The sequence below is a fragment of the Leptidea sinapis genome, chromosome 17 (assembly GCF_905404315.1).
Source record: "Leptidea sinapis chromosome 17, ilLepSina1.1, whole genome shotgun sequence".
In the NCBI taxonomy this organism is placed as follows: domain Eukaryota; kingdom Metazoa; phylum Arthropoda; class Insecta; order Lepidoptera; family Pieridae; genus Leptidea; species Leptidea sinapis.
Genome location: NC_066281.1, coordinates 6,236,313 through 6,351,878, shown reverse-complemented (window position 1 = coordinate 6,351,878; position 115,566 = coordinate 6,236,313). Strand labels below are relative to the sequence as shown.

Genomic DNA, 115,566 nt, shown 5'->3' with positions numbered 1-115,566 from the left:
ATCTAGCAAGGTAGGCGCTGTGGATCTAACTAGTCGTACTTAAGTTTTGGAATATGCAGGTTGCTTACTGTAGGTATCTAGTATCTAGCGTGAAGAAAAAATCTATGAGTGTGTGTTTAATGGAAGTTTGGTTTTAAAGAATATGAGCTTCCTTGTGCGGTGTTTCCGGTACGATAGGACATGGGTACCTTCAAAAAAAGCTCGTACACCTTCCTTAAGGGCCGGCAACGCTCTTGTGATTCCTCTGGTGTTGCAAGATAATGTGGGCGGCGGTGATCACTTAACACCAGGTGACCTGTACGCTCGTTTGTCCTCCTATTCCATAAATAAAAACGGAACTAAATTAAACTAAACAAACTTTAACATCAGTGCTATATTTATGTCGGTTTATAACGAGGTAGGCACTGCCTTATTGCCAATATAATATGCACGCCCCTGCATAGGCTTACCTATCTCGTTACTTATAACGAGATTTTCGGCTCAAACCAAAATAAATACAGAGTAATCATTTTAATCGATTTTTAATATAGCTACTCAATGACAAGAAAAGCGCCCGTTAAATTTTATTTGGCTCCATATTATCCATAGGATTATTTCTCAATATTTAATATCTTATGTATTTATTATATGGCTGTGTAATAAATAGTGTAGTAACTTGGCTTAATCTTAAATGAACTCGTATCCAAATCCGTTAATAAATTGTACAAAAAGGTTTAGGATCTTGTAAACAGTTTATTTCTTAAGACATTAACTGTGAGAAGTGATAAAATCTAACTAAAATTACTTACTTCCAAAGCCGTTAATAAATTCAAATGGATACAGTGACCTACAATTTATTTAGATCCAATGGATTAGATACCCAAAGAGGATGTATTTTTTTTATATTAACTGGCTCCGTCGACTGAATATCGACGATTCGGCCAACGTCAAGGTGGAGAGATTTTTCATTTTAAGTTAGCTGATTGAAGTATATAAAGAGCTGATTTAAAAGGAAAATGATCGTTTGAAATATATGTGTTTTTTTTTGTGAACTGAAGAATTGGCAACAAGAGTTAGTACGGTTAGTAATAAACACCCATAATAGCATGTTAGTATCTAATCTAAGTTTAAGGGAGAAATGTGTGAATGTAAGTGGGAATATGTGTCTAATAGAAGCGTAGAAAGTATGGAGGATAGAAATTACAATTTAATATTATTGCGGGAAATAAATTTGTAAAGAATCTTTATGAAAGGGGAATGGCATAAAGTAAGAAGAAAAGGGATGTTGATGGGGCGAGGGATATCCTTCGGTAGAAGGTCATATAAAGGAATTGACAATTTAGGGCAACAGAAAAAAATATGTTCAAGAGTACCTTCCTCAAGGCCACATTCACATATAGAATGGTCCCTTACCGGGATTTTGGTCAAAAATACTGGTGAACAGACAAATCCCAAGCGAAGTCATATGATGGCAGAAGTGAAAAGTTTATTTTGTTTTTTTTTTGAGGAAAGAACCAGGGCTTAGAGGGGATAAAGGGTTGGATAGAACCATAGAATTTACCTTTAGTTTGTTTTGTGGTTTACCATAAAGCATTCCATGAATCAACCAGAAAGGGTTTAGACATAGCGCGTAGATCTCTTATCATATCACGTGTGCATACGAACATGTCTTGCATAAAGTGTAAGGAATTAGTAACGGATTTTGTAGAATGCGGACTCTGCAAGGGCCATCTGCATTTTGGGTGCGCTGGAATTATGGAGACCAGCTATAGAAAAATGGGTGCCGATAAGAAGGCCGCTTGGCGCTGCCCCTTGTGTCGTGTCTGTGTAAATCTCACCGTGTTATTGTGTCATGCGTCGTCAAAATATGGCTTCTTTATTTATTATATTTTATTCTATAATCCATTGTTCCCCCATAATTATAACACATTCTCGTACAGGTCTGTTTGGAATCTAGTATACATTGTGCAGTTACGGATGACTTTATGTAGTATAATTTATAAAAATGAATAGTAAGCTATTGAACGGATATTATCAAAATGTGCGAGGTCTCCGCACAAAATCTCACGATTTTCTTTCTCAGGTGCTGATGTACAACTACGATTTTATCTGTATAACGGAAACTTGGTTAACATCAGATTTTAATGACCGTGAGTATATTGACAATAGATACATAGTTTTCCGTGGCGACCGGTCGCAGAACGCTCGAGGTGCGCGGCGCGGCGGCGGTGTATTGGTGGGCGTCCGCGAGCGCTGGCGACCGTTTCGTCGCGACTGGCCCTCGCCGCCGCCCGACGCCGCAGACTGCGTGTGGGTCTCCATTCCGTTAGGTAAATCATTTCACTTAAACATTGCCTGTGTTTATATTCCACACGGAGCCAACCACAGAAATGGATTACAGTCTATTTTTGAAATATCAAGTCAACTAATAATAGACAGACCTAATGATATATTTTTGATAACTGGCGATTTCAACATCTCAGATGCTGAGTGGACAATAGGCTTGACAATTTCTGATCTGATTTTATCGCCCAGTTCTAATTACTGTGTTAGACTTTTGATTGAATTCTTGAATTTCTGTAATTTTAAACAGTACAATGGTAATTTCAATGATAATCATAGAATTCTAGATCTAATTATGTCAAATACTCTCTGTCTCATCTCTCACTGTAACCATCCTCTCACACCCGAGGACAGTCACCACAGATGTTTGTGTAAAGATTTAAGTTTAATAGCTTCATCTTCACTTAGGGCGGCTCCACAACTCAGATACAATTTCCACACTGCAGATTATACAGGAATGAATAATGAACTGTCAGTTATAGACTGGAATTTATTTTTTGGTGACTTATCTCTAGATGAATGTTTGCTTAAATTTTACGACTTATTCCATAACTTATTTAACAAGTATGTTCCCCGTCGGTCCATCAAATCTTCCAATTCTATACCAATCTGGTATACTAAACCGCTGAGGAAATTACTTAATGAGAAAAATAAGTATCATAAGCGTTGGAAAATATATAATAATCCACTAGACGAACAAACATTCAAATTATTAAGAAAGAGAGCACATACCATGGAACGTCAATGCTATTTTTACTATATAAATTACACTCAAGACAAAATCAAATCAAATCCTAAATATTTCTGGACTTTTGTTAAGTCAATATCATCTTATAGTGGACTGCCACAAACAATGTCTTACAAAGGGTCTCTTGTAACAGATGGAGAACATATTTGTAATTTATTCAATGAACATTTTCAATCTGTATTTGAACCATTGAGCTCAGATCCTATTGACATTGACCAACTGGAGCCCTGTCATGATGCTGTTATTAATTTGAACTCTACTGAAATTAGTGTTGATAAAGTACTGAAATATTTAAAATCTGTTGATATTAACAAAGGTGCTGGTCCAGATGGAATTCACCCCATTGTAATAAAAAGCTGTTCAACTTCATTAGCTATCCCAATCACATTCCTCTATAAAAAATCTATTACAAACGGATATTATCCGCAGCTATGGAAACAGGCACTTATTAGTCCGATTCCAAAGGGGTCTATAACGCAAGATATCGAAAAATATCGCCCGATTTCCAAACTAAATATTTTTGGAAAAATCCTAGAAAAAATTGTTACCGAACAAATGTACTCGGCTCTTAAGTCTATTATAACTCCATGTCAACACGGTTTTGTTAGAGGACGATGTGTAGATAGCAATTTGCTTGTGTTTACCGAATATATTCTCAATGCCATGGATGACAAGTGTCAAGTTGATGTTATTTATACAGATTTCGCCAAGTGTTTTGACAAAATTTCTCATAACACATTATTACAGAAGCTGTGGCAACTAGGAATACATGGCGACCTTTTCCGGTGGTTGAAATCATATATTAGTAACCGATGCCAAGCAGTTGCTCTAAGGGGATATACTTCTCAATACTGTAATATAAGTTCTGGGGTCCCACAAGGTTCTCATTTAGGTCCATTACTTTTTATATTGTACATTAATAACATAACCAATATAGCCACTAATTCGAATATTTTACTTTACGCGGACGATACAAAGATTTTTAGGATTATCAAGGATACTAGTGATTGCGAACTTCTTCAAGCTGATCTATCGAATTTTGAGCAATTCTGCAATACTAATAATCTTTTCTTAAATACAAATAAATGTTATATCTTGAGTTATACACGAAGAAATGATATGATAAAATTCAATTATAAATTATATGACCAAATATTAGAAAGAGTTGATCAAATTAGAGATCTAGGGGTTATTATGGATACTAAGTTAAATTTTGTCCCTCACATCGATCAAATGTTAAATAAAGCCTTCAAACAGTTAGGTTTTATATTACGTTTAAGTAAACCTTTCAAGGATATCTTCACTTATAAGTTGCTTTATCATAGCTACGTACGTAGCAATTTAGAATTTGCTTGTACTGTTTGGCATCCATTCTATAAAGTTCATATCGATAGAATAGAGAGACTACAAAAGATATTTGTCAAATCACTTGAATACCGTACTGGACATATTTACAACGATTACTTAGAATCCTCTGAACGCAACAATATAATGCTTTTAAGACATCGTAGGGATATTTTTGACATAACATATCTTTATAAACTCCTTAATAATAAAGTGGACGTTCCTCAATTACTACATAAGATTAATTTTAGAGTTCCTTGCAGACCTGAAAGACACACTCTTCAAAAAGATGTGTTTACCATCAAAAGAGCACATACATGTCACACTAGCAATAGTTATACCAGACGAGCTTGTAAACTTTTTAATGAAAAATTTGGAAAATTAGATATTTTTCACTTGCCGTTTGCTAAATTCAAAATTATGATTAAAGAAGCCATGTCTAAACATAAGTAGCATAAGTAAATTTTTCTGTTTTGTTTTCATATCGTAATATATTAAGTTTTGTATTTTATAGGTTTTCTATTTTATCACTTTATTTGCAATTAAATTTAGTATTATTTTATTTATAACAAAGCACTCACATTGTAAGTATTAAGTAGTTTTAAAATTATTTTATGGAACTATAGGTCTTCATTAAATAAAATAGTGTAAAATTTTTGAATTGTGACCGTTTGTTTCCTGAATAAATGAAATAATAATAATAATCTCGAGGTAAACAGTAATTAAATTTTAATGTTCCAGACTGAATCGCGTCTTTAGCGCACGAGTCTGCAATTTCATTGCCAGTTATCCCTAGATGGCTAGGTATCCAAGCTAATGCAACTTCTATTCCCATTATGTGACATCTGTACAGGGATGCCTTTGTTCTTAAATTAATTGTGAAGTTGTTTGAAGATTTGAAAGGATTTTTTGTTAGGGCCAACAAGCAGCTTAATGAGTCAGACAGGATTAAAGCCTTGTTGATCTTATGTGATTCAAAATATGACACCGCCTCTGACAGGGCATTTGATTCGCCAGTAAAGATGGAATTCTGTGGGGGACTTTTGTAATTTAAAATTATATGGAACTTAGGGATCCAAACTGCAAACCCGACCCAGCTATTGTTGGATAATTTGGATGCGTCCGTGTACAACGTCACTCAATAAGACCAATCAGAAGATATAATGGAATTAAATTTTCTATTGGCTTCAGGGCAGTGTTTAGTAATTCCAAAGTCAAAGAAAATTTTAGGTTGGAAAATGAGAGACTGATATTCTACTTCAAAGACTGATAAGGCTGATTGGAAAATGAGAACTGGAATGGCTTTAAATTTAGTATCAGAATTAATTAACGGAGGCGGATCTTTATGAGACTATAAAGAAGTTTGAATAGTTAGAGACATAGATTGCGGAATATCAAGAAGGGGGTGTGCGCTAAATTGGTTTACGTTAGTTAGGAATCTATCGGCTAGGTACTGACGGCGAAGGTGAAGAGGTGGGTCTACACACTCCACTTGGAGAGTGTTGACGGGAGAACATTTCATAGCACCAGTTATGAAAAATATTTATAATATTTTTAAAAATAAACAGAAAATGCACCAGCTGAGTATTCCTGTTAGGTTGATCAATATATTTTGTAATAATGGGTCGTTCTATTTCCGTCCGCCATCACGGAAATATTATAAAAATGAGAGACTGATATTCTATATTTATCATATAAATCTCACCAGTTATTCGTAAGCATTTGGACTGGATTTTCTCTAATTTGGACAGGGCTATTTTGCTACACGGCTCAAGTAGAAAACTACCGTAATCAAAATGACTACGAACGATAGCATTGTATAAAAGTTTTTGACAAAATGGGTGGGTACCCCAGCGTACCCCCGAAAGGGCCCGTTGACACCCCTCTCACATTTCTTAACAATGTACTTCAAGTGGTGAATACCGGAGAGCTTAGAGTCAAGAAAAAGACCTAGGAATTTAAAATTATCCTTAAACGGGACTGATTCATCACCTACTGAGAGATTAATGACCGGTATAGTGCGTTTTCGAGTAAAAATAACCGCAGTACATTTGGGAACAGAAAGAGAGAGGTTGTGGTCTAAGAGCCATTGATCCAGATAATATAAAGCAGAATTTAAGCAAGATAAAGAATAGTTGAAAGAAGATGAGATGGAGTATAGAGCTATATCATCAGCATATTGAAGAATTTTGCAGAATGGGCTAACAGTAAGGCCTAGGTCAGAAGTATATAAATTAGGATAGGACTTAACACCGAACCCTGTGGGAGGCCCTTCCAGACAGTTCGAGGTGGGAGGAGGGTTCCTTGATGGCGGACGGAAATAGAACGACCCATTATTACAAAATATATTGATCAACCTAACAGGAATACTCAGCTGGTGCATTTTCTGCCTGAGTAGAGGAAAGTGAACATTGTCATATGCCGCTGAGACATCTAGGAAGACCCCAACAACATGCTCGCTTCTAGAAAATGCTAAACGAAATTCAGAAGTAAGGATGCCTAGGCTGTCCAGCGTAACCTTACCTTTCCTAAAGCCATATTGGCTATTGGAAAGGAGATTTTTATTTTCTATTATCCATTCCAATCTATTTTTTACCAAATTTTCCATAATTTTAAGCAATACGACGATAGGAGGAAGCAACCAATGGGTCCTTGCCAGGTTTAAGGATGGGTATAATAATTTGTGTTCTCCAAGAATTCGGGATTACACAGGAGGAGTAGAACGAATTGTGAATATTAAGAAGGACTTTTTTGCTAGTGGTAGAGGATTTACAAATGAAGGAATAAGGTATACCATCCGCGTCAGGAGAGGAATCCCGAAGGTGATCAAGAACAGATGTTAGTTCGGAGAAGGAAAAAGGATCGTTCATTTTGTCTGAGTCGGAAATGGTAGAAATCGGATCGGGGGTAAAAAGGCAATCAGATTCAGGGACGTAGGGAGCATCTAGGCAAAAGAAGTAATTAATAAAAGAGTTTGGGTCATTGTTTGAAATGTCCGGCATGTCAAAACCTCTACGATACGTTTTTATATTTTTCCAAACGAGGGAAAGGGGGAACGAGGAGATAAGGATTCACAGAATTGACGCCATCCAAGGGATTTCTTTTTGGAAAGAAGTCTTGATGTGCGAGCAGAAATCTGTTTAAAGGAAATAAAATCTACCATGCTACAAGATGTGGAGAATATTTTCTCAGCTTCTTTTCGCGAGCGGACCATGGCGGAGCATTCAGCATCCCACCAAGGAGGGGAAGAAGTTAATTTTCGGTCAGGATTTTTTATGGGAATTGAAGCATTAGCAGCTTGTAAAATTGACGAAATGAACTACTCATATATCTGGAGACAATTAGATGTTGTTATCTCTGTAAAAGAGTCACTTTCTGAGTCCGTAAGCAATGAAAATTGATGCCAATTGGCATTGGCGACTCGGTATTCGAGGAGAGGTTGGGAGGGAGAAAAGGGGGGAGATGGATGGAATAAGAAATAATAATGGGAAAATGGGCACTACCCAATGAACTTGGCAGCACTAGCGAAGATAAGAGGGAGACTAGAGAAGGAGATGCAAGAGAAAGGTCTGGCACACTGATATTTTGTGCTGGTGAAACTCTACGAGTGGCAGATCCATCATTGAGGATACATAAATTTATGTCATCAAGAAGATCTAAAAGGAACGAGGAAGAGGGTCAATACAATGAGAACCCCAGATGGTGTGTCGGCAATTAAAATCACCTAATACCACCATGGGGCTAGGTATTGAGGAGAGGATAGTATTTAGTTCGAGAATGATGTTAGAATTGGGGTGAGGAATATAAACAGAAACAAAATATATGAGCAGCTCTAGCAGCTACTACAAGTAAACCTGGATTATGTATAGGCACAACAATTTGGGAGAATGTCATACATATATTAATCAGTTGTGTACAACCTGCCCAACCATCATCCCTGTCATCCCGGAGGCAAGAAAAGCCTGAAACCTAAAATGGGACCCAGGCATGAGCCACGTCTCCGAAATGGCAAGGATTGACAATTTGTGTCGATTAATCAAATATGACAAATCATGTTTATGACGGCGAATGCTTCTACAATTCTATTGGACAATTTGGAGACCTAGAGGAGCCATTATTGCGGGAAAGGACTTCAAGTAACTGTTCAACCAGGGCAGAGACATTGTTAGGTAAGGCGTCCGAGAATTTGGACAGCATATTAATAAGAGAGCAAAGAAGTAGTTCAGCAAGATTATCATTTGGAGTGGGGAGAGGGGTTGATTCTATGGATGGCAATAGCTGTAAGGCACAGCCGTACAGCTGGGAAGAGGAGGGAGAGGAGATAATATTTTGGTGAGCCTGACGGTCATAGGATTTCCCTAAAACTGGTTAAGGTTTAGCTGGGAGTAAGAATGTCTTCTTGTAAGATGTTGAAGAAGTTCGGGGAGTGGAGGTCGCTGGTTCGAATTCAGAAGTTTGAGGAGTAACAGGGGGGGGGGATGGGGTCTGGAGACCTCAGAATAAAGTCGTCTTGGTTTATTAAACCTGGTTGAGGCTTCCGAATAACTTATATTTTCCTGTGACATAACAAGTTTAATGGATTTTTGGCGAGCATGTTCGGGGCATTTACTATCGATGGCCATATGACTTCCACCACAACAAAGTTGTGCAAGAGTCTCCGGAATGAGGTTGAGCGCATTTATAACATCGTGGCTGAGATCTGCATTGTTTGGCTATATCCCCAAATCTGCAGCAGTTACGGCATTGAATCGTGGGAAGCTGGTAAAGGGAAACTGGGAGAGAAGCATGGTAGCAATATACTTTATCGGGTAGGAATTGGCCCAAAAAAGTTAGTACCGCTGAGTTGGAGGGTACCCATGTGGTGATGCCATTATTCCTAACCTTAACATTTAGCCTTCTCGATCGAATTACCTCTCCACAATTTACACAGGTAACACTATGCCTTGAATAAGTTCTTCGAGAGACCAATCTGTAGCTATATCGCGGATCACCCCCATACGAAATATTTGAAATTTCGGAATATACGCAGAATATTTGTTACTTTCTAGAATATCTAAGTCTAGGAATTTGTTAGCTTTTTCAGCTGAAATAAAATCAACTGAGTTCTTATTGCGGCCAAGTTTCTTAATACCTCCCTCTTTAATACCGGTTATATTATTTTTGTGGAGGAATTGTGCAAATTTAAGGATTTTCAATGCGTATCCCGACGCGGGGTCTGGTTCAATTTTAGAGACATAGACAGAGAATGGGCCTTTGTCTTCATCAGAGTATTTAAGGTTACAATCAGAGTCAAAACCAGGTTTCGAATAAATTGATTGGTTCGATTCTTCCGGTGTCCTAATCTTCTTGCCATCGGGTTTAGTTATGTCCATCTCTGTCGTTCTTTTCAAAGTTCTTGATTTGTCTGGGGGTATCCGCCCCCCTATCATCAGTCGGCTCCTCCATACTCACTTCCAGTATACCTACCATCATATTTATACCTACCACCACCAAAACAACACTAACAATAAAATTTAGATGCACAAACACCACGATCAGCGTTAACAAAAAATAACCTAAATTCATCAACCCCCAACATCTCTCAACCACGCGTTGCCACTAAAGTTTAAATTTTAAAAGTTGGAAACCCACAAGTCACAACAGTTGGATATTAGAACTCGAGGATGTATAAAGCACGTGAAACTACTGACAGTGACAGTGTAAGGTGCTAACTTCATATCATGATTTCCAAAAAAAATAGTCGTACTCGTAGTCATAGTCACCTAAGAGAATTTAAGCACTACGCACCACAGAACACTTTTACTCTAATAAGCTACGCACAATACCAACACAATACGCAGTACGCAGACTACGCACTGTGACTATTCGTGTGTAGTGTGTACAAAAATTATTTGAAGAGTTGTAACTTGTAAACAATAAATTTCGTGTTGTACAAAATATATTTCAGCGTGGTGGTTTGCCATATACAGCCTATATTGTTTAGTCAATATTTGTTGTATCCAGGAATATTTATACAAAATAGTCCGATTGTATAAATTGTAACCGAGGTAACGAATCTTGTTAAGTTTGTACAGTATTCAGTTAGTGATCAAGTTGCGGTTAAATTGAAGTGACACTATTAATTATTAATTAATTGTTTTTGCAGAAATAATGGCAGATCCTAAAGCTGAACAGCCCACATCAGATGTCGAAAGTAATTATTCTCAATCTAATGATCCTAAAAATATGCAAGAAGTAACACAATATGTAAGTAGGCACTCCAAATCTTACCCTTTAGTAAAGATAACCCATGCCTCTCGGCATGATTGGAACTTCAGATCCCGTTCAATAAACATATTTGTTAATATCAAAACTATATCATACCTCAAAATTATATTAGTCTTTCGTTGATTGTTAGTATGCTTGGGGTATTTTATTAACCAGTTTAACACATTTTTTCAAATGCTGACAGTGCCTCAGTGCCCCATATGCTTAAATTTTAACAAATACTTCTCAGGTACATTATGTGTTAAAGATATGTTATTATTATAAAATACAATTATAGTTTTTTTTTGCTTTTTAGGTTCAGTCATTATTACAAAACATGCAGGATAAGTTTCAGAGCATGTCAGATCAAATAATTAATAGAATAGATGAAATGGGTTCCCGTGTTGATGAATTAGAGAAGAATATAACTGACCTTATGACACAAGCAGGTGTTGAGAATGACAAGTAGATTTAAGCATTCAGAATTAGATTATTCAAGTAAAACAGGCTTAGGTCCATTTTATTCACAGTTTTAGATCACACTTTAATACATGATTGTAAACCATTTTATATACAAATAAAACTACATAACATTTCTCTTAAGCAATATTATGAGATCAAGAATGATTTAATTTATAAAATAAATTGTGAATAATGTAAGTAAATAAACATAAGAAATAAATACCAGACATGCCTTATGATGTGAAGTTTGTCATTTGGAAATCCAGTGTAAATAAAAAATAATTTATGTAAAAATCTTTAATTTATTGGTCCACTCTCATTTAAAGACTTTAATTTAAATTAAGGTAAAGCTGCAATAATTTTTATAAATTTTACTGCACCAACAAAGGTATGTTGAAACTGTTTAGTACTTTTAATGCTATGTAGTGTCAATATAGTTGTTATTTATGTAGCTTAATCAAATTTCATTTGGCTGAGCACAGCATATTTAACTTGCATGTTAAAACACTTTTCCCCTTATTCATAATGGTCCGCTAACTTTAAACAGCTGCTAAGTAGTGTTTTTTCTCATTCTGACTTAGTTCAATAGAAGAAGGCAGAGTGAGAATTTGCAATGGTTTAAGTTAGCAGACTATTATGAATAAGGGGGTTTATTTAATAATTTATCAGTGTATTGTGATAATTTAAAACTGCAATAATTACATTTGTTTTGCATCATCAATGTGATCAAGAGCTTATTCTCCATTTTATGTTAATTTCTTACTCCATTTGTTTCATACAAAAGCCCATCCTTACAAAGAGTTCAAGCAATGTTAAAATCAGTCTGATTACCTATTGAAATAAAATGTTTAGGATTCGTGTATATCAAATTGTTTTAGGTTCCTTTATGTAAATTGTAATCTACTTTTTAGTATCTATATATTGGTATGTGGCAGCACTGCATCAATTAAGTTCTACAAATAATATATAATAATAATCTTTATTTGAAAATGGTCAGTTTTACGATTTTAAGTAAAAGTTTTTCTCATCTCACCTAATGTTCTCCTTGTTCCTAAGTTACTGAACATGACTTAATTCACCTTATGAACCAAGTGTATCTCTATATATTATGTCGTAGGTATATTGTTAAAGCCATGATATTACAATTTCACTAGTGATTTTACAATAAACCGGTAGATTTTTACCGTTACCGTTTTTTTTACGAAATTATAATATCATGGCTTTGACAATATACCTGCAATATATGTACTTATATAAACCCATATGGATTTTTCTCGAATGTTCACAATGTAGGTAATATTAAGAAAGAATTGTATTTTAAACAAATTGTTTACTGAATTCTACCTACCGTAAAAAGTTCGATGTGAAATCCCTAACAATATTTCGCCAATAGTGCGTCAGAACATAGATACTAATATTGTGTATACTATTGTGATACTGGCTTGTCAAAAAATTATCTGTAATTACTGATTATTATATAATAAGATTAAGTATTTCATTATTCACGGCTTATGTAAATGTTATTATGCATTACACATAAGGTTTAGTATATTATGTGCCTAGTTGAATTCATGCAACATGTTTTGTAATTTCACAAAAATAAATGATAATAACAATGGTTGTTTTTTAACATTTCAAGTTTTAGCCCTAGATAGGTCTAATATAGCTGCGGTGCTAATCATTCTGGGAGCATCTAGACACTGGGGTGTTTAGTAATTTAAAAAAAAAAAATATTACAAGACAAGCAAGATGTTCAGTTGATCGTTAGTGATACGCCCTGTCCATTACAATGCAGTGCCATTTAGGATTTGTGATTAAACCCAATATTTCATGTAGCTCAAGGAAATGAAACTCGTGAACATCAGCAGTTTTCTTTTACATTTACCTACACCCACTTCATTAACGGATGAGCTTTTATGAGAAGAAATAACAAGAAACTCTTTCGATCCTAAATCAACATTTACAACAGCTTCATCATTTTAAAAATCATTTCAATTATAATATATGTAAAGTGATGCAACAAAAATACTCAAAAGTCAAATACTCAATGCCTTGGTATGGTATGGTATGGTATAGGGGCTCTTGTTTCCGCAATTAAACCACTAGCATGGGTCCATTTTGCGTGCAGTAATGGCCGGTTACTCCAACCAGCCCAGCTCCTTCCAGAAGTTCAGAACATTCCTGGGGTGTTCACAGACTTCTTGGAGCGACCTCGTATTGGTTAAGGTTTTTCCCCGTTGGTTGGCCACCCCCGCACATTCCAGGATTACGTGAGCGACCGTTTCGTCTTCGGTCAGACAACCTCTGCACTTAGGACTGTCCGTTACGCCGATTGTGAAAAGGTGTTTGTTTAGTGATGTGTGACCCGTTAGGGTGCCCACCATTATACATGATAGATGTCATGTCTGTACTCAATGCCTTACACGAGTTAGTAAAAAAGAAGTATTAATAAAATAACAAATATAAATTAATAAATAAAAACAAGAGTTATTGCGTACAGTAAGAAGCATCAATCCACACACACTTTATATAAATAAAAGATCCAAATTCCAGAAACCACAAGTAGCCCCGTCACGATTATGACGCATACACCAGCCATCGCATCCTTCGACCATATTTTAGGAAAAGGAACGACCAGCCCATAATGCCGCCACAAGCAGTAGGGTAAGGTGAGCCTGACGAAGGCAGGCACGAGAACTCAATCAAATACCAAAAACGAATGTTCATCTACATATTATGCAATATACTCATTGTGAGCGAATGACTAAAACTTCCACAAATTCTTTATAAATATACCGTGTTCACGTCATTGACAAAGGCGCGATGTTCAAGTACCTGAACACTCACAATTTGACCATATTATTAAAAAAAGCTCAAAAATTTTAAGGCAATCTAAACCCTAGCTCTCATATAATTTAAATATTCCTTTATAAGTCTCATTAGTAGCATTAGCTCTGCAGGACGGCAGAAAAATATAGCCGTTAACTTATGAAATGAACCTTCGCGCTGCACTGTATAACAGCGGTGGATTTACACTAGGGGCAGTTGGGGCAAGTGCTTAGGGCGGCAAAATTTTGAAAGTAAAATAATTGTTTTTAGTCTTCTCAATGTTGCTGAATATAATTAATTAATTCTGTTAATTAATAATTTTTGGTTTTATTGATAGTTCAAGAAATTCAATTTATCCATTATTTGTAAATTATAATTTTGGCACGTTTAGTAAAAATTAAAAATAAAAACGATTTAATCAATTTATTCCCTTGGAGAATTAAAATAATAATCGATTTTTTTATTTTCTGGAATTACAAAAAAATTAATTAGTAGTTATTTGTTTTCATAAAGTTTCTGCAATAAATTTAGTTTTGAAAAATAAAATATATAAACTATAAGTTTAAGTAAAATTATTGGGGCGGATTTTTTTCCGGTGCCCAAGGGCGGCATTAAGTTCAAATCCGGCCCTGCTGTATATTGTATATTTAGTTACTTTCAAAGTCAAATTAACTTTATTGTATTAGGTGCTTATTTAAACTAAGCGCTTTTGAATCATCACTTTAAATATTACTTTTAAATTTCTGAATCCATAATATGTTCGGAAAAAGTAGAGCTGATGAGAAGAACATACGAGAAACTATATTAAAGCTAAATGTGTATGTGCATTTAAATATCTAGTGCTAACAAAGACAAGAATATCAAAGTTTGCTTAACTTAGAAAAAATCACGACCAAGGTAGATATAATAGTTTGTATTAGATTGTTAATCTATATATATAAAAATGAATTGCTGTTCGTTAGTGTCGCTAAAACTCCAGAACGGCTGGACCGATTTGGCTAATTTTGGTCTTGAATTATTTGTGGAAGTCCAGAGAAGGTTTAAAAGGTGAAATATGAAAATTTTACGGAATTAATTAAAAATAACAATTTTGTTTTTCCTTTCATGTGTCCCCCGTAGTTCAGAAACCAAATTGAAAGAATAGTTTAAAATGAATAACTAATTAGAATCTTTGTATCTTTCTATCTTTCTCAGGAGGTAAAAAACAAACTAAATATTAGCTACCTATCCTTCTTGGTACTACAGTTGTTAACTATGATGGCAATACAACGTTTGCTGGGTCAGCTAGTCACTTATAAATTCTTACTTTTATTTTTGTAATTTCACTTATTGTTTCTAGAATTAAAGATTAAAGTTACTTAATATTTTTCTTATTTAAAATGTCGAATGTACCAAATTAGAATAACCAACCTAGAATTAGTATATAATTGCAAATCAATTGTTAATGTTGAGTTATTGTTGGTACATCTAAAAAAAATAAATAAATAAATAAGTCTTCTCGGTCTATACGCTACTTGGCAGTGCGGTCGTGATTGTCAAGAATTATCAATAGGGGCAGATGTACCTATAAATTGCGCCTCACAATTTCTCGCCATCTCTCTCTGTCAGAGGTCATTCGAGTAGACTCATACACGGGGCCGCCCACAGCAGTTTTATTCTGATCTGTGACCTTCCACTTTACCCTAGACGATTAGTCGTTCTATGGACTGGCTCAAACCGTGTCCTAAGAAGATGAGTATGCGGAGCTGCACCATAGTAATGGTAGATAACCGCTGTTTGACTTTTAGTTCCTGGAGTATTGAAAGTTTCGTACGACATTCGGTCCACACTCCACAGTAGGTACACGAAGCATCCGTCTTCAGCACCACATTTCAAGAGCGTCTATATTCTTCTTTACAACCTCTCGCAATGTGGACATTGGACGTGGACGTTTCGGCGCTATACAAAAATATGGGTAAGATTGGCTTTCGCAGTAGCCTGGTCTTTGTGGCTTTTGTTATGTTTCTGTTTCTCCATATTTTGTCGCCGGCAGTCCTTGTATTATGGCTATGTGTCTCTTTAATTCGTCAATATCACCATTGTTCGAAAATATGTTCCATGATAAACGTACCATTGAACTAGGTACTTTGCTTTTTTACTTCGTCTACTACAACCTACTACTACTTGTGACTGAATAACATTGCTGTTATTTTTGTCACCTACATATATGGGGGGCTTATTTTTTGATCTGTAACGCCATTGCCCAGTAATAGACCATAAGTTCAAATAACTTGGAATTCAATACAATGATTTTCAATTTTGACTAACTTTCTAATTCATACTGACGAGTCTGACAGTGTATGTATGTACGTTAAGGCATGGTATCTGTAGTTACCATGCCGACAGGAGCTAGGTATTTCCAGGTCTTGTCTAGTTGTTCTTTATTACTTACCAAGTGAGCCCGGTGGAAATTGATCACCGTATTTTTATCACTCGAAATATTCGTGAATAATAACACCGACTCAGAAGTGGGATCGACTCGAACTCTTTGAAGGCTCGTTAAAACTAGTTATATATACCATGTTATTTATTGTGTATAAAAATTAGATGTTGTCTAACTGTAGGTTCCTGGCAATATTGCTGCGAGTAAAAATAAAGAAATATTAATTCATTTAAAAAATATATATATTTTGATTCAGCACATGTTTTTTATAATAATACCTTACACCTTCTGTAATATAGTTAGTGACCCTGCCTATTGAGCTAGAGGTCCCGGGTTCGAATCCCGGTAAGTGCAAACATTTATATGATGAATATGGATGTTTGTTTCCGAGCCATGGATGTTTATATGTATTTATGTATGTTTAAGTAAGTATATTGTATTAAATATATCGTTGTCTTGTACCCATAGTACAGGCTTTATCTAGTTTGGGGCAAGATAATTTGTGTAAAAGTGTGCAGAATTATATTATTATCTATTACTAGCTGACCCGACAGACGTTGTTCTGTATATAATAAATTAAAAAAAAAATATATGAATTTGTCAATAATATATCATAACATCAAAAATTACTTCGTAAAATATGCACCCTGCTGTCGTAATGAAATTGCTTCACAGCAGATCTGTCAAACCGTGCGTCAATAGATTCTCTCATAGAAATTATGTATGGACACAACAAAGGAAAAACAAATTTGTTGTTTTTATTTAATTTAGCATCATTTTCCTATTTATTCACTTTTTAAACCTTCTCTGGACTTCCACAAATAATTCAAGACCAAAATTAGCCAAATCAGTCCAGCCGTTCTCGAGTTTTAGCGAGACATTTCAAGCAATTCATTTTTATATATATAGATATCAATCTGGTATTTTTTTGTTAGTGATTAATTGACGTCATGTATCAACTATATACCAGTATATGACATTGTAGTACTTATTGTTGCGTGGCACGATATTGGGGTGCATACTGATTATTTATCGTACCTTGTACGTTTTGGTACCAAAAGCTGATCTGTAGATATAATATACTGTATACAAATCAATAGAATGTCGCTATTATTTATCACGAACAGGGATATTTACCTCACACTTACATGTTATATTATACTTACCTAAGAGCTTATAATATGTAGGTACTTATGTTAGCTGTCAAAGCTATAGCGAGGTATGGCCGTATTCAAATATTTTAAATACTTACTGTGTTATTACAAATTAAAGTTGAACACGTCTAGAACACTTGTTCTAAAAAAATCTATAACAATTCTGTGTCTTTCGGTTGTTTAGCGTTCAAAAATCATTAGATATTGCTTAGGTATATTTAAACAAGAATCGAAGCTTGTCTAAGGCGTGTCTTAAATATCTAAATAACTACTTAAATATCGTAATATATCCGTATTAGGATATTTAAGTATAAAATTGCCGATTTTTAAATTTAACATAAGTATTTATTGAATCAAAATATTTACCATTATTATCTGTACATTGCTGTCATCTAATAGGTAGGGAAGAGGCGTACAAAATGACATACTAGTTATAAAATCAGTCATAAAACATTTATTTATTTATAATATTCAACACTTTAAGTAATTATGTATTCTTTGGTTCATTACCTACTTATAATTATGGAGATCAATCATCTGAGTACAAAAACAATATAATTAAAAAATATTTTTAAAAACTTAGAAAAAATCCGTTTAGTCCGCCCTCGGCGGGCAAATTGACACACGTGCTGTGGACAAAATGACATACTAAATTAGGAACAAAAATCAGTCGATTACATGCAGAGTTCACACGTCTTCACGCTTTTTCTTTTTCGGAACATCTGCACAAGAAGCATGAGCCCATCTTTTACAGCTCAAGCACCGGAGCCAGACCTCTTTTGGCTTGGATCTTGAGAAGAGGTCATTACAATAAATACACGGACAATCTTCGTCATCGTCCTTGGTTACTGTGTAAGAAGCATTTAAAGAAGAAAAATCATTTTCGCTATCAGAACTAAAGCGTAAAACTTTTGTAACCTTTCTTGTCTTTTTCTTTGGAGGAGGTAGAGGAGCGGATTTTGCTTTTGTTTCTTCTATATTTGGCGTTGAAGTTAGAACCAATACTGATGGTTTCTTGCGTGGTTTTCTTTTGCCTTGTCCAGTCACATATATTCCTTTAGGTACTGGAGATAGCACGCTAACAGGAACATTGATATTCATGTCTTGGAGTATCCTAGATGACGTAGGTCTCATAGATCCTAGGTCATTTAAGCCTTTGCGATAGAACTGTGGTGATCTAGATTCGAGAAACAACTGATGGTAATTGATACAACATGCCCATTACAAAAACGCAAATATTACTGAAAAGTTTTAGTTTAAATATTGTATGAATTTTAGCTAAAGTTCGGGACCACATATTATTGTCTCGCCAGATGCTGGCATAATATTATGTTTATACAACACACAAATTTAAATAAAACTTGAACACAGTAGATATTTAATCATAGTTTATCGTATGCGTGTTCGGTAAAATAAAAGGCGTGTTGATATTATAGGTATATATAATATACACGTACTCTAACGTATCATAGTGTTGGAAGTGGGGTTAGGTAGGTACCTATTCTCATCTTAATTTTAAATATTTTCTGTAGGTCTTCTTTTTGTTATGTATCTAGTATGTTTTGAATAACTACTTACCTATGTGCCTACTGAGTACTTAATGTTGGTTGTAAGTAAATCAGGAAAATAAATAGGAAAATTTAAAAAATAAATAAAATAAAATCACATTTATTGTTTTCAAAGAAAAAAATACAGAATAACATTCATGCTACAGATTACAAATTATAATGAAAACAAAAGGTAGCGGCTCAGCTTCTGCTGTTCGGCGTACATTAATCCAAGCAGCGCTGGTTTTCAGCCGCCCCCCTCCCTGAGGTGTTATTAGGGAACTATTAGAGTCCACGTGCACCAGATATAAATCACCAAAAAAAATTTAAAATAAACTTTCAAATGTTGTAATTATACATAACTACTCGTATACTTAGTTTCATATGATTGTTGTTAAATGTTTTAAAATCTATCATACTATTTATTCTTACTATATCTAACATATTTATCTATTACATATTCAGAATATATCACACTATAGTTATAAGTATCTATCCCTACTCTGCTCTCCGTGCTCGTACACCACCTTATTTGTTCCAAAAATTGGAGTTCTCACGACGCCAGGTGCGTATGGCTACCCGTTTGATTTGCCCAAAACACCGTACAACTGCATTTCGTGGCAGCTTTCGGTATGCTTACACGAAGTGTTGGAATAATATTCCGCCTCCCATACGGGACTGCGTTAGTTTAGGGCTATTTAAATTAAAATACAAGGAATATCTTATTAATGTCCAAAAATCAATTTAAAATATTTAAAAATCATTCCATATACTTGCTGATAGAAATCTAAAACAACCTCTAAAGTGTGAAGTTCTGTGTCTAGGTACTTTAAGTAAATATTTTGTAGAACTGCGAGTATCTTTCATCCAATTCAGTTTTCGAACAGATATTCTGGCTTTTTACTATATTTTTTTTTTAATTGAGCTTTCATATTAAGTATATTTTTCTTATTTAAATAAGGGGTTATAAATTCACGCCTGGGAATATTATAACAAAAACGTATTCAAGCATTTTGCACCCGTTGTATAGCTGATTCCATATTTTGGTTTAGTCTTGGACCATAAGAACTGCTGCAGTAATTAAAGTGGGATAATACGATAGCTTCAGTTAACCGATGACGAAGTTCCTCATTGATATAATGCCTTATTTTGTATAAAGTTTTTAACTTAAAGAAAGCTGTCTTTATTTCATTATTTATATGTTGCACATACTTTTGCTCACCGTCTAAGATAAGTCCAAGATTGCGCATTTTCGACGATTGCTATATCAGTGTTGTTTATTTTAATTTTGCTCTGACAGTTCAGCACACTTTATTTTTTATGTTTATTTCCGATGATGATCATTTGTGTTTTAGAGGGATTTATCTTTAGACAGTTGTTGTCTGACCAGGTGTAAATGTTATTGAGATCACTATTCATTTTAATAATTGCTTCGTTTACGTCCTTAGCAAGGAATGAGTAGTATAATTGTGTATCATCTGCATAGAGATGGTGTTTGCAGTGATGAATCTGAAGGTAAGTCAGAGGTAAATATAGAGAATAGGGTTGGGCTCAATAAGGAGCCTTGGGGAACACCTCTCTGTACTGGCATAGCAGTCGAGTACCTCTTCTGTCCGTCCATTCCCTCAGTAACTACCCTTTGCTCTCTATTCAATAGAAAGGATCGAAACCATTGACAGGTGTTAAAAGAGAAGCCATTGTGTTCAAGTTTTTTCAAAAGTAGTTCCGGGAGTACGCAATAAAATGCTTTGGAGTAATCTAGCAGTATCATTATACTAGTATATCTCATGTCTGTGGCCTCAGTTAGGTCATCGGTTATGTTATGTTATGTTATGTAACCAAGCCGACTCAGTGCCATGACCTTTACGAAACCCAGATTGATATTTTGGAATTAAATTATGGCTTTCTAAATATACTGTTATTTGGTTAAGAACCACTTTCTCTAAAACTTTTGAAAGTACTGGTAGAATAGAAATTGGTCTCAAATCGTTTAAATCTGTAACAGTAGTTTTTTTGGGTATAGGCGTTATAAGTGACTTTTCCAAGTAGTAGAGAAGGTATGGGTGGATAAAGATTTGTTGACTATTTGGGTTATTGTGGCGAGTGTTGCATCTAAGGTTAGGATAATCATATCAATGTTCAGTGCATCAATTCCCATGGCGTTCGTTTTAATATTATTAATAATTGTACGTACCTCTTCTTCTGATGCTAATTTTAGTTCAAATTGCTGGCAATGATCTATGCTAGTATTGGATTGTATGTCTCTAATAATATCATGACTTTCGTTTGGGGGCAAACCAAGAAAGTGTGCATTGATTTTATCAGGGTCGTTTAGGTAATCTGGTATACTAATCTCGAGATTACTATTAATGAGTGTAGTGTTTTTCAGGTTTCTCCAAAGTAGGTCTTGGTTGTTTATGTTTTTATTGATGGAATGGTTAAAGAATGCTTTTTTTTCTCTATGTCTAGTTTTTTTAAGGTACGGTAGTAATTTTTTGCTGAATCTGTCTTAGATGCACGTGCTTTTTATAAAAGCTTCCTCTCTAATTTTCATCATGAATTTGATTGTATCCGTAATCCACGGCCGGGGTAAGTCCTTATACATTGTTTTTTTTTGAGGTGCGTGCAAGTCAAACAGAGTGATAATATTTATATTAAAAGTTTTGATCAATTGATCAACACTGTCTAAATTATGAATTGTGTGCCATGGGATTGAGTGTAAGTCGCGTAGGAATGATTCAACATCAATATCACGCAGGAATCTTCTATATTTAGATTTTTTTAATTTGGGTTTCTTGATGTTGAACTCTGCTAAAACCATGATCACTCAGATCAGCGTTGTGAATTACCTCAATTCCCTGGCATGTGGATGACGTGTCAGTTAAAATAATATCAATTAGTGTTTCTGTAACATCTGTAGTTCTAGTCGGTCTTTGAACTAGTTGAAGCAGATTATGCTGGTAGCAGAAGGATATTAGGTCTTTTGGTATGTGGTAGTGCAGTGTTTAAAAAATTGATATTCAAGTCACCAACCAAACAGGTGTAAGTGCAATATCCCATTAGATTGACAGCTTCACTGAGTGCATTTAGCGCGGAATTAACACTTACACTTTCCCGCCTGTACGCAGTACCGAGGGCCATCGTAGCGCCTGGTAACTGAACTTACAGCCATAATTGTTCTAGTAGAGAATGTGGCAGTCGCTTAACGCGGGCAGTGATATAATATAAAAACCCACACCCCCGGCCCTCCTGCCACCGGAGTGGGCCTTATGTACGAACCTGTAGTTGGGCACAGAGGGGGCAATTGTTGCTTCATCTTGCTTAAGCCAAGTTTCGTTTATAGCGAGAATGTCAGGTTGATAGTTTGAGAAGCTTATAAACAATTCATCCGAACCGGTATTTAGGGATCTAGCATTCAATAGTCCTATCTTCAAACATTTTTTAGGTGTGTTAGCCATAGGTAATTTGATAATTAATTATATTAATAGTTTGTGACTTATGTAAAGTTTTCTTGTATTGTTTTATAGCTGCTCGGCTATGTGTATCGATAACCAGAGCGGGACGTGTATGTTGAGCGCGTGTTTTACAGATATACGGTGCGGTGGTGACTGGTTGCATTGTTTGGATGTATGGCAGTATGTATGTGAGTGTGGGTGAAGTGTGATAGAACAATGTCAGTGCAATGCATGCGTACAACGTTTTATTTGTTTTACTTTGATGTTCACAACAAAAATTAATGTAGTTTAGACATAATAATTGTAACATTAACGTGTGAACGAGTAAAGTCAGTGCAATGTAAAGTAGTTAAGTAATTGCGACATGAAAGTAAGTGTTGCAAATATCGGCTTTAGTTTGAGAAACTTCTTGAGAAAGGAATCGAAGTTAAAATAAAAAGTTACCGGCACCGATAATTAATGTAATGGTAGGTATAATGCCTAACATTACCTAAGCAAAGAGCACAATTTTTTGCCTCATGCCGGGGTATGTGTGTACGTTAGGGAGGATATCTGCTGTCGCCGTCCCGGCAATTTTGAGGGTAGGGACCTGTCCACTCTCTGGCTCCGCGTAGATTTAGAGGACCGCGTCCGCATCTACGCGTGTGTCTACAGGTCCCATAGTGGTAACGCAGAAACCGATCATCTCATGGGCTTCGTTCAAGCGGCAATTGACGACGTACTTGCACAGATCCCCTCCGCTGAAATCATAGTCTTGGGTGATTTCAACGGGCACAATGCCGAATGGCTTGGATCACGTACCACAGACTACGCAGGGCGATTTGTGCATAATTTTGCATTGGCGTATGGTCTGTCCCAATTGGTTGAGTCGCCAACGCGGCTCCCGGATGTGGATAGCCACATGCCGTCCTTATTGGATCTTCTGCTGACTACACGTCCCGATGGTTACCAGGTCTTTGTCGACGCCCCTCTCGGAACGTCCGACCATTGCCTGGTCAGGAGTGTAGTGCCTATCCGACGCCAACGTCGCAGACCACCAGCGACCCGCCGCGTTTGGCACTACAAGTCAGCAGATTGGGATAGGATGCGTTCCTTTTCTGCATCCTACCCTTGGGGCAGGGTTTGTTTCCCTTCGGATGATCCCAGTGCCTGCGCCGCTGCAGTAGCCGATGTGATACTACAGGGTATGGATATTTTTATACCAAACTCTGTAGTACCCATCGGTGGCAGATCACAGCCCTGGTTCGTCAGTGCGTCAGTTAAAGCAGCATCTGACTGCAATAAACAGGCGTATCGAGCTTGGGTTGCGGCGCTGGGCACAAAGGATCCGAACTGCATAGTTCTTAAGAGGAAATACAACCGTGCCTCCAGATTTTTTAAGCGGCAAATCGCCCGTGCAAAATCAAAACACGTCGTCAAAATCGGCGAGCAGCTTTACAGTTACCCGACCGGAACACGCAAGTTCTGGTCGTTGACGAAAGCTGCTCTTGGTAACTTCTGCCAGCCGTCCATGCAGCCGTTGCACATGAGGAATGACACCCTGGCCCATACGGCAAAAGAGAAAGCCGATCTCTTGTGCACTCTTTTCGCCTCCAACTCGACTCTTGACGACAACGGAAAAACACCGCCGACCATCCCACGGTGTCAGAGCTCTATGCCTGAAGCACAGTTAAGACAGAAAACTGTTAGGCGAGCTCTGTTTTCGTTGGACGTCAGGAAGTCGAGCGGGCCGGATGGCATTTCTCCAATCGTGCTTAGAAAGTGTGCCCCTGAGTTGACGCCGGTGCTAACGCGTTTATTCCGGCACTCTTATTCTAAAGGCGTAGTCCCTGACTCATGGAAGTCTGCCCTTGTCCATCCGATCCAAAAAAAAGGAGACAGTTCGGATCCGGCAAACAACAGGCCTATTGCTATTACCTCCCTGCTCTCCAAAATCATGGAGAGCATAATTAGCCGTCAGCTCTTGGTATACCTAGAGGGTCACCAGTTGATCAACGACCGACAATACGGGTTTCGCCATGGTCGGTCGGCAGGTGATCTTCTGGTATACCTGACACATAGATGGGCTGCGGCTATTGAAAGCAAGGGGGAAGGCCTGGCAGTTAGCCTGGATATAGCGAAGGCCTTTGATCGTGTATGGCACAAGGCGCTCCTCTCCAAACTTCCATCAATTGGGCTTCCCGAGAGCTTGTGCAAGTGGACCTCCAGCTTCCTCACTGGGCGTAGCATACAGGTCGTTGTCGACGGATATTGCTCGAACCCGAAGCCCGTGAATGCTGGAGTGCCCCAAGGCTGTGTGCTGTCTCCCACGCTGTTTCTTCTGCATATCAATGATATGTTGGACACCTCCTAGGCAGACGACAGCACTGGTGATGCCATATACACGGACCATGCAGGTCTCTCTCGGGAAATCGTCGACCAGTGCCGGGAGAAACTTGTGTATTCTATCGAATCCTCTCTCGAGAAGGTCGCGGAATGCGGTAAATTGAACCTTGTCCAATTTAACCCCCAGAAGACTCAAGTTTGCGCGTTTACCACTAAAAAAACCCCATTTGTCGTATCACCGCTCTTCGACAACACTTCCCTCAAAGCCTCGCCTAGTATCGGAATACTGGGTCTCGAAATCTCGAGCGATTGCCAATTTCGTGGTCATCTGGAAGGCAAAGCCAAATTGGCTTCAAAGAAACTGGGCGTCATTAATAGAGCACGGCAATACTTCAAGCCGGCCCACATACTAGCGCTCTACAAAGCGCAGGTCCGGCCACACATGGAGTATTGCTGTCATCTCTGGTCTGGCGCACCCCAGTATCAGCTCGATCCATTTGACCGCGTGCAACGCAGAGCAGCTCGAATTGTCGGGGACCCAGTGCTTTGTGAACGGCTGGATCACTTGGCGTTGCGTAGAGACGTCGCTTCATTGTGTGTCTTTTACCGCATTTATCACGGGGAGTGTTCCGAAGAGCTGTTTAACCTGATTCCTGCCGCCGAATTCCACCTTCGCACGAAACGCCACAAGTTAGGATATCATCCTCACCATCTGGATGTGTGGCGGTCCTCCACAGTGCGGTTTTCAAGGAGCTTTCTTCCACGTACTACAAAGCTGTGGAATGAGCTTCCTTGTGCGGTGTTTCCGGGACGATACGACATGGGTACCTTCAAAAAAAGCGCATACACCTTCCTTAAAGGCCGGCAACGCTCCTGTAATTCCTCTGGTGTTGCAAGAGATTGTGGGCGGCGGTGATCACTTAACAAGAGTTGACCCGTACGCTCGTTTATCCTCCTATTCCATAAAAAAAAAAGTGAATTCCATGTAAATGTAATAATAATAATAATACTTTATTTCATTTTCTTTTACACTCACTGCAAATAACTTAAATTACTAAATGTACAATATTTATTACATAATACTAATTATTTACATCTTTTTATCACTAATTGTAATATTACATTGAACATTGAAAAACGGTTTGCAGTGATATTAAAAGAGGTTGACCTCTGACCCCGAAACTAGTTAAAAATGTATCTTCGGGGTCAGTGATTCCTCGACAAATGACAATGACAAACGAAACAAAATTAACAACAGACTTAACATAATAGTTACGTGGGCTCCACCCCAAACAGGGATACAATAGGTCAAAAGTGATTGGCATAAGGCAAGGTTTACAGTTTTCAGCGTGTTGGGATTAGTCAAGTGTGGTAACGTCTTAAATATGTATATTAATTTCCACAGCCTCACTTTTAACGCTTCTATTTGTGTATGCCATTTTAGGTTAGAGTCTATGTGGATTCCGAGGTACTTTACGCTGGAGAAAATATTGAGAGAGGGGCAGTTACAGGTGGGTGTTATTGAATGACAAGTATGTATAATGATATTCGAGTTTTCAGGTGGAACCGAGGAAGCAGATGTTAAGGAAAAAGGAAGAATCTGTGTTTTCCGGATATTTAGAGTGAGTAAATAAGTTGAAAGCCAATCGGCCACGATGCTAATCGCTTCTTGGGCGTGCTGTTTGGCACTACTCTAGTCATTACCATGTACAAAGAGTGCGATGTCATATGCTGCAGTATGGTATGTTTAGTTTGCACAGATCGTTGACATACAGCTGATATAGATAATATAGGAAGAGTGCAGGTCCCAAGATACTACCCTGTGGGACACCGTTGGCAATTAACTCCGTGTCACTGATATGCTTGTCTTTTTTCACACTCTGTTGCCGATTCAAAAGATAACTCCGGAAAATTCCCAAAGCTTGACCTCGAATTCCATAACGCGCTTACTTAGTGATTAAGGTCGGAATTGATATCGTGTCAAAGGCTTTGGAGAGATCTAGGAAGATTGCAAAACATTTTATCTTATTATCAAGTTTACTCACTACATTACTATTAAGATTTGTGGTTGCAACCTATAAATATATACCCGTTTTGAACCCGAATTGATTTTTAGTTTATTATGTCATATTTATTGAGAAATTTAACAAGTTGGTTGTTAAGTATTCTTTCCAGGACCGGTAGGACAGGACTGGTAGAACCGAAATCGGCCTATAATTAGATACGTCCCCTTTATCCCCTTGTTTATAAATGGGACTGAATAAGGCTCTTTTCATTACCTCGGGAAACACACCCAGAGAGAGAGTAGAGATGGAAATGTTGCAAATATGTTCATTGTGCAAATGTGATTGGAGGTATCAGGACTTTTTTGGACGCTTTGATTACCAAGGGTGTGATTCGGTCTCAACACGGAGCAGAGTCGTCTCGTAGTCCACAGATTATGCGTTCAACTTCATCAGTACCAATCTCAAGGAAAACAAGAGCGTTGGATTGTGTGGAGGTTGTCAGTGACTCCATTCTAGTGTTATTGCGAACAATCTGCTTGCTGCTTGATTTTTAGCTAAACTCACAAAGTGCTTATTAACTGCATTAACTGCAATATGAGGATCACCGTGTAAGATAAGGAGAGCCTATGAGGACTCTGGTTTCCGAGTTGAATTTGGAGCAGTTTTATCCACCTTCCACATGGCTTTTGGATTTTTATGTGCTTTCAAGAACTTATTTTTTTGAAATTCACGTTTCAGTTTATGCAGAAGGTTACTCAGAAAATTACGGTATCTTTTATATGTTGTATCAAGAATGTGATTAGTAGGGTTTTGACGTAATTTTTAACCGACTTCAAAAAAGGCGGAGGTTCTCAATTCGTCGGTATTTTATTTTTATTTGTGTTTGTTACCTCAAAACTTTCGACTGTGTGAACCGATTTTGTTAATTATTTTTTTATTTGAAAGCTGGTGCTTCCAGAATTGTCCCATTGTCCCATAATTTGGTCCAGATCTGACAGTGGAATCCATGAGAAAACCATAAAAGTCTTAAATTTTGCTATACATACGTATAGCAAAGTGGATAATAAATTTACGTATAACTCAATATCACGCCAACCGATTTCGATGATTCTTTTTTTATTAGAAAGCATATACTTCAAAGATATGAGAGTTTGGTTAGGTTTTGATAACGGAATCCATGACAATGTAACGGAACACTGTCTGTAATCAAATTGCAAAGTACTACCGTTCATTGCTGCATTGAAAAATTTAGTGTAAATACACATATTTAGACAAATTGTTAGTTATTGTAATTCAAATTCACTAAAAATCACAAAATAAAAAAAATGGAGTCAGTGTCATCCAAGAAAGGTTTGTTACTACATACGTAGTTATAGGTGAGATGTGCTTGAGTCGTGAGGAGGCGAGAGACGAGAGCGGGTTGCGGCTGAAGGGCACCGATAACAAAAATAACAATAATCGTAACTCGAATAAAATGAATAATTTAGATTGTATAAAATACGCAATTATTTTTATACTTTTTAGTGCACATTATATCTATTGTTTTGGAATAATGTTTTTGAAGGCGGTTGTTTTTTTGTAAAATTTTTTTTTTGTAATTTGTCTCTCTTACACATACATCGAAGTAGACCTGGAGTCAATTTCTATTGAGCAGTACTAATTTACTACTACTATGTCCTAATTTAAGCAAAGATTTGGAATATTTTCCAAAACATTAAACAATAAGACAATAGGGGACTCCTCTAGCAGTGTAAAAACACAATGTAATATAACAAGTACCAGAATAAGTAATAATTGTAAAATTGCAAACCTGATGCACCAAAACATGCAACGATTATTAGGTAAAGAACTTGAACTGGAGTTTTTTTTTATTCCATATTCTCTTGCAACACCAGAGGAATCACAAGAGCGTTGCCGGCCTTTAAGGAAGGTGTACGCGCTTTTTTTGAAGGTACCCATGTCGTATCGTCCCGGAAACACCGCACAAGGAAGCTCATTCCACAGCTTTGTAGTACGAGGGAGAAAGCTTCTTGAAAACCGCACTGTGGAGGACCGCCACACATCCAGATGGTGGGGATGATATCCTAACTTGTGGCGTGTCGTGCGATGGTGAAATTCGGCGGCAGGAATCAGGTTAAACAGCTCTTCGGAACACTCCCCGTGATAAATGCGGTAGAAGACACACAATGAAGCGACGTCTCTACGCAACGCCAAGTGATCCAGCCGTTCACAGAGCACTGAGTCCCAGACAATTCGAGCTGCTCTACGTTGCACGCGGTCAAATGGATTGAGCAGATACTGGGGTGCACCAGACCAAAGATGACAGCAATACTCCATGTGTGGCCGGACCTGCGCTTTGTAGAGCGCTAGAATGTGGGCCGGCTTGAAGTATTGCCGTGCTCTATTGATGACGCCCAGCTTCTTCGAAGCCAATTTGGCTTTGCCCTCCAGATGGCCACGGAATTGGCAATCGCTCGAGATTTCGAGACCCAGTATTCCGATACTAGGCGCGGCTTTAAGAGAAGTGTTCTCGAAGAGCGGTGATACGACAAATGGGGTTTTTTTAGTGGTAAACGCGCAAACTTGAGTCTTCTGGGGGTTAAATTGGACAAGGTTCAATTTACCGCATTCCGCGACCTTCTCGAGAGAGGATTCGATAGAAGACACAAGTTTCTCCCGGCACTGGTCGAAGACTTCCCGAGAGAGACCTGCATGGCCCGTGTATACGGCATCACCAGTGACCTGTCATCTGCATAGCAATGCATGTTGGAGGTGTCCAACATATCATTGATATGCAGAAGAAACAGCGTAGGAGATAGCACACAGCCTTGGGGCACTCCAGCATTCACGGGCTTCGGGTTCGAGCAATATCCGTCGACAACGACCTGTATGCTACGTCCAGTGAGGAAGCTGGAGGTCCACTTGCACAAGCTCTCGGGAAGCCCAAATGATGGAAGTTTTGAGAGGAGCGCCTTGTGCCATACACGATCAAAGGCCTTCGCTATATATCCAGGCTAACTGCCAGGCCTTCCCCCTTGCTTTCAATAGCCGCCGCCCATCTATGTGTTAGGTATACCAGAAGATCACCTGCCGACCGTCCATGGCGAAAGCCGTACTGTCGGTCGTTGATCAACTGGTGACCCTCTAGGTATACTAAAAGCTGGTGGCTAATTATGCTCTCCATGATTTTGGAGAGCACGGAGGTGATAGCAATAGGCCTGTAGTTCGCCGGATCCGAACTGTCTCCTTTTTTTTTGGATCGGATGGACAAGGGCTGACTTCCATGAGTCAGGGACTACGCCTTTGGAATAAGAGTGCCGGAATGAACGCGTTAGCACCGGCGTCAACTCAGGGGCACACGTTCTAAGCACGATTGGAGAAATGCCATCCGGCCCGCTCGACTTCCTGACGTCCAACGAAAACAGAGCTCGCCTAACAGTTTTCTGTCTGAACTGTACTTCAGGCATAGAGCTCCGACACCGCGGGATTGTCGGCGGTGTTTTTCCGTTGTCGTCAAGAGTCGAGTTGGAGCTCGGCTTTCTCTTTTGCCGTATGAGCCAGGGTGTCATTCCTCATGTGCAACGGCGGCATGGACGGCTGGTTGAAGTTACCAAGAGCAGCTTTCGACAACGACCAGAACTTGCGTGTTCCGGTCGGGTAACTGGAAAGCTGCTCGCCGATTTTGACGACGTGCTTAGACTTCGCACGGGCGATTTGCCGCTTAAAAAATCTGGAGGCACGGTTATATTTCCTCTTAAGAACTTTGCAGTTCGGATCCTTTGTGCCCAGCGCCGCAACCCAAGTTCGATACGCCTGTTTTTTGCAGTCAGATGCTGCTTTAACTGACGCATCGAACCAGGGGTGTGATCTGCCACCGATCGGTACTACAGAGCTTGGTATAAAAATATCCATGCCCTGCAGTATCACATCGCCTACTGCAATGGCGCAGGCACTAGGATCATCCGAAGGGAAACAAACCTTGCCCCAAGGGTAGGATGCAAAAAAGGAACGCATCCTATCCCAATCTGCTGACTTGTAGTGCCAAACGCGGCGGGTCGCTGGTGGTCTGCGACGTTGGCGTCGGATAGGCACTACACTCCTGACCAGGCAATGGTCGGACGTTCCGAGAGGGGCGTCGACAAAGACCTGGTAACCATCGGGACGTGTAGTCAGCAGAAGATCCAATAAGGACGGCATGTGGCTATCCACATCCGGGAGCCGCGTTGGCGACTCAACCAATTGGGACAGACCATACGCCAATGCAAAATTATGCACAGATCGCCCTGCGTAGTCTGTGGTACGTGATCCAAGCCATTCGGCATTGTGCCCGTTGAAATCACCCAAGACCACGATTTCAGCGGAGGGGATCTGTGCAAGCACGACGTCAATTGCCGCTTGAACGCAGCCCATGAGATGATCGGTTTCTGCGTTACCACTATGGGACCTGTAGACACACGCATAGATACGGACGCGGTCGTCTAAATCTACGCGGAGCCAGAGAGTAGACAGGTCCCTACCCTCAAAATTGCCGAGACGGCGACAGCAGATATCCTTCCTAACGTACACACATACCCCGGCGTGAGGCAAAAAGTTGTGCTCAATTTTGTACCCGGGGTACGTTAAATATGACGTATCGCTAGGTCGAGATATCTGCGTCTCCGTAAGGAAACACAAGGCCGGCTGCGCCGTCTCAAGGTGGTGGTGGACGGCGATTAAATTGGAGTGAATTCCCCTGATATTGCAAAAGTCCACGTTGAGCGTGGAGCGGGGTGCCGTGGTGTTACTGCCTCGTTTGTCCTCGGTCATGCGCGGTTCTGTGCCCACCCCAGAATACGAAGGGCGGCCCAAGCGAGAGTGCTCGGGGAGGGATTCTCCGGCTCTGGTAGAGCCGGTACCCTCCTGGGGTAATATCTTTTTTTACGGACCGCTCTCATAATTTGTGGGGGGGGGGGGGGGGGAAGGGATCGCCTCCGGTCCTCGACACTAACCTATGCGAAACATAGCGGCACAAGGCCGCTACTTCACGCCGGTATTCTGTGCGAGTGTGGTAATTAACCCGGACGAGTCTGGCCCGATTGTGCTGACGTCATAAGACGGCAGCGTGACTCTCCCACTTCTAAAAAGCCCTTAGTCGCCTCTTACGACACCCATGGGCCTGGGACTCCCCTATTCTTTTTCCCCGAAAGTACAGGGAGAGTGTAGCTATTTATGAATCATAAAAATATACATATTTTATGTTTAACAGAGCACTGGCTCAGAAAACATGAGCTCATCTTTAACTTCAGTGGTCATCAGGTGGCAAGTGCGTTTAGCAGAGAAAAAGCTACACGTGGCGGCTCTCTTATTCTTGTGAGTAAATTATTTAAATTCAAAGAACGAGAAGATATTGTGGGCCTCTCTGTTGAACATATAATTGAAATAAGGCTATTTCAATTATATGTTCACAGGCGTGCAGAGCTCGAGCGCACCATTGTTGTTAGTATATACAGACCCCCAGATGCAGTATATATATTATTTGAAAGTGTATTGGAGGAGATTTTATTAAAATTATCTGAATCTAAGAAGTATATCATGATATGTGGTGATTTTAATATTAATTTATTAGAAAAATCCACGACCAGTATTAGATTAAGATCTTTATTCAAATTATATGATTTAACAAATACTTTCTTAGAGCCTACTAGAGGAACTGGCACCTCCAAAAGCTTTATTGATAACATATTTACCAATTATAAACCCATTTCTCAGGCAATAAGTAACAAACTGAGTTCAGACCACTTTGGTCAGTTAGCCTCTTTTACTATTGAGGTCAATAAATGTACTTAAATTAAAAAGTTTACGTTTGTTCCTGTGAATAATAGGCGAATGGAGAAATATAGAGGCAATGTGTTAGTTAAAGTCTCAAATTTGAATTTATTCAAATATAATATTAATCCCAATGAAATGTATGATATGTTATTTAAAAAAACGGAGTTTGCTTCTATATTTACTTGTAAGACAATCAAATCAGATGGTCTCCTGTCATTTAAAGATTGGGCAACAGCTGACATTCATAGGAGCAGACAAAGGCTATATGAATTATGCAGTGAGAGATCATTATATAATCATGATGCATCTATTTTCGAGTATGTTAACAAATGTTCTAAATTATTTAAAAGTGTTTCTTCTATTGCAAAGTCTATACATATCAGACAAATAATTCAAAATGGACCAAATAAAATAAAGATGTCTTGGAATGTTATTAACTGGGAATCTGGAAGATTGAAAGAACGCAACATTGAATACAATCTATCAATAAACAATACAATAATTCAATCTCAGCAGGAAGTTGCTACTGCTTTTGAGAATTTTTTTCTGAGATTCCAGTTTCTATCACAAACACTCTTGTGTGTTGCTGAGTCACTTCTTCTGGAAAATTTTATAGAATGTCAACAAAGTTTCAATTTTAGTTTTGTTAGCCCTGGAGAAATAATTAAAACTTTTAAATATCTAGACATGAAAAAAACTGCTGATATATGGGGCATTTCTGTTAAAATAATAAGTTCAATAATTGATGTCATAGCACTATATCTTGCAATAGTCTTTAATTATTGTATTATATATATCATGTAGTGTATCCTGACCTTCTGAAACAAAGTAAAATTACACCAATATTTAAGTCAGGATGCTCTTCTGACCCGAATAACTATCATCCTGTGTCGGTTTTGCCGACCCTTAGTAAAATTTTTGAAAAAATAATTTTAAGCTAAATGCTTACTTACTTTAACTCTCATAAGTTACTTCATTTGAAACAATTTGGACGTTTAACAACGGATGCAGGTGTTGAGCTTATCAAGAATATTTTTGATGCCTGGGATAAATCGCAGAATGCACTTGGCATCTTCTGTGATTTATCTATTTCTATGTTATTATCTATGTGGCTTTTGATTGTGTTCAAAATTCAACGCTGGTCAGGAAACTATGTCACTATGGCATAAAGGGAACTGTGCTCGATCTTCTGATTTCGTATCTAAACAATAGAATTCAGAAGGTCGACGTGAATGGCAGAAGATCTCCTGGGACTCCTCTCAGTATGGGGGTACCACAAGAGTCTATTCTCGGACCGTTCCTCTTCCTTATCTATATAAATGATCTTCCTAATCTTTCAAACAATTAACTGACATAGATACGGTGCGACTTGTATACTTTAGTTACTTCCATAGTATTATGTCCTATGGTATATTGCTGTGGGGCGGCACTGCCGATATTAATACAATATTTGTGCTGCAGAATAGGTCTATTCGCGCTATTTATAACCTAGGCCCTAAGGAATCATTGAGAGCAAAATTCAAAGAAATTAACATCTTGACTGTTGTCGGAATCGAAGACTATAGCAGAGAGGTTTGAGGCATAGAAGTGAGGTTTGTTTTTAAGAATATATGATCAAAGCAATTGTGTATTCTAGTAGGGAATGTGTGGGCCGGTAATAAACCTAGAGCAGCCGTAGATGTTAGGTAATAATCCGAACATCTGTTGGTACTATTGGACTTATTGTCTATATTTATATCCCCCAATATGGCAATATTTTGAAACGTATCTAAGCTAGAGACTACAGTTGTAAGACAATTTATGAAGTTGTCTATGTTGGAATATGATGGGGAGCGATTGATACCGATAGACGCAAAATCTTTTCCAATAGTACATATTATGCAATTTCCATCCTCAAATGTAGGTTCCCAGACTATAACGTCCAAATATTGTTTAACGTACATCACTACGCCATCGTTCTGCAGTTTGTTATTGTAGGTACAATATGAAGCATAGCCATCTAGTGGCGGTAATTGATGGGTATTTTTAAGCCATCACTCACCTAGAACAAGAATATCAACGTCAGAGTCCAACCTGCTACGAAAAACTGTCAGCTGATCAAAGTTTTTATTTATACTCCTGATATTTATTTTAATTTTCCATTTGTAATTTTAATTTATACTTTTTAATTCTAATTTATATAAATTTTCTTTTTACTAATTAATGTTATCTAATTAAGTAATGTTGTATACCTTTTTTAATGCAAAATTGGCTATGGATGATATAATCTGTCCGAAATATATATTTTTTTTTATTTATATGAAGGCTTTTAATACATCTAGCGGGGTTACCTATTACTTGTAAGAATTGATCGTGTGAGCACTGAAAAGAGTTTGCGACACTAAACGCATCTATTTCGTTTGTGATTAGATCAAGCATTGCAAAGATTTATTAACAAAATGTAGCACACAGAAGGACGGCTACTGTAAAGTGTATTTTTAAATATATCAATTTTCAAATAAATAGGTATAGTTTATCAATTATCTTAAATAAGAGATCATCTCAATTCATGAATAAGTTATTAATGCTAAAATATATAGATATCATAAAGTAGGTAAATTGAATTTGTGTATGTTATGATTCTGTTTTTAGAAACGTGATAAGTGTGTGTTACAATTGTTAAAAAAATAGTGTTATAAAGAGATATTTGTGTGAGTTTATAATGTTCGTGTAAGAAGTGTGTTTTACATGGTTTGGTAGTAATAAAATGATAGATTTTTCTTAACATACCTGATAACAGCACTATAAATATAATATAAAACAATACTTACTAATAATATAGCGACATTTTTTTATTAAAGATCAAATTCATAATACAGTCAATTAAATCTTATAATAAATTCTCCGTGTATTCACATTCTACCTCGATTCCGTTTCCTCTGATGAACTCTGAGTTTCTTCAGTATCTTCCGTTTCCTGTGAAGAAAAATAATTATTTATAATTGCATCTCTTCGGTTACTAAACAATATATTCTTCGTTCGGGAAGGTAATAATACTTTTGAGGAAGTACTTTGACTCGATTCAACAGGAAGATTTCTGTATTTTATAAAATACTTGACACAGAGTATGTAATAACATACCCCGGGTATACCGAGGGTATGTGTTTCGTTAGAGAGGATTAACTTCTGTCATAGTCCCGGCAATTTTGAGAGTAGACACCTGTCTACTATCTGGCTCAGGATAGATTTTGAGTACCGCGTCCACATGAACATGTCCCCATAGTGGTAACGCAGAATCGGATCGTCTCATGGGCTGTTTTCATTGGTAATTAACGATTTACTTGCATAAAATATGCCCTCCGCTGAAATCGTATTCTTAATCGACTTAAACGGGTATAATGCTGAATCGCTCGGGTCGGAACACCACGCAGGTACTACGCAAAGCGATCTCTGCATTATTTTTCATTAGTAGTGGTGTATGATCTGTCCCAATTGGGTAAGTTGTCTACGCGGCTCCTCGGATATTAATACCAAGCCCTGTTGTACAGATCGGTGGCAGATCACAGCAATGGATGCGTCTGCTGCCTTTGCAGTGTTTCTAGAACGATAAAAGGCCGGCAACTCTCTTGTGATTCTTCTTTTGGTAGTTGCAAGAGAATGTGGGCGGCGTTGGTTACTCTTCTTTCATAATAAAAAATGAAAAATTTAGGAGGCAAAAAAATTATATATCTGACTATATTGTATTATATTACCGAAGTATCCCCATCTTTGGAGTAAGAAGGGGAGTGATTCATCATAGCTGCAATGGAACTGGATCTACTTTTGCCAGTTATTGACTTCTCTGGAGACCGCATTCTGTTAAGACTCTGAAAATAATTAAAAGATACTTTGAGCCTAGAGTGAACTGGAATCGGCCAGCGCGGGTTTCATAAGCATTTATTGCCTGTGTTTGACTTTCAGGTAGTACTACTACTAATTAGTTAGGCCGAGATCGAAAGAGAAGGATGATTTAATAACAGGAAGAAACTGGAGGCGGACCAACAAAGTGGTTGCAGAAGATTGATATTAAATTTAACATAATGATAAAAAAAATATGTTTATAAGTAGTGTGTAAGTTAAAATGTAGTACGGTAGTCGCTGTTTTAATTATTCACAAAACGATAGTAAGTAAGAGTAGGGAGACATAGAGTTTTCTTAGACGTAATAAATTAAAATGTAAATAGGAAAATAATTTGAAATCTATATAATACCGTGGCATCTTCGTCGTCCTTCACCGGCGACTGTTGCGGGTGCAACAGAGAGGCTAGAGAGTAAGACCTTGCTGAAATCCCGGCATTAACCGGCTTCTCCGGTGATAATAGTTTACGTTTGAAGTTCTGAAAACAAGTCAAGTTGCAATCGCCAATACAGATAATCCCAGCTGTTTGGACAGTCACGTAATTCCAAGGATGTCGTTAAGCGCAATAGCAAAGTATTACTTCGCAAATAAGTATGTATACTTATTAAAATGAAAACTTCAAAACAGTAGGTATCATTTCACTTTTTACCGTATGTGTGGGTTAGTATAACGCTCAGAGCATACGAGAGAATATAATATTAAGTCTAATGTGAACAAGTGAACAAGCGTTGGACACAGTCAGCGATGAAGCTTATCATATCTATCCTATGCATAATTATACCTATAATTAGGAGTAAAAGATAATAGTAAATGTGTCTTTTATTATGGACACACTACAAAAGGAAATATAATGCGAAAGGTTAAACCCGTTATCGTTATAATATGCAGATAATGTCAAACCTCCAAACCCGTATAGTCCTAAAGCTGCCACAGGGACAAAGGTAGTTTTTTTATAATTTCACACAAATAATAATGAAATTGTCACTGTGCCTTCCGTAAATGCGACAGAATTAACTCCATTGATGGCTAGAAGTATATACTTCACATGTAATAAGTCTAGGAGCCTAGGTAAACGTTGGTAGTCCTAGTCAAAGGATTAGTAAGAACACAATAACAGTCATAAACGATCATTAATTGTTTGTCACCGATCTTGGACCTATTCTTTTGTTCCACGAGTTAACACCCTTATTCCTTAAAGACTGGCCACTCTCCGGTGTTTAGTCTGGTGTCACAAGAGAGTGTGTGCGGTAGCCTGCGGTGTCATCAGGTCAGGTTGAATAAACCCAATAGAAGTTCATCCGCAAGAGATCTTGGGTGGCGGTCAAATGCGCATGAAATGCAGAGAGCCCTCTAGGAAAGCACGTCGCAGTCCCAACGCTGGATTTTTTACTTAAGTGACGATGAGCGCTGACGTCGGTAGAGCGTAGCGCGTACCCGTACGAGCTGACCATGGTGTGTTTAGTGCTCAGCTACTTGATTTGGAAAAAATAAATCCATTTGTAACGATTACGGAGTTAAAAACGGAGAAAATATCATGTTCATCCAATTATAATAGAGCACTTAATTGAAGAAGACTTTTGTACAATATTTTCGAAATTGCGAGAACATGAATTATTGTTTATGATGTTACGCAAGCCGCGTACGGTCGATTGCTCGGTCAACGTAGCAATGAACACTCCTATTTATCGCCATAGCACATCAGTGGACGAACGACGATTCTTAGCTGTAGCTGTACGCGCGTAGCAATTCATCAGCGCTGGACTATACGCGTTAATATTATGTTTTTATTGTTATAGCTACACTTGACCGATGCAAGTCAGCGCTCACCGTCGGTTGAGCACTAAATCCAGCCTAAGCATCTGTCTCTGGTGGTCAATGGTGGTCAATCACCACCAATATGCTATGACGTTCTATACATATGGACATATCATTCGTAGTCTGATAACGGAACGGCAAAAGTGTGCTTAAAGACAATGTAAGCACACTTTTCACCTTAGTCGTGTGTCATTGTCAAACAAGCCTAAGTGTGCTATAAAAAGTGCTTAAATAATACATTAACGACTCAAAAACAAGATGGTGTGAATTATTATCGGTAAGGTTATTTAATTTATATAAGTAATTTAATAAAAACGAATATTTGTTCATCAAGTATGATACAATAATTATTGACAAGTCCCCAGTCAAGACCCGCTTGCAGAATAAGACGGATGCACGGACACAGTCAGAAATGAAATCAATAGAGTCGCTCCTTTTAACCGACTTCAAAAAAGGAGGAGGTACTCATTTCGTCGGTATATTTTTTTATGTTGGTTACCTCAGAACTTTCGACTGGGTGAACCGATTTTTATAATTATTTTTTTATTTGAAAGTTGGCTTCCCTTGTGGTCCCACTGCAGTTTGGTCCAGATGACAATGGCAGCCATGAGAAAACCATAAAAGTCTTAAATTCTCTTAAAACTCAATATCGCGCCAACCGATTTCAATAATTCTTTTTTATTGGAAAGGATATACTTTGAAGATAGTTTGGTCATAGTTTGATTAGGTTCTGCTTATGGCATCCATGAAAAAGTAACGGAACTCTTCAATTCTTAGGAGCAAATTAACAATATCAGGCCGATTTTTTTTTTATGCTATCCGGCTATTTGCGTTACCTACCGTAACGTCGTTATGGTCCAGTAATTGTTGTAGTCGAATATGATGATCAATGGGACTCCTTAACGATTTATAGTAAGTAAGAGCGATCTGTGGCAGAATTTCTAACTGTCTGTAATCACATTGCAAACACATATTTAGACAAATTGTTAGTTACTGTACTTCAAATTCACTAAAAATAATAAAAAAAATATAAAAAAATTAACAAAAAACGACAGACTTCAAAAACACTATTTCCAGACAATAGATATAATATGCACTAAAAAGTATAAAAATAATTACGTATTCTTATACAATCTAACTAATAAATCTAATTCTAGTAAGGATTATTGTTATTTTAGGAGTCGGATGTTTTTCTGTTAATTGTTAAAGGCCTAGTGAATAATGATTAGCTATATTGTATTTTGTGTAATGTGAATGGCTTACAATAAGTAAACTGTTACATATTAGTGCTATTTACACGTTATCACGGAAGTTACCTAGTGATAATTGATACTTATTTACATCGCAAATATTTTTCAGCTTTCCCGTGCACGAGATAATGAAAGAGAATTGGCGCCAGTTGGTAGTAAGAGAGAGATGTGAACAAATTTAAAAACCAAATAAGAATATTTATATTTCACCGCTAAAGTATTTAAGTTTTTTGGATTTACCTAACCATATTTAAAATTTGACAAAACCTTTCATACAATTATATGTTGATGTCCGGTTACACTACATATACCAAAAAGATACCCTGGAAAAGATATCTAAGCCTAAAAGACAAATTTTATTTAAGGCACCTTACATTTAAATAACCAGTTTAACTAATTATTTTATGTGACTAATATATTTGAATATTAGTAGGTCTCATTCATTTTAACTTAATTTTAATAAAAGGATACCTTAACTTATTAAATCCAAATCCCTTTAGAACGTAAAGAAGTAACAAATATAAACACAAGAGGATTTCCTGGACTTATACTTAAATGTTGCGGGAGCTCAACGTTCGCGTGCGGTTACTTGACGGAATGTGTGTTACGCTATACGACCATAGATGGCGCGGCTCGCGGTTTATTCTTAATTTGTACCGGCTAAGTTGCTAGGATAAAGGTGTAAGGGGTTAAGGAAAAGGTTGTGTGTTATTTGGACAACTGGCGTTACCACCAATAAATAAACACACACACTTTACCCTTTATAATAGGAAAGTGATTTTTTATAATAATATATATAAATATAAACGTAAAAAACCTCCGACTGAACAGATCTTGATCGGAAAATAGGGACAGACTGACGAACGTAAAACTTATAGCAACCCTCTTTTTCGTCTGAGTTTAAAAAAAAACACCTGATTGCTACTTCACTGATGTTACTGTCCGAATCGGGTTCTAAATTCAAAATACGCAGCTGAAACTGAAATAGTCTTTACATTGCTGCCTATTGACCAATAATATTTAAAAAAAACTGGAGTAAACGCAGAAATGTATAGACATAGCAGTCGAAGGTTATTATGGTGTCATTTGAGGCATGTGCCATATTTCGGCTTTCATTTTGTATGAAGTGCATTGTCTATATGTATAGAACGTCATTGCCAACATGTATTGTTCTGCCTAAAACTTACTCTAAGATATACTTGTGAGCTTACAGTAATTTTGTGCAAATTTAATACATAAAAAATGTAATCTAGAATTTACCGTTTGGTCATCATCATCTGAAAGACCTATATTTAAAAGCTAGAGAAAAATTATGGAATATTAATAATAACAATTAACAACAATTCTGATTAAGGTGTTTTATAATATGAAATGTAATAAGTAGGTACATCAAAAGAAAAATAATCCACCAACACCGACGAAAGTTTAACGCCTCCCGTACGTCAACAATAACTTCAATCTTTTTATGCGCGAATGTATTTTTAAAGCTGTGAAAACGTTTCAAGCTAGCGTGGTGCCATACTTGCGACACAGTGTAAGAAAAATTATTAATAAACAGTAGAACCTCTATAAGTGGATCATTAAGGAGACGCAAAAAAAAATCGAGTTATAATGTTTTCGACTTATAGAGAATTTCGACTTTGAATTTGGATTTGTGTAGTTTTACTCGACATAAAGAGGTTGAGATTCATTCTTATAAATTTTTATATATTATAAACAAGAAAGTTCAATGAAATCTTTCTATTCTCGAGATGTTATGAAAATGTCAATCCAAACAAAATGTATGACAAAATTAATATTGTTTATAATAATATTTTTTCATGATTTTTTCGATATTTTAATACTCATTATCCTATTCCGGACTAAGAGAAATCCAAAATATTAAACATCATGAAAATTGGTCCAGCCGACCTTGAGTTATAAATGGTGTAACTAACACGACTTTGTTTTATATTTAAAGATAAACATTATTTCAAATTCTTTATTGGTTTAGATAATTCGGTTGTTAGAAAATTCTTGTTCTTCAGAGTTGCTGGTTTGCTATAAAAATCCGTAAAGTATTCAATGCCGTTCTCGCCTCTTTGATGGAAACCAATGGATTTAATGGAATATCATAGCAAAGAAACAATGGTATAATTTCACTGTCCGTGAATTTATAAAGTCGGTAACTTATTTTTCTTCAAACTATAGAGGTAATAGAAGACTATAGAGGCAAAACAGCACAGCGAAACATGAAACGAATAGTTTTAAACATAAGGTTAATGCACACATCAAAAAAGTCTAAGCAACATGTACTAATTTAAATTTTAGGAAGGTTTTTCAAATTATAACTTATATTGTATTTTTAAAATAATATTTTTAGGGTCCTATGATGTAAAAATAACAGCTGTTGTCATTATTAGTTCTTTTAATAACATAAATTAACAATATTAGAATATACTGCAGAAACTAAGGTACATAAGCAACTAAACATTTTTTTAACAAAATGAATTTTCTAAAGAAAATGAATTTATTGTGAAAGAATAGGATAATTTAATACAAAGTATGGCCTCCTCTGCTATTCAGAACTTGTTGGCAACGATTATTCATTGAATTAATGAGACTGCTTATGTCATCTTGCGGTATTCGCTCCCAATGGAGTTGTGGCAAATCCTTCAGCTGTTGGGTTGTTGTCACTCCGTACAAGTCCTTCAAAAAACGTCTTTGGAGCATGTCCCATGCGTGCTCGATGGGGTTGAGGTTTGGCGATTGTGCAGGCCAGGGCAATACCCGGACGTTCTCCGTTGCCAAGTATTGACTGGTTCGCCGAGCTGTATGTGAACGCAAATTGTCATGCACTAACGTAAAATCGGAGCCAATGGTTTGTGGAAATGGATGGACATAAGGTCTCAGAATATCCTCAACGTAATTTTCAGCGTTCATGTTTCCATTTACAAAAACGAGCTCAGTTCACCTGTTCTTCATAATACCCGCCCATACCATAACTGTTGAGTCGCTGTATGGATGAACTTCCTGAATGCACCTGGGCCTTTCAGTATTTCCGGGCCGACGGCACCCTTCTTGTATCAGGCCTAAACCCGAATCGCGACTTATCGGAAAACATAATTTTATCCCATTGTTCCTGGGTCCATGTTCTGCTTCCTCTACACACTACATACATTTAGACGAGCGCGATTCCCGTGACGTATCAGTGGGCACCTAATTGGGCGTCGAGCTCGTAGGCCGTACTCATGCAGTCGATTTCGCACAGTTTGGGGTTATTAAATCAACACCACTTCAATTTTGTTGCCTCAAACTTATCTCTCGAGCGGTTAACATCGGCTGGCGTCTTGCAGTCAGTTGTATGTACCGGTCTTGCCGAGTGGTTGTACTCCTTTTACGGCCTGTATGCTGTTCAGCGGGTTCCCTTGTATAATTGTAGCGCTGCCAAAGACGACAAATAACACTTCTATGAATGCCAAAATGCCGAGATACCTGAGATTGATTACTTCCCGCTTGCAACATCCCTACAGCTCTTTCATTTTCAGCATTTCATTTGCCGTCAAATGACGTCGCTCCATGACGTAAAGAATATCTAACAATTGAATTTTGTCGCTAATTTTATTAAATGGTTAGTAAAATTATAAAATCAAGACTAAACGTAACAATAAAAACGCACTGAAATCCAAACAAATTCCCTTCCATTTAATTTTATGAAAAATTAATAGAAATGGTAAATTTGTAATATCATGCATGTTGCTTAGACTTTTTTGATGTGTGTAGATAAGACACCAAATAAAAATATAAGACAAAAAAGTAAATTACAAGATGTAGCAATAATAACGAAAAGAATGAAGACCAGGTGGATCGACGAATTAATTGCATTTGAAGGAGTACTCTAGAACCGATTAACAGCCGACAAAATGTTGTGGAAAAAAAGGGGGAGGGATGAAGGGGAAACAGCAGTGGGATGAAATATAAACTAGAATTTAAATTAGACTAACAGTTTTGTATAATTAAATGTAAAGTAAATAAATAGAGGTAAAAGTCTCAAATAATCGAGTTGTAAAGGTTTTAAAATAAAACATTGCTATGTTCGAGATACAGATACGATATGAAGGAGATCGGCGCCCCCCTGCCATCCGATACGTCCGCGGTCCTACAGATTCGCTGAATTGCGTCTCGATGTTGTGTAGCCAAAGTGTGCTCGATTTCACGGTCGTGCACCTGGGTCAGGGGAGTCAGGTCACGGGTGTTAAAATGGAATACGCGCGTTTGGTTACGACCGCCTGCCACGCGGTCGAGATGAAGCTCTCTCCACATACTATTAGTGTGGAGAGCATCGGAAATTCAGAACTACATCGCACTTCCATCGCCTTGCAGTCGGCCCTCATCAATAGAAGAGCACACCAGTATGCGGCCGAGCACATCTCAGTTACCGCCGCAGACTGCATCCCCGACTGCGAGCTTCGCCGCAGTTGTATCGTCTCCCGACGGCGAACGAAACAAGATGAAACAAACGAACCTCCCCTGGTTCAATTACTTGTTGCCGGCAGATCGCAAACTTAAGTTTACGATTCGGGTCCTGCCTGTCGATACTGATTCAGCAGAGATCGAAGAATCTTTGCGCTCACGGAGGTACATTCCCGAGTACTGCCGACGAGTGCGAGCAAGAAGAGGCCGGCCAGGATGCATATATTTTATAATCCTGAAGAGATCTCCCTGATCACCCCCGCCATATATGAGATAATGAATTACTCAACATGGCGGGCGTCAAGATCGAACCTCGCTCTAAGAAAGGGCCAGCACAGTGCCACCACTGCCAGGGCTTCCGACACTTGTCGCACGTCTGCCACCGGCAGTTGGCTTGCGTACGATGTGGCGGACCGCACCCAGCAATAGACTGCAGACGTCCGATGACGGAACCCAACACCTGCGTGAATTGCGGTGAACCCCACCCGGCAAGCAACACAGGCTGCCGGGTCTAAAAAAAGATGCTCGCAGCAGACGGGCAAGCAGGGTAACGCGCACCGACTTTAAGAAGCCTGTTGCTACCCCACGCATCCCCCACAACAACATGTGGAGCATGAAGATGAAGCAGAAGCCACGTACAACAACCAAGAGCCGTTGTACACAGAGAGCATCCATCGGAAGATATATGACGCCGCTCCCACGAGGCCTTTCCTACATCAAGATGTAGGAGGGGCGGTGTAGGTAGTCAAAAAAAATAAACCTAACCCACAGTGGGCTATTTTTATTATATGTATATATTGAAGATACTAGCAATAATTCCGAAGAATTGTTGCGCCCAGAAAACAGCGATCTAAAGCCACCCCACGACCAGGAGACGTGTTGGTAGATGACGACACTACACCTATGTCTTCGGTAAATCAAGCCCTGCCTCGAGAGGCCTTAGGCAAGAAGAAGTCCAAGAAGCACCCGCATTACAGAGGAACAAGAAGTCAAAGAAGATTAAAAAGAAATGGAGGGAGAAACGTCATGGGGGATGTAAGAACCCCACCCCGAAGACCTGGACTTATTATTGTCCAGCGATTGAAACCTGATGCCTTCCATAATCATCCCCCACGCGTCACTCAGGCGATGGCCAGCGGCCCGCAACCTAGGTACACCACACATTCTCTTGATACCGGACGAGACGTCAGTCCTCGTCCTGTAATCGTTGCACTCCACTCACAGTCACACACGAACTGACTGACGGACTGACATACACCACTTACACAATCACAAACACACTCCACAAACCGACATGAACATACATGCACACAAACATTTATACTACTTACATACATACAAACATACATACATTCATAAACACATACATACTTACATACATTACACATCAATCACCACACTCGCCGGCGAGTGTGTTCTTCTCATTTTCTCATCTTTCATCATCATCTCATCTTCATTTTCATTCGCACACAGTTTACGTTAAGTTCAAACTAATTTTAAGTGTTTTCTAACTACGTAAATAGGTAAATGTATTTTCTCCTCTCGAAAAAAAAATGTCAGTAGGTAAATTTTTACCTCATCATAGTCAGGTAGGCTGTCATAAAATAAGTCAAGGAATATTGAGAAGATAAATTATAAATATTTTAATGCTAATATATCCTAGATACTTTAGCACATCACATACAAATGGCTCTATGCAATGTTATGAATTGTAACAATGTCTCGATCTCTGTTTTGTCATTTTCATGCTACGGAATAGGTTGTGTTCATATAAAGTACCTCTAAATCAGCATTATCATTAATGTCTCCGATTTGCTGATAAGCCACTGTGAGCAGTTCCACCGCCTTTGCGTGGAAGGTCATCTCGATCATAACGAAATTCGCAAGAAGCCCCTTCAATTGCTGCAGTTTACGACGCTCGAAGAACTCGGTTTGTTCACTGAGACCTTTTGCAGTCCGGGACATTTCAGCTGTTGCTTTCAGTAGTTCTGACTCCGCATAGGTCTGTAAACAACATCATTTTATCAACATAATATATATCTACCAACCCCACAACTAGCATACGGTGAGCGCTGACGTCAGTCAAACGTACCTATAACAATGGAAACATATGAGTGTTTTCAGTCCAGCGCTGATCTATTGCTACGCGCGTACACCATCGCGCGACGCGAGAACCGTCGATCCAGTGTACGTCGGTCCACTGACACGCTTCACTCTATGGCGATAATATATTATGCCCAATCAAGTTTACTGTCAGCTGACCACTAATGTGAGTAATCACTAAACGCAACATTATTATCATGGTCAGCGCATACCTTTTTTTTTATGGAATAGGAGGACAAACGAGCGTACGGGTCACCTGGTGTTAAGTGATCACAGCCGCCCACATTCTCTTGCAACACCAGAGGAATCACAAGAGTGTTGCCGGCCGGGAGTCGTATGAAATTGCACTTTGCTACTTTACTATTCGGTATAATAAAGAACGAAACACCTATTTGTCTATTTAAAAAGTTAAAAAGGAGAAGTGATGGTAACATTCCACATAAGACTCGCGCTTCGCACGACTCCTTAAATATACCCATCTTCCACACATCCGCATTTCGTGGTAGCTTTCGCTACGCAGCCACTAAGTGTTGGAATAACCTGCCACCACCTCTTCGAAATTTGCACTCAAAGGAATCTTTTAAGAATAACTACAAAAAGCTATTATTGCAAGAGCAAAAACAAAATTAAATACATCGATTGTAGTGAGGATGGGTATCATAATGGATATATTTTATCTATATAATATTATATTACTCATGCATTTTTATATATATATTTTTATTATATACTTGTGTAGCTAGTGCGGATGTACGTTAAAGCGTATCCGCATCACTACGTGATATATATTTTCTTTTCAGATTTATATATTTATTAATTCTGAGCTTTGTTGGATATAGGATACGAAATATTAAATATTATAAAATATTAAATATTATAATTATTTTTTCACACATTACTGCCAAAATAGCTTGCACGGAAAAAAAAATATAGGAAGTTCATAATATCAGTGTTAGGAAAATACGTCCTAACGTTTGCTGAGAACTTTCGTTTTTGCGACTCGCGCTGCTGCCTCCTTTGTTATCATTCTAGTTATTAAATAATCCTTCCATGTCCCACGTCGCCGCCACACCCGACATTTAAGCGAGCATGATGAAAACTGTCACAAGAACTCCACCAAATAACAAAAAACAATAATGTTCATCTACAATATATTCAACAACACTCACTTAACACCTCTACTTACAATTTAACCGTTTTGCTTATATTATAATTACAAATACTTTTATATTTAATTAAGGGTAATTAAAGCCTAAATCTTTTAGAGCAATTCATACCCATGCTTTCTTATCATCTAAATAATCCTTTAAACTGTAATACGATTTTTCCATAAGTTTATGTTTAATATAGGCTTTGAACTTGTTGAGGGACATTTCCATTATGTTCTCAGGAAGCTTATTATAAAATCTAACGCAATTGCCGACAAATGACTTGTCGAGTTTACTAAGCCTAGAAGTGGGCATTGACAGTTTATTCTTGTTTCTAGTATTAATATTGTTTTTCATATACCTTTTGAAATTTATTGCCATTTTTATGAACATATACTAAATTTTCATATTTGGTTAGAAACACTCATAATTTTAAAATCTTTAAATTTAGATCTAAGCGTCACTCTTGGTCCCATACCATAAACTGCCCGAACAGCTCTTTTCTGCAGCACAAAAATAGAATCAATATCAGCAACATTACCCCATAATAATATACCATATGACATAATACTGTGAAAGTAACTAAAATAAACCAATCTTGCAGTTTCAATTTCTGTTAAGGAACGAATCTTTTTTACTGTGTATGCAGCAGCACTTAGTCTACTCGATAAGTTTTCTATATGAGGGCCCCATTGGAGTTTGGCATCTAGCGTTATTCCAAGAAAAACAGCGGTATCAACTATATCTAATTTCTCGTTTTTAAGCTGTATATCGATTGACACTTGCTTAACATTAGGTAAAGTAAATTTAATGCACTTCGTTTTATTACCATTAAGTAACAAGTTATTAGCTTCAAACCAATGTACAAGTTTAGTTAAAGCATTGTTAACAACATCAAAATTTGATAAGCAACGGTGTATTTTAAACATGAGTGATGTAACATCAATAAACAATACAATTTGATAATTCTCCTTTGCAATATAAGGGAGATTATTTATATAAATAAGGAATAGAAATGTCCTAAAATCGAACCATGTGGAACCCCCATTTTAAGTATTGATCCAGAGGACCGCTTTACATTGACATCCACCTTTTGTAGCCTACAATTTAAATAGGATGTCATTGAGTCCAATGCTTTATTTTTAATACGGTAATGGTGAAGTTTTCGGACTATTGTTTCGTGGTCAACACAATCGAACGCCTTGGATAAGTCACAAAAGACGCCAAGCGCATCACGAGACTCTTCCCAGACTTCAAATATATTATGTATCAAATCAACACCAATACCGGTAGTTGAACGACCCTGGGTGAAACCAAACTGTTTGGAGTGCAATATATGGAAAACATGACGAAGCAATTGATTTAAAATTAACTTTCCAAAAAAAAAAGTAGGGTCACTGGCACAACCTGATTTAAACAGTGGAACTACTTCACAAAGTTTCATTAGGTCAGGAAATTCACCATATTCTACACAATTGTTAAATATTATAGCTAAATCTGGCGCAATAATGATCAATGAAAGACTTGACAAGTTTAACTGATATGCCCCAAAGATCATTTGTCACCTTATTTTTTTATAGATTTATCTTTCAATAGTGAAAGAGCGGAGTCTGGTATACAACATACAACACGCGCATACAACATGCGTACCTATTTATGTTAGCAGTAACATTAATATGGTAAAAATTAAACAACAGCTCAGTTTGATCACTAAATCCTAACTTCAGCCGCCTTAAAACGATTTTTATCAGCTGCCGCCGATATAAAAGGAATCGATGCGTAATAACGGTCACCTCAGTATTGGCTACCTACAATAAACAGGGAGGTGGTAAATAATAAACAACTCTCTAGGTATTTAAATTGTTCTCAACAAGTAGGTATGCCAAAATCATGCAGGCCCAATCAAAACTCGCAAGGATCAACAAAAATAAAAACGTTTGCAATACGACCGTAGTAGAATAACAGATGCAGTAAATGCCGTCACAAATCAAAGTATGAGCATCAGAGAAGCATCTCAACATTATGACATCCCGAGGAGTACTTTACAAGATAGACTTCGTGGAAGAAGAGACACAGACTGCACAGTTTGTAGAAATACCGTGTTACACCAAAATGAAGAAGAAGAAGGAAAAGTTAATACGGATGGCTATCTGCGGTTTTCCCAGAACACGAAGTAACGTGATAATTACAGGTTAAAATACTATCAAGGAAAATAGCAGACCCAATCCGTTGGGTCTGCTATTTTCCTGGGATGGAAAACAAGGCAATAAGTGGAATTCCAAAAAAGTTTTTAAATAGACACCCAATTCCTAATGAAAGGGCTCCAGAAGATATTACACAGGCCCGCGCTATAGTTGCGGAAGAATATATCAGAATGTGGTTTAATAACCTACAAGAACATTTAAAATGAATCGGACATGAAGACGTATTACAAGATCCACGTAGAATATATAACGGTGATGAGACTTAGTATTTTCGGGAAGAAAGACGATGCAAATAACTCATATTAAAAATTGTCTAAAGTAACTTTCAGCCCCTTGCTGAAAAAAAACCTAAAAAAAATTACGGCAGACACAAAATGTGGTATATACTATTGGACAACAGTCAAGATAAAATTGAGGACATGGAATCGACAATAAAAAAGGCTATGACGACAAAAATCACAACGCAGGAAAAGAAAGAGATTAAGTTACCTTAATAAAAACGACAGTTTGCAAAATACGTGTGAAGGCGTGTACTATATCGTATCGAATGATCAAGGCTTACTAGAATATACTGATTCCTGCACGTCACCTGTTAGAACACGCCATTTAAAATTTCAAACGACAGCCAGGCTTCAATTTGAAATTAAGAAAACACAGAAGTGAAAATATTATCGAATGAAGACCAAAGTGTGATCGTAATACCTCTGAATGATGACATTCCGTTTGATATGGAAACAAACCAAAACGATGAAAGGTCATTAATTCCGGATCTCTAGATCACTATTGCTACTGAAATACATGGTAAGAATTAATGATATTATAGTTAGTATTTATCTACACCCATGCTTTAAATCCTCTAATAAAGATTCTGAAACAGTTAGGTTATTGCCAACATTAAAACACCCAATGTTCTAATAACCATTACATCACCCAAAAGAGTGTTGTAATTGTGTACTGAATTTCATAACAACACTCCTATGTTTTTTTTATCCCTTGCGCACAGAGTTTTAACATACAGCCACATTCCTATTGCTCGATGCGTGGTATCTGTATGAATTTCAAAAAAAGAACATTTTCGTTTACGCGCGCTCCACACTCCCAGACCGTCACGCGCCGTAAAAAAAAGTAGGTTATTCGAATCCCCGCCATTTTTCGATATTTTTATTGTTTTGTTTACAAAAAATGAGCGATTCATTTTAAACGCTGCAAAAGAACATTATATTCGAGTGAATTTTAATTATTGCGTTATACAAAATGTAAATTAATACTAAAATAACTAATTGTTTCATTAATACTTAGTTTATTTGTATATAATCAGTAATGAATGATATTAGGTTACTACTAGGACTGGTGTTTTAATGTTAGCAGTAAGCTAACTGTTTCAGAATCTTTTAGAGGATTCATATTCTGGGTGTAGATAAAGTCTTGTATGCAACTGTTGATAATTAGGTATTAAAACACTCATGTGATAAAGTAGTAAGAGTAGGCTAAAGAAGAAAAAATGCCTAATAAAAAAATATCATAAGCATGTTGAATCATTGTCATCTTTAGTTTATAATAACAGTAATTATTTTAATTATTAAGACTGAGATGTAAAGAAAAGACTAATAAATGATAGATATGAGTTTAAAAAAAATTAATTTGTACCTGAGTTGAAATATAAAACGTTATAATTTTTTACTTTAGTAGTTATATTGACCTAGCTTTGCCTTACAAAAGGTATGCCGATACAGGCAGCGTATATTATCGTGTTAGAGGCCGACATTAAGAGATATCGACATAGCCGGAAAAAACATATATATTAAAAAGATTCTTAAAAAGTCTTGTCACAAGGTCGTGTCAAACTTGTTTAGTCGTTGAGAAAATGGAATTGACTCGAGAAAATTCTAGAGCGATGATTCATTATGACTTTCGAAGTGGTTTAACACAAAACCAGTGTGTTGACCGGATGATTTCTGCACTTGGTGATGAAGCCCCATCCAAAACCACAATTTATCGCTGGTTTGCTGAATTTCAACGTGGACGTGTCAAGCTCAGTGATGATCCCCGTCAAGGTCGTCCAAAAACTGCAGTCACCAAAGAAAACGTTGATGCTGTGCGTAAGCTGATTGAGGAAGATCGATATGTGACATACCGCGAAATTCAGGCAATTTTAGACAGTGGCAGGAGTCAAATACAAAAAATCTTGCATGAACAATTATTCCCGAAATTTTCAGTGCCGCCCTCGTAATGGAGTTTCAGTATCGCTCTACCCAAACAAGGCATTGTTAGAAAGCAAAACGTAAAAATTACAAGCAAAGTTCAAAAAAATGTTGACACGGCCGATAATTGATGCCACCACACTCGGAGTAGGGTGCGTTTATTCAAAAGATTGGTAGAACGACGTGGTAGAACGTTCTTTGAAAACCGCACCGTCGAGGAACACCCCACATCAATATGTTGAGGATGATAATTGAATAGTTGGAAGTGTGGTTGGACAGTGGAATAGGGCGTCAGGAATCAGGTCAAACGGTTATTTGAGACACTCCCCGTAATAATTATATATACGTATGTGTAATTATGTATTATAATATATAATGTGTATAATTTATATAGACACACAACGAAGCGTCACCTCTACGTAACACTAAGTGCCATCTACTTCTCCCATAATATATATTAATTATACCAGGTACTTCCCCAAATTTGTTTATTGCAATAGAAAACTATAGTTTATATTACAATGGGTAAAAATACTCAACCACTTGTTGCCGATTAAACGGTTGCCTCTCCCTTGCTTTGTCTAGAACTTTCTTTCTTGCCATTTCCTTCTCTCTTACGTTCATAGTGTGCTTTAGTTCTTCCCTTGCATGTTTACAAATATTCTCATACTGGCAAAGTTCTCCAATCACCTTGCAAAAAATAATGTGTTATGTTTATTCAATCAAATTTATGTAGGTTACTAGCTCGTGTGAGTCTACTGATTTGGAAAGTAGATATTATCAACGCCCGATTAGAACATTTCTTGCCTTTAGGAAGAAGGTCAGGGTAAAATATACCTTGGCTTCTAATCGTTGGACTGCACAATTTCTATACTCTTCTATTGCCGTAAGCGTCATAGATAAATTGTCCAGGCCTGCGCTGAGAGATTTGTTAACGAGTTCATTATTTGCGTATTCCTTCAATATTTTCGATAATTCGTCCCCCATATCACGAAGTCTGAAAAATATAAATGATAAATAGAATTTGAGGTAGGTAATTGGAACAAAGATACTTCAGAAGGGAGCACCCACTCCCCATCCTGAGGTAATTCCACCATCGGACATTATGTGCAAAGTACCATCCGCATCACGTAGACGTCTGGCATGCCACAACCGCGCGTTTTCTTCGAAATTTCTTGCCTCGCACAGCCACTTTGTGGAATCAACTACCGGCAGCGGTCTTTCCGAACAGATACGACTTAGGGACCTTCAAGAAAAAGCATACTCCCACCTTAAAGGCCGGCAACGCATTTCTTGACACACCTGTTGTTGCGGATGTCCATGGGCGGTAGCCTCACCTCTCCCCATCCCGTGAGCCTCTTGCCCGTTTGCCCCCTCTCATATAAAAAAAAAATGCAATCCTGCGCTTGAGAATAACGTTCGCATCATTATTAAAGCCCGGCCACGACCTTCCGCTGTTGGCGGCAGTTAAGCGCGGGGCGAGCGGTAAGAACAATTATTAATGAAGTAAAATGTTTAATGACGCCACGAGGCGCCTCTACTGTCGGCAACGGGAACGGTTTTTGCCGAGCGAATGTTTACAGCGGCGAGCAGTTCGGACCGCGAAGGGAACAAATGTATGAGCGACTTTACTGAGACATGACATGACTGATGACACAGAGCGGTGCGGACAGCGGTAGCGCACTGATCAACTGAGCGGCGACTAGCGAAACAAAATATTTATCAAAAATTAACATAGAAGTTTATCACTAAAAGTTAAAAATTGAAAATAAATATACTTAATTGTAACTAAGTTTGATCAATTACTTTTACGTATAATCGATTACGAAGGCTGATTATTTAATAATAAATATTTTTTAGATTATATTATACCTAATAGGTCAGTAATTTTTACCTTGAGAAACTAAGGTTCTGAAGGTTTATTGATCCTAATAGATAAATTCTTAGTAAAACACTAACTGTGATGATTATTTTAATTAATTTCATTTTTTTCAACTCGAATTCAAAATATATTGCTTAAAATTTGAACTGCTTTCGGACAAAACAGAGCCGAGCCACTTTGAATAACGCCATTCTGAATACGTCCCTCTCGGTCCTTCTCCTTCTTCTACAAGGCCATAAGTAGGAACCAGTCAATCTCAATAATTAATTTACACACCTAAGTAAGAACCTCAACAGTTATTGTAAGCCAGACCAAAATTCGATTGGGTTTATTTAGCAAACCGTTCAGGTATGATGGACATCGAAAACAGTGCAATTCTCGCGTACATACCTATCGAAGAAAAAATTCTTCTCTTCGAAACTGGAACGACAAGAATGGAGGCTTTAGATAAATAATAATTTAAGGTTTATTAATGAATAATAAAGGGCAGTGTGATTAATCCGAAATACAACTATTTGTTAGTTTGTTTGGTTAGGTTGATTTATAAACATGACTTTTGTAGAAACGGCAGATCTACGTACATGTTGATGAGAGGGTTACCGATGCTCGGACACCACGGACAGATAGACGGACGAATAACTAATTGATGCTTAAAGGTTTACATTTTTATGCTTTGTTTAGGATATTACAAATAAATGGAAATAATCTAATATTAATTAAATTTGATTTCAATTGTTCTGCGATAAGTAAGTATACCTAGCTGTTTTTCTGGTGTAATCACCGAAGCCCACACATAAATCACCAAAATGTTTCTCAACATTTGTTATTCGGTCTTGTATGAATTTTGCTTGTTGCTCATAACTTAAAGAATGAGAATTATCTCCTCTAAACATTTTTTTTTCAACCACTACACTTTATATCAACTTTCTAAATGTTAAAACACTTAAATGGTTATATTGTTTGTATTAATAAACGGTTTCCATGGCAACCACCAAGAAACACTTACATCACAGAACATAATACTCCGTACCACACTATTGACGCATCTAACAAAGAACAACAAATGTAATGCCTCCCTCACACACAAGCTATACTAAAAACAAACATCCAATGATTTAACGGTTCTAAAAACTGAATTAAAAACGCGGTGTTTTATGCGTTGATATGTGAGTAAGCATTCGAGTTGACATTTGTATGATTTCAACGCTTTTATTACGAACGATGATTAAAATCTCAGATGTTTGATGATAGTAATTAATTTTGGTGATTCTTCGGCTACATACTTGGACACTTAGCTTGGACATATTTACAGTTTTACATGTTATAATCATTTAATTTGTCTGATTCCAGTAACACCAAATTGATAACAATGACAAACTTACAGTTACATAGTCGCTATTCTAAACAGTTGGAAGGTCCCTCCCATCAATGTGAATGGGAAGCATTTCAAAATATTCGAATATAATACGCGATACTTAAATTATAATTATAGACCAAGAGTAGGTATACTTGGATATTGTCAAATAAAGCGTGCGAGAGGAAAGATCATCTCTGTGAAGATTGAGCAGGATTGAAAAGGTAAGCGATTATTTTATTGCTGTACCCGATTTGGATTCACAACCAGCCAGGCTTTGCATTAGCTACATAGCATTTTGATAATATTTAAGCTAGAGATGAAACGGATATCCGGTAACTATCCGGTATCCTGCTTATCCGACCTTGTTTGCACTGTTACACTATACTAATCCGGCCGGATTCAATTTAAATTCAAAATATATTTATTTTCTCTCACAATAAAAAAATACAATACACAGTCTATTAAAATCTATATTGAAACATTGTTATAATTGTGAGAGACCGGCGCTTGAAATAGGTAACGAATACCTGTGCTACAAGTCACCGGGCCCCCAAAGCACATGGTTAAAATGATGGAGAGAATATACAAAAAATTAATGTATTATAATGAAACTTAATTAAAACTTATTACTATTACTACCTCCGGCCAGATTACGGATAGTAAAATTCAAACAATACTCATTATTAAGTTATGGACATTGTTGATTTTTATAATTGCACGTCAAATATGTTTCTTTTATTATTTAGTTTAGTACTCAAAATTAACAACAGTCAGCCCGGAAATACTGAAAGGCTCAAGTGCATTCAGGAAGTTCATCCATACAGCGGCTCAACAGTTATGGTATGGGCGGGTATTATTAAGAACAGGCGAACTGAGTTCGTTTTTGTAAATGGAAACATGAACGCTGAAAATTACGTTGAGGATATTCTGAGACCTTATGCCCATTTCCACAAACCTTTGGCTCCGATTTTACGTTAATGCATGACAATGCGCGTTCACATACAGCTCGGCGAAGCAGTCAATACTTGGCAAAGGACATCGCCCGGATATTACCCTGGCCTGCACAATCGCCAGACCTCAACCCCATCGAGCACGCATGGGACATGCTCCAGAGACGTGTTTTGACCAGGACTTGGATGTAGTAACAACAAGCCAACAGCTGAAGTATTTGCTACAATTCCATTGGGAGCGAATACCGCAAGATGACATAAACAGTCTCATTAATTCAATGAATAATCGTTGCTGACAAGTTCTGAATAGCAGAGGAGGCCATACTTTGTATTAAATTATCCTATTCTTTCACAATTAATTCATTTTCTTTAGAAATTTCATTTTATTAAAAAATGTTTAGTTGCTTATGCGTACCTTACTTTCCGCATTATATTCTAATATTGTTAATTTCTGTTAGTATAAGAACATAAAAAGACAACAGCTGTTATTTTTACATCATAGGACCCTAAAAAAATTATTTTAAAAATAAAATACAACGTTATAATGTGAAAAACCATCCTAAAATTTTAAAATTAGTACCTGTTGCTTAGACTTTTTGATGTGTGTATATTGCAAGACTATGGTTATAATAATATGGGTAACTACTACTTATCTGTAAAACAGCATGTACTCCGGAGTCTGAATTCATATAAACCTTTCCGGATCGGCGCGCTCCGCCGCTCGATGTACACCTTAGATCGGCAAGCGTTCGGCGCTTGCGCAGCGTTTTCCCCGTGCGTATTATTTTACGTGTAGTTATAAAATGCTTATAACTAGGGTGATTTGAATGACTGTCACTGAAAGCTATTGAAACAAGCTATAAGACCATGTATAAATTATTCATATTGTCTTTCTTTTTTATTTCACACAGACTTTTCATTCGACAATAAGTGTAAAAATAGGTATATTTTAAAATAAATATTGATTTTCAATGTTAATAACTTGTTTTATTTATTTCCTTTTATGTTTTTGTAATGAACATTATATGTTCATTATAAAATAAAGCCAAAATCTCCACAAAGAACAATCTTCGTGAAAAGTCTTGATAACGACCGCTCGCTGCGCCGCAAGTGAACACAAAAGTGCTTTGTCCGTAAAGCTATGACATCGAATATTGGTGGCCTTGAATCGTAACGGATCGATATGTGATCGGACTTCACTCGTTCATAACTGCCTAGGCAAATAAACCATCTTGTACACCTAACAAGGGTGAAAACTGGGTGAGGTAAAAGAGTGCCTTGGGGCACAGCCACTCTCATTGTTTTTTGAATTACCAGTGCCCGCGGGCACGTCCGATGCGGAAAGGTAAAGAGAGGGATTGAAAATAGCGACCGTCATATTTCGGCTCAATACACAATTGAATATCTATTTTAAATATTTAAATAAAGCAGTAGATCTCATTTTTCTTAAGCCTGAAAGGCTCGTTGGTACTCAAATTCGATGACTTTACTAATGTTGAATTGGTATACATTTAGTCTAGTCCTGCAAGTCCCCCTACAAAGTTATTTATTCAACTCATAGAGAACTTAAACTTTAGAAAATAATTAAGTTATTAAAATCCAGTGATAATCAGGAAGAATAATTGTGAAAAATAATAATTTTGATTCCGATGTTGAGTGCAACCATTTACTTCCTCCCTTCAAATGACTAGGCCCAGAGTTCTAATTTCAATAGTGTATAGCTTCAAGCTTGTGACTTTATTAAATTACTTACCTACTCAATGTTTTGTAATTATAGCAACAATCCGTTTGTCATTTTCATATATAATTTTTCTGTCATGTGTCATAAACAGCTGGCTGGTTTCGTTTACAAACCATCATTTTATTATTTATTATTTTTGTGAAAATGAATGAAGAAATTGATGAATATGATATTTACCACCAAGATTTTACTACAGCATCTGAATGGGAAGTATTTATTGCGCGCTTAGAAGAAATAATGACAGATTGGCAATTATCTAAATCTAAAATTCCTATGCATAATTCCAAATACACAAAGAAATGGCTCACCAAAACAGAGGTTCTATGTTTGCATGGACTTGAGTTCAAGCTGACGTATCATCATTTAGAACCAGAACGGTTTACTAAAAGCTCGGAATCTAAATCTGATGATCACTTTATATTAAAAGAAATTCAAAATGGAATTTGGGAATCAACTAAGAACTTCATGGATGATGTTGATGGCAGTCCATTTCCGGTGTCAAATTGGTTTTGCTTAAAACGGTATCTAATGCTTTGTCCTCGATTGCCTCTGGTGGATGGTAATATCATCAAGTCAGTAATGAGTTCTGTAAATATCTCAATAGCCAATGTCGACTGTGGGGTACCATTTTTTGTCAAACTCAGAGAACATTGGCAACCTGTGTACCTGGGCTTGTATGAAGATAGTGATTATAAAATAAGTTTTGATACTGTCCATTTAAAGCTTATTTCTAGTCAGTGTTCACATCTTACTGGTCTAGTTGGTATATTTAAATCCAAAATATCCTCCCCAGTTCCTTTAGACGCTGTGGTCATCTCTGTGAAATTCTCGTACGAGCTTAAAGATTCTGATGCTTTTGTTTGGAAAGAGAAGCTGCATTCCAATGAGTTTTTATCAATTGAAGGCTTTGATGTAAAAAAGCTGACAGAGCTACCTTTTGGGTCTGAGAACAATCCAGTTCAAAGTGCATTATTAAATGCCATTTGGCCACAGTTTAGGGAGAGTGCAATTGTTGATTCGTCAACATTTTCAGATATCGATCCGATAATGGCACCAACATGGATGATAACAATTAAAATGAGGAGTGACTTAAAGTGTCAACTTTCAGATATAATTGAAAAAGTAATGAGTTTGTTAGATAATAATCACCTACTAATGGACACGCTAGGATTGAGTAAGAGTCTAGGTTTAATAAATCCATTGAATAAAATAACGGAAGCACCAATCACTATATCAAAATTTGTGAAGGCCGCAATGAGACAGACAACGAATGTATCAGAATTCAAGGGGCCCATAGCAGATGATTTGTTGATGCCATTGTTGTACTATGTATTTCCTGATGCCGTTGAGGATAGCGTATATCCATTCCCAAAACAATTGGAATTAGAAAACAAACCAGTAAGTATGTTAATGTTTATTAATATCTTTCATTCATTTATTAATTCTTTATGTGTTCATTTTAAAGTTACAACTAAGTAAGTACATCATTCTGACCACTAAAGCCCCTGCTCATCTCCTTGTTTTGATAGTAGGGATGCATTCGCAGAGTGTGTGACACTGGTCGCTCAGGATTCTTCATTGAACTCAAAATTGTAAATGGTATCGACAAATATTTTCAACTAAAAACTTGACTATATACTATATAATACTGCTAATAATCTTTTGTTAAATTGATATTATTGTTACTAATGATTTAGAAATGTATTTTATAAAATTTGCACGTCATAAATGTGGCAAACATGTACTTTATAATATTTATATAAGATCAATGTAACATGTTTATGCAAATAAAAACTTTGACTTTGACGACGCTGCCTATTCCGATTCAGACAGTCATGACTAGATAGATGTTTTGTTATAATTGTCGTTTCTAGTATATTTGTCAATCAATATGTTTTGTAGAAAATTCATAGTGATTCAATTTGCCATACTTACTGCATACAGTTTTACTTCTCTTACTCGCAGACTACTAACCAAATTCTTAAAGTTTACCGTTGTCTTTAAATGTTTCTAAAGTTTTTTGGAACGGTCTCCGTACTCGAAGTTCTCTGTAATATGTAAAGCCAAATAGTTCATTTTTTTAATTATTTATTATAATTTATATTTTTACTGCAATGAATATTATTGATAATCAATTGATTCTATTGACATGTACCTCTACAAGAGACCTAATGATATTTTGTACTTACTAGTTGACCCAACAGATGTTGTTCTGTTTATAATAAAAAACTCTTGCTGTTGAAATTTCGTAAAATCCATTCTTAGGTGACGAAGAATATTCCTACCAAATTTCAAGTCTCTATGCTTAGATTAAGGATAATTGTCGCCACTGTGCTCCAAGTAGATACCGCAGGCGTAGTCGTTAAGTGCGGCATCAATACTACGCCGTGGGCGTACTCGAGCCAGTCTCGAACAATGTGTGACGTTGACGTGCCACATGTTCTGCAACACTTTGCTAATAATTGATACTTAAGTGCCGGGTTCAGTAGTAAAACTTTGTCAAAATAATACTACAAGAAATAAGAAAGACACTGGGATCACATATCATAAGTAAGTATGTATGTTACAAAATTTGAAAGATGCTATTGAATGTCAAGATGCCACGCACACAAGCATCTAATAGTAGCCATAATAAAAAAGCTATTGTTCTTAGGTTGTGCGGTATCTAGTTGGAGCGCACCGGAGAGTAATCCTTAATCAACGTCTCTATGCCTTATAGTTCCAGACATATCGTTATGATCAATATATAGGTGGAAATCTATAATTAATAGGTTCTTCATAATATAATAATTAATATATTGTCTGTCTCTATAGTCTGGTCTTAAATACTGTCACAATTAAATATAAACAAACATTACATTTGAATTTAGAATCTATAATAAATATTTATGGACAGTACAGACTAAGTATAATATATAGATGATGACATCATGACCAAACTAAATATTGTATCTACAATACATGTCAGCCATTACCAATGGGAGGCTCCTTTGCACAGGATGCCGGCTAGATTATGGGTACCACAACGGCGCCTATTTCTACCGTGAGGCAGTAATATTTAATTACTGTGTTTCGGTCTGAAGGGCGCCGTAGCTAGTGAAATTACTGGGCAAATGAGACTTAACATCTGCTCCGCTCAGAATTTTTGGTGTTTTTCAACAATCCTGAGTGGCACTGCATTGTAATGGGCAGGGCGTATCAATTACCATCAGCTGGACGTCCTGCTCGTCTAGTCCTTTATTTTCATAAAAAAAAAATGTCATAATTATTAAATAACTTCAGGAAACTGGTGAAGCTAAGCTGTGTCACTATGTAAAGGCAAGTCCATATGATGGTCTAGTTTGGAGATTGTCAGTGACATCGGCAAGACTGATTGACGCTGGAGGTCTTCCATATCTTGCCCATTTCTGGTATGAATTCTCTCAAGAGTTGCAGTATAGATGGGAGCACAGAATACTTGTTCCAGGGTATGTTTGTTAGTTTTTAAATAAAACACATGTAATATTAAATAGATATAAGATCAACACAGTTGAGACAACAGACGATATAACTATTCATATTATTAAATAAATATCTATAATTTAATTAACATCAAATAAAATAAATATCTATATTTACAATTAGCAACCATTCTCCATTATAGCACCATTTGGATCGGCTTCTTTTATTATATTATATTTACAATTATTTTATTATATTAATAATTATCATAAAAATCATTGTTTTAAGTCTACTATTTACTTCATAGAGAAGACATTTACAAATTCTATATTTAATATAATAATTATTTGTCAGAATTACATTTCCTATTTATCTATGCATTTTTACATAGATGTCTAATGCTAAGATCTCTCTAGCGTGCTTACACCTTGCTCAGACATTACTAACGTAAAACTTAGCTGAGTATGACAAAACGCGAACTTTTTTTGCATTAAGGCGACACTAAATGCCGGCGACCTTGAGCGATATGAGTTCACGGCTCCTATGTAACAAAGCCAATATTTTCAAAGTTCTTGCGTCGAAAATTTAACATTTTAACAGGCGCAAACAGTTTAATTGCTTACAATCCTCATTATTAATTACTAATCTTAATAAATGTACCAACACAAAAAAGTAAAAGCTATAAGAACAACTTTTATGAGAGCAGTGTACTAAAAAAATGCATCATGTCGAGAAAAAACTTGTTTAACTGCAAACATAACTGGTAGTTCATAATAGCTCTGGAGTGTTAAGTTTAACTAACAGCAAGCATTAGCAACCTACAAATAAGACTTAAGGCTATGTGTAATATGATAAAGTAATGTTCATAGCTCCAAATGCTATATTTTATTAGCATACGTAATCAAATATTTCGCTAAGGTTGAACTCAGCTAAGTTTTACGTCAGTAAAGTCTGAGCTAAGTGTAAGTACGCTTTATAGATCTCTGTCATAAAATCACTCATCACAGAACCACTCTTAAATATTATCATTATAGTTTAACAATAACATTTGGAGATGCCAACATTGTGTCAAGTTATTTATTAATAATTTAAAATAAAATTGTCAATTATAGTCTGTTTAAGTCTGCTTTGGTCATTAGGTATCTCTAGTAATTTTCCCTATGAACACAGCATATGTTCATTATATTAATCATAAATAAACTACAAATTTAATTTGTATTGTAATTTACGGTCGATGCGTCACTCGGACGGTTGGCTCACTTGATAAGAGGCAGTTGAGAGTACGGCATCGTCTATAAATGTTGGTACAAATTAAATTTGTATATAAGAAGTGAGGGATATCACTTAACCCCTCCACGCTATAAAGGTACAAGTCCACCGCGCGTTGTCGGATTCCGCGCCATGTAAATATCCATGTCGTGATCGGTCCAGTTGTCAGATGTGTCGCAGTAGGCGAGTCCAAGAGACCCCACACTATATCGGCTGGCCGGTCGTGATCGCGACCTCGGTCTTCTTCTAGAGCCAGACGTACCACTCGTGGCACCGCCGGCAGCTCCACTTAGAGACAAACGTGATGCTCGTTCTGAGGCTGCACCCAGCGATTGACGTGATTGTCGGAGATCTACAACAAAATAGTTCAAAAGAGTTCTTCCAAAATAGTCAATGTCTTTGTACCTACGTTAAGTTGATATACCATCAGATTACGCAAAAATACTTGATGATTACTATTTGTTTAACATATTTTGTCCTATATGTTGAATTGTTGTTGGCAATAAAGCTGTTGTACATAATTATTTTTACGCGAAAAGTCGCTTTCATGACGACAATGTAATATTAGGTACATAATATGTTAATTGTCAAACTCTAGACTGGGAAAACGTGACAGTGACAACTGCCATACACGTTAACGCCATGTTTAAATCACACCAAATGTCGCCTTGACTTGATTTTAGTGGAATTTCGCGTCACTTATATTCAATTCTAAGCTGAATTTTCTATTGCCCGCTATTGCCCGGCACACAAGGCCGAGGTTTAGGGCTGTTTAGTAGCATTCTGAAACAACTCGTTTGCGAGGATTAAAATTTTAAAACATCACTCATATACAGGACAGAGAAAAAGAAAAAGCGTAGAAACTGAAAAACCATCTCACCAGCTCTAGATCCTAACAGGCTGCTCGGATATCCATGTGGACCGAAGCGGCCCGATTGAGAATAACTATGCTGTGATTGGCCGTCCGCCAAAGAACGAGCTCGTCCGGGTCGGCCTTGTAAAGGATCAGGGACAGACGGTTCAGTGAAGGAACGTGCACGCGGGATAGATCGTGCACTGTAAGCCGATACTTGGTCCCACTCACGCTGCTTTCCGAATGCGCCGATCGTAGTGATAGAAGACAGTGGCCCGTTGGGACTTGGGGTTCCTGTTAGTCCTCCACAGCATGGATTTGCCATTTTTTCAGATTGCGGATGAAGTCGATGAACTGTTCTAGATCGCCTCCGTGATGCTGCAGCGAAGATGAGGACTGCTACTACAATGGTGCCACAGATCGCGGCACTGGCTGCTATTGTTATTTTGTCCATATTTGTCGCGGCCGCAGAAACTGTTCTGATTTCTTTACATTGCGAATATGGTACCGTCTCGGGACTGACGTGTACTTCCTCCAAGGAAATCACGCAAACGACGATACATTCCTAAAAATATTACATATGTATTATTTATATAATTTAGCTTCCTGTGTTCGATGTTAGTAGGGCTTTGAGTGTGTAAATGTCACGCTTTAAGATATGTACTTTAATAGTGGATGTACTATATTGGTGTTAATTTCGAGTATTCAGTAATCAATAACAATAAGGATAATGTACTTATCTATGTATAAATACAAAAATATTAGCAGGGTGAGTATTACATTTTGTGAATTGGTTAACGCCATTGAACATAACTATAGCATAGTATTTTAAGTTAAATCACCTGTGATGGAACATTCTTGATTTTGAATTCCCTTTCACTTGCTTCCAGAGGTGGCCCTTGTTTGAAACTTTTATCTCCGAAAAGTCTGTAGACAACCCGGAAACCTAGAATGTTAGCTACGTCCGAATCCCATTGGATGATTACGGAGTTCTCTTGTCTGTAAGCATTTTTCACGATGACTTCATTTGAATCATCAACTTTTGGTTTTTGTTGAGGAAAGTTCATAACAACTGGGGCGCGTTGGTTTGCTGCGTGTCTCCAGGAAGGCGCAGCCGGTCGTACGGCAGGGATTCGAGTTGTGGGTTTTGTACTGGATGTCATTGTTGTCGTTATTGTTGTTTTTGTTGTTGTAGATGGAGGAAGTGTTGTGGAAGCTGGACTACTTAGTTCTTTAGGACTGTATGCAACTGTTGAAGTTGTCGACGAAGTGGTAGGCTCACTGCTAGTCGTACTTGGTCTTAAGGTTGTGGTACTGGACGTGTAATTAACTTTCCATTCATCTGTCTCTTTAATATCAGTTGGGTATTCTGGAGTTACAGGAATTTCATGCTCACAAACAAGCTCATTGGGTTCAAAACTGTAAAATCCGCGTTCGCGGAAATGTTGAGGACTTCCGCAAAATTGTGGGTTTCTTTCTCGAGATGTAACTTGCAGTTCACCATTACGTATCCATTCAATTATCCATCGTAAACGACAGTCACAAACCAGAAACCTTCCTCCTAAGCTGAGTCCTCTTAATGTTTGGTTAAGATGTGCTAATGCTTTTTCGGGCACTGTGGGGAGAGGATTTCCATCCAGAGCTAATAATGTTATTGAAGGATTCTTGAGAAATGCATCAGTAGGTAGATTATTCAGTAAATTGAAACCTATATCAAGAACTCTTAAGTCTGTTAAACTTCCAATTGCTTCTGTAGGAAACTCAGGCAATAAGTTATTGAGGAGGCTTAGAGAGCTTAAGGTATTTTTAACACCTTCAAACGCGTTCTTTCTTATGTTGACAAGTAAATTTCGTTCCAGGTTCAATGCTGTCAATGAATCTAACCCTTCAAAAGATCGTGACCCAGATGGTCCTGGTAACTCTCTTAAGCTGTTCTGTGAAAGATCCAGAAAGGCTAGATTTCGGAGTCCTCGTATACACTCCGGTACAATTTTTTGTCGAGTACCTTTGAGGTTTAGATTCTTCAAAGAGTTCTCCAAGCCTGCTAATGCTCGCGGCGCAAGTGTGACGTTATTATCAGAAATTTTTAATGTTGTCAAATCTTGAAGCGAAGCAAAAGCATTGTTCTCAATATAAGTGATCCGATTCTTCGACAAATCCAAAAGGGAAAGGTTCTTTAGAAATTTGAAGGCTTTCGATGGCACTTGAGTGAGCTCATTGTCCTGTAAATTTAGGTTTTTGAGGAACGGTCCCTGTCCTCTAAATGTCTCATCTTGTATTCTCGTTATTTTACAACTAGATATTTGTAAATTGTGAATGGCAAGATCGATAAATAAATCGTCTGTTAGCTCCGTTATTGTTGAGTTATTTATATATAGTAAATCCATTGGTATTTTTCGGGCATTGGAGTTTAAAGCATACATAAGTGCGGGGAAATCAACCTGAAAACAATCAACTATGTAAATCAAAATGATAAAATATAATGAAAATCTTCTTCTAATATATAAAATTCTCGTGTCACGGTGTGCGGGACCGAACTCCTCCGAAACGGCTCGACCGATTCTCATGAAATTTTGAGTGCATATTGGGTAGGTCTGAGAATCGGACAACATCTATTTTTCATCCCCCTAAATGTTAAGGGTGGTCCACACGATTTTTTTATTATTTTTTTTAAATTTGTTTGATTATGAGTCAGCGTTAAAAAATACATACAACTTCAAATTTTCACCCATCTACGACCAATAGTTACTTTTGTATCGCGATTTTAATATCGGCAATACAACGTTAGCTGGATCATCTTCTTTAGTTATAAAGTAACATATTATATTATATTTTATTATAACAACAGTAAAGTTGCCACTTGTAGTTAATATTTTAGGCTCTTTATATTGAAGTGAAACTTCTTTGTTGACTTATGAGAGACATTTTATTGTAAATCGTCACGATCTTTGGTTGCGCGCCATCTTGTTTTTGTTTTAAGTGCCACAGTACTGCTTAAAGTTTGTTAAATACATTGTGTGTTCTAATTATAGATAGTTTACCTGATCGCACTGAACGGATAATTGTCTTGCTAAGTTGTATGCGCATACGCATGATTCTTGTAAGGCCAGGGAGTCTTGCCACGGACATTGTGCCTGGCCGTGTTCAAACATTGTTACTAACAGTACCGTCGCTAGCCACCACCGGAGATGTAATCTTGTGTGTTTATCCTGAAATAACAAAAACAAACCGTTAATACTAGATACAAGTTTGAACAGGAATTAGAGACAGCTAATATTATAAATATATACAAATTTAATTTGTACCAAAAGTCATGGACTCGTTATACCAGAATTTGCAATCACTCGGACGGTTGGGTCAGTTGGTAAGAGCGCTCGGACGGAACCCGAGAGGCCCGCGTAGGACGTAAATAATGGTTCAAATTAAAATAAAATTAATATTATAAATGCCTAGTCATGTAGATTCGAAGGGCAATAGTCATTCCTTGCAAGATCTGGAAAACCCTTAAATGATAGTTGATTGATCCTTCATCATAACTCACATGCGCTGTCGCATTCGTATATATCTTGAAAATAATTATTTTAAGCATTTGGCTGCTGGTTCGGATTTTGAGCTAATGTCACACATTGTACAGTAATAAGACTGATGAGAATGACAAAATTACGGCCTGTGAAGAGTCGATCGTCAGGCCTTACAAATTAAAATTGGTATAAAGTTATTACTAAGATTATGCAAAATCTTGACTATATCACTGACAACACTGTCAATACAATACAATGATAATTCTGAAGTTTTCCGAATGTCAAGCAGCCTTGCAAATAAATAAATAAATATTGAAACACTTGCACAAATTATCTTGCCCCAAACTAGGCATAGCCTGTACTATGGGTACAAGACAACGATATATTTAATACAATATACTTACTTAAACATACATAAATACTTATAAACATCCATTACTCGGAAACAAACATTCATATTCATCATATAAATGTTAGCACCTACCGGGATTCGAGCCCGGGAGCTCAATAGGCAGGTTCACTAACCACTGGGCTATAGGGGTCGTCAATATAAACGCGGGAAACGTTATACGTCCGAATAAACCAATCGTAAGTAAATTATCTATTTGTAAACATTTTTCATTACACATTTACAGATATAACTTTATACCAAGTTTATCTGTAAGGCCGCTAGAATTCAACGATATCACTCTATTTCACAATTTTCCGTTGAAAAACTAATGTGATTCGTGAATTGAAAATGGCGTCAAATGAATGTTAACATAATATAAGAAGTAGGCCGATGAAGGTGATAGAAATATGTGAATCTGTGAATGTTGCGCATAATGATCGGTAATCAAGTAGTGCATGGACCGTTATAGAGAAGTGTATCGGCGAGCGAGCAGCCCGGAAAACGTTAGCTTTCCCTGCGCGTGCGACGCTAAGTACGTGTCTCATGTTCAACGAACCATACAACCAACTTATTTGGTCAAACGGCCTGCAATTACGATTTTATACCATTCGAGACTCCATCCGCACGAATTCAAATCAAAATTAATTTCCTTTTATTAAAAATAGGATTGAAAATCGCTTATTGAACGTCAAAAAGACATTGGAAAAAATATGCCTCAGACCTGAGAATAAGATGCGCGAGAAACTCAGCGAGCTTCCTTTTTTCATGAAAATATAGTTACAATGTAATATCGTACAATAAACGTTATTAATTAAAAGCCTGTTAGTTGATTGAAAAAACGTAAGGATAAGCTTTATTGTATGCGCATAAAAATCTATAATCACATCCCAAAAATAATAAGAGAGGTATCGTCAAATAGGAATTTCTCATTTAAATTGAAAATATACCTTAGTAAAAACTGCTTATATTCATTAGACGAATATTTTCAACTAAAAACTTGAATATATACTATATAATACTACTATTAATCTTTTGTTAATTTGATATTATTGGAACTAATGATTTAGAAATGTGTTTTGTAAAATTTGCCCACGTCATAAATGTGGCAAACATGTAGTTTAAAATATTTATGTAACATCAATCTAACATGTTTATGCAAATAAAAACTTTGACTTTAGCATACCTCGATTTGTGACAATAAATCACCATTCTAGAAGCATAATGCAGGGAGAGAAAACGTCCCCGTCTTGCCGAGATTTACCTCCGACATGTATGACTCGCTTAGACTTTACGTATGTAAAACTTAGCTGAGTGTGAGCTTAGCATAATCTGATTTCGTTTTTATATATATTGACAGCTGATACTTAGCTTAAGATAAGACAGTCCAATACAAAAGTCAAGTTTGAGTTTTATCACACTCAGCCAAGCTCCACGTAAGTAAAGTCTGAGAAATGTCTTAAGTACAATTAACAAGGAGTTCTTATCCGCATATAAATACTCATTGTTATATAATTGGGCGTCAAGTTAAAGAATTAGACTATATTTTAAATTTAAATATTGACGTGAGAAAATAATCGAACAGAGACAGAATAGAGAATGAAGTAAATGAAGAACGGTCGGCCTTCAGCCTAATATTTTGTATATAAATTAATGAAATATATTGAAAGATAACAGAAGAATATACTTACGTATTAAAATTAGAAGAATCTTTTATTCTATAACGATCCCACGTGTGAGAGAGGACTCACTCGCTTCAGTACGCTGTATAGATCTCGGCCTTGTATATATTGTATAGCTTTATGTAATAAATCTTATTACTTACAACAATTTTGGCTGCTGTAATGAAATTGAGATTGTTTTTATACCCCAATATAAAAGTGCCTTTAATAGTTTTATACTGAATTTAGTAAACTGCTATGTGTTTGACAGTGTTCAGTGTGGCTTTTGTTTGAAATTGATAAGAATAACTTAAACAATGTTTGAGTTATTTAATTTTTTATACATGCTATGATTAGTGACACGTTCCTGGTGTGTCTTCTGCCCGTGTATGCATGCCTGTTTAAGCATATGCAATGGTAGATAAAACCTTAGATCATTTATACGTCTAGATAGACTGTGACAGTTGTGGAAACGTCGAATAATTGAGGTTGACAGTTAACCTCTATTTTGAGCAATGCACGCACCCTAACACATGGTGACATACAAATCGCGAGTGTTAGACGTATCTTGTCATGCACACTAAAGTAATAAACCGGGCCTGTTTTTGTCGGTTGTCAAATAGCAAGAGGCCTTATCTAGACGTATAATGTATCTTAATATATATAAATCTCGTGTCACAATGTTTGTCCTCAATGGACTCCTAAACTAATGAACGGATTTTAATGGTGATTAACTTCATGGAGTGCAGTTTGGTCCAACTTGAGAGATAGGGTAGTTTTTATTTCGATTTGGGACCCATAAATATTTTTATTTTCAATATTTGTTTTGTATGGACATATTTTCTATGAGAGAATTTAGTGAAGCACGGTTTGACAGTTCGGCTGTGAAATAATTTCATTCTAACAACAGGGAGCATATTTACGAAATAATTTTTGATGTTTTGAAATATAAAACAGTTGTTTTTTTACTATCTACAGAACAACGTCTGTCGGGTCAGCTAGTATATTATATAAAAATGAATTGCTGTTCGTTAGTCTCGCTAAAACTCGAGAACGGCTGGACCAATTTGGCTAATTTTGGTCTTGAATTATTTGTGGAAGTCCAGGGAAGGTTTAAAAGGAGAATAAATATGAAAGTGTTTGGAATTAAATAAAAACAACAATTTTGTTTTTCCTTTGATGTGTCCCCCGTCGTCCGATATTTGTTTTGTATGGACATATTTTCTATGAGAGAATTTATTGACGCACGGTTTGACAGTTCTGCTGTGAAACAATTTCATTACAACAACAGGGAGCATATTTTACGAAATAATTCTTGATGTTATGAAATATTATTGACAAATTCATACAAATCATTATTTTATTCATAACTAGCTGATACCCCGCGACGTCGTTCGCGTACGTATTTTTACACCTTGGGTTACATTACTGGACTTTTAGTAGAGATCGCAATTTTTTTTAAAAATGTTATATAGCTTATAACACTCGGGGATAATGTAGCTTCCCAACAGTGAAGAATTATTCAAATCGGTTCAGTAGTTGCGGAGCATATTCAATGCAAACAAACAAACAATCAAATCTTTCCTCTTTATAATATTAGTATACATATACAGAACAACGTCTGTCGGGTCAACTAGTAATTTATATAATTCTAATTAATCTTAGATATTTTTTTTTCTATTATCGTGCGTAAGTTCGATTTTGCGCATGCATTTGCGTTCGCAAAGTACCACTTTCCCACACGTTGACAAGAGCGTGCGGGAATGCTGCTGAGCGCACGCTCAGCAGAATGTGGTGAGTGTGCGGGAAGGTTTGAAAATAATTATAGTGGTCGAACTTTGCACAACTTAATAGGAAAAATAGTATACGATACTCGTGCGCACGTAGGTCATCCTGCACTTGCTTCGCTCGTGCGGGAACAGCCTACTTTGCGCACTTGTATCGTAATGTACTATTCCCTGTCCCTAATTTTTTCTTAGTTGAATAAATTGCCATTGTTGGCACGTTCTAGTGCACAAACCTAATTTTCAATGTATTGTATGGGCAATGTTTGAACCTGAACAGCTTTTCATCTGGACCACCTAGAAACCCAAACTACGATTTTAGTTTTTCCATGAAGACCTTTCCAATGACATATAATGGGGTCTGTATGCATTGTGGTTGATGAAGAATAAAATTTCCAACATTTATACAGAGTGGCGATATAATGGCGACATTAAATGAACACACATCTTACCTTAATCTTATATATAAAAATGAATTGCTGTTCGTTAGTCTCGCTAAAACTCGAGAACGGCTGGACCGATTTGGCTACTTTTGGTCTTGAATTAATTGTGGAAGGCCAGGGAAGGTTTAAAAGGTTTGAATAAACATGAAAATGCTCGGAATTAAATAAAAACAACAAATTTGTTTTTCCTTTGATGTGTCCATACATAATTTCTATGAGAGAATTTATTGACGCACAGTTTGACAGTTCTGCTGTGAAACAATTTCAGTACGACAGCAGGGTGCATGTTTTACGAAGTAATTCTTGATGTTATGATATATTATTGACAAACTCATAAAAAAACATTATTTTATTTATTATATGCAGAACAACGTCTGTCGGGTCAACTAGTCGTAAATAAATAATTCTTAGATCTAGAGTAAACAATTGAAATTTTCAAACAAACAAATTATATATTTAGGAAACTATTTTTTAAAAACTTTTGTAGCCTAAGATCCCTGCTCAATTCTGCAGGTGCTTGTTTTTTTAATTAAACTAATTTTAAATGAACGTTTACGAAGTATGCAGTGTATTAGCGATAGGTTGCCTATGAAAAATTGGCTGCAAGAACCTGTAATTTATCTACGTATAATAATTAGTTTTCTGATGTGCATTGCACCTGTATGTTTTTTAATAAATATATATAAAAATGAATTGCTGTTCGTTAGTCTCGCTAAAACTCGAGAACGGCTGGACAAATTTGGCTAATTTTGGTCTTGAATTATTTGTGGAAGTCCAGGGAAGGTTTAAAAGGTGAATAAATATGAAAGTGTTTGGAATTAAATAAAAACAATAATTTTGTTTTTCCTTTGATGTGTCCCCCGTCGTCCGATATTTGTTTTGTATGGACATATTTTCTATGAGATAATTTATTGACGCACGGTTTGACAGTTCTGCTGTAAAACAATTTCATTACAACAACAGGTAATTAGTTTTCTGATGAACATTGCACCTGTATGTTTTTTAATAAATTTTTCGTCATTTTAAAGGAAATTATGGTTATATAGAAACTGTGCTTTTTTTGCAATTTTTTTAAGTATCATTTAATATTCAGTAAGTTATATAAATTTACGTATACATTTTTAGGGCTGTACCCAACGAGAGATATCTGTCAATGAACATTTTTTGTAATAACTTACGTACATAAAAAAAATGTCATAATTTAAACGAAACTCGGGAGCAATGCGGTATTATGTGTACTCTTATTATACCTGCGTTAATTAAAAATAAAATAGTTTATTAAACAATCAGACAGAGTTGTTCCGGTTTTTATAACATCAAGTTAATTTGATTTATAAGAAGCGGAAATATTTAAAACAACATTTCCGTAGAGTTGTTTATTAGATATATATTTATATAAAATGATGTTAACATATTCTTATATAAGCTAAGTAACTTACGGACAGTATAGGACTTAAAATAAACCAGTTATTTTTTAATTAATAAATATATTTGAGTTAAATATTCGATGTTCTTAATGAAATCATCTGCGGGAATCAACAACAAATTGTTGATTCTTTTATATCTTAACAAATGTATTGTTAGAAGTAGGTACGGTGTGAGATTGTAACAGTGGCCTATTTAGAAGCGTTAACATCCGAAGTCGTCGGTACGGCTAGGGTTGCCAATTTTATTCTATAATAGAATTTCGTAATCTATTTCTTAAATGTGTAGTTTCAAATCAATTACAAATATACGCTGAAATATCCTTTTTTCCATAAAATTATTTTTTTGATAAATGCATGCCCAAAGTCACAAAAGCAGGTCGCTTCTGACGCAGACAACAGTAAACTCAAAATATAATGCCAATGTGATAAAGAAAATAAATTTACATATTTGATGCTCTCTTTTCAATCTATATAAACTCTTGATCGTCTGAAACTAGACAGACTCTAATTGTTTACCCTATACCTGTTGGTTGGCGCGCGATTTGCTTTCGAACTTTTTAATTTATGATTCGTCGTCTAATAATTTGTATCGGTTGTCAACCCTACTGTTAACGGTACTCTCGGTCAACAGCGAGTGAGTTTGGGTTCACTTTCACGTGGCCTTTACTTAAATACTGGTTTTACAACGCTATGTTTATATAACGCTTTACTCTTTTTAAAGTTTAAGCCGTGTTTGATGTAGAATAAACGAATATCTCTTAGGGACTATTAAGCTAACATAAATATGCCATAAATTTTATAGTATCTAATATTAGAAAAAGTTTTTTAAGGAATCATGTATGTGCGCATATTACACCTTGATTAAATTTCATTTTTAACAACAAAAAACCGTTCAATTTTAACCAAAAAATAATTGTTTGACTGATTTGTTACGTACAAGTAGCGTACGTCAGAAAAAAAAAACCATAAATCACATTGCGGCTAAACAAAAATTGTAGAAACTAGTTATAACTTATTAGTTGGATCGGCTCTTCAGTCTATACTTACACCTCACTTTAACATAATAATAGATATTCACTATTCAGTGCTCATTCATCGATATAGTATACTAATTAGTAATTATTAAATTTTTTATGTACTCGTTTATCATTATAGTTATTTTCATTTTATTATTGTTACCGGCTTGATGCCAGTTTTGAATAAAAAATAGGGGTCAGAATGTATTTAGCCCGCTTAAGCGTAACAAACGATAGCGGACCTCACGCAAACGCGTGCATACTATCGTTCATCATTCCCCAATTAACCTGAGAAGGATGAAAATTTCGTGTGAAAATTGTATTTACAGTATATACATAAGCTAATATTAGCGCGCTGTAAACTACTGTTAGCGCCACCTATTGATGTACGATGTCAAACAGATACGTGCTTGGCCGCATTCGCAGATAATATTTCATTTATCAACCAAGTGTTTAATTACGAATTTATCTTTTTGTTTTTGATCGTGTGCCAAAGTCAGTTGGAAGAAAATTTATTAAACTTTAAAAACACATTGTGTAGCGATATATTGTTGGGTGTTAGAAGTTACAACTAATTCAGTATCTAAAATATGCTCGACATGACTTCATCCCGTTACCATTATTACAAACTGATTCTCACGGGAGTGGCAACTTATCGTTTTATGGAAGAGCAACAAACGTAAAGAGCGCAGGTGTTAAGTGATCACCGCCGCCCACATTCTCCTGCAAGCGTTGACCTTTTAGGGACCGTTCGTAACATCTCCTCTCTGAATGTATTGAATAACCCTTTGCTATTTAATTTTTAACCTACTTCAAAAAAGGAGGAGTTTGTTTGTTTTTTTTTTTATATTTGTTACCTCAGAAATTTCGACTTGGTGAACCGATTTTGATAACTTTATTTGAAAGCTGGTGCTTCCCGTGTGGTCTGATAATGGCGTCCATGAGAAAACCATAAAAGTCTTAAATTTGCTATATGTGTGCGCGATAAATTTCCGATTAACTATACACATACAAATATACATGAAAACATATAAACACAATAACGTTTGATACCATATAATAATAATAATAGATAGTTATTATGTAATTGGCTGTAATATTTACAATCACTTTTAAAACTTTTTGTAATATTTATGCTGTTGGTCTTTTCAATATTTTTTTTTTCAAAATAAATATCTGTGTCTCTCTGTTTGTTTATTTTAATATTTTAGTTAGTTGTAAGTGCTATCCTACTTTATACAGTACTTTAAACGTCTTAACGATACAGGCCACATGGATTAATTTCAACAGTCCGATGTTGAATATTACGATTGGTTCCGTCTTTGAGGAGGAAACAGTCGCGTACGGAAACCTAATTATTGTCTTATACTCATGATGATTGTTAGTCGGAGTTGATGTTATTGTTTTCGGCCGCGATACAGCGACAGATGTATTGATTTACATCTTTACTAGCTGACCAGACAGACGTTGTTCTGTACATAATAAATAAAATACCGTTTTTGATGAATTTGTCAATAATTTTTCATTGTAACATAATAATATGCTCCTTGTTGTTATAATGAAATTGTTTCACAGCAGAACTGTCAAACTCTCACAGAAAATATGTCCAAACAAAACAAATATTGGAAATAAAAATAATTATGGGTCCCAAATCGAAATAAAAACTATCCTATCTCTTAAGTTGGACTAAACTGCACTCCATGAAGTAATCCCCATTGAAATCCGTTCATTAGTTTAGGAGTCCATTGAGGACAAACATTGTGACACGAGATTTATATATATTAAGATATTAGATGACTAGCTGATGATACCCGCGACTTCGTCCGCATACAGACATGATACAACTGTGTTACGAAATTTAAAAGAATTGTTAAAAAACGTTTGTGTTGGAAAGGTTATTATAGCATAAACGATTTTCTTAATGACACCACGGACTGGGAATAAAGCGAACACCCTCAGGCTCTTTAATTATAAATGTTTATTGTACGATATTACATTGTATGTTTATTGTATCCATATTTTATATTTAAAAAAAAAGCCCGCTGAGTTTCTTGCGCCCATTCTCCTCAGGTCTGAGGCAGTCTCTTTTGAACGGGTGGTAGATTTTGACGTTCAATAAGTGATTTTAAATCCTATTTTGAATAAAAATATTTGAATTTGAATTTGATAAAGCACGTAGTACTTATAAAAATCTTTAGTTCTTAACTTAAAACTTTATATTGAATGAAGATTTATAAATCTACATTAATATAATCTGATAGATAGTTAACAACTGTATTTAATCCACCAACTATAGTTAGCTAAAATTAAGATTATTTTATCCCTCCTGAGAAAGTTAGAAAGATATAAAAATTCTAAATAATTATTCATTTGAAACTATGCTTTCAATTTGATTTCTGAACGACGGGGGACACATCAAAGGAAAAACAAAATAGTTCTTTATATTCAATTCCGAGCATTTTCATATTTATTCACCTTTTAAACCTTCTCTGGACTTTCACAAATAATCCAAGACCAAAATTAGCCAAATCGGTCCAGCCGCTCTTGAGTTTTAGCGAGACTAACGAATAAAACGTAAGCGACCACTGAACAATAACCTACAGACGTCCATTATATATCGATGGAAAGGTTTCAAGTGACAAGTTTAAAGTCGTTTGTGTTTCTAGATGGTCGGGATTAAAAGCTATTCAGATTCAAACACATCCTTTAGAGTAACATTGAAAATGACGTTTGTTCACTAAAACGTGCCAACAATTAAAAAAAATATACGACTGGATGACTTGGCGTTGCGTAGAGATATGCGCTTCATTGTGTGTCTTCTACCGCATTTATCACGGGGAGCCGAATTCCACCTTCGCACGACACGCCATAAGCTAGTATACGAGTATCATCCCCACCATCTGGATGTGTGGCGGTCCTATAGAGTGCTGTTTTCAAGGAGCTTTCTTCCACGTACTACAAAGCTGTGGAATAAACTTTCCTGTGCGGTGTTTCCGGGACGATACGACATGAGTAAAATAAGCGCGTATACCTTTCTTAAAGGCCGGCAATACTCCTATGTTTCCTCTGGTGTTGCAAGAGAATATGGGCGGCGGTGAACACCAACTGACCAGTACGCTCGTTTGTCCTCCTGTTCTATAAAAAACAATGGCCATTTTGAAGAAATTGGTTTGTTTACATTTTAAATTTGTAAGTGAGGTATTGATTTTGTTTGTAAACAAAGAAGGAAAGGCTTCTGCTAATATTTTTCTCTTAAAGAGACGGAATTATATTCACCATGATGAAGTACCAACTGTAGGTATAAAAAAAAAACTAACATGCATACTGTTGTATAAATTAATAAACGGTCATATATATTGTCCAAACTCTTACAAACTGTTAAATATAATAATAATATAACTGTTAAATATATAATATGGTTATTCCGTGTATTTTTGATATACCAAACCATACCAATAAACTTAGGCTCTTCTTCACCACCACCACGACTGCTTAGGCAATACAATGAGATGAATAGAAAAATGGAGAACTTAGATAATTATTTTCCAATAGTCTACAGGAATTTAAACGTAGTCTACGGAAACATCATTAAAAACCAATAAGTAAATTGTTGTTCAATTTTAATTTATGTTATAGTTATAATTGGTTAATAGTTATAAGTATTTAGTAGTTAATTATTACCGCAGCAACTATCAATGTTGTGTACAATTGTGTTATTGACTCTCATCGCTAATTTAATGTGTTAGTGTTATGTTATTGTTATATGGGTGTACTGTTGATGTATCATTCAGGATCAATAAGTAAACACATGGAATGAAACCGCGTGACGATCTCCAAACCGGCAACAATCACCAATGTGGTTAATGGCTTATCGATTTCACTTTATAAACAAACATTGTGTTGGTCGACGGAATGATTTCGTAACACGTGATTAGCTTTTGCGAATAAAGTACAATTCATAATAATAATGTTCAAAAGCGTTAATTAAGGTTACTATTAACATTATTTTATTGTTAACAAGAGCGTGTTTTACTCTTAGGCTGAATTGTATCATATTAGGTGTTATAGTTAAGGTTTAAGTATAATTAAACGTCAGCAGTAACGCTGACTTTAACATAGGCTGCAGAACACTGCACCACACTACACCATCGTTATTCTTGGCATGGTTAAAGTTTAAAAGTTAAATATCAAGTCAATATCGAATATTTATTAAGAAACTTTTGATAGGTGGCTATTAAGCTAGTGAACATAAATAATAGCTTTTTAAATCTTTACCGCTTTACTCAGTTTTGATTAACCGGTTCATGTTTGTTAGTGTTAGTTAGTACAACCCAGCCTTACATAATATATAGTTTTAGATACACTATGACAGCTTTGACATGAAGAAAAAATAGCAGTGAATTGTTAACCTCTCTCTCTAACCTTTCTTTTTTAATTTCATCTAAGTCTGTAAGCCAATCCGCCATTGTAATTTAGAATAAACAGTTATAAATTCTCACAGTTTTAAATTCCTCTACGTTGGTAACGTTTGTATTTACCGTTTTAATGTTATTTATCTGTAGTCAATTTTACATTAGTCGTTCTTTTATTACAACATTAATTTTGGAGTCAAATCATTTAACATTCGCATAGAGAATTGTCAACTTTGTCATACCTAATTACCTACGTTATTTAATTTTGCTACTCCTATACTCTTATCTGTCATTTAATCAGCTTCGATCACACAATAGATACTGTATTTAGTCTTAGAAGAAGTCTATACTCTATGGCCAAAAAAAAGTTTTTTTTGTTGCCACAGACAACTAAATCTAGATTAGGTAGGTTCATAGATATATTAGGTACATCTTATACGTAGTACATACTATATTACGTACATAATATTTTCATGTTTAATCATCAGACTAAACATTTTAATGTCGACTAAAGAAAATAATTTTTTAATATAATTTGCCAGCAAATGGTAATCTCCATTATAATGTAATGCATCACGTAAACGACTGGGAATGACAGACAAAATCCGGAAGAATGTGGAATATTTGTTAAGGCAATGATTGATGTTGTCCCAGAACGGTACAAACGGACGTCTGTCCAATATCGGTCACATGTCCCGTTATAAAACCACGGGACTTGACGTAGTAAGTAATAGGTGTTTATACTGATGCATTTTTCACATTATAATAGCCTAAACTCATGGTCGGATTTGGTATATCTGTCAATAGTCTACAATTGGTGGTGGTGGTACGATTGGTCCGACATCCTACTCGGCACGGTTCGGACGGTAATAATAATAATGTTGTGCGATGGAAAATGTGACATACCATTGAATATAGTCCGCTACCAGTCCGCGTCCGATGATGGTTCGGTCGGACCAAATCCGATCATGTGCTTAGGCTATAAGACTAGTCAATAAGTTGTTAATTCTTGATAAAGCCCCTTTAAATATGAGTTGAGATGGCTCATTCCATTCGGAATGACGTCTAGAAAAAAGTATTGAAAATATGTATTAGCACGGAGATGAAAAAAAGAAAGCATTGAGTTTTTGTTGAAAATTCAAAAAAAATTGATATTTAAGGAAATTTCCAATAAATAAGTTCCGACTCGCGGAACTCTATTATTTATAATTCTAATTTATAATTGAACGCCGTCTTATCGCGGCTGTAACGACATGGGCGCACTACCGCTAAAGAGCGGTATTTTTTTATAAGATAAGATAAACTTTATTTGCAGTGAATAGGTACAGGTAGATGGTACAGTACAAATGTTTACAGTATGCTACTCAGCTTTATACAAAGCATGCAAATATCAGAGATTGACAATCTAATATATAAAATTCTCATGTCGCGGTGTTTGTAGTTAAACTCCTTCGAAACGGCTAGACCGATTCTCATGAAATTTTGAGTGCATATTGGGTAGGTCTGAGAATCGGACAACATTTATTTTACATCATTATCATATTAAATGTTAAGGGTGGTCCACGCCAAATTTTTTTTTTAAATTTTTTTGACATTTTTTTTTAAATTTGTTTGATTATGAGTCAGCAAAAAATACATACAACTTCAAATTTTCACCCATCTACGATCAACAGTTACTTTTGTATCGCGATTTTAATATCGGCAATACAACGTTTGCTGGGTCAGCTAGTTATTTATATCAATAAGAAATTTAAATACCACTGACAATTTAAGATTTCACTTATAATATACTTACAGATATCAATAGAATTTTTTAAGAGTTAATCTAAGTTTATATTCGGGTAATTTTTGTACACATTCGGGTATTTTATTAAATAATTTATCACATTCCGTATGCGTTACGTTGAAGCAATGAAGTACGTTGTAGTCTATCCAAAACCAGTGTATGAACATTTCTGGTGCAGCATGTATGAACCTGTCTAACAGTCTTAAACAAATTTTAGTTACAAATATTAAAAATTTAAAAAAATATTATGCTATTATCCTGACAATTGAGAGAATAAATCCTCTGCTTACTACCTCTGTTTTCTAAAATGCGATGCGATAAAAGTTAATTGAAGTTTATTATCTCATTTATTTAAAGTTGAGTAAAAATGTAAAAATTATTAAATTAACAATTTTTTGATAACTTTAAAAAATTATAGGAGCTATTTGTTTTTTCGAAAAATATTTGTGATTGAAATGGTATCCTCATAACACCTTAATTTAATACATTTTCATATACCAGACGAAGCAAAACTAAAAATATTATTTTGAATTTTTGTTTCTTTAATGATAAATTTAAAGTCGCTCGGCACAAATAAGAGCTTCATTGATACAGAAGGTTTACTATAGTATAGTAGATTATATATAGGATAATGATGCATGGTTATTATTTAGTTGTGCGCAGACCATCTTAAATTGTATTAAGTAGGCTAAGTTGTTTTATAATTTAAAAAAAATGGATTGGGTGTTTCTTACTAGTTCTTCTCCCCATGTCAACGCCCTTTTATTAACTGATGTTGCTTCATGACGAATACCAAGTGTTGTTGCAATATGTTATGTTATTGTCACTCCCTGTGGTGAAGAAATTTAATATTCCTAATAATTTTGTACATGTTCAACAATTAGTTTTATTGCAGTAAAGTAAATCGAATTATGTCAGATTTAATAACTGTTTGATAATCTATACTATACATTTTAAGTTCACTATGATACTGATTCATTGCCTCTAGTAATCGAGTGTAAATTTAAATATTTTGAGTACATCTGAGATTAAGGATTCGTCTCCGCTGCACTCCAACTAGATACCGCACTACCTAAGCACAAAAGCTTTTTTATTACGTCAATTCCAGTGTCTTTATTATTTCTTGTAGGATTATTTTAACAAAGTTTTATTTCGCAACCTGGCATTTAAGTTTCAATTATTAGTAAAGTTTAACAGATCATGTGGCACGCCAAAAACCAAACACAAAATACTGATTAAGTTAATTGACTGAAAGAACTTCATGTCGGCAATCACAAACATTGATTAGAAGCAACTTGTGCCCTTAGCTCGTATGAAATACATTATCGGTAGGGCTTGGCGAGTCAGCAATGTCGGCTGATATAAAGCTGACAATAATCCGATATGGAGACTCTGTAAGGGATTCTGTGTGACAAACAGGGACCTATAAAATATATAAAGCACTTGATGTATATATGTTTGTCTATTTATGTAGATTGTTTGAGACTAAACGAGTTTGGTTACTTAATCATACTTAGTTAAGAAAAACATTAATAGTTATACCAGCTCGGTGTAGGTTTCCCTTTTCAATAGTAATAACCCTTTATTGACTATATGTAATTTAATTGTAATTTTGACCTGTTCTGTATTTTGTAATGGATGACACATTGTATCATGTGTTGATGTGTCTTCGTGATCACCATGGCCTATGTTACAATGAGGTCCGGACGGTAATAATAATAATGTTGTATAATGGAAAATGTGACATACCATCGAATATGGTCCGCTACCAAACCGAGTGTGATGGTCCGGCCGTACTAAATCCGATCATGGTATGATACGTTGTAGTGGGTAGAGTCCTTAAATGTACCCCATACACAAGTCAACATACACAAATTGAATTATAAATATTAAAATAGAATTAGTATGTAGATATATTTAAAGAAGCTTCTAAAACGTTAGTTTATTCATTACATTATGATAATATTTTAACGGGACATCATAATGCTGGGAATTCGTCAAGCTGTTACCTAATGAGGCATGTCTCCACTTTTACTCAATTATAATAATAATATCATCACCAGATTACATTCATTACATAAGTATGTAATACTTTCTAACACGTTATTAGCAGATCATTTGGTTTGGGGAATATATATTACGTAATCTAACTATATATATAAAAATGAATTGCTATTCGTTAGTCTCGCTAAAACTCGAGAACGGCTGGACCGATTTGGCAAATTTAGGTCTTGAATTATTTGTGGAAGTCCAGAGAAGGTTTAAAAGGTGAATAAATAGGAAAATGCTGCTAAATTAAATAAAATCAACAAATTTGTTTTTCGTTTGATGTGTCCATACATAATTTCTATGAGAGAATTTATTGACGCACGGTTTGACAGTTCTGTTGTGAAACAATTTCATCACGACAGCAGGGTGCATATTTTACGAAATAATTTTTGATGTTATGATATATTATTGACAAATTCATATAAAAACATTATTTTATTTATTATATACAGAACAACGTCTGTCGGGTCAGCTAGTATTAAATCATATTGATGCACATTAGCAGTTTTATCTACTATGTATGGATGGATCGCTTCACGAGTTCATGTTTCAAACCATTAATTGTGAAATAAATGACATTTAAGGAATTCCATATTTGCCGCAAATCGTGGCACTTACAAGTCATTTATCAATTCAAATTAATTTATTTTTTACTATAACAATTCAAAAAATAATTTATGAGGATATAATATCCTTATAATGACTGGTTTCTACAACCTTTCGTAATTCTATCATTGTTTGTAATCCATAACCGGATGGATAATTCATAATTGTGTATCGACGGATCTGTTTCATTTTCTAATTAGCTCTTTCCCAAACATTATTATAATTATTTGTTGATTGATAGTCGTTTGCGCAATACATCTTCCTGCTACTAAATCACTCGTACGTATTACAAATTACTTCACATTATCTCCGGACCTCGCCGGAACGTTCCCCTTTCACCCTCTCCCCTGCCGCGCTCGTCCTGTTTGCGACAGTACGGTTTGCAGTTTCATTACGTTAGGTACATGTGATATTTTCGTGCTATCAATGTTTTTGAAGTTTTCATTTTTATATTTTGACTCTTATTGTAGAAAAATAAATACTTTTTTTGCTTAACTCACATTCATTCATTGATTTTTCATCGTTATAATCGACGTCACAACACAACACCAGTCTATAACACTGAATAAATATATCGTTGTTTATTTATTATTAATAATTTCCAAGTGATGCTTGTTTTACACGTACCGTAACAAAGCGACATGCAATATGACGTCATCAACAGGTCCAGAGATAATATAACCGGGTAGTAGCTATTAAGATTTAACGCAGAAATTGATCTTTGAATTTCTGAGAAACGTTTCCACATTTCTAAAATACCAGACCGAATGCAACGTCTTCCATTCAGCGGTGGATTTCCACTAGGGGCAGTTGGGGCAAGTGCCCAGGGCGGCAATTTTTTTAGAGCGGCAAAATTTTGAAAGCAAATAAATTTTTTTTCCCACGTACTTCAACGTTTAGATTGCGAAGATTTAAGCGACCAATTCGCAATTCAAAAGTTTTTGCTTGTGAAAAATTGATGTTATATAATTATGAGTCACCCTCAGTGCCAAATTTATAATTGTTAAAAAAAAATATTTATTCATGTTTTTAGAATATAAAACATATAATAAAGTTTCTGCAAAAAATTATTTATTTTAGTTTTGAAAAATAAAATATATAAACTATTAGTTTAAGTAAAATTCCAGTATTGGGGTGGATTTTTTCCCGACTCCCATGGGCGGCATTAAGTTTAAATCCAGCCCTGACCATTGTGGCATGATCGAAGAGCGACCCGAATTATTAATTTTTCTGCCGTCGGCTTGATTCTGTTCATACATCACGGGGATACGGGGAGTGCTCAGATGAACATCAAATGCGATACATACAAAATAAAAAAATTATTTGAAATGGCGTTTCTCAAGTTGTTATTTTTTTGCATGCGCCAAATGTATGGTATAGCCAGACAGAAGTAGGCTGTTAAAATTATGATTTTAGTGATATTATGTTTATTTTACAACAAATTATTGTCAATTATAATTAATTATATAAATAACAAATGTTTGTTCGCCTTAATTAGGGACACATTTATTTATTCTAAAAGTATTTTTCTTTTTAATGAAAATAAGGGACAAGACGAGCAGGACGTAAGGACGTACGCAGCTGATGGTAATTGTTACGCCCTGCCCATCAGGATTCTTGAAAGATCCAAAAATTCTCAAGGGGCACTACAACTGTGCTCGTCACCTTGAGGCATACGATATTAAGTCTCATTTGTATTACCAGTAATTTCACTAACTACGGCGTCTTTCAAACCGAAACACAGTAATGCTTACACATAACTGCTTCACAGCAGAAATAGGGGCCGTTGTGGTACCCATAATCTAGCCGGCATCCTGTGCAAAGGAGCCTCCCACTGGGAAAATAAATTGATTTTCAGCGTTATAAAACCATTTTGTGTTTTCTAATAAAACTTCGTTTACTACCATTTAATTTGCAGTTTGGTATCAACTTACATTTGAAGGTATAGTTCTATTATGGTGGTTAGCGATCCTACCTACTAAGCTTGAGGTCCCGGGTACGAATTCCGGTAGGTGCAAGCATTTATATGATGAATATGGATGTTTGTTTCCGAGTCATGGATGTTTAAATGTATTATATGTATACACATGCATATAATATAGCCTGTGTTAAGGCTTAACTTGGGGCAAGACAATTTTATTATTATACACTAGTGTGCAATATTATAATGCACGTGTGTGTTATAGTTCGCTTTAAGATACTAAGAACGATGTAATAAGATTCACTTTACTAGCAAGTGTTTTGATAATGTTCTTACATTGAATGCAATCAATAAAAGATACAAACGACTCGATATGTCGGTGAATGAATCAGTTTCTCTTTTAATATATTGTCTTGATGGTCGGTCAAAGCGGTGGTTTCTAATTGCTGATGCTAATGTTTAGTGCGGAATAATGTCACATTTCACTTGCAGAGAGACTCGACCGTGTCGCTAGCTGCCGCGACAACCAAACAAACCCACTTTCTTTCTTATATATCTGTTACTGTAACTTGTTGAACTTTTTAATACGGATCACTTATTACGAGTGTTTACGGTTCCGTAAGGAACCCTAAAGAGATCACTTTGTTGTGCGTCTGTGTGTCTGTCAAGACCCCTTTATCTCGGGAACGCGTGGAGGTATCGAGGTGAAATTAAAAAGATGTAATCAAGTGTACAGTCTTTTAAAGCTGTGAAAAAAAACTTCTAATTGAACATTAAAAAGGGACATTTTTTCAGCAACGTACGTATATGTGTAAAGAAAATACATTCCTATTTTCTTAATTACCTTTAATGTGAATTTTACCGCGCTGCCTAAAGAAATGTCAAAGCATTAATGAATGTGTTGTCGATGTCAGTGACTTGTGTCTAATCTGTGTTTTAAAGTTGTATCACATTTTACAAGCTTTGAGGTAAGAGGTAAAATAGAAAAATTATATTAAAAGATTGGAATTGAAAGTTGAAACTATCAATATTAATTAATAAGAAGTTGGCATATTTAAAGAATAAACTTTAATGTCGTTTCTTTTATTATTTCTGAGCAACACATTATCGTATTATTAATTGGCCGATCCTAAAAACTATCATTATATATGTATAACAACTGTCATGCACACTAAAGTAATAATTTTGGCCTGTTGTCATGCGTTGACTAACAGCAGATGGCTCTATGTATACGTATAAATTATCTAAGTTCAAAAGATCAACGAATCTGTACAAGTAAATAAAGACTTGGTGTTTTTGATTTGGTAGATTTCATACTAAACTAAAACTTCTGAAGTAATACCATTCGATGCAGCGTGTTTCGGAAAAGGTGTTATATGTTGGTCCGATTGATATATCTGGAACATATCACTCAGAAATCCTATATATTCACAATACTAATAATTCATACATCAATATATACGGTACATAAACCAAAAAAACATTTTTTACTATTTTTGTCTGGTTGTATGTTTGTTCCGGCTAATCTCTGAAATGGCTGCGCATATACTGACTGGAATTTTACTGGCAGGTAGCTGACGTAATAAGGAGTAACTTAGGCTACGTTTATTTTAGAAAAATAAAGTAATGTTGCAATGTCCAAGAAACGGTCAAACTCTACAAAATATTTATATGACAAAACAACGTTTGCCGGGTCAGTAAGTATGACAGAACAACGTTTGCCGGGTCAGCTAGTATGACTAAACAACGTTTGCCGGGTCAGCAAGTATGACAGAACAACGTTTGCCGGGTCAGCTAGTATGACTAAACAACGTTTGCCGGGTCAGCAAGTATGACAAAACAACGTTTGCCGGGTCAGCAAGTATGACAAAACAACATTTGCCGGGTCAGCAAGTATGACAAAACAACGTTTGCTGGGTTAGCTAGTATGATAAAACAACGTTTTCGGGTCAGCTAGTATGACTAAACAACGTTTGCCGGATCAGCAAGTATGACAAAACAACGTTTGCCGGGTCAGCTAGTATGATAAAACAACGTTTGCCGGGTCAGCAAGTATAACAAAACAACGTTTGCCGGGTCAGCAAGTATGACAAAACAACATTTGCCGGGTCAGCTAGTATGACAAAACAACGTTTGCCGGGTCAGCACGTATGACAAAACAACGTTTGTCGGGTTAGCCAGTATGACAAAACAACGTTTGCCGGGGCAGCAAGTATGACAAAACACCGTTTGCCGGGTCAGCTAGTATGACAAAACAACGTTTGCCGGGTCAGCAAGTATGACAAAACAACGTTTGTCGGGTCACCTAGTATGACAAAACAACCTTTGCCGGGTCAGCAAGTATGACAAAACAACATTTGTCGGGTCACCTAGTATGACAAAACAACCTTTGCCGGGTCAGCAAGTATGACAAAACAACGTTTGTCGGGTCACCTAGTATGACAAAACAACCTTTGCCGGGTCAGCAAGTATGACAAAACAACATTTGTCGGGTCACCTAGTATGACAAAACAACCTTTGCCGGGTCAGCAAGTATGACAAAACAACGTTTGTCGGGTCACCTAGTATGACAAAACAACCTTTGCCGGGTCAGCTAGTATGACAAAAAACTTTTGCCGGATCAGCTAGTATGACAATACAACGATTGTCAGTTCGGCATATTAATTAAAATCTCATGTCAGGATGTTTGTTCGGGATAAACTCCAAAACGGATTTTAATGAAAATTTCTACACTGCCTTCAGTTTAGTCCAACTTCAAAGCTAGTATTGTATTAATTTCGATTTGTGACCTTTATTATTATTATTATTTCAAACATTATTTTTGTTCGAACATCTCGAGTACGTTCCATTAGTACCACTAGATCGCAATATTTGTTTTATAATGGAATCGATACTGCTACGTGCTTCAATAACGGTTCATCTGTTGATTCGATTTCGGTCTTTGTTTGAACAGAATCGAGCAGAATGCAGTTGCTTTTCAAATTCTATATTTGTCTAAAGTTTGAATAATGATAAATTATACGGTAGAGACAAACGCTTTATGTTTATGTCAACTTGGTACCTGTTGTGCTACTAATTTAAATATTTTGGTTCAAAATAGCATTTAAAATCAGTAAAACTACGACAGATTCGAAAATTTAAAACTTGAGAAGAACGGGTGCAAGAATTCAGCGGGCTTCTTTTTATTTTATAAAATTTCGTCACAATAAAATTTATTATTAAGTAGCCGGAAGGTGGTCGTTCCATTCCAATCTGTGGTATCATTAAGAAAGTCACATCACACCATTTCGGAAAACGTGGAGCCTAACATACAGCATTATAGTTTTACAAAATTATTCTAATTACAATATCTGTGCAGTGTTTTCCGGAAATGCATCATCAGAAATCACTAAACTGTTAGATGTAATCATGTTAAAATAATAAGAAAAAAAAAGTAGTCAAATTATAAATAGTTCTGTATTTGTTCATATTTAGTGGTTTTTATTCGCGACCGTTATTGTGTCCATTGTCTAAGTTCCCTCAAACGGGGAAGTGAAATTAGCAGAAACATTTGACGTGAGAAACTGAATCAATGAGCTGTTTGTGCGGCGTTTTAGAAATTATTTTCTGTAGCCGAGCAGTTCAATGAATGAAACGTGAATTACATTTCTCTGTTTCACACTCTGTTGCAACATCTCCGATTGTTGATTTCTTTTTACGCCTGATGGTTGTTGATTAGTTGAAGTCGTCCTTACCAGTAACGATATAAATACTTAAAATGACAATAAAACGAAGAAGAGCTGACTTCTCATGAATTCACTTTAAATAACGATAATTCACTAAAGTTATAATAGTTTTCTGTTAATTAATACAATTAGAAGTTCTAAAACAATATTATAGTGTATGATTTTGACGACCCGTATAGCCGAGTGGTTAGCGATCCTACCTACTATGCTAGAGGTCCCGGGTTCGAATCCCGGTAGGTGCAAGCATTTATATGATGAATATGGATGTTTGTTTCCGAGTCATGGATGTATGTTTATATGAATTTATGTTTTTTTTTTTTTATGGAATAGGAGGACAAACGAGCGTACGGGTCACCTGTTGTTAAGTGATCACCGCAGCCCATACTCTCTTGCAACACCAGAGGAATCACAGGAGCGTTGCCGGCTTTTAAGGAAGGTGTACGCGCTTTTTTTGAAGGTACCCATGTCGTATCGTACACCGCACAAGGAAGTTCATTCCACAGCTTTGTAGTATGTGGAAGAAAGCTCCTTGTAAACCGCACTGTGGAGGACCGCCACACATCCAGATGGTGAGGATGATATCCTAACTTGTGGCGTGTCGTGCGAAGGTGGAATTCGGCGGCAGGAATTAGGTAAAACAGCTCTTCGGAACACTCCCCGTGATAAATGCGGTAGAAGACACACAATGAAGCGACGTCTCTACGCAACGCCAAGTGATCCAGCCGTTCACAGAGTACTGGGTCCCCGACAATTCGCGCTGCTCTGCGTTGTACGCGGTCAAATGGATCGAGCTGATACTGGGGTGCGCCAGACCAGAGATGACAGCAATACTCCATGTGTGGCCGGACCTGCGCTTTGTACAGCGCTAGAATGTGGGCCGGCTTGAAGTATTGCCGTGCTCTATTAATGACGCCCAGTTTCTTTGAAGCCAATTTGACTTTGCCCTCCAGATGGCCACGGAATTGGCAATCGCTCGAGATTTCGAGACCCAGTATTCCGATACTAGGCGAGGCTTTTAGGGAAGTGTTGTCGAAGAGCGGTGATGCGACAAATGGAGTTTTTTTAGTGGTAAACGCGCAAACTTGAGTCTTCTGGGGGTTAAATTGGACGAGGTACAATTTACCCCATTCCGCGACCTTCTCAAGAGAGGACTCGATAGAAGACACAAGTTTCTCCCGGCACTGGTCGACGATTTCCCGAGAGAGACGTGCATGGCCCGTGTATACGGCATCACCAGTGCTGTCATCTGCATAGCAATGAATGTTGGAGGTGTCCAACATATCATTGATATGCAGAAGAAACAGTGTAGGAGATAGCACACAGCCTTCGGGCACTCCAGCATTCACGGGCTTCGGGTTTGAGCAATGTCCGTCGGCAACGACCTGTATGCTGCGCCCAGTGAGGAAGCTGGAGGTCCACTTGCACAAGCTCTCGGGAAGCCCAAATGATGGAAGTTTAGAGAGGAGCGCCTTATGCCATACACGATCAAAGGCCTTCACTATATCCAGGCTAACTGCCAGGCCTTCCCCCTTGCTTTCAATAGCCGCAGCCCATCTATGTGTTAGGTATACCAGAAGATCACCTGCCGACCGACCATTGCGAAACCCGTATTGTCGGTCGTTGATCAACTGGTGACCCTCTAGGTATACCAAGAGCTGACGGCTAATTATGCTCTCCATGATTTTGGAGAGCAGGGAGGTGATAGCAATAGGCCTGTAGTTCGCCGGCTCCGAACTGTCTCCTTTTTTTTTGGATCGGATGGACAAGGGCTGACTTCCATGAGTCAGGGACTACGCCTTTGGAATAAGAGTGCCGGAATAAACGCGTTAGCACCGGCATCAACTCAGGGGCACACGTTCTAAGCACGATTGGAGAAATGCCATCCGGCCCGCTCGACTTCCTGACGTCCAACGAAAACAGAGCTCGCCTAACAGTTTTCTGTCTGAACTGTACTTCAGGCATAGAGCTCTGACACCGCGGGATGGTCGGCGGTGTTTTTCCGTTGTCGTCAAGAGTCGAGTTGGAGGCGAAAAGAGCGCACAGGAGATCGGCTTTCTCTTTTGCCGTATGGGCCAGGGTATCATTCCTCATGTGCAACGGTGGCATGGACGGCTGGCTGAAGTTACCAAGAGCAGCTTTCGACAACGACCAGAACTTGCGTGTTCCGGTCGGGTAACTGGAAAGCTGCTCGCCGATTTTGACGACGTGTTTTGACTTTGCACGGGCGATTTGCCGCTTAAAAAATCTGGAAGCACGGTTGTATTTCCTCTTTAGAACTATGCAGTTCGGATCCTTTGTGCCCAGCGCCGCAACCCAAGTTCGATACGCCTGTTTTTTGCAGTCAGATGCTGCTTTAACTGACGCATCGAACCAGGGCTGTGATCTGCCACCGATTGGTACCACAGAGCTTGGTATAAAAATATCCATGCCCTGTAGTATCACATCGGCTACTGCAACGGCGCAGGCACTAGGATCATCCGAAGGGAAACAAACCCTGCTCCAAGGGTAGGATGCACAAAAGGAACGCATCCTATCCCAATCTGCTGACCTGTAGTGCCAAACGCGGCGGGTCGCTGGTGGTCTGCGACGTGGGCGTCGTATAGGCACTACACTCCTGACCAGGCAATGGTCGGACGTTCCGAGAGGGGCGTCGAGAGAGACCTGGTAATAACTATCGGGAAGTGTAGTCAACAGAAGATCTGATAAGGATGGCATGTGACTATCCACATCCTGGAGCCGTGTTGGCGACTCAACCAATTGGGAGAGACCATACGCCAATGCAAAATTATGCACAGATCGCCCTGCGTAGTCTGTGGTACGTGATCCAAGCCATTCGGCATTGTTCCCGTTCAAATCACCCAAGACTACGATTTCAGCCGAGGGGGTCTGTGCAAGCACGCCGTCAATTGCCACTTGAACGCAGCCCATGAGATGATCCGTTTCTGCGTTACCACTATGGGACCTGTAGACACACGCATAGATACGGACGCGGTCCTTAAAATCTACACGGAGCCAAAGAGTAGACAGGTCCCTACTCTCAACATTGCCGAGACGGCGACAGCAGATATCCTTCCTAACATATGCATACCCCGTCATGAGGCAAAAAATTTTGTACCCAGCCACCCAGGGGACGTATCGATAAGTCAGGATATCTGAGTCACCGTAAGGTAACACAAGGCCGGCTGCGCCGTCTCAAAGAGGTGGTGGACAGCGTTTAAATTGAAGTGGATTCCCCTGATGTTGCAAAAGTCTCACAGTAAGCGTGGAGCGGGGTGCCGTGGTGTTACTGCCTCGTTTGTCCTCGGACATGCGCGGTTCTGTATCCTCCCCAGCATACGACGGGCGGCCCGAGGATTCTTCGTCTCTACTAGAGCCGGTGCCCTCCTGGGGTGAAATCTCTTTATGGACCGGTGTTATATTCTCCTTGTGGCCGCCGGTCCCACTAACCTATGCGAAACACAGCGGCACTGGGCCGCTACTTCACTGCTACCGCAACAAAGCGACGAAGTGACGTCATCGACGTCAGGTACAGAGATAATATAACCGGGTAGTACATAGATACAGGTGAAGCTGATAACAAGAGAATCCCTTGATGATTTTTTTTTTTATGATAATAAGGGACGAGACGAGCAGGACGTTCAGCTGATGGTAATTGATACGCCCTGCCCATTACAATGCAGTGCCGCTCACGATTCTTGAAAAACTCAAAAATTCTGAACGGCACTACAATTGCGCTCGTCACCTTGAGACATAAGATGTTAAGTCTCATTTGCCCAGTAATTTCACTAGCTACGGCGCCCTTCAGACCGAAACACAGTAATGCTTACACATTACTGCTTCACGGCAGAAATAGGCGCCGTTGTGGTACCCATAATCTAGCCGGCATCCTGTGCAAAGAAGCCTCCAACATCCGGAATGATACAGAAATGTACTTACTAAGTTAATATTGTGTCAAATAGAGCCGCATTGCAACTTACAGAAATAATGGCCACATCGTATTGAATCCTGCCAACTGTATGTTTGCCAAACAAAATATGCAGAGAGATTTGTGATTCGTCTTTGATCTTTTATTTACTTGTTTAATTATTTATTCGCTAATCTTAACTTGCAGTGTTTTAATTCCTTCTTTGCGAAGAAAAATTTTCGGTTTTCAAATTTATATATGTTCGTGTATTCGACGCTTTGCAAGGTCGATAGACCTTATTTATTTATTATTATTAAGGTTATTGCTCTGGTGTTACTAGAGAGTATGGGTCGAGGTGATCACTTACTATCAGATGACAAATGTAGGTTTGGCCTCCTCTTACATAAATTCTGTGAACAAGTCATTAACATGATTTTTTAGCATTTTTTACCCTTTATATGGTCCAAGTGTTTTAAGTTTCCTTAAGTGTTAATTCCGCCAATATTTGTCTTTAAACAATTCGACACGTGTTTCGTCTCTACACGAGGCATAGTCAGGACATGTTGACTCGCCAAAATCTGGCACGAGACTCATGTCTAAAATGTAAATTTTCCCTTTATATGGTACAGAATTTAATAATGTTCAAGAACATGACCTATATTGTTTATATAATAATATACATTATACGAACTTGGCTTTATACTGTGAATACTGTGAATATCTAGTAGTTTTATAGTAACTAACCGAACGTTAAAGTTGAAAGTAAATACTTCGAGGTCAATTTATCATTTTTAGTAACAAGTGATTTCAAAATTTAATAGAACAACAACCATCCCACATATTATATATATATATAATATAATAATATTGACACACTTTTTACACAAATTATCTTGCCCCAAGTTAAGCATATATAGCCTATGTTATGGGTTACAAGACAATGATATATTTAATAAATATACTTACTTAAACATACATAGAAGTGGGAGAGTCACGCAGCCGTCTTTTGACGTTAGCACAATCGGGCCAGACTCGTCCGGGTTAATTACCACACTCGCACAGAATACCGGCATGAAGTAGCGGCCTAGTGCCGCTATGTTTCGCATAGGTTAGTGTCGAGGACCGGAGGCCATTCCCCCTCCCCCATCCCCAACAAAGATTATGAAAGCGGTCCCTAAAGAGATAGTACCCCAGGAGGGTACCGGCTCTACCAGAGTCGGAGAATCCCTCCCCGAGCACTCTAGCCGGGCTGCCCTTCGTATTCTGGGGAGGGCACAGTACCGCGCATGACCAAGGACAAACGAGGCAGTAACACCACGGCACCCCGCTCCACACTCAACGTGGACTTTTGCAATATCAGGGGAATTCACTCCAACTTAAACGCCGTCCACCACCACCTTGAGACGGCGAAGCCGGCCTTGTGTTTCCTTACGGAGACGCAGATATCTCGACCTAGCGATACGTCATATTTAACGTACCCCGGGTACAAAATTGAGCACAATTTTTTGCCTCATGCCGGGGTATGTGTGTACGTTAAGGAGGATAACTGCTGTCGCCGTCTCGGCAATTTTGAGGGTAGGAACCTGTCCACTCTGGCTCCGCGTAGATTTAGAGGACCGCGTCCGCATCTATGCGTGTGTCTACAGGTCCCATAGTGGTAACGCAGAAACCGATCATCTCATGGGCTGCGTTCAAGCGGCAATTGACGACGTGCTTCCACAGATCCCCTCCGCTGAAATCATAGTCTTGGGTGATTTCAACGGGCACAATGCCGAATGGCTTGGATCACGTACCACAGAATACGCAGGGCGATCTGTGCATAATTTTGCATTGGCGTACGATCTGTCCCAATTGGTTGAGTCGCCAACGCGGCTCCCGGATGTGGATAGCCACATGCCGTCCTTATTAGATCTTCTGCTGACTACACATCCCGATGGTTACCAGGTCATTGTCGACGCCCCTCTCGGAACGTCCGACCATTGCCTGGTCAGGAGTGTAGTGCCTATACGACGCCCACGTCGCAGACCACCAGCGACCCGCCGCGTTTGGCACTACAGGTCAGCAGATTGGGATAGGATGCGTTCCTTTTGTGCATCCTACCCTTGGAGCAGGGTTTGTTTCCCTTCGGATGATCCTAGTGCCTGCGCCGTTGCAGTAGCCGATGTGATACTACAGGGCATGGATATTTTTATACCAAGCTCTGTGGTACCAATCGGTGGCAGATCACAGCCCTGGTTCGATGCGTCAGTTAAAGCAGCATCTGACTGCAAAAAACAGGCGTATCGAACTTGGGTTGCGGCGCTGGGCACAAAGGATCCGAACTGCATAGTTCTAAAGAGGAAATACAACCGTGCTTCCAGATTTTTTAAGCGGCAAATCGCCCGTGCAAAGTCAAAACACGTCGTCAAAATCGGCGAGCAGCTTTCCAGTTACCCGACCGGAACACGCAAGTTCTGGTCGTTGTCGAAAGCTGCTCTTGGTAACTTCAGCCAGCCGTCCATGCCACCGTTGCACATGAGGAATGATACCCTGGCCCATACGGCAAAAGAGAAAGCCGATCTCCTGTGCGCTCTTTTCGCCTCCAACTCGACTCTTGACGACAACGGAAAAACACCGCCGACCATCCCGCGGTGTCAGAGCTCTATGCCTGAAGTACAGTTCAGACAGAAAACTGTTAGGCGAGCTCTGTTTTCGTTGGACGTCAGGAAGTCGAGCGGGCCGGATGGCATTTCTCCAATCGTGCTTAGAACGTGTGCCCCTGAGTTGATGCCGGTGCTAACGCGTTTATTCCGGCACTCTTATTCCAAAGGCGTAGTCCCTGACTCATGGAAGTCAGCCCTTGTCCATCCGATCCAAAAAAAAAGGAGACAGTTCGGAGCCGGCGAACTACAGGCCTATTGCTATCACCTCCCTGCTCTCCAAAATCATGGAGAGCATAATTAGCCGTCAGCTCTTGGTATACCTAGAGGGTCACCAGTTGATCAACGACCGACAATACGGGTTTCGCAATGGTCGGTCGGCAGGTGATCTTCTGGTATACCTAACACATAGATGGGCTGCGGCTATTGAAAGCAAGGGGGAAGGCCTGGCAGTTAGCCTGGATATAGTGAAGGCCTTTGATCGTGTATGGCATAAGGCGCTCCTCTCTAAACTTCCATCATTTGGGCTTCCCGAGAGCTTGTGCAAGTGGACCTCCAGCTTCCTCACTGGGCGCAGCATACAGGTCGTTGCCGACGGACATTGCTCAAACCCGAAGCCCGTGAATGCTGGAGTGCCCGAAGGCTGTGTGCTATCTCCTACACTGTTTCTTCTGCATATCAATGATATGTTGGACACCTCCAACATTCATTGCTATGCAGATGACAGCACTGGTGATGCCGTATACACGGGCCATGCACGTCTCTCTCGGGAAATCGTCGACCAGTGCCGGGAGAAACTTGTGTCTTCTATCGAGTCCTCTCTTGAGAAGGTCGCGGAATGGGGTAAATTGTACCTCGTCCAATTTAACCCCCAGAAGACTCAAGTTTGCGCGTTTACCACTAAAACGTTTGGCGTATGGTCTGTCCCAATTGGTTGAGTCGCCAACACGGCTCCAGGATGTGGATAGTCACATGCCATCCTTATCAGATCTTCTGTTGACTACACTTCCCGATAGTTATTACCAGGTCTCTCTCGACGCCCCTCTCGGAACGTCCGACCATTGCCTGGTCAGGAGTGTAGTGCCTATCCGACGCCAACGTCGCAGACCACCAGCGACCCGCCGTATTTGGCACTACAAGTCAGCAGATTGGGACAGAATGCGCTCCTTTTTTGCATCCTACCCTTGGGGCAGGGTTTGTTTCCCTTCAGATGATCCCGGATTCGGATGAATCGGAACATGTTATTAAAACTACTTTTTATATATATTTAAATAGAAATTTCTTTTTGGTTTTGGGTATATTTTAATTAGAAATTGTAATATTCACAGACATATTTTATAACTAACGGCATTCCTGAGTCGGCCAAGACTTCGAGAATTAAATATTTATTAATTAAATAGATCAATGACGTTATATGTATAGAACGATATAATATCTATATCAATTAATAGATATCCAATCCCCGAAGTCTACTGCTAACATAAAGATTGGCAATGAAAATATTAAAATTAATAAAAAAAGAATTAATTATTATATTATGTATAACAGACTTAATAAATAAATAAATAATAATTTTATCTCGTGTGTATTTAAGTAGTTGCAAGTTATAACTCGTCGAAAATCGTAAATAATGAATGTATTAGTTCACAGATACCGCAAACATTTTTCTTATGATGTCAAACGGTTTTATGCCGGTTTGTAATGGTGTACAGTTGAGCTATGTGGGTCGACCGATAGTGCCTTCTAATGAGAAAACATCGTATGAATTTTCTTATTTCTTAATATCACTTTTATCTGTACGTTATAATATGAGATTGAAATGATTGTTTATAAAATTTATAAACAACAGCTTATAAACCGATTTTTTATGTTTGTCTGGCTGCTCCAGCTAATCTATGGTAATGCTCAATTGATTCTGATAGGACTTTCTAAGACGGTATGCTAATATTATAACCAGTAACTCAGTTAGGCAACTGTTATTATGAAATATGATTTAGGGCCTTAAAATAAAAACCCAGAAATAGTAAATGAAACGCTATTAAATGGTCAAGGTGCCACTAAAAGTATATCTCAGCGGAGGAAAGTTGAGGAAGCCACTCGTAGTTAATATAGAAGTAAGAGATGATTGCACTTTATGGCTTCTTAAAATTAAAATGATCGTTGGTACCTATTATACATTATTAACAAATAAAATAGACCGGAATACTTTTTAAATGTTATTGTTAGACGATTTCAGACAAGTTCAAGTTTATGTTTAACAGTGTTTGTGAGTGAACAGCGCTCTTTAAGGTATTCGTAATAATATTGTTCGCTTTACGACCAGAAGTAATCTTTCACGTATATACTAGCTGTTGCCCCGCGACTTCGTCCGCCCACACACAGAACTGAGCGTTTTTGAATTAAATTTAAAAAGTAAAAGAACATTTGTAACATATAGGTACTGTCGCGACACTTTTTATAAACAATGATATGTTCTGTAAAGTCGGAGTATACAATTTTTTCTGTCATTAATAGTTTTAGCCACCTTGGATAATATTATTTAGTATTTTTTTTGAAAATATAATATATATAGTAAAGCCTATAGGATAGTGTAACTTTCGAACAGTGAAAGAATTGTTCAAATCGGTTCAGTAGTTGAGGAGACTTTTGAATACAAACAAACAAAGTATCAAATGTTTCCTCATTATAATATTAGTATGGATATCAGATATATTCACCATTTTCTGTCAAACGTGTGTTCAAATCCTTTAAATGTCCACAACACTCACAGTATCACGGTATCATGTTAGTCGTCAGTACAAGTTCGTCACGTCCGTACCGTCATGTTCACACGCGCCGGCTTTCACCGTTGTCGGAACACTGCGCCCGCGCAGGTCTCCGCGGCCCCACGGGCCCACGCTAGCAGCTCCCAGTCCCCAGTGGTCAGTGGTCAGTGGGGGGCGCCCGGAGACCGCCTGCCGCAGGTTGCTTACAAGTTATTAACGGCTTGTAGTTTACTGCTGTGTTCTGCTCCAGGTGCATTATACGATGTGTTTTATAACTGGGACAGTGTGAAGGATTCCTAATCTAGAAGACTTAAGAAACATAACATAACACATAGATCTGTGGAATGAGCTTCCTTGTGCGGTACCTGGACGAAACGATACGGGTACCTTAAAAAAAAAGAGACCTTCCTTAAAAGCCGGCAACGCTCCGGTGATTCTTCTGTTGTTGCAATAGGCAGCGGCACTTAACATCAGTACCTGTACGCTCGTTTGTCCTTCTCTTCCATAATAAAGGCATACACAAAAATTGTCCAAGGAATCATTTGATTTTTATAGTGAACACAATTTTGGCGGAGTTATGTCTTTTTTGGTCAAGCGTGACTTATTCATAAAAATGAGTCATTAAGATGATTTTTTTCATGCAGATCAACTCAGTTTGAAGATTATTTCATTGTATCAGAAGAAATTAATGTGAACAGCAGTAGTTATTCAAATTTAATGAAATGTCTTCTCGTACTAAATGCCAAGAACTCCTCACAGTTCGTAAGAGTTTTTCTGTATGTCTTCTAGAAGACAGGGAAGTCTGAAAGACGCCATATCTAGATAAAAAAATTCCCATGCTGTCCCAGTTAAAAAAGCACATTAGCTCGTATCGTGTCAAAGTAAATGAAATGCGGCACTAGCAGTTCGATGTTTTCAGTTTGTTGTTTGTTGCTGGTGGTCTTTTTATTTTGTTTTTTTTTGCACTGTATGTAACTCACTTTCTGAGAGAAACTTAAAGCCTTAACTTGAAAGTCTCGTCAAAATGAAATCCTATTTACGAGATTTGCTAAACCATTTATTAAAACTCATATTAATAACACTTATTAGTAACTTCCACTTTTGATTAACACCGTAACTCTTAAATTACCATAAAGAAACGAGTTATCCCGAACGAAAATAGCAAAACATTGAGGAAATTTAATTCAATTCACAATTCTATTTATGAATCACTAGCTAAACCCTGTTGTTGAAATTTACCATCTTCGGTAGAATTCCCACGAACTCATTATTAAGCATAATTTTAGGCAGGATTTTTGAAAAGCTTAATATTATGTAACAATTCTGCATTAAGTACATACCTAATTATACTCTATTAATATTTCATTGCTTTCAACCGTTTTTCAAATAACGAAAATGTTAATCTAATATATAAAATTCTCGTGTTAAACATTGAACTCCTCCGAAACGGCTTGACCGATTCTCATGAAATTTTGAGTGCATATTGGGTGGGTCTGAGAATCGGACAACATCTATTTTTCATCCCCCTAAATGTTAAGGGTGGTCCACACGAATTTATTTTTTTAATTTTTTTGACATTTTTTTTTAAATTTGTTTGATTATGAGTCAGCATTAAAACATACATACAACTTTTCACCCATCTACGATCAACAGTTACTTTTGTATCGCGATTTTATTATCGGCAATACAACGTTTGCTGGGTCAGCTAGTTTTCTATAAAATGATTGTCTAGATATAAGTTTAGAGACAATTCTATAGGCAATCAGTCATGTAAAAAAATTGTTTTAAATTTGTAATTACAAAACGTTAAAACAACAAAACAGCCCGCAGTGCTTGAAAGTCTGAATACAAACAAGTTGTGGACAGGTGGAAAGCACCTGCAAGCACGGTGACTAGACGAGATAAGCTAGACATCTATAGAGCTTACTTACACTTTGCACAGACTTTACTTACGAACACTTAGCTGAATTTAAGCTTAGCGCAATCTTTGATAACGTTTTTATATTCAACTAGTTTTTACACGCGACCTCGTGTGAGAGTTACTTGGGGCAACATTTTTTATTTGTTAGGATTACAGCGGATATCACTGGTCATTGTGGATAGTCTCTTTAATAGTATTTCCCTGAGAACTTTAATCTCCTATTTCATCCCAATGGTAAGTCTAAGTTTCAAAAATCACAACTCGAACAAATATTTATATATTACTTCTTATCAAGTGTCTAAATACAAAGTTTCATGTTATCTTTTTATCTCCGAAAATGGTTTTTTTTACAAAAAATGATAGCTTATGACCTTTCCCAAGGGCTCGTCTATTTTTGTATCAAATATAATCAAAATCAAATTCAGAGTTATTTATTTCGGAGCGTGAAAGCGTGACATTTTTGACAGGTCGATCTTATTAAAAGGATAGACTAATATTTAATTGCTTCTTGTCAAGTGCCTAAATACAAAGTTTCATGGAGTCATCTTCGATATTACCGAACTTCCATACAAAGTTTCATCCCCTATTTCAACCCTTCCATTTATTTTTTCGCAACAAAAGGTACCCTATCTCCTTTTCAATATCTATTCTATTTCTGTATTATATTTCATCGAAGTCGATTGAGTGTTTTAGGCGTGAAAGCGTAACAAACATACTTATTATTCACATTTATAATATTAGTACGGAAGGGATAGGGATTGACATCTAAAATTATGCTGAGCTGAAGCTGAGTTTAAAACAAAAGCCAAGTTTTGAGCAAAGTGTAAGTTCGCATTATAGGCCTTAGAGTTCAGCGAACGATTAGACGCGTCGAATGTTTAGAAGTTGTCTGTGAGCACGTAAGGCGGGCATGTTGTGATTTGTAATTCAATGATAACGGTCTCTGGAGCACTGACGCGTCAACATGCCGCTATCTAGGACGAGTCACAGAACAAACAGATCTGTATGTACCACAGAGTAACACAGCGGGCGACAGAGATTAACAACAGAGATATAGCAACATAATAGAGATCACTGAATATGTTTATTATTACTGTAACATTATATATAGTCCGGTCAATTTAGACCAAAAAATGAGAGTGAATTTACATAAAGCCCCAACAAGCTGAAAATCAGTGAGATTGTTCAAAACATAATTATAAACAATGTTCAAAAGTTCCCCATCATTCCCGTATATGGAATTTTTTTTATTCAAGGTCAAAGGTCAAAAAAATGAGTTTTTCGCGATTTTCAGCAAAACAGTAAGTTTTATCATAAAAGTACCTCAGACAAAAATTGTAGATCATAATTTATTTATAAAAAATGTACCAATACTTTTTTTTACGAGCCACCGTTTCTGAGATATAACGATTCAAAAAGTTATAAAAAATCGCGCTAAGCACACTACCTCATAGGTGGCGTGGAAACGTGTGCATATTATGACAATAACAACTTTTATAATTTTTTGAATCGTTATATGGCAGGGCGCAATCAATTACCATCATCTGAACGTCCTGCTCGTCTCGTCCCTTATTTAAAAAAAAAAACAAGTTTCTAAGTTATATGCCTTAGAGACTTGGCCCTTATCTAAAAAATATTGCGATATCTTCATTTAATATAAAGCTATTAAAGTTTTAAGACAAAACGATTTTATAAGAATTAAGTGCATGTGTGTACGTACGGATACAAGTCGCGGGTATAAGCTAGTGATATTAATATCATGTTTGTGTTGCTGAAGAGGATGATTTGTGGTATTTATAACCTAAGTTCTAAGTAATCATTAAGAGAACAATCAATATATTAAGGATAATGATGTGTACATAGGAAAATTGGCGATTATTCTAGTAAAAAAGGCATAAAAGGCATTTATTTTCTCAAAATTGATTCCTTTAGAATTCTTTTTGATGTCATTTCTAATATACTAGATACTACTACCGCTTCGGAAACAAATGGCGCTCTGAGAGAGAAGAAGCGGCGCAGGAATCTCTGGGAGAGTTATTACGCTCTTTTTAATAAAAATAAACAATATTTTATTATCATGGCTAGTGCTTTAAAATAATCATAATCTAGTCCCAGGCTGTCCGATCACAGATATTCAGCTGTGGAGTAATAGGATTTACGATAGAGCCATTTTTTTATAAAACATTTAAATTTATTTATAGATAATGCCTGAACAGTGGCTGGGACTTTATTATAAAAGTCTATACATTAACCTTAAAGCTATTATGTATCTTATGAAGCCTATTAGAATTAGTTACAAGCAATCCCTTATTTATAGTGTTATAATAATGAAAATCACTATTCAGAGCAAAAAGGTGACAATTTTTGTGAACGTATATTAAATTTTCATAAATGTATTGACAATGAAGAAGAATATTTATATTTTTCTTTGAGATAGTAACTGTGATAATAATCACTTTAACACCTGAAACAAACATACTTGTTATGCCTACGTCGAGTTAATAAGTCCTTTGTAAACCTTGCTCATCATCAGCCGGAAGACGTTCACTGCTGGACAAAGTCCTTCCCCAAAGATCATCACGACGACCGGTTCTGTGCTCCCTCATCCAACGTATACCAGCGATCTTGACCAGATCGTTGGTCCATCTTGTGGGGGGACCTACCAACACTGCGTCTTCCGGTAGGTGCCGTCCGTACATATATATCGGAAATTGTTCAAAACAAATGTGTCATTAAAATGAAAACAAATACCACAGATTGGGAACGGAGCGACCACCCTCAATAATATATTTTATTGAAGAAAAAAGACGAAAGCCATTGGGTTTCTTGTGTCCGTCCTTGTCAAGTTTGAGTCATAAGTTTTACATGTTCAATAAGTGATTTAATTATATTTTATTTCAAATGTTTGGATTTGTAACTGAAATATTTTCTACCATTTCTTAGAAATGCTAGAATATTACAGCGCACTATTTATTTATTTTATTTACTAGAAAGACACAAACATACATACAGGGATATTTATGCAAAGTATTCAATTATCAAATATATATATATTGTTAGTGGTGCATATATAAGCGGCACTACACTGTACTGGGCAGGGCGTATTACTACCAACAGGTAAAAGTGTTGCTCGTCTCCACATTTCTCATAAATAAAATCACACTTCTGCTACTGCTTTTCTTCTACAAAATTGTTTACTTATACAAAAAAAAAGATAAACAAAATGGCCGCCCACTTATTGAAAACAAATTAATAATGTTTCTTAAGAGCAATTATTAAGTAATTTCGAAACCGCAACCCGTTGCTTTACGAGCTAACGCTTGGTCCTAATTCGATGCTTATCGAGTTATATTTGTTGCCAATAAAATACGAAATAGAAAGAAATTAATTTTGAAATTACAAAGTACAACGAAATACGAAAAAATTGTATTTCTTCAAGTCTGTTGTATGTAGATAATTTTCATGTTTAAAATATACAAAGTTATCAGATTTGCATACTCATTCGAAAGAGAAATTTCAAGTATAATGGAATTTATGAGCATATTGCGTCTTCTTATTTTCGGGGTCACATGGGCACGTTTACCTGTATACTTTTCTTAAGTGAAAGTTAAATTATGTTTGGTTTACGTGACTCAGTAAATATTTTTATTAATTACACGAAACACCGTACTCATATCTACATCATTCAGGTTTTTATTGAAATAGGCCGGTTTCGTAAGTTCTTAGACATTTATGGTTTTCCTCTTTAGACAGAAAGGTCTACTGAAACCTCTGTTTTCTACTACATCCTACTACAATCTACAACATTGTCAATAGAGATAATAGGGTTAATTGAATCTGGTGCGGTTGATGTCGCATAAGACTCAGGTTTGCTCATTAACCACAAAAACACCACTTCATCTGCATCCCCGCTCCACAAAAATAATCTCCTTAGGCCCAACGATGAGACTCCTGGAATGCATAGCCAAATTGAAGATTTTGGATCAAACAGCTTCAGGCTAGCGCTCTATGATGAGCAGATCCGACCACAAATATATTACTCTCATCTCTTGTCCCGTCAGTATCAGCTCAAATCATTTACCACATGCAACCTTACGGGGTACTTCAGTACTCTGAGAACGTTCGATTCCTTGACATTCCATAGAGACGTTGCATTAACCCGCGAGGTGCCAATCAGACGTCTGACGTTTGCTATCAAAACTACCGTTGAGTGCCAAACCAGACGTCGTACGTCTGCTTGGCACACAACGGTAGCAGATATTTTTTCGTTAAATATACACAGAGTAAGACAAGCTACACGATATACCACAAGAAAGGTAATTTAACAGACTATAAAAGTAAGAATAGGTGCATCTTCTATTGAGTCTATCATGAGTAGACTTTCGGAGCGCTATCTGACGTGATTCCTGGTGTCGAATTTCACCACCAAACACAAGCCAAACATAAAATATTAACCTCACTACCTGGAATGGCGTTCCACCGCAGTGCGCTCTGAAAGGTATTCTATCCCTCGTACCACCAACTCTGAAATCAACATCTTTTCTTGTCGATATGACATGTATACCTTAAAAATGCATACATCCCCTAAAAGACCAGCAAGCAACCCTCAAGGGATCCCTTGCTTTTTCAAGTCGACGGCGATCATTAAGCTGATTGTTGATTTGTGATGATGATATTGATTAGGACGCTGGATATCTCATAGAAATATGTGAAATACGCTGAACGCTATTTTAATTGGAATGTCCTTATGGGAAAGACGTCATGATGGAAGTTATTAGAAGTTAAAACTCATGTTATTGTTGCAGGATTCTCGACGGAACTCCGAATGCTAGAACATGTCTGCTGCACCAGAAACTCCAATTGCTGAATTGCTGCATAAAACGTGCTCTGGAGAAGACTGATGTACAAAGCAACTCGTCTGAAGAAGAATTCTTTGATTGTTCCGAAGAAGATGATGAAGATGACGAGCATCCTTTGAGTAGACCTGTAGGACGCTTAAGTCGGCTAGAAAACGCAACATTGAAAAATGGAGCTCCTTTATATGTACCTAGAACACAAGTATGTATATATATATATATATACAGCGCGGCGTTACAATGACGACATCAAATAAACACACGGGAGACTACATACATACATATGTCATATTAACACGTTAAATTTTGTTATTTCTTGGCATTTCTCTGGATTCCATTACAATGGGGCCGCCATATTGAAGAATTGGCGAAAAGACTTAGTTCTGCAGCATACGCGGTTAAAAAGATAAGCACAATTAACTGATATAGATACGGCGCGACTAGTATACTTTAGTTACTTCCATAGTATTATGTCCTATGGTATATGTGTGGCAGCGGGGCAGCGCTGTGGGGCAGCGCTGCCGATATTAATACAATATTTGTGCTGCAGAATAGGTCTATTCGCGCTATTTATAACCTAGGCCCTAAGGAATCATTGAGAGCAAAATTCAAAGAAATAAACATCTTGACTGTTGCTTCTCAATATATTATTCTTGATAATGTAATGTATGTTCATAGGCACATAAGTGAATTTGTAAGCAACTGTCATAACCATAATGTTAACACCAGGAACAGACATAAGCTTATAATGCCTACTACTCGACTAAGACGAGTTAACAAGTCTTTTGTGGGGCGATGTATATGCTTTTACAACAGGATCCCAGAAAATGTTCAAAACAAAAGTATTATGTTATTCAAAAGAATTGTTAAAAAACGTTGGTGTGGTAAAGTTTACTATAATATAAATGACTTTCTTAATGATACCACAGATTAGGAATGGAGCGACCGCCCTCAGGCTATTAAATAATAAGTTTAATTGTACAATGTTACTTTGTTACTTTGTAAATGTTACTTTAATTGTAAAACATATTTTTGATGAACAAAAAAAGGCCCCTGAGTTTGTTGCGCCCATTCTTCTCAGGCCTGAGGCATTCATTTTGGAATGGGTGGTAGTTTTTTGACTTTCAATAAGTGATTTCACATACTATTTTGAATAAAAATATTTGAATTTGAATAAAGGGCCTATATAATAGCCTGGAAATATGACATATGTATGTACGTATGTATGTAGGTCTGTTATTCATAATTTAAAATTATTGAAATGATATATGTAAGAAACAAAATTGTAATCACCTGTACGTGGTCAGCCTATGTCATTTTAAATTTTAAAATAATTTATTTAAGATTAAGGTTAGATATTGTTAGAACCCGTGCGTTTAATTAATGTGGTCATTAAAGCGACACGCTGTATAATTTACTTAACATTACTTACTAAGACAAGTTATCAGTAATCAGTTATTTCCGTTTCACATTCTTCACTTACTAGAAAAACTCTAAAACTGCCCAAGTATTTGAAAGATTGATTGATTGTGTATGTTCGACCGGGCCAGTATTGTCACCACACCTATTTCAACCACAAAACAGAAATACATATGAGACACTTAATATTGAAAACTCTGGGATACGGGCTCAGTGCTGTGTCTGGTGTCGTATCGCGGTATGATACCACCAAAGAAGGTATTGGGATTCGTTAGCACTCAGATAAAACTGTTACTTTTATGTGCTGATTATATCTATTGGGTGGCTGCATGTTCCACTTCCGCTAGCTATTCCCTTAAAAAAATAACACGGAAACTGGAAACTAATGTAGCAACTTCGATCCATAATTGGGCAGTGCATGAAAGAAAGTTCCTCATTAGCCCAAACAATTACGAGCGTAGTGGAAGATATGAATTTATTCGGCGTTGATGAGCATTAAGTTATGTATTCAATTCTCTCTGTAATTATCTGAAGTAAACTAGGAATGTGTGTCAGTAACTTCACGGTCATTGTCGGCGTGTTTACTTTCTGATATTGACAGTAACACTACAGTCACTGTTGTAGTCAAAAGAGAAAGTATTTTTATATTTTACAGTAGTTAACTTTTTGCTTTCTACGTAATTTAATATGTGATGGTAAATATTAGCTAAGCAATTTGTGCAATTAAATAATTTGAGAAATAATTCGATGTAAGATGTAAATTTGTAGCTATTATATACGTTTAACAACTGAATGAGCTAAAAATATGCCAACTAGTTTTAGGACACACTGATTTACTTATTGGTCATAATTCTATCAGATTCAGAGACTATATATGGTTGTTCTAAGCCGCCACGTTCACCAAAATATAACTATGTATGCTTATAGAACCTATAGTTCTATAGTTCTATATATTCTATAGTTCTATATACTTTCTTAAATATATTTGTTGATTCTTTAATTTCATTCAAATTCAAATATTTTTAGTCAAAATAGGATATTAAATCGCTTATTTAACGTCAAAAAATAATATTCCAAATAGAGTAGCTTTTGTTTTAATTAAAGATATGGTTTACGATGTCATATAATTAAGTAGCCTGAGGGTGTTCTTTGTCTATATATTTCTAAGCTAACGTAATTTTAATTATTATATAGACATTTTTAAGTTTAATAATGTGAGTGTTAATAGATTTTTAATATTTAATAAATGTTTTATGCTGAATGTGTAACATTTTCACAAACTAATTAATTTGGAACAGGATCCAGCTCCAAAAACAGAAGACCAGTTAGAAGAAGACGCAGAACTTATGGTGCGATTAGGTGACGATGCGAAAGCGTCAGAATTACGAGCGAAAATGATGAGCGCTTCGTTACTCTCTGACATGGAAGCTTTCAAAGCGGCCAATCCGGGAGCGGAGCTGTGCGACTTCGTGCGTTGGTACTCTCCAAGAGACTGGAAGCCAGATGACGGTGGAAGTCTCGGAGAGCGGATGCTGCTGCCCGGGAACCCTTGGCTCGAAACGTGGAGCGTGGCCAGGTCGGTGCCTGCCGCGCAGCAACGGAGACTATTCGACGAGACCAGAGAAGCGGAACAAGTGCTACATTTCCTCCGATCGAGATCTGTGGCTTCGGTCGCAGGCTTGCTGTTGCCGGCTTTATTAAAAGCCGGTGCTGTGAAAGCGCTGTCAGAAGGTGCTGCAGGATCTAGTTGTATTGTGGGTGGTCTAGATCAGAGAAGAACGTTCGAGATAGCCGCTAAGGAACTGTTTGACGCCGAGTGCGAAGTGAGTCGGTCGACGTGTGCGGGGAGAGTGCTCGGGAACAGTGTGGAGGGCCAGCCGCTAGATGTCGCTGGTCGGTCGCGGATATTGAACGTGACGGGCGGCTGGTTGCCGGCGCCGGCCAGGAGGGAGTTCACGCTAAGGGTCAAGGATGCAGGTGGTCCACAGATAATGCGCGCTACCTTGGCCAACGATATGACTGTGGTGGGAGCATTCACGGAGCGGATAGTGTGCTTGTAGCCCATCTATTACTTAGTGGCCATCCATAAGACGTTATGTACCATATCAAGGTGGTGCGAGGAGGGTCGACCTAGTGTGTCGTTGTTTGACAAGGGGCGGAGGCGGGGAGCGGTCGCAATATTCGTGACGTCACATTTTTTCAAAATATAATATTTTCATAGTAAATTTGTTTATATTATATTATAACTTCTATTTATTGCCATTGGTGAAATTGGACCTAGTTAGTGTGGGTCTCACAAATGTGACAAGGACGGGGACGGGGGAGTGTGTCATGAAATCATGAAATTCTTGTGACATAATGTATGATGATAATAACAACATATTATCCGGGAACTCTTGCAGACAAATTAATTCCAATTTCCATTGACAAATGATTGTATCAAATGCAATTCCGATTATGCAAGTGTAATTTTACAATGATCGGTAATAAATTAATTCCGTTTATACAGAATGGAATTAGTTTTGAAAGTATTGATATTGTTGTTATTGAATTTCTAATACGGGTTATATCAATATTTTCAAGAAAAAAAATGGGGCCTTTTTTTGCTTTGGGCTTTTTACTCGCCACTTTAATGTTGATTTTTAATTATAGCCAATGTTATATAAATATAGCTTTTGCAAAAGTTGAAAGAATGTTACCAGATTGTTAGTTAAGAATGTCAATTGTTGTATTTCAATTTGTATTAATTATTTATTGAACTATTTATTGGTGCTTGTGGTCTCGTCTCACGACACACGCTTTATTGTTGAACTGAATATAGCCACAATACAGTAATATAACAGTACTTTAACTTCATATTAGAGTGTTCGAATTGACGCACGCACACATACACATAATTAACATGGCCGCTAAACAATCTTGGGAAGACAAATCTATTGAGTACCACGCCGTACGCCGCCGAGACTGGTCGCTGTCCGAGTTAAATTTACTGCGCCGTGCTGACTGCGTCGTCAATCCTTATAGACCAGGGTCGATAATTTTTTAAATCAAAAAAATAATAGCAGGTGAGTAAGGCCCATTGGAAAAGGACGAGAATATAACAAAAATGAAAGCAAAAATAAATTACGGGTGATCTGAGGTCGGGAAGTGGAAAAGGGGAGGTGTTTTAGGTTAAAAAACCTTTTATCTCGATTTACTGCGAAACTATTATTATTCCTATGGCAAAAAGTTAAATGTCAAAGTTGTAGGTAATAAAAATATGTACAACTTTTGTTTTCACACTTTTTTCACATAACTTCAAAGCCATATAGGCTTTGAAATTATGTAAAATTCAAAAAAGCAAGTTATTGGTTTTTTATTTTTATCTTATACAAAAAAAAAATTCACGAAATATATTAAAAAGTTACCTTTTAATGTCCCAAATACACTGTAACTTATTTGAATTTAAATATTTAGGTTTTCACGTTATTTTGACTCAAATATCGGAAAAGAACCCTTATTTTCTATCGAAAATTCACTCGTCAAAATATCAGCTTTTTTCGTAAATTTTGTGTGCTTTCTATTCGTTGAAAACTTTACTTTCCGTTGGTGTAAAAAAAAATATACATTACAATGTTAAATGTTCGGAAAATTTAAGCTCATCAAAAGGCATTTCATAAAGAATTCATACCTGTTATTTCGTTGCAGCAAAAATCAAAAAGGTCCCTTTTCCACTTCCCGACCTCAGATCGCCCGTAATTTATTTTTCCTTTCATTTTTGTTATAATCTCTTCCTTTTCCAATAAATTTCATCCTACTATTATTATTTTTTCACTTTTTATCATTTTCAAAGGCACTGGTCTATTATGTACGTACCAACCCTTGTGCTCCGCCCTGTCGTCGGTATAAATGTGAAGGAGATCGCTGAGTTACGTTACTGTTCTATTACTGTACTGTGATATAGCTTTGTAGCTGGTTTTTGGTATTGTTACTATAAAACTATATTAGCAAAATATCTTTGTACAAGTTTTAAAATACAATATTTAATTATTATTTAGAGGTTTTAAAATATCTTGAAATGAAATTACACATAACATACTTATGTTAGTGTAATATTATGTTATTAAATCCTTATGTTCATTAAATATAAAAAAAATATCGGCCTTGGATAGTAGATATTATATATCTGCCAAGCATTGAGACGAATCTATTAATAAAGTTATAAATAGTTATATCACTTTTAAGATAATAAGCTTAACTTTTAAAAATTATACTAATGCCACGTTCTTATGGTTATGTAAGATAAAAATAGGTACAATTTGTTATGAGAGAGTTTTTTATATAATAAATATTTAAAAAAAAATAAGGGAATTATTAATACGACTTTACTTTTGAGACACATACTAAAAGTGTCTGTAGTGGCTTTTATAGTACAATTATTAAAAAAAAATAACGGTAGGTATTTGAAAATGTAATACTCCGAGAGTACATTTCAGTTTTAGTCTCTCTTGTGTTCAGTGAACAAACCTCATTTTGAATAGGAAATGTTTGAACCGGAATAGCTTTTGATCCCAAACACCTGGAAACCCCCAAACTCTCAAAAGTTTTTTAGACCTTTCCAACAATGTATTATTTGGGGTCTGTTAGACCTATTTTTGACGAATAAAATTCCAACGCCATCTTAGTGTTTTATACAATGTGTCTCGTCATGTAATAATAAAACTGTATGAACAGTAACTATAAACTATTTCATTGACGAAAATACCCCATATGGGTGGTCAATTTCACAACCCTACAAATCTTAGCAAAATTCACCTTAATTTATAAAACAACGGCGGCTTAAGTCCTACGTCCTGTTGGGCTCAATGTTGATTTTATTTTAAAGACTATAAAAAAGCTGGCAAATAACTGGTGGGACTTGCGGGCAAAAGTAGGTCTGTGTAGGTTTAGATGTGATCACCTCTCACGACGTGCTCTACTTTTTCCGAACGTAAGGTAGATTCAGTAATAAAAAAGAAATATTTTTAATGTTAAGTTATTTGAATAAAGTTTATTTGACTTTGTCTTTATAGTAACGCTTGAAAACTAAAGTTCAGTTACTGAAGATTGGTAAATAAATACGTGCTTGCCCAGAGTATTTGAAAAGTTTGTGAAAAACGCCCCCGTCCTGCTATTACTACAACACGTCATCACATTCGGTGAGGGCAAAGAATATATAATAGTATAAGTCGATGTCAGCCAAGATAGGTTTGTAACTACATACATAGTTATAGGTGAGATGTGCTTGAGTAGCACGCGCGACGTGAGGAGGCGAGAGCGGGGCTGCGGCGGGAGGACACCGATTCCAAAAATAACAAAAATTATTACTAGAATTCTCTAGATTATTTAATTAGATTGTATAAAAAAACGCATTTTTTTTTACTTTTTAGTGCATATTATATCTATTGTTTTGGAATAGTTTTTTGAAGTCGGTTGTTTTTTTGTTAAGTTTTTTTTTTCTGTAGGTATTTCATTCTTATCCCGCCAATTCTGATAGCAACATCATTGTATATACATAAAGGTAATCGATGTTTTTTATATGGTAAAGAGGACAAACGGACAAGCGTCATCGGATGTTAAGTAACGACAACCGACAACGTTCATGTGCAACACCAGAGGAATTACAAGAACGGTGCCGGCCCAATAGTGTAGATTATAGTATTAGATTGTTCTAATAATAGTAAACCAGGGCCAAAGATAAATAAAACAGAAAAAGGTTTTCTTTCAATGTGTGCCACCAGCTTAATAATCAATAAATAATATGTTTAGAGTCAGATCTACATGTCCTACCTAGATAATACTACCATTTCAAAACTCCTTTGAATATAATTGCTCCTAAAAGTGACATCTAGTACTTACTTAGAACTTTATTAAGCAAATAAAATAAAAAATGCTTTACTTTACGCAGTGGCTGGATATCTACCTATAACTATTATAAAGCGGATAAAACTGCTGAATGTCTTAATTTCATGGATCTGAAATTCTTTTAACGAACACGGAGTGTAGTTGGAACCTACCGCGCATGCGTGAACAAGGCGCGGGCCGCAAAGCTTCAGAAGAAAATTTAGTGACGCGCCGACGGCCGAGGACGAGTCGACACACTCGCAGAGATATAATACGTGTGAAATATAAAATAATAGACTTCATTGAGACTATAAATGAACATGGATCCATTCTCTATAGAATTGAATTAAGAATAGTTTGTTAAGTTCCATCGATAAACAAATCGGTGTTTTCAATTGATAAGAATGGAACGTCGAATAATGAATAGGTGCGGCTGGAATTCGGTTTGAGCGGTGCCGAGTGCCGGTGACTTCAGGTTATTGAAACTGATGTTGTTTGTGTTGTGTGGAGGTTGATAGATTTATTGCTCCTTTGAAACTGGACTGTTTGTGGATCCATGCTGAGCAAATGTGGTCACGGGATGCGGTTACTCGAATACAGGATGAATTTTAAATCTTTTCATACCGAGGTAAGGATTATAATACCTAAGTGAACAAAATAGCACTTAGCAGTTTAAAATAAAAAGTAATCAAATTCATAAAGAACTAATAATTACGTACACTTTGTTGTATTGAAGCATAACTTTGTAATGAGCTTTCGGTTTAATGTTCGCTCATTGTCAATGTTGAATAATGAACAATTTGGTCTTTTGAATGTATCAGTTAGTATTAGATAAAAATTGTACGAAATAAATGAAAACGCTGTTTGATATTCAAATAATTTTATTCCAATTAGGATTTCTAATCACTTATTGAATGTCATAAACCACCCCATTTGAAAATTTATATCTCAGACCTGAGAAGAAATAGTTAGTGAAATTACTGGGCAAATGGCACTTAACATCTTACGTCTCAAGGTGACGAGCATGTAATTGTAGTGCCGTTCAGAATTTAGGGCTTTTCAAGAATCTTGAGTGGCACTACGTTGTAATGGGCAGGTATCATTACCATCAGCTGCTCACGTCCTGCTTGTTTGTTTAGTGTTGCAATTTTGCTGCAATAAAATTTATCATTTAAATTGCCTGATGACGGTCGCTCCATTCCTAATCTGTGGTATCATTAAGAAAGTCATTTATGTAATGATAATTTTTACCACATAAACGTTTTTTCGTAACACATTTATTTTGTATATTCTCTGAAATCACGTAAATGCATTATACATCGGCCAAGAAAAGATTAACTCGACTTAACCGAGACAAGTTTTTGTTTGTCTAATCTACTTCTATTGTTCTTATAAATTTCTATCTCATAAACTTATTCAATAGGATGTCTAGCTTTCTATTTGAAAGATCGCTTATTTTGTGTAATATGCTAGGATTCAATGAGTTTCTTAATACATTTCAATAAGCTTATAGTTTTTGTAGAGTTGTATATTATAGATAGTAATAAATGTCTGGGTCGAGACCCGCTGCGTGTAGGGTACATCGTACGGGTAGTGGGTACCGAGGTACGCATATCAGTTTCTGCAAACCATCGAACTGAACAATGAATGTGATTAGTATTTTTTTCACAAGCAAGTACATCATTGTTTAAGATGAGTTTTACGTAAATAAAGTCTGTGCAAAGTCTAAGTAGGCTCTACAGATCTCTGGCTCAATGTATCGCTTGCCAAAATACATTTAAGTGAATACTGTATTCAAATCGTTACAGCCGTTTCTAATATTGGCGTACACAAATATAGTCTTTTGGCATTTAATAGATAAAATACTGAAGTCGAGAAAATTAAAGCAATTTTGCTACCTAAGACCGTGACCGGAAGGGGCGAATCCGCCGCGAAAAGTAACGCGCGAATTAAATCATGCGTTAGCGAGATACTAGGCGCCAATACATCGCGTCCACAAGCATCGCGCGAATTTGAGATACACTCGTAAATCCCGTGCACTTTGCCAGACGCGCATCAGGCGTGAATCTAGATACTAGGGACGTTATAGTAAGGACGCCATGTTTTGTCCAGTAATCCACAGACTACTATTACTGTCAAAGTTAATCCACAGCGAGAGCACGTATTGAGGGAAATAGAGTCGCCCAATTCTCGCGCGTTAGTAGGTACGCTACTTCTAACACGACGGTCGCGCGTGACACGCACGAGAGAATCGCGGCGAATTCACCCCGTCTGGATCAGCTCTAACAATATAATATTATGTAGGAATATATATTCATGTGTGTTTATAGATTAATACTATTGTGAAAACGGTCACGGCAGCCGGCGATTATTCATAGGCGAGCTTTTTGTAAAATAAATAAATAAAAAATTACTTTGAAGTTTTTATCGTAACAACTGAATAGTTCTGTAGTTATTATGAGTACATTACACTCAATAGGATATTTCATTTTTCAGTTTCTTGCGCCGCTTCTTCTCTCTCAGAACGCCATTTGTTTTCGAAACGGTGGAAGTGTTAGAAATGACATCAAAAAGAATTCTAAAGGAATCAATTTTGAGAAAATATATAAAAATAGTTTCTAGTGGTGGGTGTTGGAATCCAATATTTTCTAAATGAAAACACACAACTACACATACCAAAAAAGGAGAAGACACTGTAAATTTTATATAGACCACAATAGGTATAGAATAGCTAAATATTGGTATAGGTACTAACTCAGAAATGAAACGCGGGCTGGGTTGCACTTAGCAACGGGGGATAACGCTCACTCGGTAGTCGGTCGCTCAAATTAACTAAACTAAATTAATAAATAACTATATTAATCTCTCAATTAAGTTTTGGCAGAAAGCTGAAACTATATGGAACGACTCTGCGGAATTTTGCATAATCATTTGCACATCTAAAAGGTGTACGCGCGCTGGATGCCAAAAATGCTTACGCCACTGGACAAGCAGCGTTGAAGACAACAAGCAGGAGTTTTTGGACATCTGTGGCGATAATCCTGATTATATTTGTACTCGTATTGTCATAGTTAATGAAATATGAATCTGACAATATTATTGGGAGTCAAAACAGGCGTCATTGCAGTGGACAGAAAAGGGGGAAAGACCGCCATGGATGTTCAAAGTCGATAAATCGGTATCCAAGCTCATGGCCATTGTTTTTCATAATAATAATAATTCCTTTATTTCAGGCTACAAAACCCATAAAATAAATACCTTATGGTCTAACATACATATGATATATAACTAATAAATCTACGTCAAATTTTCGCGGCGATGTGAGGCGCGGGTTCGGTAGCGTCCGGCGGTCGGCGACGTCCGCGATACTTGCGAAACACGACCCCCTTCGGCCCCAGCTGCACGTCCAGGAAGGTCGATATACGAGTATGTTCTGTCGGGATGCGAACAACAAAACAGTTGAAGTCTACTGGGTGACGCCTCACCAACTTTTCGACCCCCAACCTGAACCTTGTCTTCACAATAACAATGTCGGAGGCCTTGGTGGTGTGGTGAAAGCGAGAGACGAAGATATACGTCGCTGGGATTACGGGACGCAGGAGCTGGTTCTGTTTTATCGGTTCTGTGTCACATTGGTTGTGACTAGGAGGCTTTTTTGGTGTTGTGAAGGGATTTTGCTTATCGATTACATTCCTAAAAGAACTACGATGAATGGGGATTTTATGCCGCATTGCTGACAAAAGTGCGTGAATTGGTGTCCTGTTTTTGATGCATCTGTTTACTCAGCGTGAGTTGCAATGCGCGCCCAAGATTAAACAGGGTTTGAAGAAATTGATCACCCACCTAGCCCCCCAGTAATTATTTTCTATTTGTAATGTAAAGAAAGACAAAGAAGGGAGAAGGACTGGCAATGAGCCTGGATATAGCGAAAGCCTTTGATCTTTTATGGCACAAGGCGCAACTCTTAAAACTTCAATCACTTGGGCTTCCCTAGCTAGGGCTAGAGTTAATGCAAGTTTAAATGCAGCTTACTCACTGGGCGCAGCATACAGGCAAAGCCGAGTTGGCTTTAAAGAATCTGGGTGTCATAAATATAACACGGCAATACTTCAACCCGGCCCACATTCTAGCGCTCTTCAAAGCGCAGGTCCAGCGCAGAGCTGCTTGAATTGGTGGGGATTCAGTGCTTTGTGCACGGCTCGATCACCTGGCGTTGCGTAGATTCACGTCGCTTCATTGTGTGTCTCTGA

General features: G+C 37.1%; 4 protein-coding genes across 5 annotated transcripts; 2 read left to right on the top strand and 2 right to left on the bottom strand.

The window, feature by feature from the left end:
• The first annotated feature begins 10,174 nt into the window (after positions 1–10,174).
• Positions 10,175–12,738, top strand: LOC126969279 (heat shock factor-binding protein 1). Its single transcript, XM_050814666.1, has 3 exons — positions 10,175–10,461; positions 10,560–10,660; positions 10,977–12,738. The coding sequence occupies exons 2-3, from the start codon at positions 10,565–10,567 to the stop codon at positions 11,127–11,129; spliced, it is 249 nt and encodes an 82-aa protein (XP_050670623.1). The 5' UTR covers positions 10,175–10,461; positions 10,560–10,564; the 3' UTR covers positions 11,130–12,738.
• A 22,743-nt stretch (positions 12,739–35,481) lies between these two features.
• LOC126969258 (CBY1-interacting BAR domain-containing protein 1) lies at positions 35,482–54,575 on the bottom strand. 2 transcript variants are annotated; one of them, XM_050814629.1, is made up of 8 exons: positions 54,357–54,575; positions 52,556–52,715; positions 52,259–52,408; positions 45,842–46,066; positions 40,871–40,909; positions 36,898–37,023; positions 36,400–36,513; positions 35,482–35,623 (listed from the first exon to the last, which is right to left on the bottom strand). In XM_050814629.1, the coding sequence occupies exons 1-8, from the start codon at positions 54,491–54,493 to the stop codon at positions 35,567–35,569; spliced, it is 1,008 nt and encodes a 335-aa protein (XP_050670586.1). In that variant the 5' UTR covers positions 54,494–54,575; the 3' UTR covers positions 35,482–35,566. The 2 variants fall into 2 exon arrangements, with proteins under 2 accessions (XP_050670586.1, XP_050670587.1); XM_050814630.1 differs by lacking the exon at positions 40,871–40,909 and having other exon boundaries at positions 54,357–54,570.
• A 3,160-nt stretch (positions 54,576–57,735) lies between these two features.
• Positions 57,736–109,784, top strand: LOC126969210 (rab3 GTPase-activating protein catalytic subunit). Its single transcript, XM_050814537.1, has 4 exons — positions 57,736–59,046; positions 60,931–61,115; positions 103,985–104,237; positions 106,753–109,784. Exons 1-4 carry the CDS (start codon positions 57,793–57,795, stop codon positions 107,512–107,514), a joined length of 2,454 nt encoding a protein of 817 aa, XP_050670494.1. The 5' UTR covers positions 57,736–57,792; the 3' UTR covers positions 107,515–109,784.
• Positions 61,148–97,347, bottom strand: LOC126969209 (uncharacterized). The gene is made up of 5 exons (XM_050814536.1): positions 97,211–97,347; positions 66,253–66,420; positions 64,054–65,652; positions 63,239–63,776; positions 61,148–62,710 (listed from the first exon to the last, which is right to left on the bottom strand). The coding sequence occupies exons 1-5, from the start codon at positions 97,211–97,213 to the stop codon at positions 62,448–62,450; spliced, it is 2,571 nt and encodes an 856-aa protein (XP_050670493.1). The 5' UTR covers positions 97,214–97,347; the 3' UTR covers positions 61,148–62,447.
• Positions 109,785–115,566: the final 5,782 nt, after the last annotated feature.

What these genes read in the sequence shown, in the direction of transcription:
- LOC126969279 (XM_050814666.1), top strand. Translation starts at nt 10,565, where the DNA reads ATGGCAGATCCTAAAGCTGAACAGCCCACATCAGATGTCGAAAGTAAT. An exon ending in TGCAAGAAGTAACACAATAT is followed by an intron (nt 10,661 to 10,976) that starts GTAAGTAGGCAC and finishes TTTGCTTTTTAG; the next exon opens with GTTCAGTCATTATTACAAAA.
- LOC126969258 (XM_050814629.1), bottom strand. Translation starts at nt 54,493, where the DNA reads ATGTTTAGAGGAGATAATTCTCATTCTTTAAGTTATGAGCAACAAGCA. An exon ending in TACACCAGAAAAACAGCTAG is followed by an intron (nt 52,716 to 54,356) that starts GTATACTTACTT and finishes TATATTTTTCAG; the next exon opens with ACTTCGTGATATGGGGGACG. An exon ending in TCCAACGATTAGAAGCCAAG is followed by an intron (nt 52,409 to 52,555) that starts GTATATTTTACC and finishes ATTTTTTGCAAG; the next exon opens with GTGATTGGAGAACTTTGCCA.
- LOC126969210 (XM_050814537.1), top strand. Translation starts at nt 57,793, where the DNA reads ATGAATGAAGAAATTGATGAATATGATATTTACCACCAAGATTTTACT. An exon ending in TGGAATTAGAAAACAAACCA is followed by an intron (nt 59,047 to 60,930) that starts GTAAGTATGTTA and finishes AAATAACTTCAG; the next exon opens with GAAACTGGTGAAGCTAAGCT. An exon ending in TATATGTACCTAGAACACAA is followed by an intron (nt 104,238 to 106,752) that starts GTATGTATATAT and finishes AATTTGGAACAG; the next exon opens with GATCCAGCTCCAAAAACAGA.
- LOC126969209 (XM_050814536.1), bottom strand. An exon ending in TCAAGAATGTTCCATCACAG is followed by an intron (nt 63,777 to 64,053) that starts GTGATTTAACTT and finishes TAATATTTTTAG; the next exon opens with GAATGTATCGTCGTTTGCGT. An exon ending in CCTGTTAGGATCTAGAGCTG is followed by an intron (nt 62,711 to 63,238) that starts GTGAGATGGTTT and finishes ATTTTGTTGTAG; the next exon opens with ATCTCCGACAATCACGTCAA.